Source organism: Diceros bicornis, chromosome 4 (genome assembly GCF_020826845.1).
Source record: "Diceros bicornis minor isolate mBicDic1 chromosome 4, mDicBic1.mat.cur, whole genome shotgun sequence".
In the NCBI taxonomy this organism is placed as follows: Eukaryota; Metazoa; Chordata; class Mammalia; order Perissodactyla; family Rhinocerotidae; genus Diceros; species Diceros bicornis.
In genome coordinates, this window is record NC_080743.1 from 101,895,275 (window position 1) to 102,038,280 (window position 143,006).

A 143,006-nucleotide genomic window follows, 5' to 3' on the forward strand; every position below is an offset into this window, starting at 1 on the left:
ATGGCTAGTTCAGTGCTTTTAAGCCATTTTTTAAAGCTACTGCTGGGCCAGCCCCATGGCTTAGCGGTTAAGTGCGCGCACTCCGCTACTGGCGGCCCTGGTTCGGATCCCAGGCGCGCACCAACGCACCGCTTCTCTAGCCATGCTGAGGTGGCGTCCCACATACAGCAACTAGAAGGATGTGCAGCTATGACATACAACTATCTACTGGGGCTTTGGGGAAAAAAAAAGGAGGCGGATTGGCAATAGATGTTAGGTCAGAGCCGGTCTTCCTCAGCAAAAAGAGTAGGATTAGCACAGATGTTAGCTCAGGGCTGATCTTCCTCAACACACACACAAAAAAGCTACTGCTGACCCGGAAGCCAAATATATGAAAAAAAATGCTACTTTTGTTGAATACATGTGGGCACTGAAGCATCTCTAAGGAATCCCTTTCAGATCTTCAAAGTGTAATTTGAAGATCATTGATGTAGTTCAACCATCTCCTTGTAGAGATGGAAAATCAAGCCAGTCAAGCAGTGGAGTGGGGTTCCAAACACGCATCTCCCGCCTCCCGGGCTGCCACACGTCAGGATCTTACTCCACCTCCCTAATTTTCCTGTTTTAGCTCCTCTACCAAAGGGTGGGCAGAAAAATATCAGCAGCAGTTTCAGTTCAAAGGTTTGGTAGGGAGGACGCAGGAATTCTCGACTCAAATGAAGCGTTTTGGATTACCATGGATGTATCTGTTCTCCCTCTGATATGGCTGAAGGTAATTGCTGGTTCCCAGCTCTCCCTCTCCAGCCTCCCTTCCTCTTTCATATAAGTTTTCATGTATATTTACTTTAAAAAAGGCCAAGACATGAAGACTTGAAGTTATAAAACACAAATCAGAGCCTTTCTTTGTAGTATTCCTGGGGCTAGCACAGCAACAAAAGTTAACCTTATTAATTGTGCTGTGTTTGGAGGATGGTCTACATGGCCTCCATTACAGGGGACTTGAGACAACTCAAGTGGTGCCTGAGCCTGAACCCAGGGACCAGGGCCATCTGAGAGCAGAGGCAGACGCACCTGAGTCTGATGTGATGGCATCCTTGCTCAGATTTCATGAGCAGGAGTCAAACTTACGATTGTAATTTGGCTTTCCAAACACATAGATCATTTAAGCTCTCATTGTGTGAAGTGGCATTCTGGTTTTGACAGCAGCCTCTCAGGAGATGGCAGTGGAGGCCATTCCAAAGAGACTGCATCCTTCTAGGCGTATTTCTTTTGAGGACAGGGAGGTGTTCTTTGAAACAAGTTTCAGAGGAGTAAAGACTTACGATTAGTTCCACATCAAACCCAGAACCCAGGAGCTACTACTTTCAAGGCTAAAGTATCCTGCCCTATGAATCTAGCAGGTTACTACCTCTCGTGGCTGAGGTTCATGTTGAGGACAACTGGATGTTAATGACACCACACAGCAAGATAGTAACATGTTTACATGTTTTATTTACAACAGGGTTTCAAAGTTATTTGCTGGTAAAGGACATGCCAATTTCATTCTCCTTCCTGCTTGCAGTGACAGGAAGGCCATGCCCCAATGGGCCCAGGTCAGAGGCTGGTCACCAGTTCACTGCTCCCAATGAATCATCTTTGGATTTGTCAGAGGAAGTCAGGGAGTTGCCTGGTTGTGTGTCCTTGGGAGGGAACCAGGCGGTTTTGGTGGAGAGCTTCAAACAAACTCAGTGACCACAGGGAGAGGATACGGTGGCTGAGAAATGGGAGACTCACAAACCATTACTAAAGATGGAGGGCAAAGAAATTATTTTTTTCTAGAATGAGGGGTAGGGAAAAGATGGAAGAAAAGAGCATGCTTTTTTCCATCTGCTAACTCAGGCCCAAGGGCCTGAGCTGACTTTACAGCCCATTAAACCAATGTCTTATTGGTCTCTGCCAGAAAGCCTCTGTGAAGCTTATTCTTCTCCATGCCCTACTGCACACTGGGTTAGGAGATGTGAATCCTTAAGATCCTGTCTGGCATAGCAGAGGCACCCATCTAGGGCCCAACAAAGACAAGGTGAGGGTAAGAGGGGAAATAGAGGGCCAAGCTTTAGAAAGGACTCCAGGGAGAGGGGTGTGTGTGTGTGTTGCATCCCTTGTTAGCAAGGGTATTTGGGAGGGAACTACAACAACAACAAAAGACTAGTTCTGTTTTGTGAATGACTCCTTTTATCAAATAAGCCCCAGCTTGTTTGTTATTCACTTGTTTGTTTATTTATTACCTTTCCCCAGCCCATTTTAAAGACACTAAGTGAGCAGTGTGCCTGTGCCTGTAGAGAGCAACCTGGGAGGCCTTTTCCACCAGGGCTGAGTCCTCCTGGAGAATCGGCTGTTAAAACAGCTGGGAGAATTTGGGCTGTTCTTCAAGACCATACTTTCTCTAAAGGACCTTGGGGAGCTGACAAAGTCCTTTCCTTCTTCAGATGTTTTAAAAAAGACCAGGGACTTGCTTGTGCCCCTGGATGAAAGCTGCAGGAAGGAGTTCTGAGTTCTGAGATATGAAAGCTCAGAACCTAAATGACCTGTCAGGAAGCTGTTTCGATCTGAAACTGGGGCCTAAGATCAGTCACGCTAGAGACTCAATGATGGAACAACTCAAACAAACACAAAACTTTGGAAGGCAGGGACTGGAGAACCTCAGAGGGGAGGTAGGGAAAAGCTGCTAACATAAGTGGAATGAATTATCCCAAAAGGTGTTTCATTAAAAAAAAGCAAAGAAAAAAGAAAATACTGCCAAGCCTGACTCTTACCCTTCCAAATTCACCCTTTTTCAAAAGCTCCAGCTTCACAGCTCCCTGATCATAAATTCTAACCACAAGCAGGCAGAGCAAAGCCTGGACACCAGGGAAATGAATCTGACAACCAGGGCCACGAGTCACTGGAGGGACGTGCTGGCAGAGAAGCATGTCAGGGTCCAGTGACAAGCTGAGTTCTTGGTTTGCACAGACGGGGTTCTTGACGTGGCTGTGGCAGATCCCTCTCGACTTCGACAGACACGCAGTGATGTTACCCCAGGTGGAGACACACTGAGGACAGCACAGTCACAAGTGGGCATGGGTTTTTATTCTCAGTGCACGGCACTACTGGTTTCTGCTCGTCAACAAAAAGCTTTATTGGTTCCAAAAAACTTACTCCTTTTTTCCTTCTTTTAAAACTCTTCTTTTATTCTTCCCGTCTCAGTGGAACAACATATTTGAACTTCAGATTTGCCAGTTTCTAGCATTTTTTTCTAAGAACCATATAAAACACATGCAAAACACTGTACAGAGGGTTTAAATAATATCAAAATGCAAATTCAGATTGGGTGCACTGTTAAGCTGAACTGCAAATTATGGCAATATACACTGGGGTGCACAGCGCTTTGATACCACCGTTGATTTGTTTATGCCATGCAGATTACAGTCAATCTTCTGTTTTGTTCATTTTTCTTTTTTATATAAAAATACCAGTGCTTGTTATACTAGTTACTGGAAAACAAAAACCTCAAAATTCCTATCTGCGTGCTGATTTGAAAAGAACAACGTAGACAGCTCTGTTGGCACATATACATGGCATATTCACAGATGGCATACACACATGTGGGAGAAGACAGGAACCAAAGGCCAGCTCAGCCCCAGAGCTCAGTGCCCTCCCTCTCTCCCCACCAAGAGGAAAGGGGCCAACAGGCCGAACGGCAAGGTCGGGAATGCCAGGGACTGGCACGGAGCTAAACGGCTGGGCGTCTGGTCTCTGCTGAGGAAGAGGCTGGAATGGCTTAGGACGGGCAGGCAGTGGTAAGTGTCCAGCCTGCCACTGCAGCGGGTGCCCCTGGGCAGGAACAGTGAGGGCGTGTGCACTTTGTGAAGGCATCAAGGGCTGCTTCCATCATTAGGCACGGGAAGCAGGAAAGGGAGGAAGCGCCATGTTTAGGCGTTTCGGGGCACCTGCGAGCTTGCTGCAGGCTCTGGGTGAGGTAATCCTCAGATTTCACTGTGCACACTCTCCCCTCTGAAGCTCAAGGGGAAGAAGAAACCCAAACCCTAAAGAACGCATAAGTGCCAGAGGGTTTCTAGGTGGTGGATGGGGGAGTCATTTCAGAGGGCGAAGGACACCTACAGGAAGGACCTAGCCCCAAGACTGTCACCAGGGCTAGACCCAGCCTTGGTTTCTCCTCTTAGAGCTCTATCCCCCGTCTAATACACTACACGATACCTTCGTAGGGGAGGGCAAGAAGTCCCCAGATCCTTGCACAAAAACTCACTAATGGGAAACCGCAGGGACAACAGGAGGTGCAAGAACCATAAAAAATGCAAACCCCAAGTCAGAATATCCTTGCAGCACAGGAGATAGTCATGTCTGGGGTACCACTCTGCCAGCGGCTCTTCAAGAAACACCACTCTAACCCAGGCCCTGAGCCTAATCACTAGTCACTAAAGAGCCTGGTGCCCTCTCCATAGGGGGTGCACATGCATGGCCTGCCACTGTCCCTTCTTGCTGGACACTGTCCTTCCCACTCGCAGTCTACTGACCATTTTTCTAGGTTTATCAAGAGAGGAATCTAAGATAATGTTTTCCCCTTCTCCCCATCAGACCCTTTTCAAATCCAAAGCACCATTTGCGGGGAAAGCTTTATTAACTTATGCCATATTTACTCACTGCCAGTTGGATCACTGAAACTGAATAGACAAAAAAAAACTTATATAAAAAACATATGCACACAAAGACTTAAACTTACTCAATTCCATATGAACAAAATTTATATTAAAAAAGTCTAGAACCCAACAAATTTTTTTTTCCCTAAGTATAAAGATGGCTGTTTGGAGAAAGGAAGTATGGTGCATTGGTTTCAAGACCAATTACAAATCTACTAAGTCACCTGTCATGTCTAACAGCTGGTTCTTTGCTCCCTTCCACAGGGTTCCATGACAGCACTTTATTCTAAATCCTTTAAACAAAATACATATGGCTGACTCAAAAAATATCAGTTTCTGATCTAAAGAAAACTATATTTTTTTGCATAATATTTCTATATTTTCTTTCCTACTATGGAAACTAGAATACACAAAAAAACCCGTTGAGTTTAAACAAGTAGACACAAGCCCTCAAGAGTAACTTGTCAGGCACCGGGAGAGTCTTTTGGGAGCAGGAATGGTAAAATAGCCTCTAAAGTTTGCTATTGGCTTATTTTTTAAGCTGATCTGAGGTAATAAAAGACTTGACAGAACTAAATCTTCCAATGTACTTAATAAATATACATGTGAACACCTAACACTTTGGGTGAGCTGTTTTTTTCCTCCCCACGATAAATTCCCTCTATTTAAGACAGGGAGAAGATTGCTGAAGCATGTAACCTTTACCAAACCAAAATCAAATCTGGTGGGTAATGCAGTAAAGGGGATGCGTAGGGTGCTGTTTCTCACTCTTCCCCCGTTGGATAGTTCAGGTGAAGGGGGTGAGGAAGAGGGATCCAGAAGAAAAGGCTGGAGAGCACAGGTTCCAGTTCCCTACTCTCACAAATGGAAATGCGGCAGTTCCTAAGAGTCTCCAGCTCCTTCTCCTTACTCCCCTCGCTCTAGAAAGAGGGGAACAGGCTTCATTTATCTGGTGGGAGAGGGGAACTGGCAGACATGAACTAACCCCTGCACAGAAGGGCTGAAGTCAACACCAGCAAGGATAAAAATGGAGCTCCCACAAACATACTCTACCTTGTCCCATCAAGGAACTTAAAAAACTCTCCCAGCGAAGTCTCCAGCTCCTGAGAGTTGGCGGGAAGGGGGTGCTTCGGGCAGCATTCAGGGAAAGAAGGCTCAGGGCTTCACCGTGCAGCAGTTGAGCACGTTCCTGAGAGGGGCTTGAGGGGGACATGTGAGAGAAGGGAAGAGAGGACGGACAGCTTTTCAGGGTGGGCCTTTTGCTCCTTTAAGTCAGCAAAATGTCACTGGAGCCTCCCATTTTAGATACATATTTTCAAAATCAGAATATTTGAGAAAGGTTGGAACTTTATCAGAGACTGGACATGTTAGGGGACACAGCAAAGAGCAGAATGAGAAAACTCAAGGGAATGTCAAAGCTGGTACTCAGGCACCTAAGCTCACAGTTTCCGGTTTCTCAGATCCTGCTAGAATGGCCCTTTGGCTCTCCCAAGGCTTCTCATTACTCACTGCCCCCAACCATCAGCTCCTGCCCTGGAAGAGCATTGGTGGATGGCTTTAAAGCAGTTGTGGTCATCCCAAGGAAGACCCCACAAGAGTTGGCTTTGATGGTCTGTCTTGTCCTAGACCTGCCAGCTTCTGGCTCTCAATATCCAAGTCCAGTTAGGAGGCAGGGTCATCCTCAATTCATTCTTTTGCCACCACTTTAGGAATAGGGAAAAGCTCAGGCTTATGGTAAAAATTACATACCACACATATGCAAGCTTCGTGGTCAAGGCTAACCTCCCTGGCATTTAGAAATCACACACATCTGACAAGATGGTGGTGTGGAAGTAGCAGGTAACTTGACAACAACAGGAACACATTCTTACAGCTCTCAACTGCTTCAAAAGGACCTTTTTAGCAAAGAAACCTATCTTCCTCTAGAATGAAATCAAGGGTTCCATTGGGACCAGAAGGGAGAATGATGGTTAGAGTTGACTCAATTCATCCATGTTCCTTCTACTTTCCTAATCATCACAACTTAAAAAAAAAAAAAAAAGAGAGTGAAGGTAAGGGAGACAATGGTCACAAAAGACCAAAAGAACCTTGGGGTGGTTTGACTGAAAGGGCAGAAAGAGCTAGAGGGCTTTAGGTAGAAATTTTCAAAATGGAAAAATCAGTTTAAAAACAATCACTCTGTAGGCTGATTCTCTACATTCCATTCCTCCCTCAATACATTTCATTTGAGGATATTTGTCTCTCTGAACCCTCAACTGAGCTTATAAATGGCACAGACTGATAGGGTAAAATCCAGAAGTCAGGAGATGGTGACATATGTACGAATACTGCGGGAGAATTTGGGTTGGGATGGATGCCAAGAGGATTGTCATTATTTCTTTAAAAATGACAACTGATACACCCAACGAGTACATTCTACCGTTCATTACCTGCCTTGGGTTTGACTGGGTCCTGCTACAAACCCCAACTCAAGTTTAAGTCAAAACCCTCGTCTGTGCTCTTGTCTCTTCATGGTCAGGTGGGGGTTCACACACACTTAGGAGCAGCTGACATGACAGTGAAAATCCCATCATCACCTTATAGATGGGACAGATGAAAAAGGAAATAGGGAAAGCAGGAATGGGAGTCAGAGAATGAAGTTCAAACTGATGTCTCCAGGCTGTGCAGAGGACTGTCCGAGTGGGAGGCAATGATCTGCACTTGGCTGCAATCCACTGCATTGTTGTTTTTGTTGGCGTATGGAGTGACCTCACCATCCAACAGGAGCACCCTAGGCCCAGACTTAGAAACCTTTTCAAGATTTTCCTCCTCTTGCTCATCCAGGAGTGGTGTTCGTGGCCCCTCCTCATCGATGGTGAATTCAGGGTGGGTCATGAAGTTGTGGATGGAGTTTTGGTTCTTGGGTTTCTGAATGCTTTCGTGGAGGGAACTATGGAACGCTTTGACCACTTTGATCTACATCAGGAGAAGGAAAAGGAGGATGAGAAAATATGGAGGTGAGAATTGGCCAGTAGAACAAGGAACTGGTGGTTTGAGGAGAAAAACAAAACCTAAACTATAAAACATTACTGCTCAACAACCAAAACCAAACATATAAGAAGAGATCATGGAACACTAGAAACATCACATGGCTCAAATTTCAAGCACTGGGGTGGGGTGGAGTGAGTAACGGCAAAGAACTAGGATATTTCAAAAGCTTAATAAAAAGAAGTAGAAATCCCAAAGCAAAGTTAGCATTCCCAAACAATCCACTCTTAAAATGAAACAGAAAACAAAAAGATTTATTAGTTCTTTTGGATGGAGGGCAAAGACGTTGGAACTAGGTGCAAATTAACAGCCAAACTTAAATGATGATTCAGACACGTGGATTTCTGTATTGAGGCCAAACATTTTGTGAATGTGGAATGGAAAAATTCCACATTGAAGTTTAGTTATTTGTTTAAAACCCTCAAAGAGCCAAACACATACCAGTCTGTACATAATACACTTTGGGTGATAAGTGACCACGAATACCGTGCAGCAAGGCAGACAAACCAATCTTCATTTGTGTCAGCAGCATGCAAGAAATGAAAACTCTTACACTTTCCAATTTAATAATTGCTCTTCAGTCAGGAAATGTGCATGCATTTATATCCCAGAACCTCCACCACGTCCCCTTCCCCAAAAGACAGTAGAACTCCACTCCTGCAGTCCTTCCTCTGGAAGATGTGGATGAAATACAGGTATCAAAGACGCCTTCCTCCTGACTATTGAGAGAAGACCTGGCTCTCACGACTCTAACGCACGTCCACATCTTTCACACCCAGCTGTGCCCAGTCACGCAGCTTTCTCCAGCTGTTTCTAAGTTGTGAAGAGGAGCATGATCTTATGGGGAGAAGAGAGGGATGGGACCAGGATAGAAACCGCCCAGGCCAGGAGGCAGTGCTACAAATAAGTGGCTTTTCTCATGGGGCAGATGAAGAGGATGGAGGAAAGGAAACAATTTGTAGTTTTACTGGGCAAAAGGAAATGCACTGTCCTATAAGTGTCAAAGTCTTTGTTCTACTGCACAAAAAAGTAAGGGATTCAGTTAACTTAGAGAAGAGGAAAAAAATGGGCAATAATGGATGCCTAGACTAGCCTGTGCCTTATCCACAGGCACCAGCTCTTTTGGCAGCCTGCTCTTCTGAGCCGCAGGCCTCCTTGAGGTAGGGCTTAGAACCTGGGTTGGTAGAATCGGGGTGGGGAAGAAGGTTGCATCCTGAGAGGTTGGAGAGAGAGGCCGGGGAGAAGAAAGTGGCTGTAGGACAGTTTCAGCTGTTGGGAGGTGGTTGATCCTTCCCTCAGAAAAGAGATGGGAGTAGCACAGGAGAAACTGTTGAGGTGGGGTGGGGGGAGGGAGGAGGGATGAGTGATGAATGTTGAGGTAGACACCTCTTTCATTCCTCTGCTGTTTAATCAAAGAATATGTTCCTGGAGAAGAGGCAAGAATGTGGAGACAGCAGAGCACACACAGAGTCAGGCAAATAAACTGGCTAGACTGCCTGTCCCAGTGTTTCCTCTCACTGCACAGAACCTTCAACAATAAGGCGCAGAGAAGGTTCACTAAAGTGGGGTCTCTGCTGGCCAAAGCTTTCCTCATCTTGCCTCACTCCACAACAGCCTGGCCGACCCACCCAGGACTGAGGGTGCTCAGAGCTTAGAAGGTAAATGTGTCTTGGCCACCCAAGACAATCAGCTCAATACCTCAGCCAAGAATGAAGGGCACACATTCACCATGCTGAACAGAAAGTAAGGTCTTGCTTTTCCATCCTTCTATGATTCTCTTGACCGTCTGATGGTTGGATTTTACCTGTCATGTTCTCTTTGCTTCGGATCTAGGTGAGATCAGATGGAATAGAGGCTCCATCTGGTCTTCAGGAGGTCCCAAGCTTTAATTGATCTACATCAAATCTTAAAGCAAGGAAACTTGGATTAAGTGAGCTCAAACCCAATGCCTTCTCCTGTGGCCTGGCCATGAGATGGGTTCAAAGCCACACCACCCCCTGTAGGAGTAATAACATCACCCTAACTTGTCACCTGCTCTTGAGATCTCAAAATTTCTAACAAGGGCTATAAGAGAACAGGTACCTTTATACCACCAGTTGATCATCTTCAATATCAGTGATTTTCAAACTTCCTGCTTCTGTCATTTTTGAAGCAACTGAATACTTTATTAAAACTATTATATGTGAAGTGCAATATAGAAAACAGATTTTTAAAAACTAGGATTGGAGCGAGGGTCTGGAACCCTGTTTGCTTTTCCTCTCACCTGTTGGGGTGATCAATAACACTGTTACAGGTAAACAATAAGGGAGATAAAAGTGAATGGGGATGGGTAGATGGAAAAAGTAGGGAAAATTTCTTCTTTGAGGGAGAAAGGAACAGTCTTCCAGCTAGATTACAGGACTTCTGGAATCTAAAGGGAAACCAGCCATCTGCAAGGGAAGCTCAAGTGAAAAGAAGTCATAGAGCTAGGGAGTACCATCTGGTGGCCTGGCGGTTAGAGAGAAGGGTGAGGGGATAGAGGGCATAGGCTGTGCCAGAATGCTCCTCAACTCCAACACTGGCCTCAGAGAATATATAACACAAGCTGAAGAACAATCACACAGACATATCATCATCAATCCACCCCAAGTGGTGGCATCTTCCCTTCCTGGTGCCTGGTGCCTGGTGCCTGGTGCCTGAGTAATGTATGGGGAACAGGACATAGCTAGTAAAGCAGGTGCTGTGAAAGCTTTCGGCACTCTCCACTCAGCCAATCAACCTTTCCTTCCCTGGTCATCATCTCTCAAAACCTCTAGGAAATGTCTCTTCTGTGGCCCCTGTCCTATAGGTGAAATGGCTGATTGAAGGGCAACTCTTTCTCACAATGCAGGAGCCCAACCAGGTTGGACCTTAGATTAGGTCTGAGTGCTAAGGGCCACCCTCTGGAGCTCAATGAATGGGCAGGTGAAGACTCTATTTCCTCAGCTGGTATTCTGTAGTTTTCTGCTCCCTTTTCAGAAGCCAGGGGCAGAGAAGGGACGGGCCTTCCTACAGAGGGAAATCTTAGAGATTTATCTACTGAAGGTTAGATAAATAACTGAATTCATTTGGAGATCTGGAATGGGAAAGGGGGTTTTAAAAAGCATGACTATAAGTTCTAAGACTTCAAGTAACATGGCACAGCTGGAGAAAGAGCAGACGTGGCCTGTCTCTCCTGACTGGTTTGCTAGTCTTTGAGGATTTTCAGCATACTCTCTACCAGCAACTCTACAAGAGTCCAATGGGCTCTGTTTTCTGCTTAGTCTCCTACCTTCTAATCACTGGGACATCTGACACTAATCCTTCCTAACAGGGAGGCATGATTAAAAAAGAACAAAAATTAGTTAGAAGGTCATGGCAAAACTAGAAGAAAAAAGAAAATGAGAGGTATATAGAAGGATTAGAGCTAGAGGCTCTTGGATATTTGCAGGGTAAGACTTATCTGGTTCTTTGAGTGCCTTTGGGCCTAACGAAATCTGGATCTAGATAAAACCCCACCATCTATACCTCACATGAGAACACTTACAGTTGGCTAAAAGATAACAACTAGTCTAAGTCTGGTAACCTACACAACTCATAATCATGTGAACCAATCATGTGAACCAAAGATAATGCAGTTGTTCTTTCTCTACCCTTGTCCCAGGGTTTGGGGCGAGTGGTTGGGGGTGGGGGAGGAAGGGACAGACAAAACACTGAGATATTTGAAGCCCACAATATACATAATACAGAGAGACTCCTTCCCCACCAAATACCTTAATAGCACTATCAGCAAAGAGCCTTCTCTCTCCTCTCTGTGTGACATTTGGGGAAGGTAAAACGACCAGGAATAGGAAGGCATAAGCATTAGCAAGAACCCAATAATCTACCAGTGGGGATGCCAGATCTTAGCGTGAACATTGACAGCATCCCAATTGATAGGATGGCCAAGAAAGGGGTTCCTAAAACTTTACGTGCAAAACAAGATATGAAGGGCTGGCTATAGGTGAAACAATCAATCCAGAGGAAAGGAGAAGCAGGAAAAAAAAAAAAAAAAGGGCTGCTCTTCAGAAATTCCTAAAAAAAAAAAGTTTAACGAGTGAAGAAAAAATAAGTTATTTTGACCTTTTCATTTCATATATTTCTCCTACCCAGAGGCAAATTAATTGATTCTTAAACCAGAGTTTGGATTAAAGGCCCTGAAAAGTAAAAAAATGGGGATGCTCAGCCCTGCGCATGTGAACCCAACACTTTCTTGTCTTCACATTCAGCTACAATTTTTATGCCAATATTGCCAGCTAACAATAGAGCAGTAGCCAAAAGGACTATTATTATTGGCCAAGTTCAATACTAGCTCAATTATGACAGATCCACTGTGAAAAAACCGACAGGAACAGTAGCTCCCTTCATACCTTTCTTCAGGAGATCTCAAACTTGCCCCCAAATAATGAGTTTCTGGGTTTTCATTTGGCCTGGGCTTACCTCTAACCTCGGGAGAGAGAGTTTAGACTTAAGGGAGCAGGAGGAGAGGAGAGGAACAACAACAACATATCCAAACAAAGCAAAAAACAATACAAAAAGTAAAGCAAAACAAGAAAAACTTAAGGAAGAAACAAGCAGTGCAGGGGAACAATCAGAAAACAGGATGGTTGTCTTCAAAATGTTAAGGTTTAATAGCTTTTCAACATTAAAAAAAAAATAAAATAAGATAAAAAGGCACATGGCCTGGCTTTGGAGTGGGATTTTTGTCCCACTGTTCTTTCCTTAAGTCAAAGATCAAAGGGAAAAGCCAAAGGAAAAGAGAACGACAGTGGGTTCAAGTGGATGCTGCGTGCTCTCTCGTGGTCATGTTAGCAAATCATGCATCATAATAGACCATCACTCACTGCCCAGAGTAGGAGATGAAACAGCAGCAGCAACAGAAGTGGTGGGGGGAGATTTGACTGGTGCAACTGTTACATAGGATGAGCTAGGAACATGTTTTACATCAAGGTGTTGACCCATGGTCTGCCGCTTTAGGACTCCCTTAAAAGAGGCTCCCGTCTGGAATGTGTTAATTACGTCGATCTGCAAAGAATCAAAGAGTGAGACAGCTTTGCTCCACAGTCAGAGATGTGAAGAAAGAGGAAGGGAGGGTCCTGGAGGGTTAGGGAAGGGGATGGAAGAAACTGGGAGAAGGGGACAGGAGATGGAAAGCAAGAGAGATTCCCTCACACACAAACCAATGGTGAGGAGAAGGGGAAAATGATAATTGCCGATATCACAATTCTAGGAACAATTTCCCATGGAGTCCAAATACCCAGCCAGAACCCAGTCTTCTCTTCCGTTTTAGCATGTGGAGGACATTTTAGGCACGCTGGTGTCGAAAAGTATCCAAAATTTTAAAGGGACTTCCCAACCCATGACTCCTAACAGAGAGAGAGTGACAGCTTATTCAGTTTTGACCTGTACTCTAAGAAATGAGGCATGCAATTTAAGATAGAAGGCAAAGTATGATTACTTAACTTTGAGACTCAGGAACCTCTAAACCAATTAAATTAACTACCTATTTTTTGCAGATTTTCCAGGAAAATAACTCATGGGTTTAACGAAAAAACAGAAGCGTCTAGTAGCCCATACATAGGTGGCCATGGTAGAAAGGCTCCTGAACCATGAGTTGCTGGTCTTACTCTCTCCTGGGTTTCTTCTCTAAGACACTCTTTCCTGGGGCTGAAGTGGACAGGGCCCCTGAGAATGGAGCTCAGGAATCCAGTGGCCAGGCTCTTTAGAGAGAATGCCACCAGCTGCATGAATGCCCTGGGTTCCGGAAACGTCTGGCAGAGATGCTGACAATAACGCAGCAGTTAGACGGAAGGGGAGCAGGAAGAGCTGTCGGTTGGCGGGGGTGGTGAGCAAGTGCAGGTCCAGCCTTACACAAGTGGTCTCCAGTCTCCAGTCTCCTACTCCTTGGAGACAGAGGAAATTAATGCCATTTGGTTTCCAACAATGGTCTTGGTCTGAGGCCTTGGTCAAACCTACCACCCTTATCCCTGACCCCTAAGTAACAAGGAAGAAATCAAAAGGAATTTCTTTATCCTTCAGAATCTTGTAGAATCATCTTAAAAATGCCCATATACTTAATATCAAGGGCCAGTCTACCAGGATTGTAGGAAAGGTGCTGATTCCACTCATCTGACTTCACTTCCCCAGGTGAGAAGGTGGGAAAACAGGCACTTTGTGAGTCAGACAGTTGTTCTTATTTATAAGGCTTCCTGAGAAGCCATGAACTGTTTAGGGCTAGTTTCTGGATTCAGACCAAAGTTTGAGCTAAACCACCACTCCTTCATTACATTATATAGTTTTCAGTTCCAGGGGACTGAGGAACCTGATTCTGTAGGAGAAAAGGGTTTGCATGTGGGGAGGGCCCAGCTCCACAGAAGAAGGTGCTGTAGAGACACCCTCCTCAGTGCTTGTTGGGGTCACAAGGTCCCAACCTCCACAGTAAAATTGGATCCTAGGTTTACCTTCCCGAGATTCTTGTCCTTAAGTTTCTCAAACTTCTGCTTTCCAGTGCTTTTAGCTCCCCCAAAACCAAAGGGACCAGGACGGGACAATAGCTTGTCAACACCTTCCACTCCTAAGTGTTCAGTGAGAATGACAACAAGGATTAGCCATCAGACAGCAGGGGATCTTGTTAGAACCCTGCTGAGGCTGAACAGGCGATGCCAGGAGAGAGGTGCAGGCATCTGGGATGCAGCTTAGCAAGGTCAGCCTCATCTGCTCCCGGAGTAGGGGTGCACACGGCAATGGCACGCAACAGTCCCTGGGCATCTTTAACAGGTTGCCTTTGCCGCCTAAGTTTAGGCTTCATTGCCGTGCTGGCCCAACTGCCTGATGCTCCAACAGGGAAAGGTAGTGTACCCACAGCTATGTAGGCAGGGAAACCACACAGAGAGGCAGACGGGCAAGGGGATGGAAATTGGTAGTGGAGGGGAAGGAAGATCCAGGAATCGCAGGCCCGAGGAGAGAAGACTGGCAAGGAGCCAGGAGACACTGGAACAAGGGAATCCTGGCTAGGAAAAAAAATCAGAGAGTGGAAGAGGAGGCAGATGATCCTGAAAGGAAGAAAAGCAGACAAGTTATTCTGAAAAGAGCAGACATAAAGGAAGGCATGGGGCCTTAGAGACAGGAGCCAGAGGCGCCAGGTTCTCGGGGTGCGAGAGGCCCTTGCTTGTGATGGACTCAGCAGCCTGGAGGGTGGGGTGGGTGTGGGAACTCTGGATGCCCTAAGGCAGTTTCTGCAGGTCCCGTGGGGATTTCCCTCCCAGAGAGGGGAGGGGAAAGGGCCCAGCGATTCCCTACCTTGCCCTTCTTTCCCACTTCCGTCTGTTGTCTTGCCTATGGGAGACAAGCTCCCAGCAGGTCTTCAGTTCAGAATATTCACTTCACCTCTCTTCCCTACACACCAAGGAGGTGGGCTTGACTAGGGAACTTTCTAAACCATCTGCAAGGTTAATTTTAGAGAGTGAAACTTATTTCTGGGATCTCTAGCCAATCAGCAGAGAGGAATGGGCCTGTTCTCTGGAGAACACCCTTGAGAACTCAGGAATTTACAGTTTTTTTGAGATGGGAAATCTCAGGACTAATACAATAGAGATTCATGGGGCAAGAACAGGGAAAGTGATAGGATTGCAATGCCTAGACCAGCCCCTTCAACCAGGAGAAGGTCGTCGTAGGTGCTGCATGGAAAGTGGGGACAAGCTACTGTAGGGCTACAGGCAGGGGCTTAAGAGCCGCAGCAGCTTCTATCCCGCTTCAGAAATTGCAAGAAGGGAAAAGGTTTGAAGAAATTACAGCTTCTTCCTTTCTGGGAAGCACATCTGAATCCTGCAAAAGACACTCAGGCACTGAGAGACTTGTCATTTATACACACTTAGCCATCAGATTCCCCAGCATGGCCTTAAATTTTGAGTGGGGAAGAACATAAGAGGGTGAGTTTCTTTAATAAAGATTCTTCCAGATAGTCTACTTTGCCCAGCAGCTGCTTGAGATGCACATTAAGTGTCTGCTGGGGATGCTGGCAGACAGACATTGTCCAACTCCTTCCTTCTGAAGGGCAGGGGAAACTCTGAACACTTCCCACCCTGAGGTTAGGTCCAGTGCTTGCAAGAGACCTTATGCAGGAAGCTTGCCCACCCCACAGAGGATGGGCAAGTGGGCTTTAGAACCAACCCCAAGCTAAACGATTGTGCTCACAGCTAGTGTTCTGTGCTCCAGGCCCTATGACCACTTTCCTCTCAGAGAAGCCCAGGCAGCTACCTCTGCCCCCATCCATCCTGAAGCTAGGGAGCTAGGACTGCCCACTAGTAGTGGGCCTTAGGAAGGGGAAAGACGGTGGTCACCAAGAACTGCTGCCCTCCCAACAAGTCCCAAGATGGGGACATTTCTTCTCCCAGGGTGAGGACAGGTCACTATCAAAGTACCTGAGTCTGGATACGGTTTAGGCCCCGGAACCAGAGGATCTGGCCTCGGCGCAGCTCCATCTCTGCATGGTCAATCTCATCTAGTCCCTCAGCATCCTTGGTGATCTCCTCTTTGGTGGTGCCATGCCCAGCCTCCTTCAGGAACTTCAGGGATTGGGTAGGTATTGTGGAGATTACCTGAGAATGGGTGCAGCAAAAGGGAAGACACCAGAATCAGGGTGAGAAGAGCTGTCACTCAACTTACATGGGTCAGGCCCTTGGGTAGGACACTCTTGGTCCTATCACCCTGCCCTCTGGGAGAGCAGTGGGAGACGCACCAACCCATTCAGGCAAGCATTCGCCAAGTGCCCACCAGTGTCAGGCCCTCAGGAAGCTTCTCTGTATTTGTGGACATACAAAGGAGAACTCAGATTCTGCCTACTTATATACTTCATTCTCCTCCTGTCTCAGTTCCTCCTTCCCATCTTGCCATGTGTCTTTTAAGGGAAGTAGAACTACAATGCATGGTACATAGGAGGAAGGGACAGAGACCATGACCTGGGGGAAAGCAAGTCTGGGCACAGGATGGTCAGACTGCATGTACATGGAAGGGGTAGAGAGGGGGTCGGAAGAGGACGACTCTCTTCTTAGTTACCACATGCAAAGTACCTCCTGTGTTATAAAACACAGTGAAAGGATACTAACAGTTTTCTTGGGCTTGGGGTGAGGAAGTGAGTGGGACAGGCCATGGAAGAAGGGACATAACGAGTATTATCAGAAGACACTGAGTAGTAGGCTGGGTTTGCAATTCAAAATAAATCCTTAGTAAGCTCAGTCCCTGTCCATCAGTTCTCCTTTACCAACAGGACGAGGAGCAGACAGGGCTCTCCTGGGAAAGAGGGACTGTGTGTGCCGTCTAATGTGGAGCCAAGTGTTTAGAAACAAGAAGAATGTCAAAGTTCTGCTCTCGGATGTTGGAAGGAGCTGCTGTGATATGGAAGGAAGGCTGTCATCTGGCATCAAGGTCACGTAGCCACGTGTGAGACTAGACTCAGATGAGAGTTTCAAACAGTAGGTGAAACAATTGAGCTTCACTCGAGTGTACAACTGTTGTAGCGACCCACTGGTAAATAAACTTCAGCAAACAGAACAGGGTAGAGGGACGCGGGTTAGGAACTAGAATTGGGAATCACCCGGGAGGCACTTAGGAGGTATGAGAGAAACAACTAGCAGGTCTACAGGGGAAGGCCTGTGGCCCCACAGAGGGCTCTTTTGGGCCAGTTAGAACAAAGCCTCCATTACTCAGGTGGCCAGGCACCAATCAGTAGAGACCTGGGGGCTCCAAAGCAGAGGGACAGCCCAGCCCAGAGCTGAGGATGAGGGGTACCTGCAAGGTGGTATTAGAGAAGGAATAAAACTCTTCCCAGACCTGATGATGTTATAACTGTAACAGCTAACATTGACTGATTACTTACGGGGTACCAGACACTGTTCTAAGTCATTGCTATATCATAACTGATTTGCTGATTAAAAACCATTAACAGCGACCATGTTATCCTAAGTTGAGGAAACTGAGGCACAGAGTGGTTAAGAAACTCACTCATAGTGACTCAGCTTGTAAAAAGGAGAGCTGGGATTCAAACACAGGCAGTCAGTCCCTGAGTCCGTGCTCTGAACTGTATGCTGCTCTAGAGACCTGTGAGTCTGGACTGATCTCAGGTATTCAAACTGAATACCTGACTGAGTCAGGCTTTCAAACTAGATGAGGCCATGGTGAGAAAGAGAAGAGGCGGGAGCCCTAAACTATGTCAGCACACCAGCCCACGGCCAGACTGTGCTTCGTTAGAATGAAGACATGTGCTTTATAAACTCTTCTACCTTTAAGACCCTTAATTCTTTTGGCAAAATTCCATTGAAAATTTCCACTCCTGTCTCAGAGAAGTCAAGGGATTTGCCTGCCTCCAGGCATGCTTAGAGAAGAGATTCGAAGCCTCTGAAGTGGTGGGCACTGATCATCCCATTTTGGGATCCTACAAGGTGGAAAGAACTTAAAAACTTGGGGGAGACGGCAGGGGAGGAGAGGATGCAGGTGTAAAGCTGGGAGAATCCACAGTTGCTCGTCTCATCTCATCTAGATGAGAGGAGGGCTGCAGGCTCTGTGAATGCATGGGAGGGCATGCCAGCACTCACCTGGCCCCACAGCAGTTCTCCAATACCAATGAAGAGACACCAAAACCACTGGGACAGGGTGAGCTGCGTACAACTGAAAGGTTTACCCCCAAATTCCACAATGAAAATCTAGAACAGAGAAAGAGGCAGCCCACCATCAGGGAGGTGAGTAACAGGTAGCTAGCCCTCCAGCCAAGGCCACCAAAGCCATGTCGCCCCCCTGCCCCAGGATCCCTGTATAAGCCCTGATCTGCTTGTTGGGAAAGGAGAAAAAAGAAATCTGGAAGGGGAGAAGGGAAGACAGATACAAACACTCTTTATGGAGCACTCTGATGGGGAGACAGCCATAGTTACTGTGAAAATTATTAACATAAGAGCTGGAGGCTGGGCCAGCCCTGACGGTCTAGTGGTTCAAGTTCGGCACTCTCACCACTTCGGAGGCCCAGGTTTGCTTCCTGGTCGCTGAACTACATCACCCTCTGTCAGTTGCCATGCTGTGGTGGTGGCTCACATAGAAGGACTTACAACTAGCATATACAACCATGCACTGGGGGGCTTTAGGGAGAAAAAAAAAAAGAGCTGGAGGCTTCTTGTGACTAAAGCCAGTGTGTGACAAGGAGAAGGCACAGTGATGGAGAAGAGGAATTGATTGGGGGGCAAAGTAGAGAGATAGCCTGCTGAGGGGTGAGGCAGGAACTCTTTTGTCACAGGGCAAGTTCATAATCTCGTGTGTCCACAGACGTTTTAGTGTACCTCTGACTAGAGCAAGAAGGAAGGGGCCCAATCCTTTCACCACCAGGGCAGCCATGCCATTGACCCCAGTTCCCATAAGAAGAGCCTAAGCCAGGCTTATCTGTCAACTACACGTGCACCATCCCATCACTCCTCTTTTTCTGTGAATTGCACAGCATTTCCTACCATGAGCACCTTCAGAACAAAGGGGCAGGGAGAGAGAGAGCCCACACAGCATGCGCATGCACATTTCATGTATGCTGGCAGGAGGCATGGAAAGGGACTAGAAGAGAGTGACCCTCTCTTGGTCACTTTGTGAAATTTCTGTGTTTTCTGTGTTTCATCATTTGAAAGATAATGAAAGGATTCTACAAATCTTATTTTATTTGCTACCAACATGCTACCTTGTACTGAAGCACTTGACACAGTGGGCTCCAATTCTAGAGAAATGTGCAAATGGAAGCCAAGTGGGAACTTAGAAGTGTTCAGCCCACAGCCCGAGTACCCATTATTCCCTCACTGCTTTTCCTGGTACTTAGCGAATCCTAGCTCCCAGCTTCTCACTTTGTCATCCCAGACCTCCCACCCGACTCCAGCTAGACTCTCACCTGACAGATGAATGTGCCCAAGACCACTGAGCAGAAGATGAGGTTGCGGAAGATGCCCGCGAAGACATTCCTCTCCCCATGGATTTTGCGGGAGTTGATTTCATTGAAAAGCTGCATCAGCACGAAGGTGTTGAAAACAATGGTGTAGTGCTGGCTGGGTGGTGAATGCAGAGGTGCCTTCCTCCCACTATCAATGTCAAAGAATTTCTCACCTAGTGGGGAGAAGGGAAGCACTGGAGGGTAAGTAGGTCTCAACGAGGGCTCAGGTTGAGTCAGAACACATTGGTATGGCAACCAGAACATGTTTGCTGATGGCTGGTGTTCATTCTAATTGGTCAGTATCTGAGCTAAACTAGTTATCAAATATTTTAAATGTTAGCCCTGGCCTCAAAATGTCTGACCCTCTCTCTCAGTTTGCTCCACTGATATTCGTCTTCTTGTAGTGCAGTGTGGTGGTAAAACTATGTGCACTACAGTCAGGCAGACATAGGTTTAAATCTTAGTGCCACTATTTACTCATTATGTGACCTGAGTTTCAGTTTTGTAATCTATAAAAAAAGGTGTAATAAAGTCACCTTTGTGAAATTCTTCAGAGGAGTATATAAAATAGCATAACGCACCCTGTTACGGGAATAGAGGACGCACTCAGTAAGCGAAGCTGCTATTATTCCTAGTCTTGTGCTCGCTTGCTCCCATGCTACCTTCTTTTCTTGGGTCATTCTCTACCCCTATTCTCCATCTAGCACCCCAACAGCCGCCCCACCTCCATCCCTACCCTTGGCTCACCGGCAAAGACAAGGAAAAAGATGACAGCAAGCTGATAGACTGCATGGCCCAAGATGTTCTTCATCATAGTACGTGAGATCAGAGGCTTATTTCGGCCATAGGGGCGACGCTTCAACAGAGAATCTGTGGGAGGCTCTGTGGCCAGGGCCAGCGAGGCAAAAGTGTCCATGATTAGGTTAACCCAGAGCATCTGTACAGCTTTCAATGGGGAATCCTGCGGGGATACAAACCAGTCCTTTCAGCTTTCCTTGGAGACCCCGCCCACCTCACTCATCAGCCTCACCTTTGCCCTTGAGATGGCCTAGCTCCCACTATCCACCTAGACTTTGGTTCTGGCCATTTATTAGCTGAGTGACCTTGAGAAAGTTACTTAACCTCTTTGAGCCTTGGGTTCCTCACCTGTAAAATGGGGATAATACCTACTTTGCAAAGTTGTTTCTGAAGAACAGAGATAATACATATAAGTGCTCATCATAGTGGCTGACACACAGGTGCTAAATTAATAGTAGATAAATTATCATCATCCCACATGAGCAGATGGAGACCCAGTAGAGCTGATCCTGCCCCAACACCACCAGGGAGAGTCCTGTCCTTACTCCTCAGTAGACACTGCATCCTATTCCCCATGTTCCTTAGCCCCTACCCCATCCCTCCCATATCAGCCCACTCCACACGCCCTTCACCTGCGTGATACAGGCTCCAGTGAAGGCCACGATCACGGCCACCACATTGACAGTGAGCTGGAACTGCAGGAACTTAGAGATGCTGTCATAGACGTTTCGTCCCCACATCACTGCCTTCACGATGCTAGTGAAGTTGTCATCTGTTAGGATAATGTCTGATGCCTCCTTTGCCACATCTGTGCCTGCAATACCCTGAGGTAAGAATGGGAAGGGAAACAGTGAGAAGTAGATAAAGCAGATTTCATCTACGTTCCAAACCCAGACTCCATTTCCTGACCTCCAAGAAGCTTCAGAACTAGGCACAACACTAGAGGGCAGACCAGCCACACAGACCTGATTCACAGTCCTCAACCCAGACTGGAAATTAGTTATCATTGATATTCCTTTCTCCCTTCCCTCCTACTCCCCCACCGTAGAAACTAATTGAAAGGGAGTGAACACATCTACCAATTCTACCTCCAAATTCTTAAATTTCTTTTGCCATTGCCAGTACCTCATTTAAGTCCTTGTCTCCCCACACCTTTAAGTCATCCTATATTTTTTTCTCAGGGGAGTAGTCTGGCAGCACAGTTCAGATGTCCTATCTGTCTTCAAAATCCTGTCACTGAGAAACCACTAAAGGTTTCTGAACAGACATATCAATGGTTGAAAGCTGTGCTTTAGAAACAGTAAACTCTCTAGTCTGGCAGTCAGAGCCCTCAACAAGTGAACTCTGATTCATTTTCCAGCCTGCTCTTATATAATCTTTCTGCTCAAAACTCACTGGTTTATTCACAATTCTCTGAATCGCTCATTCACTTCCAGAGTTTAGACTTCTACTCATACCACGTCCCCAAGCCTGGAACAGCTTCTTTCCCCATCTATTTAAATCCTATCTATCTTGAATGTCCTGCTCAATTCAGCCCTAACTGCTTTACAAAACTGTTCCCAATTTCCCCAGCCATATTTCCATTCCATATCTTGCAACTCCTGTGACCCACAGAGGAGCTTATTCCTGAATTTGGCTTGCACTAGCAGATTATTTGTTCTCTTTACTTGGTAGTATTATTTTCCTATCAAAATGGCAACAAATGAGTATCTATTAGGTAATCTATACAATTCAGTTTCCCCATCAAAAAGTTCTCTAATATATCTACACAATGACATACCATGCACTATGAAAAGAAAGGAAGGGGAAAAAAAAAGAAATATACTTACTACTAGGAAATAATCTCCAAGTTATGTTGTTGAGTGAAAAAAGCAAGGTGGAAAAAAGAGTATAGAGTACGTATATAGGTAAGTAAAGATAGACGGCACTATAGGTAAGTATCACTTCTCTAAGAGGGTGGGATGTAAACAGATTATACATTTGATTATATTTTAAAGGAGCAAATAGAAGGATAAACCAAAAATGAAAGAAATAAGTGCCCTGTGGGGTTAACAGTGAGGCGGCAGGGCGGAGGCAACAGGGATAGAAGCTAGATTTCTATGAATAGACCTTGTTTCGTATATCTGACTTTAGAACTGTATAACTACTTTATACAAGGATAAACAAAATCAAGTTTAAAAAGAAATCTTTAAAATGGAAAGCAACATGATAGTTGGTAGCACAACCACACAGAGGAAAAAATGCTCCAAATGACTTGTTAAAAAACACAGTAACTTGATGGCACATCCCTAGTAGAAAAGACCTATGGGGTAAAAAGAACTACAAGAAAATCTTTAACTATTTTTAGTAGAGTTATTATATTATTATTGCTATTTTGAGACTATTACATATATTTTAGGATAAAGCAAATAATAGTTATGTGAATGTCATTACGAATCAAAATTTTCAGCTTAAGAGATATAAATATAAAATCAAGGAAGTTAAATAAAACTAGGAAATTAGAGTTGTATAATTCTAAATTTGAGTTGGAAATGCCAATTTGATTTCATGAAGTGTTTTACCTTTAAAACAAAGAAAACGTGGGGCCAGCCCGGTGGCACAGCGGTTAAGTGCACGCTCTCCGCTTCAGTGGCCGGGGGTTCGCAGGTTCGGATCCCGGGTGCGCACCGACGCACTGCTTGTCAAGCCATGCTGTGGCAGCGCTCCACATAAAGTAGAGGAAGATGGGCATGGATGCTAGCCCAAGGCCAATCTTCCTCAGCCAAAAGAGGAGGATTGGTATCAGATGTTAGCTCAGGGCTGATCTTCCTCACAAAAAAAGAAAAAGAAAAGAAAAGAAAAACAAAAAAGAGACATAAAAGACATTTTCTAGCTTGGTCCATTGGAAATGTCTAGAAACAATGATTTACTCAGTAGTAAGGAAGACCCTGACATTCAGATTGTGTTCTCTAGATACTATTTCTCACTAAAATGAAGCAGGACTATTTTGAGAAATGAATGATTCCAGATCTAGAACAAGAAATATGCATGATGACTTTGGAACACCTTACCATGCAAGAAACCAAGAAAGCCATTAAAGATCACCGAGGATGGATCAGAAAGACTTGGCAGTGTCGAAGAGTCTAATGATGGGTTAGCAGACATCACAGTAATAATGAGGGCAATGGACTGAAACACATCAAATATACTTAAATCCATGAGTTCATAATGATGTTTAAAAAAAACAATTAACTTTTTAGTAGAGTAATTTAGTAGAGTTAATTAAAAAAAAATAAACAATTCATTGGTCACCTTTGGAAGATTCTAAAAAATCAACTTAGTATTTTGAAAACTGATAAAGGAAAAGAATCAAGCATTTAATCTGCCTTTCACATAGGAAATGAACCTCAGAGTAATCAAATAGTTGATGAGGGGAAGTTTCTTTTTATAGAAATATTCAAGTTAATAAATAAAGAAAATCAGAACATCATCATTTTGTAGCCCCTAATGAACGATGGGATCTAGAATCTGATTGCTTCTAGAACTACTACTAGTTTATAGGAAATACAAGGGACAAAAGAACATACTAAAGGATATTACAGGGATACAATCAATAAAATTCTATGTAGACAAACAACCTGGTTCCTTCAAAACTAAATAGCTAGGAAAAAAAGATGGAAGGGGATTGTGCAGAAAAGAGTGAACACAGCGCCCCTGAGACTGCTGTCCTTAGAAGGCCTGTTTGCAAGGTTGGCCCTCACCGGCCTCTGGGAACTTGGCTCTCAGAATGCTCGCAGTCCACAATTAACTGAAAATTAACTAATGGTTCACTGTGCATAGACTGTGCCCAAACAATATGGTTTCTATCGAACACCTGCTTCCTTCTGGGAGTCTGAAATGTACATGCTTGGCAAAAGATGCCTATACGACCAACCCGAATAAAAACCACGGGCACCGAGTCTTTCTGAGGGGCTTTCCAGGGTAGAAACATCACATGCGCATTGCTGTGTCTGCATTGCTGGGGGAAGAGGGTGCTCTGTGTGAGCAGTCACGGAGGGAGAGAGCCTAAGGCAGCCTGCATGTAGGTTCCTCCAGACTCTGCCTCTGACTTCCCCCTTACTATATCACTATAATAAGTCGTAGCCATGAGTACAACCATATGCTGAATCCCATGAGTCCTTCTAGTGAATCTTGGGGACCCCTGACACAGGGATCCTATAGGATTGGTGGTTCTGAAGCTTTAGGATATGTCAGAATCACCAAGAGGGCTTGTTAAAACAGAGATTGCTGGGCCCCAACTCCAAGTTTTCTGATTCAGTAGATCTGGGGTAGGGACTGAGAATCTGCATTTCTATAGATTCCCAGGTGCTGCTAGAAGGAGGAGCAAGAACTACTGCTTCAAGTAGTTCTTCAAGAACTACTGCTATAGATTAAAAGATTTAAGAGATATATCAAATTGCAATGTATGAATCGTATTTGGATTCTGATTTGGACAAATAAACTATAAAATCCACACTTATGAAACAATTGGGGAAATGTGAACACTGACTAGAGTAAGTACAGTAAGGAATTGATTTTGTTATGAGATTAATGGTATTAGGATTCTTTTAGATATATTTTATTGATACATACTTATCTTTCAGAGACACATACTGACATTTTTTTAGATGAAATGACATGATATCTTAGGTTTGCTTCAGAATAATTCAGCTGAAGATGGAGGAAATAGCAGGGGGTTCCATGAAACAAGATTGGTCAAGTGATGATAACTGATGCTGGGTGACAGGTCCCTGGGGATTCATTAAACTATTCTCTCTTCCTTTGTATATTCTTAAAATTTCCTAGAATAAAAACTTGTTCTTGTTAAAGAGAGCACTCTATAGACAGATTACTTCTTGAATCTCCTTCCACTGCTCAAAATCACCAACAGTTCAATATACATGGGGGCTCACAATCATAAGCTACTTGAGTGTGAGGATAAACTTTGCAATCTGGGGGCTTCTAAATGTCCCTGAACATCAGAATCAACAAGTGTGCCTGTTAAGAAAACCCAGACATTTCAGGGACCCACCCCTGACGGTACTGGATCAAGATACCCACCTGGGGAACCTTGCGATATGGGATTTTAAATGGACTTCCCAAGTGATTCTCATGCTCCTTGCCTCACAGTGAAAAGTGGAGTGCTGGCCAGCGTGGGCCAGAGAGTGCATGCTCCATACAGAACATGACTTCTCTACAGTGCGCTTAGCAGACAACATCACCACGGTCACGGGCAAGTTTAAGTTGGTCTTGCTTTCCTGGGTAATGATACTGCACGATCTCCCTGCCCGTGTCATCTATTCTTCATACTTGATGGGTCCCCCGTGATACATGTTACCATTGGCCAGGTGGGTAGGAGAGATGGAGTTAGAGAAAAGAGCACAAAGTGGGATATGAAGGGACAGAACACAGTGGGCTACCAGAAGCCTGTCCTGGCTTCCCACTGGAGAAGGCAGCTTGCTACCAGAGAGAGACACTGCCAAGCTGCTTACCATGGCAAAACCAACATCTGCTTTCTTCAGAGCAGGCCCATCATTTGTGCCATCGCCAGTGACAGCCACCACCTGACGCTGCTCCCCAACAGTGCTGTCAATGATGCCTGGGAAAAAGAGACACACCACAGTGAGTCCACATATGTGCCATCTGAGGCCACTTGGCAAGCCTCCTGTTGTCCAAGAAAGGTGCTTTTTTGGTCTTCCTCCCTGGTCCCTGCCACCACCTCCCTTTCTACTTTCTTCTTTCCTTCTTTTTTTCCCTACGCTAGAGGTTCTATAGTATCACTCAAGGGCAGTAAATTGTTTCACGAGTAGCACTCTGAGCTAAGGACGTCTGTCCTCATCTGTCTACCCTGTATACCCTGTCTGGTGCCCTAAGGCAGCTATTGTGTGGTGGACAAAGCACTGAATGATCTGAAGGCAGAGACCTGGAGTCAAACTGTACCACTTCCACTTAATAGCTGGGCAGTTTGGGTAAGTGATTTGTCTTCCCAGCCTCACACATCCTTATCTGCAAAATGGGAATAGATTAACCTGCCCTGCCTAGTTCACAGTTACTACCAGCAAATAAGATATGATGTTTAAAAAAACCCTTTATTATATGTCTTATACTCACCATGGGCTCAGATGTCAGCGAAACTGGATGTTCTCCCCATGAGCTGGGAGCTCTCCTAGGACCTCCCTATTCAGGATGGGAGAGCTGCTCTGGCTGATGGTTCTTATCTGTCCTCACCCCGCCTGCCTCCTCTATCTCAGGTACCCGGTCAGGAGCCGACCTCACCTTTCACCAGTGTATGCTTGTCAGTGGGGGAAGATCGCGCCAGGACTCGAAGCTTAGGCCAGATCTTGTCCAGCTTTTCTTGCTCTACCTGCCAACACCAGACCACGCCTGGGTCAGTCAAGCTCAGAACAGCCATCCAGGAAGATCCTACTTCTCCACCTGGTTCTGAGCTTCTGGGACACCTGGTTCTCCGCGGCCCACGGGGGAGTACTCTCCCAGCCTCCGGTGGAGAAGAGGCAGCCACAGTCTCCAAGGGCAGATTCCCCGATGGTGGCCAGCAGGCCCTGCTTGCCTTCCTTTTCCTCCCAATTCCCTACCTGGGAGCCAAGCCCCTATTCCTTAGACCCTTGACAGGAGGATGGCCAGGGCTAGTTGTTGGCTCAGGTGGCTAACGTGGTGCTTCTGAGGTCTGAGGTTTGATTTCTACGTAGACCAGGAAGCTCTGGTCCGCTCCACACCCAGACCACGTCCTCTTACAAACCCGTGTCACTGTTTGTCACAGGGCAGCGACAAAGGAGGGATGAGGTAGAGGGAAATCAGTACAAAATCATCCCATGACTGAAAAAAATGGAAAGATGTGAGAAATTAGTGACGCTGTCTGAAAAGATAGCTTGTGAATGAAGATAATGAGAAGAAAACTCCCAATTTTACTGTCAGAGCAGCTTTGGTAGAAGGGACGTTTCTCTACAAATAGATTTTACTTTAAACACCACCCACTTTCCCCCATATGTCAAGATGTCTTACACGAAGACTGGCCCTCCTCTTGCCAAATGAGGCCCTGTTCCGCCCACTCAGGACCCACCTCGCCCTTCTCGTTACGGATGAGTCGGTTGAATTCTTTGCCTTCTAAGCATAGGAAGTCATCCCCAGGTGTCACAATGCCACATTTGGTGGCGATGGCCCGGGCTGTGTTGATGTTGTCACCTGTCACCATTCTGACAGTAATGCCAGCTCCTTTGCATTTGGCAATAGCTTCCGGTACCTGTGGAAAGGAGAGATGGGAGTGGTGATGCCTGGTAAGCTGCCCCTGTTCAACCGTCCCTTCACTGGGGACAGGAAAGAGGCAGCGTAGAAGCAGTGCCATGAGGCACAGGTGAAGTCTGGTCATTTTTACATCTCTTTCTGCTCCCGCACTTCTGTCCTACCCACAGTTCTCACATTTGAATTCACCTTATTATACCACGAGTTGAAGGGGAAATTTGCTTCAGGAGCCAGATGTAAAAGCCTACTCTGCCACTCACAATCAAGCAGGGTGTGTATGGCCTTCTTAGATTTGGCCACTGCCTTCCTTTCTATAAGAACTTTTTATGACTCTCCACCTCCTGGCCCATGCTCCAACCATATCAATTCTTTTTAGTTTCCCAATGCGTGACACTCTCTCATGCCTCTGGGCCTTGACAGTTGATAGTCCATCTATCTAAACTTCTTAGAAGCAGAGACTTTTTCAATGCCCTTGTGTTGAGAGTGGTGGTCAGCTATTATAGGGGTGCTCAACAAGAATGCATTGACTGAATGAAGGTGCATAAAGTTGGTGTCCCTGTTAATTCAGCCTCCTGACTATTCTTAAGTACCAAATAACACACCCAATAAAACCCACGCTTCTTGACCCTCAGACAGCATTAGCTGTAGGAATGCCACCTTCTACCATTTCAGCACTCTCCAGCAGTTCTGTGAAGCAGGAAGCACAGAAGCAGCTACCCCTGCAAGTGAGAAGCAGTTAGGTAACTTGCCTGGGGTCAAACAAGAAACAGAACTCGTACCCCAGTTCCTGTGACTCCTGTGGCCTCCCATTAGGTCACACTGGACCTGAACATGGGCCAGGGGCCATTGGAAGCCTTCCATTCATGTTTTCTTGCCCTTTCCCCTTGCCAAAGCCTCACCTCTGGGCGCACAGGGTCCTCAATGCCCACCACTGCGATACAGGTCAGTTCAGTGAGGATTTCGTTCTCATTGTCCCACGGGGGCTCCACATCATTGAAATCCCGGTAAGCTACGCAGATAGTCCGGAGTCCCTCACAGGCCATGGGCTCAATGACAGTGCGCACCATCTCATCTCGGTCCTTATTCTTGAATGGCACTGCTTCCCCTTTCTTGTCCAGGATTCGATTACACCTGGGGAGGCACACAGTCAGAAAGCAGCACCTCTTTCCTACCTAATATACCTCTATATGACATTCTGACAGCTCTGCATTACTCCTAATGCCCAGAAATCTCTATCTGTCATCCAGCTGAGTTCCTTTTTCCAAGGTGGGGTGGCCTGTAGCTAGATAATGTCTAGGTAGGCAGAGCATATCCCATATCATCTGTTCTTACTCATATGTGAATGCAACACCAACAGTCATTTGTGGATCACCTGCTGTTTTGAACTTCTCAAAGGTAGAGAGATTTTTTTCAATCCCCAGTATGTAGAATTGCACTCAATGCATAGAGTGTGCTCAACAAGAAGGTGTTGACTGAGATACGGTGGCTAAGGCCAAGCGGGGCACTTGTTAATTCAGTGACTGGCCCTATACCCATGTAGGTCAGCTTTTAATGACTGTCTATGGATTGTCTAGCCACTTTGATTAAGTTATGTGACTTTCTGTAATCAGAATTGAGAATGAGAAGGAAAAGGTAACATAGAACCGACATTTCTAGTACTTGCTATGTGCAAGGCATTTTACTTACATGGAATCATTTAATCAGAGTAACCCTGTGAGATGGGTGGGTATGCTGATCTGTTTTCAGATTAGGAAATAGAAGCTTGGATTGCCTAGCTCTGAATCCTGGCTGGGCCACTATTAGCTGTATCACCTTGAGCAAGTTACTTAACTTCCACGTACCTCTGTTTCCTTATCTGTAGAACAGGGACAATAATAGTATCTACCTCACTGAGTTGTGAGGATTAAATAAAATGAGCCACCTAAGATACTTGAAAACAATGCTTGGCTTCAGTAAATCAGATATTAGCCATGATGTCACCACCTAGAAGGAGGGCTCGTTCATCATTCAGATGATTCAGTGTGGGGCATGTCAAGAGACCTTCCTGAGGGGAGGATCTTGAAGGAATAAGTGGGGGCAGGGGTGCTCACTTGCGCAAGATGATCTCGGAGGCGCCCTTGCTGTACATGCGGTAGCCACCACTGGGCTTCTCGATGACAGTGCTCATTGACTTGCGCACTGAGTTGAAGGTGTACACCTTGTAGAGCTTCTCCTCAGGCACCTCACTGCGCACTGCGTGGTAATCTTGCTTCAGGTCCGTGACAAAGCCCAACAGAGCACACTCGGTCTTGTTGCCCACCTGCCGCGGCAGGCCTCCCTCCTTCTCTGGAGGCTGAGAGAAAAATGTGCATGAGACTATTGAATAAGATGCCTCAACCAGGGAGAGAAATTGGGAAGAAAAGAACCCCCCTACAAAACTTTCACATACACACCCAGAGCCCACGGGGAAGAGCTTTTGTTTTTTTCAAGGGTAGGCCGACAGTGGTCAGTGGTGACTGTAGTTCTGAGCCATCCAGGACTTAGGGATTTTTTAGTGTGCCCTGGGGATGGTGCTGGTGTCTACCCCGTGTGGGTCTCTTACGCTAACACTCTCTCTCAGTTTCTGGAAAGTGAGTAATTTACTCCTGATAAGCCCAATTCTGCTATGGGCAAGAGGTCTCTCCTTAGAATTATTGCCTTTACATGGTGATTGGTGGGCATTTCCAAGCCATAGATTCTTACCTGCCTCACCCTACCCACCCCCAACCTACTCCCATGGATTATTCCCTAGTCTCACCCCAAACATGTTCACTGAGGAGTGAGAAATGGGATGTGGGATGGCAATCTAGGCAGAACAAACAAGAGAAAACTAGTTGTCTCAGAGAAAATTAATAGTCCCCTCCAACTACCCATTCTAAGTGTCCAGGCAAAGGAAGAGCTTACCAGAATCTTGGAGGTATAGGCACTGTTGATAGAAATGCCATTGACAATAAGGTCCAGGACCTTGGGCACGAGGACATCAGGGCTTGGGATCTGATGGTAATGGGTGTCTCCAATATAAGCCTGTACCACAGTCATGCGGTTCATGGTCAATGTGCCTGTCTTATCAGAGCAAATGGCTGTGGCATTGCCCATTGTCTCACAAGCATCCAAGTGTCGTACCAGGTTATTGTCTTTCATCATTTTCTACAAAGAAGAGAAAGGACTTCAGGGGGACCAACTGAGTTCTGCCAAATACAAGTCAAAGTACATCTCCTAGCCAACATCTCTCCACATTTTATTCTCCTGTCCCACACAAAAATGCAGGATACTATTCTTGGGAATCCTCTTAAGATTCTACTGGGTTACTTAAACATTGATGTAACTGATCAAGATGGTCCTTCCACAATGCCAGCAGCTTTTGCTCTTGTGAGGCACAGAATGGCCTATCCTTTAGCCAAAGGCTACAAGGCACTCTCCCCTCCTGTCTCCGTTCTAAAAGAAGGGACGGTATTGTTCCAGTCTCACCTTCACAGAGTAGGCCAGTGAAATGGTGACAGCCAGTGGCAGCCCCTCTGGCACAGCCACCACCAGTACAGTGATGCCGATGATGAAGAACTTGACAAAGTACTGGATGTAGATGGGAGTACACTCGGCCAGCCATGGTCGGCGCTGTATCACGAAGTTGTCAATCACAAAGTACAGAATCAGAATGAGGACTGTGATGGCAGACATGATCAGACCTGTCCAGGAAACAAGTCACATGAACCCAGGCTCGAGGGCATTCCTAGGGCCCTAGCCAGAGATGGATTGGCATAAGTTGTAGGCTTTGCTACCAATTTTCAGAGCCACTATCTCCAGGAAGTCATACCAAAATCCCCTGTCCATTCTCTGCTGCTTGTACACTACAGTGGAGGGAAAAGACGCTGGTTTTGCATTTCAAAGACACAGGTTCTAGTCTCAGCACCGCACTAACTTGACGTGTGGCTTTGGACTAGTCTTTTACCCTCTTTGGGCCTGTTTCTTCTTTCATAAATAAGGGGGTTGGTCTAGTTTTCCGAAACAGCATTCTATGATTCTATCTCAGACCTAATCTCTTCTCACAATTCATAATGCCTTGACTGTATTTGCTTATTTCCTAGGAGTTTATCAATTTGGACTTTTCCTCAGTAGCCTGTGAATGTTGGGCAATTCACAACTTGTTTACGGTGATACCCCTACGGTGCCAGCACATGGCCTACATGACTAACCCTTGGAACGGTGCTTCCCCAACTTTCTTCCTGACATGGCACAGACAGAGGATGACAGTGACAGCAAATATTCACGTTGTGCTTAGCACGGGCCAGGCAAGCCCTTCACATATACCAACTCAGTTAATCCTCACAACACCCTGTGACATAGGTGACCATTATCATCCCCTTTTATGAGGAAACTAAGGCACAGAGAGGTTTTTGGTATGGTATATTAGTAGGGGGACCAACCATCCTGGTTTGCCTGAGACTGAGCAGTTTCCTGGGACATGGGACTTTCACTGCTAAAACCAAGAAAGTCCCAAGCAAACTGGGACAGGTGGTCATCCTATACCCTGAGGTAAATGGAAGAATCTGCTTGGGTCAGACAAAAACTGGCCTAGGGGCTCCAACTGCTCTGGGTGCTGTCTGGCCACTCTGAGGGCTGAAGGGATCAGCACCTGGGCACTTGTACCCATCTGTGGCACAATATCTGGGGAGAGCTTGCTTCAAACCCTAGTCTGATTTGGGTCTTTGCTTTTCCTGAGGACCTGATGATTCAAGGGGATCAGAGAAGGCTAGATGATGGTAGCAATTAAGCATATTCTTGTGTACTTTGCTTCTTCAGAGTCAGGGCTAGGGTGAGGCAACCAAGGCACCTAAGGTGCAAAATTTAAGGAGGCATTCACTCTCAGGGTGGTGCAAGCCACCTCACTTGCTCACCCTAGTCCTGGCCCAGCTTGACACATAAAATAAAACAACAGAAGAGACTCATGACCAGTCACCAGGTAGCCTGTACTCTCTGAGAACAAGGCAGGCATTGGGAGGAAAACAGCGGGGGCAGGTGGGGTCTAATGTTTCAACCCTGTGTGCCAGGCTCAATAACTTGATTTCACACCTGCAATTCATCTCATCTGTGTATAGTCTATATGCAAGAGGTTTCACAGTAGCCAAAATTAGCTGGGTAATAGAACCGAGTGAATGGGCTAGACTAACGCTATCCAGTAGAACGCTATCCACAGTATCTCTGTAACAGTAAAATGTTCTCTGTTTGCACAGTCCAATATGGTAGCCATTAGCCACGTGTGGTTACTGACCAACTGAAATAAGGCTAATGTGACTGAGGAAATGAATGTTTCATTGTATTTCCAAACATGGTTAATGGCTACGGTAGTGAATAGCATAGATTCTTGCTACTCAGTGTGTGCTTAGTGGATCAGCAGCATTGCCATTCCCTGGAGGCTTACTAGAAATGCAGAATCTCAGGCCCCAGCCCAGACCCCCTGAACCAGAATCTGTGCTTAACAAGATCTCAGGTGAACTGTACACACAGAGAGGTACTGGGCTAGACTATGATTGTGGTAAACAGAGGGGAGGGTCAGGATATGATTAAACAGTGGTAAAAGGCCCTACCTTGAGGGATATGTCCACTGAAGGAGCAGTCTTCCTTTTGTTCTCTCCTCCAACCCCCTCACACACACCCCCCCAATTGAAAGAAGGTAGAAGGGGCTGCGGGGAATGTAGAGGCCAGCAATGGAGAAGGCACTTCCTCTCACGATACACAGAAGTGCCTTTAGTGACCTCTCCTCTGGAAGGACTTTCTCTAATCACTGTCTTCCTTTTTCCTCCAGTCCTTATTTTGAACTTATTGCTCTGTGCCTGGCCAGATGCTACCACTATGCTAGGGAATTGCCTCCAGCCAACAGCAGCCATCTCCTAAGGAACTTACAAGCCACTACATGAGACTGGTAAGCGGTTATTAAAGTCTACCTTCTTGCTAATGTAAATCTCCCCTGTGTGACATCAGTCCTTTACTTCTCATTTATTTGGATGAAAGAGACCTCAGGGCCTCTAACCATTACTTGTAGGAAAACATTTCTCTCTGAGAAAGCCTAGGGAGTGGACAGAGGGTGGCAGGGAGAGGGACACAGCTGCCTAGACTGCACTAGCCACTCGGGAGTTCTAGCTTCTTTCTGCCAGACCTGGGTGGAGCAGAAGGAAGGAATCAACGCAGCGAGGATCCAGAACCACACTGATCGATAACAGCAAGAAGGCTCCGCCCCACTCACCAGCTTTCCCAATCTGCACAGCCAGGCGTGTCAGCTTGCCCTGCAGCACTGACTTCTCCTTTTTGGGCAGCTTGGCCACCTTTTTCTCCTTTTCCTCATTGTCGATCCCCTCCTGGCTGTTGAGTGGCTGGATTTCCAGGGCCACTCCATCCTGAGTCTTTGCTAGGGTATACACACAAATAGGACAGGTGAGCAGGCAAGGTAGTAGCACCGAGTAGAAGGCAAGTGGAAAGAAAAAACCCTTCTGTCTTCTTCCTGAAACACATGTTGACCCTGACAGCAGTTCTGTCACCCCATGCCAGACAGGGAGCTTGCCTTCGACCCTCTATTAGGGCCTTTGGAGTGATCTTCCAACATCTGGAGATGAAATAGGGGTGCCTTTAGGGTATGGATTTCCTCTTCCATGGCAGCTTCCTGGCTCCACCTCAGAGCCCCAAGGCAGGTTTATTCCAGCAAGAGGATTAGTCATGCGACTAAGTGCTGTTACCAATAACCATCCTTCCTGGAATTCAGTGCTTAAAATAGTGAATCTTTACTGCAGAAAGGGGCTGAAGAGGAAGCCTGGCAGATGTTTCTAGAGTATGAGGGTCCTGATCTGCTCTGTTAAAAGGTTCATCTCTATATAAAGGCTGTTGGGGAAGAAACACAGACCCCAGACACAGATATTTTCCAATTCCTTCTTATATCATTTGAAAGATAGTAGAAGGAAATCCCCTTACTCCCCTGCCTGATGAATGTAGGGAGGCACAGAGTGAGATTTGGGGTTAAGTCTTTTTGGCGAGAGGGAAGAAGCTGTTGTGGGGGACCCCCTGGAATAAGAGAAAGCAGAGATTAAAGACAGACATATAAATCCATTTTGCTTTAAAAAGAAGAGTTAGAGAGATCTAAAATTAAAGAATTATTTCTGTGGAGCCCTGGTTCTTTGATGTGATGACTTTACTTCTAACGACTACTATGACGTGGGTTACAAAGGAAAAACATCTCTAGGAGCTCAAAAGAGCGATTCTCGCTGGTTCCCAGTTCCCCTCCACCTTCATCCCTGCAGAGCTTGGCCCCTCTGATTAGGACGCCCTTCCCGAGATACTGTCTCTGCTGTCAGACTCAAAAAGAAGACAGAGACGGGATGTAAACACAGCCACCAAAAAAGAAACACACATCAGAGCAGGAGGAAGAAAACAGATGGTGGACAGAACAAAGAAAGAGGTGGGGAGAGAGGTACAGAGAAAGGGCTCTCTCCAAGCACCCCTGAGAAGACTTGCAGAGAAGGAATCCAGACTGGAAGAGGACACTGATGAGGAAGCTAGCAAGAGGAGGGTGCAGGGACTGCCCACCCTTACTCCTTCCACCATAAGGACTCTGCGTCTTCCAACCCAGAAACTGAAACTGATGACCGTTGCTGTTTAAATCTGGCCTAGGGCAACGAAGCAAAGAGTTAGCACTCTGGGAGCAGCCGATCAATCCCACGAGCTCCCCAAGAGAAATCTTGACATGAGGTTCCATGAGCCAACAGCAGAGAGTGCTGTTGTCCCATCTTAGATTGGGACTGGGACCTAGAGACCACCCCCAAATCTCTGCACCTTCCTCAGGATGAGGCATCTGGGCCACAGCAGCAGGTAACAGATTTATGGAGAGGAAAGGGAGAAGGCAGATGGCCCAGAAAGGTCTGGTTTGAGTGTGGGCAGGTAGAGATGGTAAATGAGTGGGTGGACAGGTTACCTTTGTTGCGATTTTCAGGGACTCCTTGTTTTTTACCTGTTTGAACAAGAAAGAAAAAAGTGGGGTGGAGACCCAAAGTGACTATTAAGAGATCAGATATCCAATTTGTTGGTCCTGCTCAGAGCCCAGAAGGGCGATAGCAAAGGGGCTGAGTGCAGGGAGGGAACGTAAGGGAAGCTCACATCTCTGCTTCCATTACTTCTTACTAGGGGCTCTCATGCCTCCTAGGGATGGGAACCAGAGCACTCCTGTAGCGAGTGCACACGCACACCTGAGCCGCTTCCTCCTGGAGTACGGCGCTGCTGGGAGGGCGTTCCTGGCCTGAGCCACATCACTTGGCGAGATGAGGAAGGGATTAGGAAGCGAGAGGTTTGAACTGTTGCTGCCTAATGGCAAACGCCCTGCGAGGAGTCTCCACGTCAGTTCACCAGCGCCAGGCAAGCTTCCTCCTCATTCACCTGCAGGGAGCTGCAGGAGTGAAGAGTCTAGTCTTGAGGGAATGCATTTGGTTTCCTTTTCATAAACTGCCCTCCACTAAACAGCTCAAGATGGTCCTCCAGCCAAGTGGGAGAAATCCTTCTCTCTTCCCAGGGAATAAGGAATGCTTAAGAAAAGGTGTAGATCTGGTTTTAGTGTCTTTTTCTCTTTTGCCTTCTGTTTTTCCTTCCTTCAGGAACAAGTGAATGGCAGACAGGACTAACTTTGGGGCAGACATTACCTCTCTCTTCCCACTCTCCTGTCTGTGTCTCTCTTCCACTGATAGCCCATAGTTTCGACAGGAGTCCAGTTTCTTCTCCTGGCCAGTTTTCCCTTAGCCTGGATGGTTCATTTAACCCCCACGTTTGAGGAGGAAAGGGGCAAGGGCGGGAGGACTGTGCAGAGGGCCTCTGGGCCCAGAGCACTAGCCAGCTCGCCTGGGGCAGGCTTTATCACTCATCCCTTCACAACCCATCAAGAGATCCCACAATCAAGGCTCAAGTGCAACCTGATTGGGGAGCCTAGAGCCAGGACCTGGTTCTCCTCAGAGGCCCCTGGGGAGCCAGGTTGACACCTTTATCTCAGCACTGGGTTTGTATCTCTGCACTCGTCATCCAGCAGATTCTTTGAACCAGGGCTTCCATCCAGATCTGCTCCCTTGCTTCCTCCTTTGTCCACGGGGATGGGAGGGAAGAGAACCTCAGTCCAAAAACTCCTTACCTTTTTTCTTCTTCTCTTCCTCTTCTCCCTCACTGGCCCCCAAGAGGGTAAAGATGATTCCAGTCTGGGAGTTGACACCCACAGCAGTCACTACCATCCGGCCAGAACCTTCCATGACATGAGTCCCTATATGAGAAAGGAGAAGATGGGAGGAGTGCTGTTTTTTTTAATACCTAGCCATGCTTTGGTGTAAGACACAAACTTAGGAAAAAAACACTCCCTCTTCCTTCCTCCCCGTGGATAATGATATACTCAGCAGACAGCAGAGAAAGGTCAAGAGCTGGGCCCATTGAAAATAGACCACGCAAACCGGGGGTGAGGAGGAAACTGTGTCTAACTGCTTTGGGGTGAGGCTCCTTCCCTCAGCTCCCACCCCAACCCGCAGAGCCCTTCCAAGGCCCCTGTGGCACTGCTTCCTAGAGAGCCTCTTTAGGTGGCCTGATAGCCTCGTGTTCAACCCACCAATATGCTACTGCCCCAGGTGAACCAGGGAAGGAGACGAGGCAGGGCCAGAGAAAGAGCAGAGCCTGCGTCAGGCTTCTGCGGCCAGCTGTCTGCAGGGAGGCAGAACGGGAACTGGGGGAGCCAGAGGCCACACCTGAGAGCAACATGGGGTCTCTTTCTAGGGACTTCTTGACATGGTCCGATTCCCCAGTCAGAGAGCTCTCGTCAATCTTGAGATCGTTCCCCTGGATCAGGATCCCATCTGCAGGCAGCAGGTCACCTAGTGAACAGATGGGAAGGGGAACAGGGAAAGAGGGTGGGTAAGAGCCTGGTGGAGACAGGGACCATCCAACCCTATCTCAGGGCTGCTGCTACGGGCTCTACCTATAGGGCAATGGCCCAGGGAGTGTCTGGAGAGCCTTTGAAAGACAACTTCAGCTGTGACAACCTTCTCAGCTATTATAAATTCAAATAATTACTGATCCCCAAACATCTTCTCATGGTGTAAATATTATATACTTTTACCCTAAGACATGCAGGGTACAAGTCTGACAATCTTTTGGGAGAGTTTCAGTTACTTCTTTCTTTGAATTTCCTTCCCACAACTCGCTTATGCTCTAACCTGGAAGCTAACACAATTTGGGGTCTTATCTTTTTGGGTCCTTAGCAATTCCCAGCCCCTTTATGCCACAGGACCTCGCCTCATGTGGGGAGGGAGGCACAGGTACGAGGAACATGGAGCTCTCACCGTATTTGATTTGGGCGATGTCACCCACCACGATTTCAGCCACGGGGAGCTGGATGATGTGACCGTTGCGGATAACGGAGAACTTCTGCTCCTTTTCAATGCGGTTCTGCAGCCCCCGGAACTGCTTCTCTTTGCTCCAGTCATTGAAGGCAGTCACGAGCACCACAATGATCACCGAGAACAGGATGGCTGCCCCCTCAATCCAGCCGGCTTCTGCCTCCCCTTCATCTTCTGGGCTACTGACGGCTAGACCACACTCTAGCCCAGGGAACGGAGAGAAAGAGTCACGTAGGGGCTTTTGTTGACATTAAAAATGGGGGTAGATTGCTTCTGCAATCCCCCAGAATGGAAAGTCAGGGAGAGAAAATAATAGAAAATAAAACTCTTGGGTAAAAGAGCTATCCTCTGAGGAGATCAGAGGACAGCAGGATTGGGCATCATCTCATCACCAACATAACTATTTATGCTAACCCAAAAGAAACAAATGACTAAATAGCACAAAACAACACCAATGCATATTATAGGCAAGTCACACGTACAGAACTTATGATTCCCAACATGGTCAGGCTACCACTGCTATTTCCCATAATGCCAGAAAATTGGTGGGGCCACTTTGAGAAGCAGGGCTTTGTTGGTTGAATGAGGGTAGAGAATTTGTGACATTCCGATAAGGATGGGAGAAAGGGAAGGAGACCGTGGAATCAGGATGGGTTGGAAGAACAGCTTACTAGCTACTTGCTGGTTTCCTTTGGGGAACCCACCCTGGATATCGGGGGAAAACCTTTTACGCTATAACCTGCCAACCACCGATATTAAGTGCTTTTTGGTGGTGGTAGAAAAGAACCCAGATCAGAGTCATGCTGGGCTGTTCAAGACACTCACGTTCATTTTCTTCACCAGGGGGACGATAGAAGGACAGGACCAGGGAGATGATGGCTGCAATCTCCAGGATGATGAGTGTGACATCTTGAAGGGCTTCCCACACTAATTCTAAGAAGGTCTTGGGCTTTTTGGGGGGGATCACGTTCTGTCCAAACACTTGCTTACGTCTCTCCAGATCCGCAGGGTTCCCAGATAGACCTGAAAAGGAGACAGGAGAGGGATAAATGAGTGAGAAAAAAGGGGAAGAGATGAATGATAGAAGAAGGCAGTTAGAAGACCCCTTGCTTCCTGATTTGCCCAAGCATGAGATTCAGTTACAGTGACCAACCCCCTCAATTTGCCCAAGACTCGGGGTGTATGAAACTTTGAGTCGAAAAATAGGCAAATTGGGACAAGTTGGTAAGAGAGGACTCACCCCTCTTAGTCTCCAGGGTGAGCTAACCCAGAACTGACACTTCTCCTCCGTGAGTATGCTCCAGGCTCCAGCTCCGAGAACACTAACATTAAATGTTTCCTGGGACTCACACTGAACTTTTCTATCACATTAACATGTAGAGGCTGGTGATGATTTAAAATCAGTTAGCTTTCATCCACTGGCTATCTGCTCATGGTCATGCTACGAGGCTGGGAGACAGAGCCCACTCAGGTGTCCTGATTCCAAGTTCCAGTAGCTTTAGGAGATCAACAGAGCAGAGGCTCTGCAACTCTGACTTCAGGCATCCCATTTAAGCACACATGCCCCTACTTTTCTGCCACACACACACAGACATAAACACACACCACTAAGAGGTACTACTATTTTACCAAGTACTATGTACTTAGAGAAGTACTAGGTACTAAGAGAAGTACTACTTAGACTAAGTACTGCTACTAAATACTAAGAGAAGTACTACCTCTATTAGGGCTGAATAAAAAGAAACAAAAAAGGTGAACACACCAAGTTGGTTAGCACACAGTCCTTGATTCTCAGCATGCTCCCACCGACACACATGTACGCTTCCATCTCTGCGTGAGTGTGCACACATCTCCTAGGCGTGTTCCCAGAGAGAAAAGAGGCAGAATTCTTCCCAGTGCCTTCCTTATATTTAGGCCCCTCTGCTGGGTCCTGGGGGCTTATAATTTGAGGAAAAGGGATAAATCCTGACACTTCAACTAATGCCTGTTGGCATTTATCAAGCTGTTTACACACAGCAGCAGAGCAGGCCTGGTTTTGAAGTTGTTGGCTGCACTGTTTAATGAGTTCGCCACGGGCAGGGTGGGGCAACCTTTGTCTGGAAAAAAGGTGGTCAGCTGAGGAGGGTTAGAATCAGGACAGGACACAACGCAGCTTCACAGAGAGTGCAAGGAAAGGCAGACGACTGGAAAAAGTGGAGGTGCTGGTGCCTGAGGATTTCCTAATACTTCAGTCAACATGAAGACCGTGCCGCTGGCTGAGGCTAGGGGCACAGGAGGAGACCAAACACCTACTCTCCATCTCCACTGAGTAGGGCCCAAGAGTGTGATCTTAAATGGCAAGAGGAGAGATCTGGGTTAGACGTAAGGAAAACATTCAGACAGAAAAAGATGTTGAAAATAGGAAACTAGGTGCCCAAGGGAGCCTTGTTTACAGGGTCTGAGATGGCTGCCATTTCTCCACCCGAAAAACAAAAACTATCAGGAGAGGTGCTCGAGACACTCATCTGTCTGGGAAGGCAGATGCGGGACCCTGCTGGAGGTAAAGTGGGGGGTGAAATGGCACTCGTGCAGTCGGGGAGTGGAGAATACTTTCACCTGCTAGTAATTAGGAGAGGGACGTGGGAAGCAAGGGGGGGAAGTGGTGCCCGCCACTCTTATCCAGGTCTTCTGCCTCCTGGTGCCCCAATGCACCCACCTCCCTCCAGCTGAGCGGCACAGCCGACCTCTGCAGGGGAGTGGGGCTTGGCCAAAGCACAAGAAGCAAACTGGGCTGCTTCCCAGAGGCTCCCTGCCTCCAGCACTCTGAGAAGTCAGGTTCCCAGTAGGAAAGGAAAGCAGAGGCCTGGGAAAGGAGTGTTCCTGGGAGGGCGTCTTGATCCCCAGGCAGGCAGAGGCAGAGTTGCCAGGGGGCAGGGCCCTGCTGGTTCTGTCTCCCCAGGGACCCGAGAGCAAGGCTATGCCAACTTGGGACTGCCATGCTGGAGGGCCAGGTTTGCTTGAGGGAAAGAGGAGTTTGATAATTTGTTAATCTCCCTGGGATGTTTCTCAAGGAAGCAGGCTTCCAATGTAAAGAGAGGAGATGCTGTTCCTTCCTTAACAAGGGTGAGCAGATGACTATGAGGGCAAACCAAGATATCAGATATCAGAGAGCATCAGCAGGGACATCCAGCAGCCTGGTGAAGGCCAAAACACTAACAGGCTAGCTAAAAGCACCCCATCTGAGGTAGCCCCTGCCCCTCTCTGTTCTCATAGTAATGCCCTGTAATCATCCTTGACTCCTCCCTCTCATCCACCACATCCATTTAGTCAGGAAACCCTGTCAGCTTCACCTTCAAACTAGATCCAGGGTCCACCCCCCTCACTTTCCACTGCTGCCCTCCTATCCCAGGCCTCCCCTCTCTCCTGCTTGGACTCCTGCAGCTGGCTTACTGGTCCCCTTGCTTCCACCCTTGCTCTCCTGTCCTCAGTCTCTTCCCCACAGAATAGCCAGAAGGATCTTTTTCAAACCCAACTCATGTCACTCATCTACTCAGAATCCTTCAGTGGCTTTTACTTGAGTGAAACTGGGCACCAAAGACCCTATGCAGGCCTGAGTCCCCTCTGAGTCCCCAGCCCCCACTCCTCATCTCCTGTAATTCTCCCCTTGTTCACTGAGATCTAGCCAAGTGAGCCCTGCTGCTGCTCTCTGCACGCACTTGCCATGCTTCTGTTCCAGGGCCTGCACAAGACACTTCCTGCTCAGAGTCCTCCTCTCCACTAGGTAGGGCTCATTCTCTCACCTCCTTCAGGCCACTGCACAGATATCACCTTCTGAGTGAGGCCCACCGTGTTTAACATTACGGCTCGCCTGCCCCGCACTCTCCATACTCCTTATCCTGCTCCATTGTTTCCCTCGACAGGTTTTCTCCCCTAAGACACTATATGATGTATTCACTCATTGTATTTGTCTATTTCTCTCCACAAGGGCAGGATTTTTGTCTTTATTCCTTGGGACTACAGCAGGGCCTGGCACACCATATGCATACAAATATGTTGAATGAACTAAATGAATGAGTAATAAATAAGATCACTAAGACTTAAGCAATTATATGTGCCAGATGGTTTCACCAGGCACATTCACATCTTCTCATTCAAACACTGCAACACCCTATGTGGTAGCTACTATTATCCCCATTTTACATATAAGCAAACTAAGGCCTGGAGAGGTTACATAACTACTGAAGCTAGTATGTGGCAGAGTCTATACCACTCCACAGGAAGCAGTTGGATGCCAACCTACACGCAGAGGGGCCTGGGGTGTGGAGGCGGCTGCACGCAGCTGTGGCCTCATTCTAGTGACCAACTTGTCCCCGTTTGCCTGGGACTTTCCAGGTTTTAGCACTGACGTTTCTGCCTCCTGGGAACCCCCTCAGTCCCGGGCACACAGGGATGGTGGGTCACTGTACTTCACTCGCCACAGCGCAGGCCCACATGCTGCCTGCATCCAAGCAAATCAGCCTCGTTCCCCCTGTTTACAACTGGGGTGAATTAGTCCTGTCTTTCTGCTGTCATCAGGGATGGTGACACCAGGTCTGTCAGAGTCCAATCTATAAATTTTGTACGCAATACAAGGTTCAGTATGGCCTTTTTTGGACCCAAGCAAATGAAACAAGACACATTATAGAAAACAAAAAAGGTCAGGCCTTGCTCTTGCCTAGATGTCCTAGTAAGTCACACACTTCCTTTTTGCCACCTTCTCTCATCTCTCTGCTTCACCTGAGGTCAGCCTAAGCTCTTACAATAGCTGCCTTAAGAAGTCAGGTGGCTGTCCCAGTCCCAGCATGCTCTGTGGCAAGGAGGGGCAGGCTGGGACTGTTAGCACACGGGTCTTGGGAATCCTCTCTCTGACATGTGGCAGGGCATGGGAAAGCCATGTGGCAATGGGAGCTTGCCCAATCCCTAATTTTGGACCTTCCGTTCCAATTCTTCCTGCCCCTGGGAGACTGTCAGGCCCCGATCTCAGCAGCTGAGCATCACACAGACACCTGTCCAGTCCAGAAGAAGGTTTGAAGCCCTGCTCTCTGCAGTTGCTTCTCAAATACTCACACAGCCTCCTGGAGAGGGGGAGGAAGGCTTGGCAGGAAGAGAATGCTGGAGACACAGGAAAAGGGTTTCCCCTAGAAATACATCAAGACAAGGCGAGAAAACCTCATCCCCAAAAACATGAGAGAGGAAGCCCCAGCCAAAAGGGGAGTACTTCTGGCCCTAAGAGCCAGACTGAACATGTGAGCTGGGAGGGTGATGAGGATGTCAGGCTGTGAGGTCATCGCCCCTGCCCCGCACTGGGGAGTGATACAGACCCTGCCCAGGCTGGCGGGAGGACAGAATAAGCAGCAGTGGAAAATCTGTGTCTGCTGTGAGCCTGTGCAGGGAGGGGCCCAGGGCAGGAGGAGAAGCTGCAGCCCAGCCCTCAGGGGCCTGGATAAAGCAGGAAAGGGCCAGGGCCAGCCTTTCTAGGATGCCAAGGACTGTTGGCAGAGGTACCCCTTATCAGAATCAGATTAGCTCAAGAAAGGGTGGGGTTAGGTTCGACATCATGAGGGACTTGCCAGATCTCTGAGTTATGATACCTTGCCAAAGAGAAAGCAGAATCTTCTCCTACACAGACAGTACAAGGGAGAGGCTTCCCAGGGTTGATTTGAAGGCAGTCCTCTGATAGATGAGAAGAACAGACATCTGAATACCTTTCAAGTCCTACCTTAAAAAACTTGGATTTGGGGGCTAAGGGGAAGAGTAGCTTACAATCAATATAGGGACCAACAGGTTTTAGCCAGCTCCTGCTGTTCACCAACCGCCACTCCTCAAGGGAGGCAGAGCACTTGACCTCCTTAGCCTCTCCAGCTTAACACCCACAGCTCAGAGATGCGCTCTCTATCTGCTAGACTTCTAGCCCCTAGAGATAAAGCAGTCTCTTCAAGGTAATGGCGCAAGAGGATGATAGAGAAGAATATCCCTTTCCTCATTTTCAGTCCAAAAAGCCCTGCCGAGGTGGGTAGCTTCCTCAGAGAATGTCTCCATTAATGTGGGCCTCTGTTCCATGCCTTTTTTGAACACTTCAACTCTGACACAGAGAGAAAGCTCCCTGAAGCGCCCTCCTCAGCCCTCTGCTTGGCCCCGTTCTCCCATACTACATGCATGTGCTTCCATCCAGTGTCACACTCCTCAGTGCTCACACCTCGGAGCTAAATAAAAAGAGCAAAAGCCCCACTTCCAAGGGTAGACGCAACGCGTGCCTCAGCCAAGGAGGCTTTCTTCCCACCCCTAGCTGATGGTTTGAGGCAAGGCAACCTCAAGAAGGTTCAAAACAAAACAAAAACTTGTAAGAGTTCTTGCTGAGCTGCCAAAGGAATGTAGCACAAAAGGTTCCAGGCCTGGTAGAAGGGGAGAAAGCAAGGAGGATTCTCAGGTTCAGGAAGACTTAACCACTCTCCCCATCAAGATTTCTCTGCCCCCTGCCTGGTAGCATTATGCCAGCTAGGTCAGAAGCCCAGCTCTGGGCAAGGGTGGCCTGAGTAGAAAAGGATTCGCAGAGCCTGGGGTTGGGGTGGGAAGAGAAGGCTCACAGCTGTCACGCACTGTCAGCCTAATTCAGCCCTACGCAGGAAACTCAACCCAGACAGGGAACTCCCAGGATGCACTGTGGAATTCCCTGCAGCGGGGAAGGGATGAGGGAGGGCACTTTCACTGTCCTGTCTTTCTCAATCATCACCATCCGGCTGTTGAAGCTGCTTCCCCCAGGTTTTGTGAAAGCCTTTCCCATCCCACTACCAAGCACTAACTATTTCTGTTATGAGGCTACCGGACTTGCCTCAGTTACTTAGAGCACAGGGTAGCCACTTTCTGGCTGTTTGAGCTGTCTGCCCATCTCTATCCCTTCCCCTCTCTCCAAGATATTCTTTTGGCTTGAGTCTCCCTCACATCTTAAACTAGTGCTAACACATCTCCCCAAAGTGTGATGGGCAGAGTGGACCACAGGCTGTTCATCTCTGCAGCCATGCCCACATAAATTGTTTGCAGTGCCATTTATTTGGTATCTTCAGTAGAGCTGGGGCAAGAATTCAAGGTGATGGCTATGGGGCAGAAGGCATGAGGAAAGAGAGGTGGCTTGGCTATGCTTCTATCCTGAAATTGATGAGATCCTAAAAATGGATATTCTAAAGCAGACTATAAGCCCTAAAGATAGGGAGGAAAATCTCAAAGAAGCCAGTCACCCATTTTCTCACATCCGTACCATCCCATATTCACTCACCTAGCTCTCTACATCCCCCAACACTAACATTCCCTAAAGCAGTGGTCTCTAAGCAGGGGGCACGCTTCCATGTGTTGGAGCGTGGGGGAAATATTAGAACTTTTTATATTACTTTATCCATTTCTATTTCTTGCATATCATATTATGTAAATAATATTAGAGTTAGAAGTACTAACAGTAATACAGCAGTGTTGTAGGTGAACATTTATTGGGGCTATGTGTTCAATTTTTTTTCCAGACTGACAATGCTACTAGAAATTTCAACCTGCCACTCTGAGGAAGAGTCCAATCCCAGTATGTCCCAGCTTGTAGGAAAATGGACAACTCTTGGTAGAACATGCCACTGACCTCAAAAGGCATGGTAACAGGAACACAGTTAAACCCGAGAGATCTTCAGGTGGCAGGAGATATTAACCTAAATCCTGCAGTTAATGAAACAAAATCATAATTTGGGCTGACTGTCTTAAAACAGATTCTTTCCCCTCTTGCCATTTACTCCCCAAAGAATCTCAGCTTCTCAAACCTAGTAGCTGCTCAATAATTATGCAAGGTAAAGATGCTTTCTCCTGCCAGGAATATTCAGTAAGTGGTAGCGTTTACCATAGAGCATGGCCAGGCCAGAGTCGCCCTAGGCAGTCAGCTGATACAGGAGCCCTGTCTCCAACTTCTAAGCACCCCCTCCGCCACGCAATCTCTTCAGTTTAGGTCCTTGTACTGTGTGCTCCCATAACACCCTGTTCTTCCCCATCATAGCACCACGACAATATTTCTGGAATTGCCTTAATTTCTGTGTATCTGATACTGGCCTGAAGCAAGGCTGACATGAGGGAAGCCATGTTGTAATTTAGAACAATCTCTGACTAAGTCACCCAGGCTGTATATGTTTTACCTTGCACGTGGGCTAGGAGATAAATAGCTACCCTCTGGGAAATAATCCTGGCTGACACATGTACCTCCCAATAGTGATAGATGGCTCTTCTGAGTTTCTTAGGAACACGGCAACCTCCTCAGAGAAGAACCTCTATGCTGGTATCCATCACTGATGACAACTGAAAGACCTGGTGTGGCATCTCTAGTCACCAATGCCAGATGGTCAACATTCCTGAGCCCCTCCTTCATAGCCCGCTAGTCCCTATATAACTGCTTCAAGATTATGTGCTTGTTTAAGATGGTCTTTTGGACATGAGTCTGCCATCTTCCGATTTTTCTGGCTAATCAAATAAATCCCTTTCTTGACCACCGACTTGTGTGCCATTGATTGGCTTCAGGGTTGCCGCGAGCAGAACGAGCCCTTGCTTGGTCACATATCCGCTTGTAGCCTCTAAGCTCTATGGAAGGAGGAACTGTGCCTGTACTGTTCACCCTTGTGTCTCTAGCACCTGCTGGACATTAAATATTTACTGAATGTGGTTGAAAAGGAATTGGAAGCCCTCTGTATCCCACTGTCATACCCTCAAATCTGCAGAGGAGAAAAGAAGTAGTAGAGTACAGAGGGAACATGAACTAGAAATTCCCACTAACATTCTTCTAGATCCAAATTCAACAGAAATAGTCTTTAGCTTTCTGAAAGAAGCTCACAGGTAATTTGTTGTTTATTCAATAAATTATCTAAATAATAGTCAATAAATAAATAACCTTCTCTGCCCTTTCCAGTCTGGGCCCAGACCTTCCCCCTAATTGTTGGCCTAGCTCCTGCTCAGAAAACATCATTCTTCCTCCTAGGATAGGTAGCATAGCTGAGGACCAATGTGGAAAAGTTCTGTGGGGAAAGAAGACTTCATACAACCTTCTGTCTAGACCAAACAATCTCTCATTTAGGGTCTCTTCTTCCTACACACAAAGGGAGACTGAGACTAAGGAAAATATCTCTTCTTTCTTACCCCTAAACCACAGGTAATTCTCATTATGGATTCACAAAGGTTTCTCCTGCTCACTGAAGCCAGGAGATACCATGGAGAACTGCTCAGAAGATAAAAGGCTATCTTCTAGCAGGTGTCATCCAAAATGCTCTGCTCTTTGGGAATTGGAGAGATTCCCTGGGGTGAGCAAAGAAGAGACAATAGAAAGAGGGGGATGAAGATATTGGAATGAGGAAAGCAAGCAAACTACAGAAATTCTATTGGTGCCAAATGCTCAGATTTTCCCTGCTGATAAACCCTAGGCAACACAGCTTACTCCCTCTGGAGCTAGAGCCTCGCCCCAGCCTCTTTGCTTTCGTTAACGCAGCAGCTGCAGTCCAGGCTGAAGTCTTGAGTCTCGTTTCTGAGACCTGCGGAAGCTGAGCACCTCCAAGTCTTCTCGGGTCTAACCAGGTCTTGGCCACTGGGGTGACTCCTCTTACTCCGGCCAGCCACGGGCACTCAAGGCACACACGCCAATGCTAAATTAACACTAGCACTGGGTCACAATTAGACATTTTATCAGGCCTTGAAATATAAAACAAACTTCTAAATTCCCTGTGCTTCTGAGGTTCTCTGTGTTGCTACTCTAGCATAAGAGGCAGCAGAGCATCAATGGACTGTGAGTGAGAAAACATGACGTATTCCATCACATTCTACCCTGTGGTAAGACCTTAAACAAGTCATTTAAACCTTTGGCCTGCTGAGAGAGAAAGCGAGAGTGAGACACAGAGAGAGAGAATGAATCAACATTAAGTCCCACCTGCTTCTAGAATTGTGTAAATCTAGAATAATAAAACCATGTTCATGTCAGAAATGTTATAAACTCTGAGTTCCATAAGGTTTTAAACCTTATGCTATGGTTTAAAAAAATCAATCAAGGGGCCAGCCCGGTGGCGTAGTGGTTAAGTTCGTGCACTCTGCTTCGGTGCGCCAGGGTTTGCAGGTTCCGATCTGGGTGCAGACCTACACACCGCTCATCAAGCCATGCTGTGGTGACATCCCACATACAAAATGGAGGAAGACTGGCACAGATGTTAGCTCCGTGCCCATCTTCCTCACCAAAAAAAAAAATCAATCAATCTATATTGAAGATGCGATCAACCCAAAAGAAAATAAAGGGAAGAGTTATACTCTAGGAACCAATCTCCCCAATCTTACTTCACCTTGGTTTCTAACCAGCAGAATTCAAGCACCGGGTAAATTTCTTTATTCTTATTCTTAGTCTGCAGGCACCTCCCACAGATGACAAAACTATGGTCGGCTGTCAGGTACCCAGTGTGGTCTCTTGTGAACAGCTGGCTTTTTACAGTAGCAGCTCACTGGGGCACCTGGATGTTGATGCTCTTTTCTCGGCCTGCCCAACCAAACAGCTCAGCATCACCCTTGTCTGGGGGAGACTCCTGTGTCATAGCTCTCCTGTGTCTCCTTTTTCTATCCTTTTATTCCTCTCACACACAAGGAAGTCATTGTTGGCACAGAGGGCTAAAAATTATCCATGGAAAAGTTGTTTTCTGACACCCTGCCTCCCCAGCTCCAGGATCAGCCCTATGGTAAGTCTTATATTGAAACAAATCAGAATACACATTTGTGATCTAAGGAAGCAAGAGAATGGCAATGCACAACAGTTCCAATGGCAGGGTACTGGGATACAGGCATGGCCAAGGTCTGTAGCAACACAGGTACCTGCCATCAGAAGGGGCGACTGTCAACTGTAAGTCTGAAACCGGGACTGGGAAAGAATCTAAGGGCATTAACTATGTCCATAACATTTGATATCCTGTATTGAGATTATGTAGAATATATGTTGGCTTTTGGGAACGGTATCTCTGTGGGAATCAGAAAGTAAACAGCAGCAGCTATGAGAAAGGATTTGGGAAACTAAGAGGAAAGCCTGGATCCTGCTATTAGGAGCTTCCCAGGTTCCATAGTATTTGGACTCCTGAGTTTCATTGTGAGAGAAACAACTAACCAAAGGGATCAAGAATAGTATAGGAAGGGAAAAAGAAAGATCTTGCCTAAATTCTGATGGGTGTTTCTAAACCACAGCATTATCTCAGTGAAAATACAACAGGAATAGCCTCATTTTAAAGTCATGACCACTACAAAAGTGGCAGAATAAAGAAATGCAGCTGACAGGAAGTAGGCAGTCATTACACACTAGCCAGAAAGCAAAGACTGAGCCACATGAAAGCAACTAAGCACTGCCATCTTAACCAGGCCTCTCTGTGACATCAAGAGGTGAACGGAGGCAATGACAATAGTTGTAGCTACCTGTGCAGTAATCTCTCCAGATATAATCATGCACTGCACTCCGTGGGGACTCATATTCTGGCAAATATCTTCAGACACATGAGCTCCGTTTTAATCTGAGACGACTAATTTATTGAATATCCATGACAAGCTTGAGCGCTATACATACGTTCTATTATTTAATCCCAATAACTCTATAGGCTAGCTAGTAAGATCATTTTCAAAGAAGAAACAGACTCAGGGAGGCTGAGTAAACTGTTCAATGCTATTCAGCTAGTAAATGGTAGAGCTAGTATCTGAACTCAAGCCTATGAGACAGAAAACTGAATTCTAGAAGTAAAGAGGACAGTAGGGCAGCTCTTTCAGATTGCAAAGAAAACAAGACATGGACAATGTACAAATATCTAGATAAAAATCTCTCTCTCTCTTTTTTTTTCCCTTAAGAGTCACTAAGTCACTAACTTATAGCATTGGGTGGGGGCAAAACTTTGTCTTAGAACTGGCAAGGAATATGATGTGGCCTCCACAGAAGGCTCAGAAACAGTATACCTCAAGAAGGGGAAGGCACCTAAAGCACAAGATTACGCTCCACCTCATGCTACTCAACCACGTCCTGCCCACTGAGACGACCAAGCAAGACCCTGTAACAGAAATGCTGAGACCAGGCCAAGTAAGAAAGCAAGCTTCCTTTTGTTCTCTCTCCATTTTGATTAGGCAAAATTTCACTGGGCAACTGGGCTGAGCCAGGCAAGCATGAAACTGCAGTTTTCATTCTCTTTTAAGAACAGATCAAGAAGAACTATATTAAAAGTGCATCAGGCAGGCTTGAAAAAGTCATTAATAATTCTCTGACAAAAAACAGAGTGAGTAGGGGCCGGCCCGGTGGCGCAAGCAGTTAAGTGCGCGCGCTCCGCTGCGGCGGCCCGGGGTTCGCTGGTTCGGATCCCGGGCGCGCACCGACGCACTGCTTGGTAAGCCATGCTGTGGCGGCGTCCCATATAAAGTGGAGGAAGATGGGCATGGATGTTAGCCCAGGGCTGTCTTCCTCAGCAAAAAAGGAGGAGGATTGGCGGATGTTAGCTCAGGGCTGATCTCCTCACAAAAAAAAAAAAAACAAAAAACAGAGTGAGTAATCCAAAGATATGGTGGGTACAACTCTCCACCTTCTGATTTACCATCCCATTTCCAACTGGATGCAATAGAGAAGTGCTACATTAAGTAGATGGACTTACTTTTTTGTGCCCATCCTCCCCAATTACACTGTAAGATCAGTGTGGGGAAGAATTATATCTTAAAACAGTTTTGCAATCAAAGACTGATACAGGGACTTGACGATTATTTACTGATAAAAGCATCTCTAACACAAACATTTGTAAAACAGAAATAAATATCCTCCTTTCTGTACACTGATACAGAAAAAGGAGGAAAGAATGATCTAGAGAATACCACAGTCCCTAAATATCATGTCTGGGAAAGAAACGGCTCTCATAGCCTCACCTCCTTTCAGTGCTCAGACACCACACTTTTCCCACCAGACACAAATACACCACTGAGGTCTCTAGACATTTGCCTTCTCCAAAGCTGGGAAGACAATCTCACTTAACAGTAGCCACCTGCCTCCAATTCCCCACCCTGATACGGCCTTTACCTTCCACAGGGTTGGTTTTCAGTCTACTGCAGAGATTCGTTATGCCTCCATAGTGGACATTGATCTGGTTTATTGCATCAGTAGAACGCAGCTCCATGAGCTTTCTCAGGTCCATTACTGTGCAGCCGAAGTCCCCCTCGCGGCTCTCGACCATCGAGTTGGCTGGCAGGGCATGTTCTGTGGGGTTCGTCATTTTGCCTGTTGTTACCAAGCCCCTTAAACAGAAAATGTGGTTTCTCTTCAACTGACCAGGGTCTCTTGCCTCTCTGCCTCACTTCTTCCTACTTCTTGCTTCTCTGGGGGCCCGGTTAGGAAACAGATCGACTATATCTTGTGCAATAAGCTTCAGAGTTAGCAGCCTCAGGCCCAGATCCTTTTTCAAGTATGAAGCTTGGCAGCGAGAGGAGGAAGAGGATGGGGGACCTGAGTGGAAGCCGGACCACGTGTCACGATGATTGGTGTCCCCAGGTGGTGATGGAAGCGGTTGTCCAGGGTAGGTAGGTTCCTAGCTTACACCAACTTGCCCAGATGGAGGTGTAAACAGGATGTGCATGTTACCATGGAGGCAACCTTAGCAACAACCAGCAACTGCGGTGGTAGAGAGGCGGCAGCTGGGGGAGGAGGAGGAGGAAGAGGAGGGCTCCCTGGATACCGATGACAACTGGATCTCTGGAACAAAGATTCAAAGACAGACAAAGAGAAACAATTAGAGCAGCCAGGGGGATCCAGCATCTATAAAGGCAAGAAGTACTCATTCTAGCACCAGGGTTTAGGTGACAGTTGAGGCTTGAGCTGAGTGAACTGACTCAGAAGAGGCCCCTTCCTCCTTGGGAGGCCCCGGCAGCCTGTAAACCCCAAGGTGAAGAAGTAATTTCAGATACACCCCAGTCTTCATATCTCACCTCTCCCAAACCAAGTAACACAAATCCCACAACTTGAGAAACTTGGAAATAAAAGGTTACGACCTCTAATGGCTCTAAAGCTCTCCCTGTCTGTTCGAGGGACCCACTACAGAATCCTTTAGTCTGACCTTACCTCTAAGAGGTGAGAAGATGTCAGAAAAGGAGTCCAGATCTGAATGATGTGGAGGGTGGTCTGCCACCTCCCCTATCCCCTGCACCCTTCCTCACTCCCAGCACACACAGCTACACACCAGAAGGACAACCTGATAGAAGCCCAAATCCCCTGAGGCCCCTTAGAGTACTCAGGCTCCAGGCTGCTGCAGTTGTCAACAGCTCAGGCACTAAGTTCAGGTTTTGGAGCTGAGCCCCACCCCGCTCCAAAAAGCTTTTGTGGGAAGGAGAGAGTAAAATGCTCTGGCAGTTGGCGATACAGGGTGGGACCTTAAGAGGACAGAGGAGGCAAGATAGTGAGTTTGAAGCCTATGAGTGGTAAAGTTCCCTGGAGCAGGGATAAGACAGCTCTCATTCAGATGGAGCCCAGGGCCACAGCAAGGTCAGCAGGGGACCTGCTGTTAGCCTGTGTGTGAATGAGCACCAGAGGGTGCTGATTCAAATCAGCATTTCTCCCCTCAAAAAGTCACGTGTTACCTCTCACGCATGCTGACTGGGGGGAGGGCGGAGCCATCTGAGGTGAGGATATGGAGGGCTGAAGGTGGGAAGAAGGCTTATCCTGAGCCCTGTTCTCAACTTCAGAGAGGGCTGCTGTGTGTCACGCAGGTGCCACTGCCACACACCAGCCATTTAAACGTGAAGGGGCTCTTCGTGAACGCATCACCAGAACACGGGGGGCTAAGCCCTGGTCAAACAGTCTCTGCTGACTGGAGTTCAGTTACCAGGGGTGGCTAGGAGCTCTGCTCAGCCTCTCTCCAATAAAGAGATGACATCCTGGCTTCTAGAAGGTCAATAAAGAAGCATGAGGACCATTAGGTAAGGACTTGACTTTTTTTTTTTTTAATTTTTTATTTTTTATTGATGTCATAATAGTTTATAACATTGTGAAATTTTAGTTGTACATTATTGTTTGTCACTCACCATATACATGTGTCCCTTCACCCTTTGTGCCCACCCCCCAACCCCCTTCCCCCTGGTACCACCAAACTGTTCTCTCTGTCCATATGTTAGTTTATCCTCCACATGTGAGCAAAATCATACAGTGTTTGTCTTTCTCTGTCTGGCTTATTTCACTTAACAGAATACCCTCCAGGTCCATCCACGTTGTTGCAAATGGGACGATTTTGTCATTTTTTATGGCTGAGTAGTATTCCATTGTATACACATACCACATCTTCTTTATCCACTCATCAGTCGAGGGACACTTGGGTTGCTTCCACTTCTTGGCTATAGTGAATAATGCTGCAGTGAACATAGGGGTGCATAAGCCTCTTTGTATTGTTGATTTCAGGATCTTTGGATAAGTATCTAGTAGCAGGATAGCTGGATCATAAGGTATTTCTATTTTTAATTTTTTTTTTTTTTTTTTTTTTTGTGAGGAGATCAGCCCTGAGCTAACATCCGCCAATCCTCCTCTTTTTTTGCTGAGGAAGACGGCCCTGGGCTAACATCTGTGCCCATCTTCCTCCACTTTATATGGGACGCCGCCACAGCATGGCTTACCAAGCAGTGCGTCGGTGCGCACCCGGGATCCGAACCAGCGAACCCCGGGCCGCCGCAGCGGAGCGCGCGCACCCAACCGCTTGCGCCACCGGGCCGCCCCCTCTATTTTTAATTTTTGAGGAATCTCCATACTGTTTGCCATAGAGGCTGCACCAGTTTGCATTCCCACCAGCAGTGGATTAGGCTTTCTGTTTCTTTCCAGCCTCTCCAGCTTTGTTGTTTTTTTTGTCTTGGTGATTATAGCCATTCTAACAGGTGTGAGGTGATATCTTAGTGTGGTTTTGATTTGCATTTCCCTGATGACTAGTGATGTTAAGCATCTTTTCATGGGCCTGTTGGCCATCTGTATATCTTCTTTGGAAAAATGTCTGTTCATATCCTCTGCCCATTTTTTGATCGGGTTGTTTTTTTGTTGTTCAGTTCTATGAGTTCTTTATATATTATGGCGATTAATCCCTTGTCAGATATATGATTTGAAAATATTTTCTCCCACCTGGTGGGTTATCTTTCCATTTTGATCCTGGTTTCATTTGCCTTGCAGAAGCTCTTTAGTCTGATGAAGTCCCACTTGTTTATTTTTTCTTTTGTTTCCCTTGTCTGAGTAGACATGGAATTCGAAAAGATCCCTCTACAACCGATGTCAAAGAGTGTACTCCTATATTTTCTTCTAGGAGTTTTATAGTTTCAGGCATTACCTTCAAGTCTTTGATACATTTTGAGTTAATTTTTGTGTATGGTGAAAGAAGATAGTCTACTTCCATTCTTTTGCATGTGGCTGTCCAGTTTTCTCAGCACCATTTATTGAAGAGACTTTCCTTTCTCCACTGTATGTTCTTAGCTCCTTTGTCGAAGATTAGCTGCCCATAGATGTGTGGTTTTTACTTCTGGGCTTTCCATTTTGTTCCATTGATCTGTGTGTTTGTTTTTGTACCAGTACCATGCTGTTTTCATTATTATCGCTTTGTAGTATATTTTGAAGTCAGGGATTTTGATGCCTCCAGCTTTGTTCTTTTTTCGCAGGATTGCTTTAGCTTTTCGGGGTCTTTTATTGCCCATGTGCATTTTAGTATTCTTTTTTCTATTTCTGTGAAGAATGTCATTGGGATTCTGATTGGGATTGCATTGATTCTGTAGGTTGCTTTAGGCACTGTGGACATTTTAACTATGTTTATTCTTCCAATCCATGTGCATGGGATATCTTTCCATTTCTTTATGTCATCATCGATTTCTTTCAATAATGTCTTATAGTTTTCATTGTATAGGTCTTTTACTTCCTTGGTTAAATTTATTCCTAGATATTTTATTCTTTTTGTTGTGATCATAAATAGGATTGTCTTCTTGAGTTCTCTTTCTGTTAGTTTGTTATCAGAGTATAGAAATGCAACTGATTTTCATAAGTTGATTTTGTACGCTGCAACTTTGCTGTAGTTGTTGATTATTTCTAATAGTTTTCCAATGGATTCCTTAGTGTTTTCTATATATAAAATCATGTCGTCTGCAAACAGCGAAAGTTTCACTTCTTCATTGCCTATTTGGATTCCTTTTATTCCTTTTTCTTGCCAAATTGTTCTGGCCAAAACCTCCAGCACTATGTTGAATAAGAGTGGTGAGAGTGGGCAGCCTTGTCTTGTTCCTGTTCTCAGAGGAATGGGTTTCAGTTTCTCCCCATTGAGTATGATGTTGGCTGTGGGTCTGTCATATATGGCCTTTATTATGTTGAGGTACTTTCCTTCTATACCCATTTTGTTGAGAGTTTTTATCATAAATGGATGTTGGATCTTGTTAAATGCTTTCTCTGCATCTATTGAGATGATCATGTGGTTTTCATTCCTCGTTCTGTTAATGTGGTGTATCACATTGATTGATTTGCAGATGTTGAACCATCCCTGCGTCCCTGGTATAAATCCCACTTGAGGATCGTGTGTGATCTTTTTAATGTATTGCTGTATTTGGTTTGCCAATATTTTATTGAGGATTTTTGCATCTATGTTCATCAGTGATATTGGCCTGTAATTTTCCTTCTTTGTATTGTCCTTGTCTGGCTTTGGTATCAGGATGAAGTGTTCCATCTTCCTCTATTATTTTGGAATAGTTTGAGAAGGACAGGTATTAAATCTTTGAATGTTTGGTAAAATTCTTCAGAGAAGCCATCTGGTCCTGGACTTTTATTTTTGGGGAGGTTTTTGATTACTGTTTCAATCTCTTTACTTGTGATTGGTCTATTCAGATTCTCTATTTCTTGTTGATTCAGTTTTGGGAGGTTGTATGAGTATAGGAATTTATCTATTTCTCCTAGATTGTCCAATTTGTTGGCATATAGTTTTTCATAGTATTCTCTTCTAATCCTTTGTATTTCTGTGGTATCCATTATAATTTCTCCTCTTTCATTTCTAATTTTAGGACCTCTTATTAATTACTTTTCCAAAAATCACATGTGGCCAAAGTTCCTGCTGATTCCAATCAATCCCGTTCTTGACAGGTTCCTGTGATAGAGGTGGTTACACCCTTCCCTCTCCAAATTCTCCCTCTGCCTCCTCCTTCTACCATAGATTGTTAGAGCTACTCTGACTTACAAAGGGTTAAGGAGGCAGGGTTTTTTTTTTTTTTTTTTTTTGTGAGGAAGATCAGCCCTGAGCTAACATCCATGCTAATCCTCCTCTTTTTGCTGAGGAAGACCGGCTCTGAGCTAACATCTATTGCCAATCCTCCTCCTTTTTTCCCCCAAAGCCCCAGTAGATAGTTGTATGTCATAGTTGCACATCCTTCTAGTTGCTGTACATGGGATGCAGCCTCAGCATGGCCAGAGAAGTGGTGTGTCGGTGCGCGCCCGGGATCCGAACCCGGGCCACCAGTAGTGGAGCGCGCGTACTTAACCGCTAAGTCACGGGGCCGGCCCAGGAGGCAGGGTTTTGTTTTGTTGTTGTTGCTATTGGTTTTTAAACATCATACTCCCTTTCTTTTTAGATGTCATCAAAGAATCCTGGAGATCAAGGAAGTCTGGAAAGAACCTGAGGCAGTGTGTCAAACTCCCTTCGTGCAGACCAGCATAGGGATGGGCAGCACCACAGAATTTTGCCTCCACTTCAACTTCTCCTCCAAGCTTGGAAGCAGTGAGAAGGGCTATAGCAACCAGAAGCCCATCTTGACTCTTAAGTAGAACTCCTTAACCTTTCGAGAGGATGTTGAGAACAGTGCTGATAGAGTGCTAAACTGGAAATCAGAAGATTTTACTTTCTCTGTCTCCACCCACTACAACGTTTGTTCCATGAAGGCAGAGATTTTCTCTTGTCTTGTTCACTCCTTTCTCCCTAGTGCCTAGAAGAGACCCTGCACATAGTGGGCATTCAGCTAATTTTTTTGTTGAATAACCAGTAGCAGATTCAGAACCAGATCTACCATCTTCCCAGGCATCCTTAGGGCAAGTCACTTAGCTTTCTCAGGGCTCAGTTCCTCCCACTTTTACCTGGTGAAAGGATCAGTCCTACCTTTTCATACCATCCTAAGAAAGTGATAAAGGAATGGGATTATAGATAGAAATAGTGCTCGGAAATCTTAGATGAAAGATGCCCAGTGTCCAATATAGGACACGCAAGTGATGGGAGAAAGCTTACTTTGATCTTAACGAACTTTTGTTATCTAGCCCTTTGAGCAGAAGAGAATAAGATCCATGTGGCCCCTCCATCTTTCCTGACGAGGAGAACTCCCATCCCCCCAAAAGAACGGAAAATTCTAAGGCAGCTTCATTAGCTATAACCATTAGTTTGGTGATGACCATTAGCAATAACCACTAAGCTATACAGCCTTGGATCTCTAGAGAAGAAGAAGGGACAGTCTGAGTCACAATTCCTTACTTTGAACCTCTCCTCAAAGTATCAAAGAGAAGAGATGCTTCCATTCATACAGGTAACCAATGAGAAAAGGTCACCTAAGATCAGAACACTCGAGGCACGTGGAAAAGAATGAGAGGTCTGTCTGCTTCAAGTTGCTTTAGAGAAACATGCAGAGCTCAAGCACTAAGCTGCTGGTATGAAGTCTAAGGGGCAGTGCCCAGTTGGGGCCCGGTTTAAGGTGGGATCTCCATGAAAGTTGTTCTGGAATTCAGAGGCATAGCAGGTGTCCACACTTCTCTCTGAGCTCTTAAAATACACGAGCTCTCTGCAACTGCTGAGCTTGCCTAGCCCCTAACCTTATTAGGCAACTGGCAAAGAACAATGTATAAGTGCTCACACCACCTCAGCCTCAGACGCCATGCTCAGATGCCTGGGAGGTACCACCTCCTGACAGGTCAGGATTAGTCATTTGGCTTGGGGCATTCTGGGTAAGATATGCTCTCACTCCCCATTTCTAGAATTTTGCCAGCCTCAGGGGTGATAGGATGGAAGAGCGAACTCGCTCATCCCTTCCTGCAGGGGCCAGAAATCATATCACTTTACAGGATCATTTAATCATTTTAATTTTTTTCCTCCCAAAGTCCTGTAACATTGTTCTACAATTTGTAATGACATGTGAAAGCACTGTCATATCAATTCTAGGTAGGACAGCCGTGATCGCCACCTTACAGATGAAGACACTGAGTCCAAGGAGATAAAAAGTGATATGGTCTTTGATTGCCTGGTGCTCCTTTTGTTACACCTTACTCCTTCCCTGGAGTCTGGACCACCTCATTTGCTGACAAACATCTCAGAGGTCCTTTAAAGTGCAAGGTCTCTGGGGTGCAGAGAATACCTATTTCCATCTGGAGGAAACGCTGACTCTTACCCTTGCTCTTTCTCTTTCAGAATCAACTACATCACATCCAGGAAATGAGGGTGAAACAGACCCCCTCCCACTCCCATACATACCTGAGAAGCAAACCACTCCACTCTTCCTGATAACTCAGTCTGTAGCTGGGCTCACTAGCAGTTCCAGAAACACGGAGCTGCCAGAGGCAAGAACGTCACGCCCTGAGCCACCAAACCATAAACAATAGTCAGACACTCTGTTTCCTCCAATTCTGTTCAAGGAATCCCTTGGAAACTTTCCCGCAGTGCTAAGGATGAGATACATCCCCAGGTGATGGGGAAAAAGGGCAACACCCTGTGTGCGGGCTCAGTAGGGTATTTTGAGGACCTGAGAGGAACCCATCCCCTGAATCTCCCCTGCCAAAGGTTCCTACTGCATCTAGCGCTACGCATGGGAAATGAAGCATGAGTGGAAACAGAAGAAAGGAAACAGGAGGGGCCGGGGGCCGGGGCTCCATGCTGGGGCAGCACTGCAGCTGGACCTGCCTGGAATAATAAGCGGCTACAGGGGGCGGCTGCTCAGTGGAGCAGACTCTCACTCCCTGCCCTCTTCACTGGGCTGGGAGCCTTCTCTGGGCTGGGAGTGAGTTGGTAGCATTCAGAGATGCTCTGGTTGGAGTGCCAGCATCACTGCCATGCAGGATGTGACGGGTGAAGAAGGGAAGAGCTTGGGGGTGGGGGGGAGCAGGCTGGTCCCACCTAAGAATGCACCAAACTGAAATATGGAAACTGCTTCAGCACGCCTCCCCCGACGCCCCCCCCAAAACCTGTTCTTTTTTCTCTGATCCAGAGGCTCCCTCATCCCACATGAGGCTCTGTCTCTCCCTACTTCAGGAGTTGGGCTGGGGGTGGCGTGGTGAGTGGGAAAGGAGGGAAATAATATTTGTTGAGAACCTACAATGAGCCAGGCACCATAGTAGGCACTTTATGTGAAAATTAGAGACAAATCATATATATATGTATATATCACACACACACTCACACATATTATATAATGCCTAGCATAGTCGCTGATATGTAGCGGTCGGTCCATACATAGTAGCTATCATCATTACATATATTGTTTCATTGAATCCTCAACAACAACCTTATAAGGAGGGCACCTCATTTTATAGCAGGGAAATAGACGTTCAGAGAGCCAGGATTTATGCCCTAGTCTGAATCCAAAGCCACTGTGCCTCAGGTACAGGAGAAAATGGAATCAAAGCTATGGATTTACTTCCTAAAGCTTGATGAGAAGGCACATATAAACCTGTCTGTCCCTTGCCCATGACCCATCAAGGCTCTGAAACAGGTCAGGGAAGCACCTCCTTACCTCTTTGATCTTTCTGGGCAGCTGTAGGGACAGGTCCCCCGTTTATCAGGGCAGACACTCCCCACTTCATCCCCTCCCCACCATACATCCGCATCCTCCAGCCAGGAGGCACCGGGCTCTGGGCTGGCATGATTCCAAGCATATCCAATTCCCACCAGGAGATCCTGGGATGGGGAAGAGGGCTTCCTCCACTCTGTCATCTCACACCCTTGGCCTTGCGACCTGTAGACACTTGGGAGAGGCCAGAGAGATCCTGCTCTAGACTCTGGCTCCTCCTCCAGCAGGGGCATTTCCAGGGCCATCACCTACAGGTCCTTCAGCTTTATTTCTTCTCTCAGGAACTTCTGTGCCGCTAAGAAGGCCATGCCCTGCCAAGAAGGCTGGCAAGCACCTGAACGTGGCAGCCTGCCTCACCTGAAACACCTGGCTAGCCCTTCTCGGAAGGTCTAAACCCCACACAGAAGCTGCTCTGCTCCCTCCTCACTACAGGCCCCTATTTCCATGAGCCAGATTCTAGCTCTCCCTGGCCAATCCTGCCAGCAGCCACCCTCACTGTGGCCCCAGCTTTCCCTTCCCTCCCCAGGCCCGCCTGCCCTAACTGCTTCTCTAATGCCTGCTGGCCCACAGGAGCAGGCTTGAGCACACATCCTCCCCTGCAGTCTACTGAGGCTCTTTGGAGGCGTATGGAAGAAGGTCAGAGGCAGAAGATGCTGGCTAAAGTTCAGGTAGTGGGTGGCACCACTTGCCATCATCAGCAACAGCCGTGCCCATGCCAAGAAGCCAAGTGAGGGCTGGGCACCAAAACTGGGCCTCTGTACTGGCCACAGGACGGCACACTGTGGCCTGTGGTCCTGGTCCTGGAACCTGTTGCTGATTCTCTGCCAGCCCCTAGGTCTTGGGTTCTGGTGGGTACTTCCACCTGAAGAGAGAGCATCACTCCCTGGTTAGGAGGTGGTACACATGGGGTCCCTCGCCTCCCTTTCCCTCCCCAAGTCTGCTATCCAGAGTGCATCTTCTTCAATTCAGCAGCAGAAACGTAGTGCTAGAATCAAAGCATCCATCTGGAGAAAATGTGTCCTCAACCCCTGGGTCTCAGGGATCCAGAATTCATACCTAGCTCCTCCCCAGAACCACCTGGTACTTCTTAGCCAAACTAAGTCTATGCATACCTGGACTCAGTCATCTACTTCTGGGTGCATCTCCCAAAGAAATTCTCACACAGGTCCAGAAGAGGGCATGTGTAAGGATGTTCACTGGAACATTGTTTGTGGTGACAGGGAGGTGAAGCCACCTGGGATCCCTTCTCCCAGTGATGGACAGGTAAACTATGTGTGCTAGATAACAGGGGATATTATGCAACAGTTAGAAACACAGATCAGATGTACACAAGGCAGTACTGATGATCTTAAAAACAGTGCTCAGTGGGAAAAAAGGCGTTTTCACAGCTTTTACACAAATTAACAACACACACATCTAAAGCAATGCTATACATTTTAAGGGACATATTTAAACAAAAAGATACATATTGTCACATTAGAATGCTGCTCACAGGCCAGGAAGGGAAGAGACGTGGGATATGGGGAAACAGAAAGCATAGAAAGGCCCTGAACAGACCAGTGATGACAACGGCCAAGAATCCACAGTATGACTGACTCAACACTCTGCACTGGAGGTCCAAAAAGGAAAATAAAACACACCGGGATGCTGAAACCTTTCAGACCTGGAGGGGCTCTGCTCTCTAAGATATGCTCTGACAATGATGACAAAACTTATCAGTTCTGGCCAGATGCCTTCAGGGAGCAGGGAGAAGGGAGGGCCCATAGATAGCCCAAACCTTCTCCAAATAGTGACACCAAGAATTGACCCAAGGTTGACAGTCTGTTCCTGATCATCTGGCCTGTTGATCCAGCCCATGTCAGAGACCCCAGGAAACATCAAGTTGAAGACAGGAAGCTTCATGGCATGGGTGGGGACCCGAAGCAGGAATGTGCCTGAGAGGGCAATGTCACCCCCCGGCTCCATCCTAAAATAGCATCAATATATCAAGATGAAAAAGGGCAGTCCCTTGGGCCCAGAGCCATGGGGAATGTACCCTCTCCAAATACTCTGAGTCATACCAGCCTGGGTCACCTCTGTGGCCTCCTGTGACTCAGGGTATGGGGGCGTGTTCACAGTAAGCTAGATCTCAAAAAAACGTGGAGGATGAAAGAGCTGAAGGATCATTTCCTTCAGCTCATCAAGGAGGACAGCGCTGACTTCAGCGGGAGTGACAGTGCCATCTAGAAGGTCTGTTGTTTAATGGAAGGGGTGCTGGCAGCACCCCCTCCACCCTCTCCTGCTCAGGATAGGGGTTAGCAAGGGTATCTGCCTCTCACACTAAATAGGGGAGCTCCTCTGAACTGGGGCAGGAAGCTAGCAGGCCAGCAGACAGGATGCAGGCCTTGGGCAACAACATTCAAATACCCAGTATGGACTCTCTTGGATAACATAGATTGCCTTTCTTGGGGCTGCTGTGGTTTTTCCACATTTTGGTTCCAAGAGAACAAAGGGGCTTTTTAGCAGCTGGATTGGATCCTGTGTTATTTTTAGAAACAAATTTCAGCAGAATCATGCCATGCTCATGGAGGGGGAGAGAAGGGTCAATCTCTCTTGGCTGTTGGATTCAGGATCTCATTACTCCCAGGCCTCAGGTTCTGGTGGAACCCTCAGGGGTGAGGAGGAAGGCGCCTGGCCTCAGACTGAGGAGGCTACATCTCATCCACCAAAAGGAGCGTAGTGGGCAGGGGCTCTGTCCCCAGGGATCCAGCAGGAGAGGAAGCAAAATAACATCTCTGTGTGATGCAGACATTTGTCAGAGTGCCACACACCGGACATCAGGCCTGGCCGACACTCCATCACTCCCTCCACTCCACCTTTGTCCACCTGCCCAGGGTATAGTGAGCCATCCCCCCCGGCTTTGCCTATTTCAGCCTGCTTCAGCCCTACTGTTTCCTGGAAGTCCCAGGCAAACAAGCAAGGGCTCCATGCTGTGAAGACATTTGTTAGGAAGGAGACCTGGCATCTTCCTGCCCCAGTGTCACTCGTCCTAGTGCACACAGTACACACAGGAGCTGCTCAGTGAGCCGGGGCTTTCGAAAGCAGATTGATTCTGCTCCCTTACACCTGTGTCGTGCTTTAGAGCAGTGGTTCTCAAATGCAAGTGAGCATCAGGATTCCAGGGAGGGACAAAGAGGTTAAAACCTATTGCTGGGCCTGCTCCCAGCATGTCTGATTCAGGGGGTCTGGAGCAGGGCCTGGGAACACACATTTCTAACAAGCTCCCTAACCGGGGGGATGCTGACATTGCCGGTCCGCAAACTACTTTGAGAGCACTGCAGAGGTTGGGAAGCGTCTCTGCAAACAACGTCCTGAGAATCTCCAACAACACCAGGCTCAAGCAATTTGAGAGCCTCCAACGGTCCACTCAGAATGTGGTCCTCAGATCCAGGCTGACAGGGGAGGCCCAGGAGGATCTTGTCACATATCTCCTCCTGCTTTTTCCTCTCCCTACTCTGGTCCTGCCAGGGTGCTGGTCTCTGCTTCTATTCACCCCAGGGCAGCCCCCTTTCCCAGAGAGACCCATGATCTTCCCATGGAAAGCCCCTCTCCTGTGAGTCCTCGAGAAAAAAGACTTAGAGGACTCCCCTGGACAGGCTGCGACAGAAGCCAAGATTTACTGAGAAAATGAAAACAAGCCACCTCATGACGTTCAGAGGAGCACCCAGACCTTTCAGGTCCAGGTGGAGCTCAGTACCCTCTGCACTCGGTCTCTTCCCTCTGCAAGAGCTGAGAGACCGGTGGGGTCGTACACAGGTGAAGGAAAAACTGAAACAAAAAGACACGTGCTGCTCCCAGCGGGGTCCCCAAATATTACCGCCCCATCTGGACCCCAGGCTATCTTTTCCCTGCCACCCCCACGGCCCCGCAGAAGGGCTGGCCCACGGTCCGCACGATATCTCTCAGGGGCGCCGCCCGTGGCTCTGGGGCCCAGGGGGCTCAGACACGGCTAAGGCAGCAGCAGCAGCTGCTGTTTTCCAGTCGGGGTGACAGGCTGCTATAAACACTCATTTTAGGTTGCTATGGCAAAGTGAGTGTGCAGCCTGGCTACAGTGAAGCTATTTATGTGCCTGTAATGGCAGAGTGGTCTGTTTTTTATTATTTTACTTTTAAAGTTTTCCTTTCCCAACCCCCTAAAACAGCTTTAAAAAAAAGATCCACCACAACTTTCTCAGGAACGAAGAGTATAGCCAGAAAATAGAGCTTAGGACTTGAGCCAGGAAGGAGAAAATTGAAGTGAGGAATAGGAGTGAGTTCCTTTAAAGAAGGGAATGTGTGGCTTCTTGCCCACACACGCCTCGGCCGTCTCTCATCGAGAAGCAAGGCCAAAACTCAGGGTCTTCTCACACCTGCGCCACTTACATGACTGAGAGAAGACAAAGCTGCCTTGTCTTCTTCCTTCCTGTCAAAGCCAGGCTCCTGCCAGCAGCATTCCTCGCAACCCCCAACTCTCACCAGCCCCCACTGGCTGCCAATGTCATCAGGATGAAGATACTGAGGGTTCCGCCAGGTGTCATGGGAAGAGAGCCTCAGAGCACCCCCCCGTGGGTGCAGTGCCACCCAGCATGGAGCCTGGCCACAGCCGGCAGGAGGTCTGCAGGGAATGACCTCTAGAGGTGCCTCTGAAAGGACACGTTTCCTCCACTCGTGCAGAGAACTTTCATTCAATTCTCCCTGCTCAGGGAGCTCTGAGGTGAAGGGATGCTCCTGCACAACAAGATCTAAAGTGTTAGTCAGGGTGGTGAGGACCCCTAGCCAGCACCGAGGAGTCAGCATTCAAGGTTCAGATACTGAGGGATGATCAAAAGTGAAGTTGATTCCTCCTCAGACACATATGTCTCCAGGGCACCAGGCACACGGGAAAGGTTTTGTCAGAGGAGGTAGGGAGAGATCAGAGATCAGGAACTAAGTAAGAAAAAGGAAAGGGGCTATGGGTCATAGGCAACTCAAGATGGGCAGGAGAGGGGAAGGAACCAGCCCATGCTGTAATCACACACACGACTGACTTTGATCAGTGTGCTACAGGTTGCCAATCACTAAATGACATCTAAGTAAGAGAAAGAGAGTCACCTTCTAGAAACAGCTGGTTGGAACACAAAAGACACTGCTGGATTTTATCCCCACTCTTTCTCCACCTTATTCCAGCTCCTTTTGGACAGGTATACCCTTAGTAGGAGAAAACCCCACCACCGATGGGCATATTCATCAGATAAAAGTAAAGTTAAGGCAGAGTTAAGAAGAGCAAACCCCACAGACCGTCCCAGTTCCTTCCATCTCAGATTATAACTGAACGTCTCCCACATGCCATCACGGCTCAGACAGGATATTGAGGAGAGCAACCCCCACGGGGAGGACAGAGGGCAGGAGAAGGGGAAGCTGCTGCTGATCCCATCAGGAAGCACCCTCTGCTGCCCTAGGAGAGGTCCAAGTCCTAACTGACAGCCATGGGTAGCTGATGAAGCCTTGCTGGGAAAATCAGAACTTGGGATAGAAATCAGTCTTGGCAGCACCTTGAGGTCAAAAGAGCAGAGCAGGCATGGTTTCCAAGCCTGTCAGACCAAATGTCATCAGCATCCCACTGTTCCTGTAGGGCAGGAAGGGAGAAAGGAGTAGGTGAGGAAAGGGTCCAACGTGGGACACCGTCCTGGACAGTCAGGAGGAGGCTGATAGAAAGGCCCCACGTGTGAGCTAGCCTCCCAGACACCATGTTTCTGTTCCCAAGTCTCAGGCTATTAACTTAAGCCATTGAGTGGCCAGTACTTAGGACTTCATAAAAAGATAAAGAGAAGCAGAAACATCTCCGAACCCCCCAGGTAGAGTAAGCTTCCAAAAGTCATAGTCTAGAAAAACATCTATTCAAAAAGGCTCGGATCCCTGGTGACGGACACAGGGCCCATTATTGAGAGAGCCTAAGGGCAGGCAAAGACACGACTCAGCCCCAGCTGGTCACCGTTGATGGAACTCCCAGAGAGAAAGAGTGGAGGGTACTGTATATTTTTCTTCCAAATGAGCAGAAAGGTTGAATCACCTCTCTATCCCAACCTCTGCCCCAGTGCTTGACTGAACATGTGGAGTTAATGGATGAACCACCCTTCTCTGCTCCAGTGCACTCCACTTCCAAGGGAAGGACAGGTTTGGAAGTCCTAGAAGGGGATCCAGTCTCCAGAGAGAATCAGTTATCTATAGTCCCAAGAACCACTCTTTCAGCACTCGCCCCTCTCCTCCTCCTCCCCCTGGGGCCTGGCAGTTGGTGGACTGACTGGATTGGAGGCACATCTCCCTTGTTCTCCATGACACAGTTGCAGGGCTTTGCTGGTGCAGGTGGAGGGAGACCAGCCATCCCTGCAGGAGTCATCCACTCTCTAGGGAGAGGCAAAGGTAAACATAAAGAATTTCAGTTCTCCCAACACCCATTCGATTCTAAACTCCCACACACCATGTTTTAAACACCACGGCAATACCTCCAAGGAAAGACCTGGGAGAACCATGGTGATGGTGGGGAAGTGGGGGAGGTCTGCAGGAAGTGATAAAAAAGGATGTTTTCTGGATTATTTCTAAAGCACTGAGCTGCCAGAAATCATGGGAAAAATACTTGCACCAAACTCCTTCCACCTCCTCATTTTTCTCTCTATATCTCATTCCCAAGCTTCTCACTTTTTTCATATCTATGTATATCCGTTTCCCCATCTCTCCCTCTCTATTTATCTTTCTCTCTTCCTCCCTCCTTCCTTCTCTCTCTATCTCCCTTCTCCCCATCTATCTATCTCAATCTCAAAATCTCTCATTCTCTCTTTTCCACATCTCTAGGGACAGCCTAATTGGACAGAATTCCATTCTCCTTACCTGGCTAATTTCTGAAACTAATCAGCCCTGTCTAGTTCACATGGGCTCAAAAAGTGGAAGGACTATGGATGTGTTGAGAAGCAAGTTGGGCACTTGTGAGGCTGCCACAGCTAGCACCAACACAGGACCAGTCAGTGTCACTGGGATCATGGATGATGGGCCAAAGGTATACAGGACGAACTCTATGAGCCAATCTGCATTCTCCCAAATCCATATGGAGCTTGCCTGGCTAAGTCAAATATGTAGCATCTAAGTATGTTTGAAGTAGAGGCAAATTGGTAACACTGAGGACTCAGCAGTGAGGAGCCCTAACAGAGATGGGGGAAGAGGAAGGATATGAGAATATTCCTATGATTTAAAAACTCAAGTCAGGATTTAGTATGCTCACCCAAGTTCCCAATCCAGCATAAATATGGAAGTGGCCTGATGGGGGAAAGGGCGGGGAGACTAGACAGATGTAAAAGGCACCTACGGCTACAATCTGACTCTGGCTCCTTTCAGTGCTCCCGCGGAAGCTGAAAATTCAAGAACTGAACATGATAAGCAAATTCTACCCAACTACAAGGGGCAGGATGGCTCTGCTATCCTACTTCACTTCCACTCTGAGCCTACAAAGCTTGGGTAGGGAAAAGCTTATGGAGGCTAAACCCAATTCCCTGGTGACAGGGCTGCCTTCTTCCAGCTCTTCCCACCAACACGCAAGGATTCGCAGAGGGGACCAGAGGAGGAGTAGCAAAAGGCACCCTAACCCAGCAGAGCCAGGCCTTCAGAGGCCTCTCACATTATTTGCCTAACATTTGCTTCTGCACACGTTTGCAGGAGCACTCGTCCCAGCCTCTCCAGGCTCACACACCCTGGCCAGCTGTTCCAAATTAGTAAAATCTCCATCACCAGAGAACAATTCTTTTCAGAGTGGGGGAGGGGTCAGTGCCCTCCCTTCAGGCTTTCAGCCACTGAACTCTCCCTCTGCAAGCAGCCAAGTCCAAAGAGAAGTCGAGGACACGCCAGCCCGCTCTCTCCCCTCCCTCCTCCAACAGCCAGCTCCAGAGAGAGGACTCCTTCCTTCATGGGGGAAGTCCCACAGCAGTGAGGCTGTGGAAACTTTGCCGTCTAAGGCTGTGGAATTCTTCTACCGGGCTCCTGCAGTTAATCATCGCAGCTCCCTAGATTTGCAACTTGGGGCTTTAAAAGGTAGCACCAGAGCAAGAAGGACAAACATGTCAAGGAGAAGAATAAGAAACAAAAGTGGCTGTAAGCTAAAAGATAACCACCTCCAACTCTAGTCTTCTGAGTAATTGCCTAAGTGTGAGAAGGGGAGAGAAGAAAAGAGCACAAGAAAAATAAGTGTAGACCACACTTCAGAACACTCCTCAGGATCCCCAGCTAATGCTACCTATGTTCATACTCCAGATCCTACAGAGAACACTGCTCCCACTTGTAACCTACTTGTGAAAGGAGTATCTAGGGGTTGGTTTGTTCGAAACTTCCTCTTTAGCAGATCTGAAAAATCAGAGGCTCCCTTTGGAAAAAAGTGTTAGAGAGCTAGCAGCTGTGAGTACAAGGCTTTGGAACACTGACTTCCAAGATGGTAGAAGTGGCCTCTTAGGCCAGGTTGCCATGGTTTCCAAGAGAACAAACAGAGATTTGGCCCTAAAGAAGGGTAGGAGGGTGAAGTGCCTTTTTCTCCTATGGGAATAGTTTCAACAACCAAGATCGGAGGGGAACATGGTGAAATGAAGAGAAGGCAACAGAAGGTTATACAGCAAAGAAAACGCACAGCCGTGACAGTTCCCATTCTTCCTGGGGAGGCCAGGGTGGAAGGCCCCATTTATAGGATGAAAAGGAACTACTTAGGGGGTGAGATAAACCTAGGAGATAAACCTTGAAGTCAATAGGAAGACGAGCAACCTCTATTTCAAACTCCTGGCCAACCTAATATAGAAGGCAAGGAGAACACAGGCTGAAATTGAGCTGCTTGGGGAAAGGCAAGGACCTCCAAAGACTCTGAGTTTTGCCTTCAAGAGGGCAAGGGAGATAACTATCCCCAGAAGTGATGTGTAGAGGTGCTGTTCCCCAGAACCAAGGTCCACCCCACTGCCCACCCCTACAATGGCCTCAGCATACCACCTTCCCAGGTCCCTGGTCAGGCCTCTTTCACTCTCATTCCAAAGAAGCCAGATGGGGCAGAACAGTGTCATGCTCCAAAATGTTAGCATGTCCTCCCAGCAGGAGCTGTCAGCTGAATGCGGCCACCTGGCCAAGGAACTCCCTCTCATCAGCACGGGCAGCTCTCTGCAGTGTATGAGAACCCGTTGGATGCTCCTTCAGAGCTGGTGCCAGCTTGACTCACACTGGAGAGAGGGAAGGGAAGCACAGCTGCTCAGGACTCTGCTATCCCCCGAAGCAGCGTCTGTGGCACCTTTGTAGGTTCAGTACCACGTACACCCTGCTACCTTTTCAAAGCAGAGAGGGGCCAGGGGTTGACTGACCACAAGCTAGGAGGCAGGCCAGAATTCATCACAATTTCATCATAGTAATTGCACCAGCCGTTAAGTTCTTGGCCTTTTCAGGGATCAGATCCCTTGCTTTTCCTACCAACTACAGTGAACATCTCATAGAATCCCAGGATCACAGCCATGCAGAGAATTTTGGGGAAAGTCTAACACAAACCCCCTCATTTCACATTGAAGCACCTATGAGTCAAACCCTGTGCTGGGCACTGGGACAAAAAGGCGATACAATCTAGATGGGAAAGCAGGATATAGGCAGAGGCAGATGATGCAAAGAAATCTGTATTAGGTGTCAAACGAAGGGTGGAGATATCTCCCTTACCTGTTCACCTGGGTGTATCCAATACCTCCAGGGTCTGCCCTGCAGGCCAGCTTGCAGCCATCAAGCTGCTGCCAGGAAGACCTCACTCACAGCATGGGCCTCCCCATAATGGGCTGAGGCCCACATCCTGAGCAAAGGGGGCTTTTCTTAGGGCTTTCCAGAGCTGCTACATACAGGTGTGCAGAGTGTGCCCTGAACATGAGCACCAGGTAAGGAGGTGGTCGGGAGATGAAACACCCTAGGTTTTGCTGGATGGGCCATGCCCTCATGGGCTGGACTCATCTGAAGGGGGCATTTTCCTAACAGCTTTATATAGGTGCCTTATGAGCTGGGAGCTGCACTTAACTGTCAACCTGGCACATTGCCTTGGGTCACTAGACCCTAAGAAATATCTAAAGAAGAAAACCAGAAGTGAATCCAGTTTGACCAGGGCAGGCCCCACCAGGGTTGAAGATGCCAAAGCAGCCAGCCCCGTGGGCCCAGGCCCTCCTGGAGCTTTGCCTGGGGCCAGAGCTGCCCATTGTAGGCCAGCTCCTGCCCCTCACAGCTCACAGGATCTCCCATAACAGTTCTTCCCAGGTAGCAGTAGGCTTGCCTTTCCCTCAGTGCACCCTCCTCCAAATCCATTCTTCCTAGGCCTTAATTTTCTCATCTGAAAAATGGAGATAGAGGAACCTACCTCATATAGAAGTTGAGAGGATTATTCCTTCTTTTGTGTACAAAAGGCCCGTTGCCCTTCGATGAAGATCAATTGCGTTAAGAAGCTATTGAATGACGGAGGCAAACCGAGGCTGCCCCTTGATCAGAGGCTCCCAGTGCCTCTGGCCACCTTGTTCCTCTACTTCTTGGTCCTGGGTCTGGATCCTGGGCTCTATGCACTAGGAAGACTTTGATACTCCTCATTCATGGATTTCTCCAGAATATCCAACTTCTGCAGCTATATCTGGGGAATCCGTCTGCCTGCCGTGCCCTGTTAAGTGGCGTCAGCAAGACTGAACAAAAAGGCAGAAAAGTTTATGAGAATCAAAGAAGGTTGTGGTAAGAACTCATGTCCAGGTAAGGTTTCAGTTTCAAAGCACTCTGATGTGTGATCTTTGGGAAAGCCTTTTAAGTGAGAGAGACAGACAATATTACGCCTTCTACAGGGTTTATAACATTTGGTCTTAAATGTGACATGACTCAGTTAAGGCCATGGAGCCACAGAAAGAGCCTAGAAAAAGCTAAGACATACTACATACTACAAGGTTCTATAAAGAAAGTGGAGAGAAACAGGAATAAGAGCATAAGAGAGCAGCCTGTACAAAGCAGTCAGATAATTTTAGGCCCAACCCAACACTGAAGCTGGGGGATTCCTGTCCTGATGAGCTCATTAATATAGGTTCTCTTACTTCCTCCCAAGGGTAACTGTGAGACACACTGAGGATATGTGTGATGTCAGCGTGTGTCATCCTTTTAGCCCTTGGACACCTTGAAGGTACCGACTGTGGTCCAGATAGAGGCTGTGCAGCTCCTAGTGCATTGAGGGGGTGTAAAAGGGAGAGCAACAGAGGAGGGAGAACAAAAAAGGAGGAAGATTCAGAGAAAGGAAGGAAGAGGGCCCTTCCCCTAAGAGAATTCCCAGACACAGAAGTCTAAATAAAGAAGCCAGGACATGCCCGTATTAAGAAGCCCTATGATTAGAGTATAGTACATACAGAAATACTGAAGCGCACTGAGGCCAAGCAGGGGACCAGAAATGACAGAGACTGACGAGGAGAAGAAATACACAAAACAGAAACAAAAACAAAAACATGAACAGCGAAAACAGAAGCTGCTCTGGTCTCTAGACCCTTTGCCCACGGTACTGAAAATGGAGCATGCTGGGGCAATGCAGTCTCCGTCCCCAGGAAGGCAAGAAAGGCAAGGTCGTAGCCCCTACTACTATCCCTTCTCTCCTTTCCAGCCAGCACTTCCAGGTTCAGGTGATGTCACGCACGTTAAGTATCTGCTGAGAAGAGAGACCTCTGGAAGGGTGGAACTCCAGAAGAGGCTTCAGAACAGAGCTTACACACAGCACCCTTGGCTGCATCCTGCTCTGTTTCCTGCTTCATGGAGAGAGTAGGGTGCTCTCTCCATATTACTGCAAATTATGATATGCCCAATGAAGTGTGATTACAGAAAAGAGAGCATCCATCAACAGATGAGTGGATACACGAAATGCCGTCCATCCACACAAGGAAATAGTATTCAGCCTTGAAAAGGAATGAAATTCTGACACATGCCACAACATGGATGGACCTCAAAAACATTATGCTAAGTGAAAGAAGCCAGAAACAAAAGGACAAATGTTGTATGACTGCACTTATATGAAGTGCCTACTCTAGGCACAAATCCATAGAGACAGGGAGTACAGGGTTGCCAGGGGCTGGCGGACAAGGGTACAGGGAGTTATTGTTTAAGGGGTACAGAGTTTCTATTTGGGAAGATGAAAAAGTTCTGGAAATGGACAGTGGTGATGGTAGCACAACAATGTGAATGTAATTGATGCCACCGAACTGTACATTTAAAAATGGTTGAAAGGGTAAATTTTATGTTCCATATATTTTACCACAATAAAATTTTTTTTTTCAAAAAGAAGACAGGAAAGCAAATGGAATAGTGCTGGTACAGACAGGTGAGAAGGGTGGAGAAGGGAAGACCAGAACTAAATTCGGAACTACAGCGCTCAGCCCCATCTTGGCGATGGAGGTGGAAGCCCAGTGGGCAGGTCAGGTATCACAGATGTGGCCTCTGACTTGCCCAGGGCTGGGCGTCCACGGAGTGCCTGGCACAACATCAAACAGTTCAACAGTGACCTTTCGAGGCTGTGTGGCAAGGCCAAGGGGAGGGGTACCAGACTGGGCTGTCTGGATACCATGCTCTGTGTATATGTGCATATTGGGGGTGGGGACGGAAGGGTGTTGAAGGTGAAGGACAAATCATCTTTTCAAGAACCATGGAAGACAGTCAGCTTTCATCTACTGGCATTCCCATAGTCACCCCGTCATCAGTTCAGAGCACAGAGCACACAGGCATCTGCTTAGAGCAGGTACAGCTAAGGCCTTCCTGACCCACGATGGGAACACAGGGTCTCCATCCAGTCTTTTTGAGTACCTCGTCTATTATCTCATTTGATCCTCCCACAAACTTGGGAAATGGATGATACCACTCCCCTTTTACAGAGAAGAAACCGGTTCAATACCTTGTCTAGGGTCACACGGTAAAGCAGAGCTAGAATACAAACCTGATTTTGGCAATGGCCACACTTTTTCTGCAACACTGCCTTGAGGGTGCTTTCCAGACATGAGGGCTCTTTTCCTCAGGGACCAGTCACCTCTTCAAGTCTAGTGCAGTGATCAAGAGCACAAGCTCTGTGGGCAAACGGACCTAAATCCCAGATCCACCATCACTACCTGTTTGACCTTGGGAAACTTAGTTAACGTCTCTCTGTTCTTCAGTTTCGGCATTGATAAAATGGGGATAATAATAGTAACCCATTTAAAGTATTTCACAAGATTTTGAGATAATTACCTAATCTGTGTAAAAGCACACCATGCTGCTACATAGTAAGCACCCAAATATAATTATTGTGGTTATTATTTAATGCTATCCATCAGCCCATTTCACCTGTTGGATCTGGAGCCCTCAGAAGGTGAGTGGGGAAGTACTGCAGTGTTTCCCTTGCTTCTGCATAAGGAAGAAATTAATGCCTTAAGGTTGGAAGGGACTTAAGTTCATCTAGACTACTCTCTTTTCCAGTGTTAGAGACCCTGCTCTTCTTATTGTTCCCTCAGAGCCTACTCATCAGCTCTTACTCTGTCTCATATGAAACTAATTCGTGATCTCCACCCCCGAGTGACTGGCATTCTCACAATAGCACAGCCACCTTTTGTGGGAGCTATTTTGATCCCCTCTCAACAGTTGAAGAAACCGAGGACCCAAGTCCTAGAGTTACCTACTGGTCAAGGCAGGGCAGGAACCCAGGCCTACCTGACTCCAGAGCTCCTTCTCAGCTATTATCTGATGCGTCCGCATTACAGAAGAGAGAGAGAGTCTCCCACACGAGACGGGGAGAAGGAGCCAGGCTGAATTCCAAATACCTGGATTAGAATCTGAGCTATGTGACTGGACAAGTCCCCTCCCAGGACAGCTACCAGTTAGTGAGCATGATTACTGGTCAAGCACTATTTGACTTATTTCTACAGATAAGAAAACTGTGGGGCATGCTACGCTTCATGCCACAAGTTCCAAAGTAGAAGAGGATCATTTCATGCTCATGCTGCCTGAGGCTTTTCTTTTCGTCACTCCCTTTCTCAGAGGCTCAGTTTGCTGTCTTTAGATAGGAATCAATACTCACTCCCATTTGATTCATTCTTCAATAAATGAGTGCTTACTAAGCTCTAGACCTTGTTTTCAGCACAGAGATACAGTATTAATAGAAACTATAGGGGCTGCCCCATGGCGTAGCGGTTAAGTGCGCGCGCTCTGCTGCTGGCAGCCCGGGTTTGGATCCCAGGCGCGCACCAACGCACTGCTTCTCCAGCCATGCTGAGGCGGCATCCCACATACAGCAACTAGAAGGATGTGCAACTAAGACATACAACTATCTACTGGGGCTTTGGGGGAAAAAAAGGAGGAGGATTGGCAATAGATGTTAGCTCAGGGCTGGTTTTCCTCAGCAAAAAGAGAAGAATTGGCATGGATGTTAGCTCAGGGCTGATCTTCCTCACAAAAAAAAAAAAAAGAAACTATAAATTTTAATGCCTACTTTGTGCCTGGCACTCTTACATACACTACATGAAATTATGAAAATTAATGAATCAAAATGACTAACATGGTAGCTACTCAATAAATGGTAACAATTACAATTTTCTTCTATCTCACAGCTTTAACAGGTTTTAACTGCCACATTTCCTACTGTCTACATTCATGTTTCCCTTTTCTTTCTTTCCATTTTCTTCTCCTCCACTAGTTTGGAAGTTATATTATTCCTAGTTTTTTAGTATCAGCCTAGAAATCTTAACATGAACATTTAACTTAAAAACTTCTGATAATATCTGTAATATCTCTTCCCAAACAATACGAGGACCTTAGAACCCTTAAACTCCAATTGTTCACCTTCCAATTTATATGCCATTGTTACTGGGGATTTTATTTATAGCTTCATTTTATCCCTATAAATTAGACATTGTTATCTTTATTTTCTTTGCGATCAATATTTAGATTTAGCCCCCTGTTTACAATTTTCTTTACTCATCATTCCTTCTTGAATCTTAGACCTTATGTTTAGGTATTTCTTCTTCTTCTTGAACTATTTTCTTTAGAAGTTGCTTTAGTGGAGGGCCTAGAGGTAGAAACCTCTTTGTCTGTCTGTAAAGAGCCTTATTTGGCTCTCATTCTTGGGAGATTTTCACTGCCCCAATTCTGTGCTAGCAGTGATTTGCTCAGCACTTGGAAGATATTCCACTATCTTCTGGCTTCTATTGCTGAGGTTGAGAAATCAGTTGTCCATCTAATTGTTATTCCCTTGAAGGCAATTTACCTTTTGGGTTTACTTTAAAATTATTTATCCTTGGTGTTTTGTAGTTTCATTATGGTGTGTCTGGTGGTGAATTTTATTTATCCCTCTTGGGATTCATTAAGACTCACATATATAACGATTGTACTTCATCAATTCTTAACCATTGCTTCTTCAAACATTGTCATATTCCTAGTCTCTCTATCATCTCCTTCTGGAGCATTAATTAAGTGTATATCGGGATTTTTTTACTCTATTCCAGGGGTAGGCAAACTATAATACATGGGCCAAAACTGGCCTGCTGCCAGTTTTTATAAATAAAGCTTTATTGGCACACAGCCACACCCATTTATTTATATGCTGTCTGTGGCTGCTTTCACACAGAAAGAAAGAGAGCTAGAGATAGAGAGGGAGAAAGAAAGAAAAACAGGTTTCCACTGTCTCTGCCAGCAAAATGTTTTAATCTGCATGATCAAAGATAGCCATGGATCTACCAACAGCTAGCCAAATGCTTTTAGATGAGAACTTCTGTTGTCCATTTAATGGCCTAAAACTGCCATTGAACAGCAGAGCCAATATACTGCATTTGACCATATTAGCCTAGTAAAACATCAATCACCTTAGAAATTCTGATTTTCCTGGGGTGGGGGTGTGGAGGTAGTGAAGGGAGGCAGGGCACAGGAGCCTATCTGCCTTATTCTTCTAGGGACCAGAGAGCCAGAAGCGGGGAGTGGCACGGAGGCAGGTGGGAGAGAGAGGCCAGCAGCGAGCTGCTCTCTTGCTTGTGGGAGAGAAGGAAGAGATAGGAGAGGCATTTCATTTCACATCGGAGGGAGACTCAAGGAGTTGGCAAGTGGGGGCTAGCCCTAAGTCTCCTCCTGGATCCAAAGTAAAACCGCTTAGTGAGAACCCCAACCCCTTCCCGCTGATCTTCCTGGGTCATCCAGCCGACACTGACCCCACCTGGGCAGGGAGTAACTGCTCCGGGCTGGAGCTGGGGGCGGGGAAGAACTTCCCGAGCCCCTGCCCCACCAGGCCCCGGCCGCCGCCTTGGCCGAGGGGGCGGCAGGCGGAGCCTCGCACCGCACCTTGCGCCCGGGGCCCGCTGGGTTCTGACCTGCCCGCGCAGCCAACGCCTCAGCCCTTCCCGAGCCTGGCTCCGCACCAGTCCTGCGGGCCGGCATTGCTCAGAGGGCCAGTGACTCAGTGCGGCCCTCCCTCCCCTGGGACCACCCCCCACCCCCGCCCGCGCCACACACCACACTCCACCCCCGCGAGGAATCCCACCCTTCCAGTTCTCACCCCGCCCTTCACCTGGCCTCCCTAACACTCCAAAAGCTAAAGCCTGTGGTTTGAGTGGCTCAGCCTACTTCTCAGCAGTGTCCTCCAGAAAGCCCTGTCCCTGAGCTGCCAGGGCCACTGGGCACAGGGCCCAGCTCCACACTTTCCCGGCACTCATGCTTCATAAGTGTCCCTATCAGTGGATGCATGATGTCAGAGGACAGGGACAAAACTGCCTGATTCTGGGGCATTAGCAGGAAAGACACTGCCTACATCCCGGTGGAAGGGAAGACTGGTAAATCTGAGATGTCTCAACACAGGATATTCAAGTTTATACAGAGTCAATGATCTCATTAGTCCTCACTCAGCAATGCTGGGATGAGGGGGCAGCAAACCAGTGGCCCCCAACTGCCCATGTGGGGACCTGAGTCCTACAGCAGAGAGTGTGACCTGGTCAGGGTGCAAGCAAGACCATGTGGTTTCCTTGGGCTCAGTTTTTCTGGTCTGTAAAACTGAGGTTGAGTTATGGCCCCTCCAGTTCTGACGGAATAGGATTCTAGGACTTCTGGTGTTAGTCAAACACTGCTCACCTCAGAGTCCTCAGGAACACCTCTGAGCTTTAACAGTGTGCTCTCACATGTACAGTGCTTTCTACTTCTCAGAACACTTCTCTTTGGGTTCCATGCTCTCCCCCTAGGCTGTCCTATTGATCCTTGGTGGTTGGAAACAAATCAGGAAACTGAGGCTCAGAAGCTAAGGGACTTGCTCCAGTCACACTGCTAGCTAGTGGCATGCTCAAGAGTGGAACTCAGTTAAGGGGCTCTTTTTAATGCCTTGAGAGTTCCAGATTTTTCACCCACTTTGAGCAAGTCATTCACACTTGCTGGGACTCACCCTCCCATCCACAGCATGGAGAGCACCCACCTACCCAAGAAAGAGGGCTCAAGTTTTCTGTGAGCTGGAGAAATGGCCTTCCAAACCTCGGAGGAGTCAGGGGAGGGAGCAGGGGCTTCCCCATTCAAGAATCTTCATAAATCATAATCTACGTATTTGTAGGCACACAATGGTGTACAAAGCACTTTCACATCCATTGTCCCATGTGATTCTTGTAATAACTCTGTAAGGTATTCAGGATTATATTATCTGATAGTTCAAGGAGAATGAAAGGCTGCAGTGTAGAAGTTAAGTGACAGGTGCAATGACAACAACCTTTTCTCTTCCTGTGTTGTTCCAGGAGGTTCTGGGGCAACCACTGTAATAACGAAGATTCCTCTATATTCATAACGGAAACCCAAAGCATCTCCCTCCATTTTTCTCATCTAAGAGAAGATGGCCAAGGAAGGAGGAAGGGCCTGGGGACAGACTATGGGCACAGAGTGGTGGAAGGCTTCCCCAGAGTCACACAGCCAGGTGGTAGAGCACATGGATGAACCCAAGACTTCATGTCCCAGCCCTCAAGCCAGCACTGAACATGTGCCAACATTCTTTGGACATGCCTGTATCTGTCATGGACTCTGTCACATCAGGACTCTGTCACTCTTGAATTTATAAGAGCTGGTTGGTATAACCTCCAAGAGGCTGGCACCTCAGGCTGTCATTCTGAAGCATCCTAACTGCTGAGGGGTGTCAAGTTGCCTACGGTAAGCACGGGGACCCTCTGTCCCCAACACATACACTAGACCCTGTCTTGTTCCTCAGCCCTACATTTGCTCACTTATCTTCAGGGTGGTGACAACCTCCTTTCTCTCTGCCCCTCTCTGCTCTATTCTTGGATGATTAAAAAAAAAAGTTTCTTCTCTTTAAAAATATAGCCCAAGATAAAATATACTCAGCTCTTTTCACACATACATATTTAAGACAACAAAGGCAGGCGAGTCTGAGGCTAGTGTGTGAGTACAAACCGGGCAGAAGGAGCAGCCTGTCTGCCATTAAGGAGTAATTTTCCTCACAGGTTTATAGGGGCTTGATTTAGAGGGCTCCACATCTTTTTCCAGAAGGCCTGGCCCGTAGCTGAGCCCGTGTAAAAGGCACATTGCAAGCACAAGTTGGCCTGTACCTTCATATGGGATCGAGACATAGAGGGAGGGAGGAACTTCTCAGAGGCAAGTCCCGAGTTCCAGGCTTTCTCTCTTCTCCAATGTCTTCACCTCCAGGTCAGACCACTGCGCCTGCCCAGGCTGCCTCCCGACTACCTGCTTTCAGGGCAAAGTCTGTGGGCATCAGTTTCTTTATTTCATTCTAAAATCACACTGAACTTTTGGGCCAGCCCCGTGGCTTAGCGGTTAAGTGCACACGCTCCGCTGCTGGTGGCCCGGGTTCGGATCCCAGGCGCGCACCGACACACCGCTTCTCCGGCCATGCTGAGGCCACGTCCCACATACAGCAACTAGAAGGATGTGCAGCTATGACATACAACTATCTACTGGGGCTTTGAGGGGAAAATAAATAACTAAATAAAATCTTTAAAAAAAAAAATCACACTGAACTTTTGCCTCTAGTGGCCTGCTACTAATGGATTCCATGGACCATGTTTGGGACTGACTTGTGGCCAATTCCTTATGATGTAGGAAAATGCTTATGATACAGTATTAGGTAGGAAAAAATTTGAATCAAAAACCTGATATTCAATGTATTCTCAATTTTTTAAAAAAATGTGGATACTCACCCACGTATATAAACGAATAAAAGACAATACACCAAAATGTTAACAGTGATCTCTAGACTTATGGAAATCTTACTTATACCTTTATGCTTTTCTGAATTTTCCAAACTTTCTAGAATGATCCTGTATGGAAGCAGTACAGAGCTCAGACTCTGGAATTAAGAGGCATGGTTTGAATTCCACGGCCCCCACTTAGTAGCTGTGGGATCTTGGAGAAAATATTTTCTCTCTCTCAGCTTCAGTTTCTTCTCTGGAAAAGGAGGATAGGAAGATACCTTCCTCACCGAGTTGTCCTGAGGAGGAAATGAGGCCATGCAGTTTCAGCTTTGGCATGGTGCCTGATATATAATAGGGGCTAAGCAAACATTAGACTTCTTTTCTTTTTTTTTTCTTTTTTGTGAGAAAGATTAGCCCTGAGCTAATATCCAATGCCAATCCTCCTCTTTTTTTGCTGAGGAAGATTGGCCCTGGGCTAACATCTGTGCCCATCTTCCTCTACTTTATATTGGACGCTGCCACAGCATGGCTTGACAAGCGGTGCGTCGGTGTGCGCCCGGGATCCGAACCTGCGAACCTCGGGCTGCTTAAGCGGAGCGTGCGCACTTAACTGCTGCGCCATCCGGCTGGCCCCAAAATTAAACATTTTTAAGTATTACTTTTATACTCAGGGAAAAAAGTAAATATCCTTAAAAAAATAAAGAATCGCTTTGCTCAAAATCCACCATTTGGATTAAAGGGAAAACAGCAGAAGCTCCTCTGAACATGTATTGTCTCTGAAAGTGACTGGGGCAAGAGGAGTCATAATGTAAACTGGAGTTCAGACATGTGTCTGTCCGTGGGAGAAGGGAAACATTAGAGAAGGAGGGTGTCAAATGAGGAGCAATAACGTGAGGAATGCAAAGCTGAGGAAAGAAAATATAGATGCTTTTTAGAAGGAAGAAAACCACATAAGACTAGATCAGACCACAGAATAACTGATCAAGCTAGAAGCAACAAACTTAAGAAAGCATACAAACCAGAAAGTACGAAGAAAAGATTCTGTGAGCGGGTAAGCAGGGGATGCTCTACCTGATCAAGGTAACAGAGAAGCAGAGTTGCCCAGGGCTCAGACGGGATGACAAAGGAGATGAGGGAGCAGCAGCCCTGACTTACACTGGGACACGAGTCAGCTCCCAGTTGACACAGGACTTTGGGATCTGGCCCTCCCGGGGAGCTCTGCAGAGCAGCTGTTCATACCAACAGGTGTGTGAGACAAGCTGAGCAACGTAACGTGAGGACGTGCACTTCACCATCTGCATGTAGCTGCGAGCCTGGGTTGCCTCACATTGTACTTAAGCAGTCTGGCCTTCCAACACTCTGACCTCTTTTCATCAGTGGAGGCTGGACAACAGAAAGAAGTGACAAGGGAATTCCCACCATTGCCAAGGTTCTGAAATGGAGCCCCAGCCCTCCTCCCCTACCTCGAAGTAGGGGCCACGTAAAGTTATCCAGAGGAGGCCCCAGGGAGCTGCCTGCTCCCTGCATGGGTCTGAGGAGGGGGAGATAGGTGAGGGGGGACAGTTTCCTCAGACAAGGGCTCAACAATTCTGGGAGGCCAAGTCCCTAAGCAAAGTCTCCTGGGGCACTGGCTACTGTTTCTTTTCATATCCCAGTCACCAACTTCCCAGGCAGATCCCCCAGTCTCTCCACCTAAGCCCACCAGAGCAAGAGAACTCTTCCCAGGGCTGTCACCCCATCCCAGGTGCCCTTGCCTCCAGCCTTAGAAGTTTTCTTTTCCCCATTCTAAGTTTGCAAATTCAAATACCTACAGGGACCAGGCAGGCACAAAAATGAGCGAAGCGGGCTGAGCATTAGGCGACAGGGAGAGGAGAAGACTGTGGCAAACTAGAAAGTACACACTTGATTGGATGGGGCAGCAGTTACTTGGCTCCTACTAACCGTTGCCATGGAAACAAGGGAGGCCAATATTGTCAGAGCTTCTGATTTCTGAGAAGCAAGAAATTTGGATTTCTATGTGAAATCTTATTTTTAAATTTTGGTAACTATAATTAATCTGCAGGGTTGTTTGGGTAGGAGGAGGCAGAGAATTTGAGAGTTGAAATGTCCTTGAAGTATATTTAGGCCAAACTATTCATTTTACACATGAGCAAATGGAAGCCCAGAAAGATTCAGTGATTTCTCAAAAGTGATAGAGTAACTTAAATGGTTCAAATCCCAGGTCTCCCAACTGCTAATCTAGAACTTGTTCCTCTAGACCATGCTGCCTGTCATTAAGTGGCCTTTGCAATTATTCAGGCATGAGATGATGAAGCATTGAACAGGGACAGCGACCCTGGGAAGGAAGAAAGGAAACTTTGCTGTGATCTTGACCCTAGTTTAAAGAAAACTTTCTAGTTGTTTATTCGGTTATTCATCTGTCCACCCAGTATTCACTGATGATCATTCGATGAACCAAGGACTGTGCTATTCCTGGGTATACAGAAGTGGCTAAGGCACCACTCCTTCTGTCACATAGCTCACAGGCTGTGAGTGGGCTTGGTGGATGTTGCAGCCAGAACCGACAAGGTGATGCATCCTGGCAACCACACTGCCACAGGCCTGCTCATGTGAACGCTCAGCTCACGTTCACACCCTCCCTTCTTCTGAAAGCATCTCCCATCATGGATGCCATCCCTGAGAAGCTGGGAAGGGGCTGCAGAATTTCCCCTGCTCCAAGAGAGCCTGAGCACTTAAGTGATCCACAGGAAGCAGGAGCAAGGACTGGGACCCAACCCAGCCTCTCAAGGCCAAGCCCCTTCCAGCTCAGGGAGGGCAACTGCTGGTTCAGGCATTGCCTTGGCCAAGTGGCCACTTCATACCAGCTTAAGTTTCTGTGTGCTGTGTGCTAGGGAGAGAAGAGCAGAGCCCAGATTGGGATTCTCCTCCCTGTTTATCAAGTGGCCTGCTCAATTCCAGTGGTAGCTGGCAGCTGATCTGGGTGACCAAATAGTGATGGCATCCTTGGGCCACAGCTTCCACGAGCAAGCAGAGCAGCGTCACTCAGTCTGGCTCCCTCCATCAACAAGAGATTCCCAGCACTGGGTCTTACAGCATCGACCCCCCAGGGAGGAGTGCAGGGCAGGACCAAACTAGGAAGGGGCTGCAGCTCTCCATCTGCCACTCTGCCTTATTTCACCAGGACTCTTGTGGTGCAAATATCAAGCACAATCCTAGAACCTAGAACCTCTGGGTGACCTGTCATGTGGAAATGATGGAGGCCCTGCAGCTCCCGGGTGGAGAGCTGCGGGGGGCTGGGGCCTCTGGGCCTTTCAGTTACTGCGGGATAATGGGCCATGACCCCTTTATGAATGTGCTGAGCCCAAAGGTGAGCAGGGAGCAGGTGGGCAGGCTCGTGCCAGGATTCGTGGAGGAAGAAGGAAGGGCGACATGCAGGGATGGAAGGAGAAAAATGAAAATACAATGAGCCATCTACTATGGGCTTGACTCACCCCCGGAACATGAGAAAACTGAGTCTGGGAGGCTAAATAATTTGTCTGTGGTCACACGGCTGGCCAGGCAGACTTGAACCCAGTTCCATTTGACTCGCCCAAATCTCTGCTCTTATATAGTACCATGCTGCTGGGACTGGGAAGGCTGACTGGGGTCTGAGGATGCAGGGCACTGCTATAGAGAAAGGCACGGGAAGAGATTCAGGATTTGGAAACTCTGACCCCTGGGGCTGAAAATGCAATGGAAATTAATGTTCTTTTCTCTAGCGATGATGGAGGACCTCAACATCCTATTTCCTAGTCCCATTAAGTGGATTTTCCAGTGTTAGGGAAATCTTCACCTGCTCCCCTCCCAGGGCTGAGTGCCTTAGGTCAGATGTACAGACAGGAAACAGAGGGATCTGGGGTCATCCTTTCCTTGAGACTCCTCCACATTGAGGGACTGTTCCTAATGTCCCCCATCGAAGTCGACTATGGGAGTTGAGCAGGGATCAGAAGCACATGCAGAGAGTTACCCCAATTTATTTCAGTGGCCCATTCTCCAAAGGTTAGAATATTACTCCTTTTCCTCTGACCCATGGGAAGCCCAGGACTCTAGACACCACCAAAGCTAAATCCACTCAACAATTTTTCTATTAAGTACTTACTATGTGCCAGGTACTATTCTAGGTGCTTGGGATACATCAGTGAAGAGAAAGATTGAAATCCTTGCCCTCACAGAGTGTACAGTCCAGCAGAATCAAAGTAAAATAGTTTTTTTGTGTGTGAGGCAGTGTTTGTTAATAGAAGGGGTATGGGTCCTGATGTCAGACAGGCCTGGGCAAGCAGCTGGCACCAGACCTCTACGCAAGCTACTTAACTCGCCGAGTGTTAGCTTTCTTGTCTGTAAAACAGGGACAATGACACGTTGTAGGGATGTTGTAAGGATTAAAGATAATGTACATAAAATGCCCAGCATATAGCAGGGTTCAAAAATGGTATTCTTTCTTCCAGGCTCACCTGAACTGGCAGATTCTGGGGCATCCTCTTATTTAGGGCCTCCAACCAGGACACCATCTCCATGATGTCCTTGAGACAGTTTGGTGTGGTGAAGAGCATACCTGGGTTTGAATCCACCTAAGGCCAAGGAATTTCCCTCTAGAAATATCTGCTCCCACTCATAGCCCCTGTTGGAGGGATAGGCCTGGGTGGTCATGTTTGATTCATCCCTACCCCCCTCCAGCAGGCCACAATTAGCAGGGGTGGATACTGGACCCAGAATCAGCATCTCTTGACATGTGGACAGAGAGACTGAGTTAATTTACCGTGGAGAGTCAAGCAGGAAGGTCCTCTAGATCTGAGAGTGAACCTGCTGCCTGATTAACCATGATGGGTGCTGTGTGGGGACGAGGGAGCAGAGGAGAAGAGAGTGCTTGTGGTCAGAAAGAAGGCACAGTCCACACAGGGCGACAATCCCCCCCGAGTTCTGGGAGATTTCTCTGTGACCTTTGAGTAAAGCCCTCTTTTACTTCTGCCTCCTTGGGTGGGTTTCTGTTCTTGCAGCTAGATGATCTCTAAGACAAATCCTGTACCTGCCTCAGAAGGTGGTTGTTGTGACACATTTGAAAGCAGCTGGCATTTAGTCAACATTCAGTAAATGATGTTGAATCTCTCTGTGTTCTTGTCAACCAGTCAGTCCCTCAGCAATGGACAGAGGAAATCCATACATGGGCTAGCCTAGGGTTAGGCCTCAGCCTTATGTTTTATGAACATCTTTATTAATCTGTAAAATGAAGACAATATTGACTTTATCGTCTGCTGGGAATATTAAATGAGATAATCCAAGTTTAATACCTAGCACATAATTAATGAATGTTAGCTCGGACTATTACTTCTGTTGTTATTATTATTTAAGATGCAACAAGTGTTTTCGATCTTGAGCTAGGTAAGGAGGGAGGACACAGTGAGCAGGATCTGGAGTGGACAGTGAGAGGACAGAGAAGGATGTGCTGGGGAGGGGGGTCAAGAGGCTGGCAGGAGAGAGAAGAGCCTGAAATGGGAAGTGGGGAATGGGAAGGGACACTAGAATAATAAGCCTCCCATATTTCTAGCACTTCAGTGTTTATGAGATGCCTTCACCTATCATATCTCATTTGTCCATCACAAAACTCTATAGATGGAGAAGGAACAGTGGTATTATACACACTTTATAGATGGGAAAATGAGGCTCAATAAAGATGTGTATAATGTCCACCAATCAACTCTAAATCCACTCTTTGATCCTGCAATACCACACTGCCTCTGGAAAGTAGGGTGGAGGGGCTGAAATGAGAAGTAAGGATTGGAGGAGAAAGCAGAGAGTTTCTCTGGAAGTTTATTTTTTCATTCCAAGGTTCCATTCAGATCCGTTCTGGGCATCCCAGCAACAAAATATCTCTGCACCATCAGACTCAGAGGCTCCAGAACGTAAGCAAAGTCAGACAACACTGGGGTGCCAGCCCAAGGACTGGATATACCAGGCCAGACGAAGACCTGGCCCTGGCCCAGGAGAAGCTTCCTCTGGCAAAGGACAGGGCAAATCCTTCATCATCAGGCCAAACATGGGCTGCCCTGCTGTGGTCTCCAAGGCCCCATCCAGCTCAATTGCGTATGGAGTCTAGGCCTATCCTCCTGAAGTCAGGGGTTAAAGGTGTTCTCCAGGGACACAAATGCAAGTTTTCTGGAACACTGCCACCATCAGGGCTTGCTGCAGGCCCCCAGGCTCAGGACACTTGTCCTTGAGCTGAAAGTTGGCGATTCTTAGCCCTCCCTGCCTCCTGGACACTGCTTCTCCCCACATTCTAACAGAGCCTGGCACATGGTTTGTGCTCAGCTCATGTTTGTTGAATGAACAAGCAAATGAATGACAGATTGGCTCTGGCAATAAAATCAGCCTGTGCTGTCACATTGCAGTGGCCCCGCCCTGCTGACTCTTAGCCCCCAAATCAGAACTTTGCAGCCAAGCTGGCTTACTCAGCTGCCGAGGAAGAAATGGAGGTCACAGTGCTTCCCCTCCACACTTCCTCTGACCCTTCAGAGGGGCCACACCCTGAGAAAAGGGCAGGGCCAGGGATATCCAGGCAGGAGGAAGGCTCTGCCCACCCCTTTCCAGGACTTCTGCTTCCTCTCTATTGCCCTGCTTCTCCTAGCTCAAGGCCCCCCTCTGGGAAGAGCTGCGGAAGAACCAGGAAAAGAAACCCAGCTCCATTAGGAGCCATGCAGTGATGAGGATGCTGCCAAGAGCGCTTCTGTGCACTTTCTCTAGTGCCAATGATATTGACTGTTCATAACAGCAGCAACCGAAACTGTCATGGTGCAGCACTCAGATGGTCTCTAGCGTCTCTTCCACAGTGCTTCTAGGACATGAACTCACCATGCCACACCTCATCCTTGGAGGGGCTGGAATGGTTCTCCCTGTTATGTGGGTAGAGAAATTGGGTACCAAGGAGCTTTGGCGTTGATCTGGGTCACATAGTGATGCACTGATGGGGTCAGAGGCCCAAGCACAGACTTGGAGTGGGGAGAACTGGGCTCTAGCTATTGGTCAGCCTCAAACTGGCAAACTACAGTTGTGTGTCACTTAATGATGGGGAGACATTCTGAGAAATGCATTGTCAGGCGATTTCGCCGTTGTCCAAACATCACAGAGTGCACTTACACAAACCTAGATGGTATAGCCTATGACACACCTGGGCTCTATGCTACTAATCTTATGGGACCACCATCATATGTGCAGCCCATCATTGACCGACACGTTGTTATGTGGCGCAGGACTGTGGTCTGGCGTCCTTAGGCAAGTCTCTAGGTTTCAGTTTTCTCATTTGTGAAAGAGGGAAATTGGACCAGTTTTCCAACTCCATCCATCTCAAACGCTGCGGCTCAGTAAAATGAGCTACCCCCAGCCCCAAGCCTAGTGACTGAGCTCTCCTATACCAAGGTCAGAAAGCCCCTGGAAGTATGGATGCCAGCTGTGCTTGTCCTAGCATCCTAACAGATGTCCTACGGGTGCTCCCCACAAAGAAGGCTGTGGTACAGACGGCAGCGAGGAAACATCAGAAAATCATCCTAATGGTCCATAAGCACCAGGAGAGCTGCTGAGGCCAGATGCCATCCTGCCAGCGACACTGGCACTGGCTCAGACAAAGGCTGGAGGCATTGCAGAGGGAGATGGGGGCAGACAGCCTCCCTCACCTACCAGAGCATCTGCCTCTCCATGATGCTCAGTGTCCTTGCCACCTCCCCCATCCTCTCCTCCATCAAATCTCTCCTCTCTCCTCCATCACATCCCCCATTCTCTTCTCCATCAAATCTCTTCTCTCTCCTCCGTCACATCCCCCATCCTCTCCTTCATCACATCCCCCATTCTCTCCTCCATCAAATCTCTCCTCTCTCCTCATTCAAATCCTACTGGGCAATCACCTTCTCCAAGAATAATTGCCAGGTGAGTGCTGCCAAATTCTGGTCTCTACATTCCCACTAACACAGCTCCCAGCATCACTAGATCACATGTTCCTGTGCAAGATGAGGCTTCAAGTGTGTGTTCCCGCTCATGTCTGCCACTAGATCAAGGAAGAAGAGGGTGGATATTTCCTATTTCCTCCTTTCTTAGGTTCCTCCATTCTCAGCTCCCATGATATGAATGAAGCAGGGCATTCAGAGCATAGGAAGAGTGGACTATAGATGGACAGCACTCTCCTCTCCACCCGTGGGCAGCTGCCCTGGCCCGTTAGCAGAAAGGCTAATGCTGGAATCTCAACCAGAGTCTGGACAAGGGCTTGGCCAATGTGTCTACCTCCAGGGCCAAAAGTCTGGATTGAGAGGGAGGGCAGGCTAGTCTAGCAGCTGGCAGCTTTATCCAAATTTCTCCAAACCCAACCCACAGTTCAGATGAAAACCTCATCGCTCCATCCCACAGCATTGACTGTAGTCCTTGATTTCAAATGTCTAGTAATATTAATATTAGCTTGAACCATATTAAATTGTCTTTTGTAAGCTGCCTTTGAAAGTGGTTGCATATTCGCAATTTCATATGGTTGGACCTAATAACTCATTGGGGGATCATGTTCCCTGGGAGACAGTCAACTCCACGCAGGCTTGGACCTCGGTATCTCTAGCCAGTCCTTCTTGGTGTCTGGCCTAGGACACAGCAGAATCGTGGCCTTGGAAGGTGCCGAGCAGGTACTTCTTACTTGAACTTCCAGGCAGGTGGAGATGGGGAATTTGAGAACCTGCCCTACTCCCAAACCTCAAGGGTGGCTGTTCACAAGGCAGATCCTTTTAGGTCTCCTTACCTCTGGCCACCCTGGGTAGAAGGACAGAACTTAGCTACAGTTAGGCTCTATGATAAAAAGACTTTGGTTTGGGCATTGAGAGTTTTGCCCTTTGTAGAGAAGGAAAGTCTTGAATCAGAAATGCTTGTTTGTCCAAGGTTGGTTTCATCTTACAGCGGGGAGATGAAGGCCCAGAGGCAGCACCTGCCTCGGTCAAGGACACACAGCAGGCAAGAAACCAGATCACCGGTTTCCTGACTCCTCGTCCCGTGCTCTTCTGGCAGGCCTGGCAGCACAGAGAACAAACTCCTCCCTGTCGGCCCCCGTCCGACTCCCTGGCTCCCGCTCTTTCAGGCTCCCTAGCAAGACAGAAGGGGAATTGACTAAAAGATCAATAGCCCGCTCCTACATGAAGAGAGCCCTGAGTCACGCCAGGTCTGGCTCCAGGGTTTCCAGGGAGAGAAGAGAGAGAAAAAGAGAGGGACAGACAAGAGCAGTCCTGGAAACCTGATCTCTCTCCCGAGCTAGGCCCAGGCTTGGAAGGCGGGGGTGGACAGCATGGTGATTTGGGTCACTGACAGGGCAGCCAAAATGCAGTCCCCGCCAATGGGAGGCCTAAAAGGCCTTGCTTAGCCCAGGTATGAAGGCTCAGGGCAGGCACAGCTGGGTTCTCTCAGAATCACCTAAATATAGAATTCAGAAGGGATGTGCAAGGTTGGTCAGAAACAACCTCTGGGCTCTTGGTGGATTCCTCCTCTTACAACCCGGGACGCCTCCTCAAAAGGTAGGTGGGTGAGGGGCCTGGTGGCATAGTGGTTAAGTTCGCGTGCTCCACTTCAGTGGCCCGGGGTTCATGGGTTCAGATCCCAGGCACAGACATACACGCCGCTCATCAGCCATGCTGTGGCAGCGTCCCATACACAAAGTAGAGGAAGACTGGCACAGATGTTAGCTCAAGGACAATCTTCCTCAAGCAAAACCAGGAGGATTGGCAACCAATGTTAGCTCAGGGCCAACCTTCCTCAGCAAAAAAAAAAAAAAAGAAAAGAAAAGAAAGAGGGGCCGGCCCCGTGGCTTAGCAGTTGAGCGCGCACGCTCCGCTACTGGCGGCCCGGGTTCGGATCCCGGGTGCGCACCGACGCACTGCTTCTCCGGCCATGCTGAGGCCGTGTCCCACATACAGCAACTAGAAGGATGTGCAGCTATGACATACAACTATCTACTGGGGCTTTGGAGGAAAAAAAGGAAGAGGATTGGCAATAGATGTTAGCGCAGAGCTGGTCTTCCTCAGCAAAAAAAAAAGAGGAGGATTAGCATGGATGTTAGCTCAGGGCTTATCTTCCTCACAAAAAAAAGAAGAAAGAAAGAAAAGGTAGCTGGGTGATTCTGGAAGCTCTCAGTCCCTAGCCTTCCTCAGATGGCCCATGGCATGGTGGGGAAATGCCTGCTCCCAGCTGTTGACCCTGGTCCAGCTGGTCCACCTAGAAGGAAACACCTGGTATTGACAGCAGTGAGGGTGAGAAGGCAGACTCCCCCATGTCAGGAAGATTCTCCGGGTGCCATGTGGGGACTAGGGAGCTGAGAAAAGATGCTCCTGCTGGTCAGGAGTGGGGACGAGTAGAGGAGCCCAGGAACCTAGGAGTCCTTCCTGGCATGGACGTCTCTCCCCAGCTTAGTATTAGGAAAAGTTTCAAACCTGAAATGTTGAAAAAATTGAACAATAGACAACTCCAGACCCTTCACTTAGATTCACCAATTGTTAACATCTTGTACACCCTCTCTCCATGTTTATATATACACACACATGCACACTTTTTTTGCTGAGCACTTTGCTCCTAAATACTTTTGCATAATCTCTAAGACTAAGGATATTCTCCTACAAAACCATTATCATTACCATATCACACCTTAAAAAATGAGCAATAATTACATATCATCTAATACCTATAACAGAAATTTCCCAATTGTCCCAGGATGTCTTTTATTGCCTTTTTTTTTTTTTTGACCCAAGATTCAATTAAAGTTTATGCATTGCATTTGACAAAATGTCTCTTTAGTTTCTTTAAATCTAGACTGGTTTCCACCTCCCACCCTTCTCCCCAAATACACAATTTTACACAATTTTTTCAATGACATTCACTTTTTTGAAGTCTTAGCCAGTTGTCATGTAGGATGGCTCACATGTCATGTAGAACTGTCTCCTCATGATTAGATTCTGGATAAACGTTTTTGACGAGAATATAGGTGACAGGTTGAACTTCTCACAGCACAGCAGGAGGACACAATACCAGGTGCCTCCACCACAGCTGATGTTCAGTTCCTCCGTTAAGATGGTCAGTGCTGAACCCCCACCGTAAGGACTGGTTTCTCCTTTTGTAAGGAGAAAGTGATCTGTGAGGCGACACACTGAGACCACCCTTTCCCCCAGTGGTTTATCCACTAGTGAGCGTAGCCTGAATCAGCTATTACCCTGGGGGCTGCAAAATGCAAAATTTAAAGTTCTGATATTACTTCTACATTTCATGAGCTGGCATTTATCTGTTAAAAGCTTTCCCTCCCTGCTCCATTTTTTTTTTTTTTTTTTTTTTGTGAGGAGATCAGCCCTGTGCTAACATCCGCCAATCCTCCTCTTCTTTTGCTGAGGAAGACGGCCCTGGGCTAACATCTGTGCCCATCTTCCTCCACTTTATATGGGACGCCGCCACAGCATGGCTTACCAAGCAGTGCGTCGGTGCGCGCCCGGGATCCGAACCAGCGAACCCCGGGCCGCCGCAGCGGAGCGCGCGCACTTAACCGCTTGCGCCACCGGGCCAGCCCCCCTCCCTGCTCCATTTTAACCGTCAGAATGGACTCATGGAATCTTTTATTCAACGCCTTACAGTCTATTACTCTTACTCTTTTTGATGGTCCACACATGCCAAAGTTGCCCAGTGGGAGTCCCTTTAAGGTAACTCGTCTGTCCTTTTGTCATGAGCATGTTCTAGCTTTCTGGAAGAACATGATTCACCTGTAGTTTCCCAGTCCCAGACTCCAGTCAGCCGTTTCTCCAAGAAGCACTGCTCTCTTTAGTGGGAAGTGGTACTAAGAAATACACATCCAGGCACTTAGTGCGTTCATGCCACTGGGCAGCACTGCTTTAGGCCTTCCTAAAGTAGACAGAGACAGAGCTCAGAGTCAGTAGACAGAGCTCGGAGCTACAGAAAGACCACAGGGGTCTGCCTCACCTTCCGCTGTTCCATATTTTTCTCTCTCTCCTTCCATAGTGAAACCCTGATTTCCAGAAATATCAACATAATTACTCATTTGATCTGTCTTACAATAAACAAAAAATTTGTTTCCAATTTATGGCACTAATACCATGACCAAAAATACACCTACAAAGTCAAGTTCAGGATTTGTTTGCAGTTCTTTTTACCCTTACATTCCACTCAGGATATAGAGTCAAGGCATTAAACTCAATAATTACTTGAATTCTTTTCTTTGTAGAGTAATTATATTGATACTCAGTTAGGTTCATTGTTTCTGTTGTGGTCAGCTCTAGGGTTTGCTTTTTTCTTTCTTTTGGATCTAACATAATTTGTGACTATGTAAAATATCTACCTGGTTCAAAAATCAAAACTGTCTGGAAAGGTATAATCAGTCAAGTGTCACTCCCATCCCTACGTCCTCTACCCTGTTCCCACCCCGTTCCTCAGGTAACCATTCTAGTTAACTTCTGGTTTATCCTTCCTCTGTGTGTGTATGTGTATTTGCAAAAAATATTCTTATTTCTCCTGCTTTCTCAACCCAAAGGTGGTCTACTATATGCACTCTTTTGCATCTTGCTTTTTGTACTTAATAACATATCCTAGAAATCACACCATATCAGTTTACAGGGCTCCTACTCAGTTTTTTGGCTGCATTAGTACTCCACTGTGTGCATGTACCATTATGCATTCCACCAGTCTATTAAGAACGGGCACTGGGTAGTTTCCAATGATGTCCTTTCCTTTTACATATATGCCTTAAAGAATCACCTTATGCATATGTCTTTTTATATTTGTGAATGTGCATTTTCTTGATAAATTCTTAGAAAGAGGACTGCTGGGTAAATGCCTAGGTGTTTTGTTAGGTACTGCTAACCTCCCCTCCATAGGGGTTGTACTGGTTTGCACTCCTGGCACAGGTTTTGTACTTTAGGCGTATGAGGTGTTCTGAGCTGCAAGTTTCCCTGAGCCTATCTGAGAGCCCTTAACCTTCTCACCACTAAACACACTAGCCCAAGCTCACTCTGCCCTAGGGATCTGACAGGAAGGCCAGAGCAAAGGGGGCTCACTGCTGCTATTCCAGTCCATCTTCTGAACTGTCCCAGAGGGTTCTGTACTTAACTTGAGAAACCAGAGCCGAGGGAAGGGATGAGGCTGAAGACTCCAGCCAGAGAGGACCTAGAGTGAGGAGAGGCAGGAGAGGGGGGACCCTCACCCCTTGGCACCTATGTTCTCACCTCCCTTTCTCTCCTTTGGCCTCTCCACTATCCCCCAACACAAACTGCCTCCAACAGTTCCTCCCCTGACTGGGAGCCCTTGCCTCTGGTTCTAACTGGATCCCGCCCAGTTTCCCTCCTCAAACCACGTTCATATGGGCTGAACACAGAGGACTGGCTTAAGGTAGAGGCAGAGTGGAAGGTCCCTGTCATTTGTTTGTTACATGTGCGGAGGAAATAAGTCAGTGGAACAAGAATGGCTCATACAAGGGAAAGAGGAAAGAGGAGACAAAGAGAGATGCTGGGAGAGGAAGCCTGAGTACAAAACATTCCACACAAGCTCTTGGACTCCAGCCCCAGGGCCTGCTTCACTCCTCCCACGGGCTCTACAGAAAGGGGAAGCAAGTGGGGAAAGAGTGTTGTCCCAGTTTGATGGGGCCCAGGTGCTCTGCTTCCTTGTGGCCCAGAGGCCTTGCTTTTCTCATCCCTCTCCTTCCCACCCCTACCCACCAAATACAGACTGGGGATGACAGGAATCAGTGCATGGCTGAGGAGCAGGGGAGCTGGGCTGGGAAGGGGGCCCTGTCTGAGGGTAGGCTTGGGGGAAGAGGTCAGAGGGCCCAATTCCTCCCAGAGAAGGCAGTGAGGCCCGGCTCGGGCATTCCTCTTCAAGGTCAAATCAAACATCTGGGTCAACCTAAGCCAAACATGCTTCTTAAGGTCCTGGGGACCAAGAATGAACATCTTCCTTTCCTTCCTCCAAAGCTCGGTGGATCTGGAATGCTCTAGATGGGCAGGGCTTATCCATGTCTTTGGGTGCTGAGTCCAAGGCCAGGAGCATAGAAAAAAAGAGAAAAGGGCCCATGGGAGTTACTGAAAGAAGCTAAATTCTTGAATAAGAGGCAGTTTCCTGTGGAATGCTGGAATTGCTGACAGGTGGCAGCTGGGTCAGTGCTGGGCTGAGCAGCCCCAGCCCGTCTTCCTCTCAAGACCCTCCAGTCAGTGAGGGTGAGGAAGAGTAAGGCTCCCAGTATCCGTGGTCAGGGACCTCCACCCTCCCCCATACCTTACTTCTTCCAGCGCAGGCACCTTGGGCAAGCTCTCCCTGCTCCACCTCTGCCCCCTAACTGGGCCCTCCCATTGTGACTTTCTTCTGACACCAAAGACCATAGAAATCTGACAAATCTGACAAATCTGACTCAGCCATCCCCTCCCACCATTACTGTGGGAGCAGGCTTTCCATTGTGCAGAAGGGAAACTGAAGACCACAGGGCAAGCTAGGAATCAGTTTGGAGGGGGTTGATTCCTAGGCTCCCCCAAAATGCCACTTCCTTCTCCCAACAAACATTGACCAAGCACCTTATAACATCTCAGGCACTGTGCTAGGTGCTGGGAGTCCCAAGGGTAAGAGAAGCTGTGCTCCTTTGACTTGACTTTGAGTCCAGAAGAGACAGGAGGTGGTGACTGGAAGGGGAAGGGGCTAAGGCTCAGCATGGCCAGAAGCAGGAAACCTCTGCTCCCCAGCTAGGAGCGCCTTCTGCACAGAGCACCCAGATCCAGACTTAGCCGGAGGGTGGAGCCGAGCTGCCACGGTTTGCTGGGTTTGCTGCAGCCCTGATCCAGCCCGCGGCCCTGGGAAGGGCTGCTGCAGAGAGATTCCCCACGGCCCACCTGACTCAAGGCCTCAGGAGCAGAGCCTCCTCTGCTAAATAGGGAAGCCCTCCCCAAACCCACCGGAACCCACCCCTAGTCACAGCACTGAAATACGAAGGCCAGCGGCAGGAATGGTGGGATTACAGGTGTCTAAGATGGGAGGGCGCCGTGATCCCCGGGGTTGTACCTCAGCTAGATGGTGGCAGGGAGGATGGGGCTCCAGAGCAGGGGCAAAGAAATGGATTCCCCTTCCCCCTCCTACAGAACAAGGGCGTGAATCCTATCTTGGGTCCCCTGCCCACTGCAGAGACCTCACTCTCTTCCTGACCAGAATGCAAGGAGGGAGGAGCTAGCTGTCTGTCCCTGGGGTGCAGTCAGATCAATCATCCAGCAACTCAAAATGAAAATTGGTTCCTACTGCTTCCCCAGCCCATTTAAGCTCTCCTCCAAGTCTTTTGCTTCCTTCTTTCCAGTTTCTAAGCTGTCACCTTTACCGCTCCTCCAACCAAACTAGCTGAGGCAGAGGGCAGGTGCTTCCTCTCCCCCAGCCTGACACCCCCCACCCCGCCCTCCCCTACCATCAGTCTGCTTCAGGTCCAGGACCCACCTGCCAGAGCCAGCCCCCATGCCACTACCCCTAGCCAATGAGGGAACTGGGCTCACTAGCCATCAGAGCCACCACCTCTTCCTGCCCTCCTCCTAAACCTTCCCCCATCCTGTGCCTCCTGACCCCTAGGCCCCTCTCTGTGGTCTGTCCCAGCCTAGGTTGACCCTGGTCCCTTCTCTTCCTTCCGTATAAAGAGGGCCCGCAGCTGAGGGGGCTGGAGGGGGCCTCCAAATAGGAAGGGCAAGAAGGGGCAGCTCTGGGGAGGGGCTTAAGGCGGGAGGGGAGGATCTTAAGACTCCCTGCCAGACATCCCACCCAGAGAAGAAGATGGCACTGTAGAAGGGGATTTTACTTCCCCTCCCCTGGTAGAGTCAGTTGAGCGCTCGCCTATTTCTTCATCTGACATCCCCTCTACCAGGCCAGCCGGCGCCGGCATCATGTCTGCAAGTTATTGTAAGTCCGGCAAGAATGCCCAGGAGGGAGGTGCTTCTGGCCAACAGAGTGCCTACTCTCTTCCAGGATGTGCTAGCCACTGCTGTGGCCTCCGCACCCAGCTGGAGAAGAGCTGTAGGTCCTTCAGTGAGATGGAGGAGTGTGTGAGGCTGGACTCGCCTCGGGGAGGATGCCAGCCGGCCTCCTCCACCCTGAGAGCGAGCCAAGTATGTTAGGGAGCGTGAGCATGAAAGGAGATCAGGAGGGACAATCCCAGCCTTAATTTCTAGCTCTTCAGCAAGACAACGCAGGGGCCCAAGATGCTCAGGGACCCTTCCAAGGATGCCTGTGACCAACCCTCAACTGCCAAACACTCCCCAGCCCCAGTCACCAGCCTTGACACTGCAAACTTTCCAACGTCACTCCTTCTCCTTTCTCCCCTCTGGGACCAGAGATGTATGGGGCGGTGCCCTCAGAGACACTCATACAGTTGGCTCTTGATGCTCTGCACACACTCAAACAACAGCGGTTGGAGGGAACTCCCAGCTTTTTCCACAGCTAATTATAGACGTGAAAGTCAGAGGCTGTTTTGCAAGCAGCAGAGAGAAACTGCTGAGGTTTCTCTACAAAGCTAAAGAAATTTAATTTGTACACTCCCCTTCCCCACCCTCCCAACTTCTCCTAGCTCTGCCTCCACCCATCGCCCCCAGTAAGCCCCCTCCCAGTCCCCACTGCAACCCCTCCTCCTTGTTGAAAATTTCTTACCCGGTTCTTTTTTTTTCCCATCTCTCTTTGGGGCTTTCGAGCAAGGGAACAGACGCGGAAAATATTTTTGCAACGGTTTTCCATTCTGTGTCTCATTCCCAAGCCAAGGGGGAGGGGGAGGGCAGGAGCGGATGAGGGGAAACAAATGCTTTTTCCAAAAGCTCAATTTGGGTATGAAAAAAACACTCCACTCCCTCCATTTCCCTACCCCCCACGGCCCAGGTATGACAAAAAGTAGGAAAAGAAAAAGAAATCACTTGTTTGATTATATGATTTCTCAGAACGGAGTCTAGGGAAGAAATACAGAATTTGACAAATCTGTGTGTGCGCGCGCGCGCGCGCGCGCACAACACCCCCCCCCCCAAGCCCAGTCGCAGAATATATGCTAGGAAGAGGAAATTCAAGGAGTTTAAGAAGCCATTGAGAGGAAAGAAATAAAGTTCGCAAATCGCGAGTCAATTCATTCTCTGCAAGCCTACCTCTCTTTCTAGCAAAGATACAGGCTTCTCCAAGCGGGACTCTCCCTCCGGGTTTCCATGGACGGGGTGACGGCTGACACTCCCCGGTCTCCCCGGTGTGGCGACCGCGCTAGGGATGCCGGCTGCGCTCTCCTGCCGGTCCCGCCCCGACGGGGAGCGGGCTAGGTTTCTCCCCGGCCCTCCCCGTGGAAGGACCTCTCAGGTTCCTGGAAGAAAATGGGTGCCGGGGAGCGGGGCGGGTGTCTCCGGTCTCGCTCTCCTGGGAGAGACGCGTCCCCAGGAAGTTCGTGCCCCTCCCTCAACCCCCAGCTTCGGACGGTCTCAGCTGCATCGCTGTCTTAAGAAAATGCTCGTCATGGCAACAGCTCCAGCCAAGTCGGCCGGCCCGGGGCTCACCCGCCTCCCCAGCGAGCGGGAGGAGCGAGGGGAGGGGCGCGCGCCGGAGCAGGGGCGGGGCTTGGCGAGGGGCCAGGTTTTTACTCTACTGTTAAGGTGGCTCGAAGGCGAGCCTTGGCCACTTCCCGGTTTGTGTTAAGGGGGCCTGGGGAAGGCAAGGGAGGAATCTTCTCTGCTCGGTTTCCTCCGCCCTTGATCTCACTGTCGAAGGGAAGGTAGGGTGGGGGGCGGCAGTGGGGAGTGGAAGTGGGTGCGGTATTCAACCGTTGCTGGGGGGAGGGAAAAGGAAGCTTCTGCAGGCAGTTGGCTTCCTGCAGCTCCTACGGCCTCTCAGCCTCTTCTTGCTTAGACCCAGGACCCGGGACCCGAGACAGGAGGTGTCTGCGGACATTGTACATCCCCTCCCAACCTCCGGCCCTGTCTGAACAGGGGGATCCTCGGAAAAGGAGGAGTTGTGTTGCATGCACATACATTTGCACAGCTTTGCTTCTACAGACACCTTAGTACACACCTCCTCCCCCAGATTTCACACACACAACAACGGGCACATTTTGCTCCCTCTTGCCTCTGTACCCACCAGAGGCGCATCCACAGAGCATGATAATAGCTGCCTTCTTTTGAGTCCTACTACGTATAGGCTCTGGCACCAAAAGCTTTATATGCAGTATCATTGCTAGTGCTGTTGGCAGTCTTGAAAAGTGCTTGTTATTATCCTCATTTCAGGGCTGAGGAGATTGAGGACCAGTGACTCACCCAGGCTTACACATCTGGCTGATAACACAGCCAGGATGCACGCCCAAGTAGACTGACTCCAAAGCCGGTGTACATTCCTACACTGGTATCATACTCTGGCACACATTTCCTTTTTAATTTGCACACACTCAGACACCCATTCGCACTTATACACAGCCTATATACTGTTCATCACACCCCCGCAGCCACACACCCACCAGCATTGTGCAACAGTGCCACCCATAGATTTTGCCTAGAACCTTACAGCTTTCAAGTACAGACATGCACCATCAACTGGTTCACACAACACACTGTCATTGACTGATATGTTCTCACACCTCCCTCAGCACACACACTCGCGCTATTCACATGCTGTGGGAGGCAGGTCAACATACACCTCCCAGGTTAGAGTGGTAAACTCTGCTGCGAAGAAGGTGACCGGTCACAACTTCAGGGGTTTGGGAAGAGGCCTCTTTGATCCTCCCATCCTAATCCAACACCTCACACCACACTTGTCCTCCCTGCCCCAGGATGGGGGTTGGGGGGAAGGACCATATATGCACGTGGAGACACAGAGCTGTGAATTAGACCCCTGGGGTCTGGTTTCCCTCTCTCTGTTAGCACGCTTCCCAATTTCCTACCATTTGGGTCCTTTCTGTCCTCTCTTTATTCTCCTGTCCTACTATTTCTCAGTAACTCATCCACATCCTCTTTCTGAGCTAGAGACAGTTAAACAAAAAAGAGTACAGACACTTTTTTAGAGGGGTTGGGCCAGGCTCAGAACTCAGAGTTCTGCCATGTGGTGCTAGGGATTGCCTGCTGCCGTCTGTCTTGGGAACCATTCTGTGCCTCTCCTGACCTGCCCAGACCAGCTGGTGGAAGGTTGCAGAGGTGGGGAGGGGAGTTTAGGATCACCCTCTATGGAAACCGTCCATGGCTGGTTTCCCAAGCAGTCCTTTCTTCCTAGGGCCTGGAGGTCTCACCCTCCTTTCACTGGGAGGACACCAAAGGTGAGATTTGTTCTCTCGCACTCCCTGCTCCTCTCCGGGCTTCCCTGGTTCCTCCTACCCCAACCCCCAGGGCATTTCAGTGGAAGAACTGATGGCAGAGATAGAGATGGTACCTTGTCAGAGTCTGGAAGGTCCTACCAAAATGTTGGCTTCAGGAGCCCAGAGCAATTGTTGGGGCAGACAGAGGAATGAAAGGAAAGGAATCAGCTGAACAGAGCTTCAGATTTAATGGCTTGTCAGTCTCCGTGCAGGATTGCAACAACTTGACATTTTAGTGCCTAGTGAGTGTCAATTGCATCTTTATCATGAGAAAGCCAGTCTCTGAAATGGTGCTTTAAATGTATTAAAGTATATTTTGAGCTTGTCTGCAGTGGCTGTGCTGAAGGCATTGCCTAACTGTTCAGTAAACTTGTCTTGGGGGAGTAAGAATTTAGGCCAGATGTGTGGGCCCAGTAGAGGAGAAGTCTACTTCAGCTGCCTGGCATGTGGGGCCTGGGACGTGATGCCAGCTCAGAGCTGGTTAGTGTTTGAAAGGCAAGATCCTCCCCTCAAGCTCCCTGGGTTCCAGGGAGAGAGGTTTTGCAGGGGAGGTGCTGCCAGAAGAGGCTTTGATGTCTGTCCCACCTCTCGCTGGCCGGATTCATGGGCAGGCCAGGAGGATGACTTCTGTGGTAGCTGGCAAGCAGTTCCTCCCTTGTCTCAGCGTTTAGTGCTCCCCCTGTCCAGGTGGGGCTGTGAGGTGAGAGAAGAGGCTACCCCCACCCCATTCCAACTCCCAGTTCCCATGTAGACAGAAGAGAAGGGTGTGAGAGGTGGCAAGGTGACTCCAGGGGAGGCCACAGCCTGATGTCCGCAGCTGAGCCCGCCACTGAGTGTTTTCTGGAAACGCAGAAGCCTCGGTGCCTTGTTTTCTTCCAGCAGCAGGCTTGAGGTCTAGAAATGATAAAAATAAGTCTACCCATAAAAAGAACCACTAAATGTAAGAAAGTGGAGTTGTGCCCCTTCCCGGCACTGTGTCAGGAGGGAGGGTACTGCCTCCGGCATCAGAAGTTCCTAGTTGGGCTGTTGTGCATGGCTGGCTGCCCTAGCCTGCCATTGCCCCTTTCCTTCCTGTCCCTGCCACCCCTTGACTTCACAGCTTCCCTGCTTCTTTGGTTCTAGCCTGGCTCTCCTCAGCCAGGTGTCATGGCCTTCCCAAAGCAGGACAGCCTCGGCAGGGCTCCCATCACTGTGGACCCTGTCCCCACCCCATCTCTCACTTGAAGAAAATGCAGTCAGCCTTGTCCCTCCCTCAGGTGTTAACAGAATTTCTTTCTCTGGCCTCTTGAGAGCTCCACCTTGAGTTCCCCAAATGGCCCTCGCCGTTTCTGTCCTCCTCCCTAGAATTCAAACTGCGTCTCTCCCTACTATGGACAGCTACTGTTTGTGTGTCTAGAACAGCAACCATCCTCCCACACCTAGACCCAGTTCTTCTTTAAGATGGTCTTCTCCTTATTATTTAGATGGGAACTATCGTTTTATTAGAGGTCCTACCCCTACCTGAGCCATTACATCCTTTCCTGGGATTTTTTAGCTTAAGACCAAAGGGAGAACATGGCTTGCTTCCCCCCAGCAGTGGACATTGTGAAGTATGAGGCTCTGGAAGTATCAGAGACTGTGTTCCCTGCTACATGGAAGAAGCCTGCCAGTAGGAGAGAATAAAGCTTACATGCAGAGAGAGGCAGAGAAGAAGCCTGAAGAGTGAGTCCTGGAAGCATTTGAGTCAACTGTACTCGTACCCTACTGTACCCTTGCTGTTCCTACAAATCAGTTAGTTATGTGACTTATTATGCATGCATAAGCTAAATTAAGTTGTTTTCTGGTCACTTGTACTAAGTAATATAGAAATGTCATATAGAAAGTAATGTAGAAACCCTATGAGCTGGTACCTGCCATTTAGGTACACTCATTTCAGTGAATTTTATTCATTACTGAATACCTACTATTCAATTCAGTATACATTTCTTGAATGTCTACTGTTCCCATATCCCCTGGGCCCAGATGAGTATACAGAGATAATGGTTTAGTGGAGGAAAAAGATATGTTCATAGCATAAATAACCACAATGGAAGGTGTTATGGTATTCTTTCAGACATATTTATTGAGTGCTTACCGTGTGCTAGGTAGTTCCTGTGAAAGGAGGAAGTATGAAAATACTTCTGTGGAGATTCCAGGGAGTGATCACTTCTGACAGGAATGTTCGAAGGCTCTAGAAAAGACGTGGTATTTGGAGGGACGTGGAAATGTTGAAGAGTGATCTTTAAACTGTTTTGGATGCGGGTGAGTGGGGTGAGCTGTGAGGGTGATGATGTGAGAAAGGTAGGAGGTGGGAAGAATAGAGCGAAGGCTAGGACTGTACTGTGGAGGGCCCTGCGTGGCCTTGTGGGGTTTGTGGTCAGCAAGCTGGCTGTGGCAGCAGTGTGTAGGGTAGGTGGCTGGCCCAGTGCAGTGCTGGGCAATTTGGTATAACATAGTTATGTATAACATGGTCCCTGTCTTCTAGAAGCTTCTTATCTAGTTGTGGAGACTCATAAATCAGATAACAACAAAACAAAGTATGTGATTAAGTCTCAAGCTTGGATCCAGATGAAAAATTCATGATAGTCTAGTGAAGGAGAAGCTGAAGGTGAGCAGGAGCTTTTGAGGAAGGCTTCTCAGAGTTGGAGGGACTCCAGCTGGACTTTGAAATTCTTCCCAGTGTCTCTCTTCCCACTCCCCTGCAGAGCAGGTCTGGTGAAGGCTGAAGGCAGGAGAGACAGAGGCATTTATCCAAGCGACATCTGCCCCCATGCCCTTTGTCTGTCCTTGTCATACATAACCAAGGGCAGGGCTACTGAGGGGAGGACACTGGACTAATTTAGCCACCGGCTGGCTCCAAAGGCGGAGGATCAAGCGTGCCAGCTAAGGGACCAGGGTAAGAGTGCTAGACACCCTCAAGGCAGAAGTCCATGGAATTGGCCTGGCCAAGATAACAGGAGATAAAGGAAGGCTGCAATTAGATAAGAACACAGACAGCCAAGGTTCACCCTCCAAGACAAGCTCATCTGCAATCAAACAACTGACTCTCAAGCCTGTGGTGAGGATTTCTCCAGGAACCAGGTAGGGAGGACTCTGCTCCTGGAAAACAATAGTGATGTCAGCTGGGAGGGTCCAAGGATGGTCAGGATGGATAGTTCTGGCTGTGTTAGTAGGAGTGATAAGCAAATCGGCAGCAGCTGTCTCAGCAGCAATGGCAGCAGAGAGCCGGGCTGTTTTTCCGCTGCAGGAGTCTTGCCGGGCCTCCACGGGAGGCCTGGCTTCCAGCTCACCCCCTGCTGAGTGTGGGTGGTCATCTACACTCGACAAGCAACAATTGCATTTTTCCCACTTCCTGGGATTCCTGTGGAGAGGACTGGATGGGACCACTTTTTCTGAGATCGTTAGAAAGTGTGTCTGAACCTGCAAGGGTGTGACACAGAATTACGTCAAAGGACGCTCTCTCTGCTGGCTTGGAGGAGTGGGTCTCTGTCACCACAGAGGTCTTTGTGGCTCAACGTTTGTTTGTTTGTTTGTTGTCTTTCTAGTTTCATGCTCTGGTTCTGGCAATAATGAGGTTTAGTGGGGATGCCAAGAGTTCCATCCTACTGTGGGATCTCAGGCAGAGAGGAAGATTCGAGAGAAACGGCATTGAGCTGGGCAGTGGGAGTATGTTTGCATACGAGATCCCGTGTGTTGGGCCATAGCTCCTGGAGGGAAGGGTTGTCCCTTCTTCCTCATCTCTGCATCCTCAGTGACAGCACGCCTAGGATGTGTGGGGCATCCGGTTAAATGAGGGAATGCAGAATCTGACTTGGGAAAGCCCGAACCAGTGGCGGTGTGGGCCGGAGTGTCGTTTGTGTCCAGGCCCTTCGAGGACATGCAGAATCGGTTTGATTGACCTGGGAGCATAGTTTGCTGTTTCAATTTCTTTCTGGTTCAGTTGTTTTGAAAGCTGCAATGGTTTGGTTTTAATTTCACTTCGAATTCAATTATGTTTGTTTTTTTTTTTTTAACTCAAGTTTGGTTCATGATTTGTTTTTCTAACAAGATATTTGTCTCTCATTTGTTTCAGTGTACAGCACATTAGTGCCATTTAAAAATAGTTTTTGGTTAATGGTTGTGCTCAGTAGAGCTGAGGAAGTAAGTGTGGAAAGAAGGGAACAAGTGATGACTTTTAAATTTAGTTTTTAATCCTAATTATAGTGTCAGCAATGCCTTAAGTGCTCATTAAGTTTCAAATGAAGGTCAAAGAAAAGCCAATTGGAAAGATCCTTCCTGGCTCCATGCCAGGCAGGAAGAGATGACCATCTATCCCGTCTCACAGGTCCCTCTTCCAGGGCCTTCGGTAACTCTTCTGTGTTGGCACAGTACTTTGCAGTTGACAAAGAGATTTTTCTACATAGTATATTTAGTTTGATCCTTGCAATAGTACTATATGGTAGGGAGAATAGGGTGTAAGTTATTCTTCCCATTTGACAGTTGAGGAAACTGAGGCTTAGACAGATTGAGATCACACGGTCCACATGGCAGGAATATAACAGAGGTCCTCTGACTGCTGGCCCACAGCTCTTCTTCCCTGCCTTGAGTTGGCAGACTTACTTGCTCTGCACACCTCAGGCCAGTTCTTCAGGCTTCAAGGTTCATAGACTTGGGGGGTCCTGGGGAGACCTGGGGAAGGCAGCCCTGGCTGGGGAGCTGCAAGCAGGGGAGGCAGCAGTGGAATCTGCCTCCATTCCAGGAAGCGAATTCTAGCCCTTCTGGTTCCTTCTCAAGCTGACAGTGGACCTTGGATTCCAGAAATTCCCCTTTTCCTTGGGGAAGACCACTGGAGGGGGGCTCACAGAAACCTAGAGTGGAACTTGCTTTGCAGGGGAGACTCAGGCTGGTTCCTCCGGGATCTAGCTACCTTCAGTCTCTCCCATTATTTAAGCAGCTCCTTAGCCCCCATCTTCACGACTCCTTCCAAACATATAATTAGTGAACCGAAGGCTCCCCACTGGGGCCTGGGCAAATGCTCAGGTCAGGCACTTACCTTTCAGTCATCCGTCCAACTAGTATTTATGGAGCCCTACTATATGCCAAACGATGGGCAGGCCCCTTACTTGCATTATCTCCTTTCACTCTGACAGTCCTAAGAAGTAGGTGTCAGGACACTAGTTTCACGGGAAGTGGAGCTCAGGGAGGCCAGTGACTGGCCAGTGGTGGAGCTGGGGCCAGCTCCAGTATTCTGACTCTGAGCCCACACCCTATCCCTCTGTGCTGCTGGAGAGAAAGAACAGGCATATGCGAGTGTGCGGTGTCCAGACCCAACCCAGGGTAGCCGGGGCAGGAAGGAAAGAGAGAGGTTTTGAATGTCTGGCTAATCTGTGTGTCCATCTCAGTTTAACAGCTTCCAGAAGGCAGGAACCTAGCATGCCAAAAATTGAAGCAAAGTCTCTTAGTCAAGGGAGAAGGAGGAGGGACGAGGGTAGCTACTCCCTGTATTTAACCTGGGAAGAGGGAGGGGTGAGAAGAAAAGCAGGCAAATGGAAGGCAGAAGGGAAGGTCAGGAGAGCTGGAGTGGTGAATGTTGGACAAAACTGCTCATTACCCAACGACTGTCTGCCCAACTCTCTCCCGCCCCCAGGGTCTGCCTAACCCCTGGAGAAGGAGGCACCCCGTGCTCTGGGGAGTCACTCACTCTACGCCCCTGCCTCGAAGCAGACCTACATATGGCTCAGCAGGTAGAGAGCCCTCTTCTCAAAATCCCCCTGAGAAGGAGACTCTGCTGCCTCCTTGGGTTACATATATCTGCTTTTGTCTATTAGAAGTAAATTCTTCAGAAGCTCTAACCTGAGTCCTTCTATTGCACCTTCTGATGGGCACCCACCGAAAACAGAAGGAGGACAACAACTGAGTTATAGGCTTCTACTGTCTTCCCCAGCACCCCACTCCACATCAGCATTTGTGGCCTGGACTTCTCCCTTAGAGGCCCCTTTGTCTGCTGGAACTGAAATTGAGGGTGACAGAGAGGGTGCCCGCCAGGGCCGAGGAGAGGGGAAGAGAGGTTGCTTCAGCAGTTGCTCCAGTCTCGTATCCTCTTCATTTCCTCTGGGGTTTGGTGGTTGGGGATGGGGAGAAAGTGTGTAAGCAGGAAAAGCTATTCCTCTTTGCGTGGTGTGGAGGGGTGTGGCTTATCTGGCTGACACTGGTGGCCACAGACAGCGTTAGTTTTTTTTTTTTTTTTTTTTTTTTTTTGTGAGGAGATCAGCCCTGAGCTAACATCCGCCAATCCTCCTCTTTTTTTGCTGAGGAAGACTGGCCCTGGGCTAACATCGGTGCCTATCTTCCTCCACTTTATATGGGACGCCGCCACAGCATGGCTTACCAAGCAGTACTTTGGTGCGCGCCCGGGATCCGGGCCAGCGAACCCCGGGCCGCCGCAGCGGAGCGCGCGCACTTAACCGCTTGCGCCACCGGGCCGGCCCCGACAGCGTTAGTTTTTTGATTTGCTGAGTGGCCTTCTGCAAAGTGCTTGAGTTCTGTAGGCTTCTTTGAGCTCCCCACATCTGCGGCGTGGGGGCACGGAATGGATGCATGGGGTGCCTTTTCCACGATGGCGTGAAACCTGGCTAGTTACTTTGAAGGAAAGACCAATGGCAGCACCTTGAGCCAAGACCCTGGGGATAAGTTAGAAATATAGAGCCAGAAATATATAGAAACATAGAAACTTTTGGCTCCTCTGGCAAAAGGGGACCTCCAGAGGTCATCTGGTTCTTCCCTTCCATATTCCAGGCAGGAGGGTCCTTGTCATCATCCAAACAGGAGCTGATTCTGGATCAAGAGAAAAAGATGATTTCCACTCTCTTCTCTGTTGGGCCACCACTCCCAGTCTCTGTGAGGACCAGGCCTCCATTCCTGCACTTTCCATTGAACACAGAGGCTGCAACAACACTCTGGTGCATCCCGCCTGGACCACCGGCTTCCAGGACCATAGGACATCTTTCACCACAATAGGTCACGGCGCCCCAGCTGCCATCCCCCTGAAATCACAGGCATCGGGCTATAACTTCTGCTTGCTAATACCCCAGTACCGTCAATGTGATAACATCTCCATGTGATAATCAGCCCGACAATAACCAACCTATTAGGCTTCTTGAATGATAGAGGCTGAGGAATAGTAGTCACAAAATAACTGTTGCTCAGATCTGCTTGCTCCGCAGTCCTTTATGACTCAGCTCAAGCGTCACCTCCTCTGAGAAGCCTTCCCTGAGTCCCCTCTTCCAATCTCAGGTTAGGTGCCCCTCAGGGCTTCCAAAGTGTTCACTGCTGACCTCTGTCAAGGTGCTGTGTCCTACCATGATTGTCTACCGCTGGGTCTCCTTCCCACTAGACTCCAGGCTCCGTGAGGGCAAAGGCATCTTGCCCATTTTTGTATTTCTAACAGCTGGCTTAGTGCCTGGCATAAGAGGATCCCAATAATCATTATAGTAAGAATGAATCAACAGTCGAGTGAATATGTGAATAAGTGTAAACTTCAGTTGATGCTGGAGCGTTTGGAGTTAGTCGCAAGAAAGAGCATCCTAACTGATAGAATTCCAGAGGCAAGCAGGCCAAGACATCTGTTTTCTGGAGAGCCTTAAGAAGGAGCAACATGCCATCTGCCTGGTCTGGGCTAATCTTGGGTTTTGCCAAGACTGGGGACAAGGTATGGGTCTCTGACTCCCTGGGAAGCCACAGACTCTAAGCCACAGACTCTAAGCAAGGACGTGAAGAGTAGAGTCACTGACTCTCACTCTAGGAAGTTACCCTCCTCTTCCCTCATCTGTTTCTGAGGCTGCCTGTGGCAGAGCAAATGTTGAAATGCTCAAAAACCTTTGAAAGAGGAAGTTTTGTGTAGAGTCTATCCCCATCATCAATCACACACTTTGGAAGTTTCAGGTACTGTGAAAAAGGTTTTAGTTATGCTGTTGTATTCGAGCCTATGACAACTCGAGGGGTTAACATCATTATCCTCATTTTATAGAAGAGAAAACTGAAGGTCAGAGAGGTTCAGTAACTTACCCAAGGTCACACAGCTGGTATGGAGCACTGCTAGGTGGCAAACCTAGTTTCCTGACTCAAAAGCCCATATTTTCTCTTCCAAATCCTGAGGTCCGTGCCTCCTGCACTTGACTTTCCCCCATCCCTATTCCCTCCTTCCACTTGCCCTTTCTTAGCATTTGGTCAGAATTTTAGAGTTCACAAAATAGTTTATTACAGGGTCTGGCATCTTGGTGGATAAACTCAACCCCAGTGAGCTGACTGACAGGTCTGCAGTCTCCAGCATCCGGACGAGTTGGCATGGGCTTCCTCACACACCAGCTTCCACAGCCACATCCCTGGTTCTTTCTCCTGGCTTCCTATTCCTTCCATCCCAGTCCATGGCCAGGCATATTTCTCTTACCTTCTCCTGTCACATGGGAAGCAAAACCTCCTCTGTCTGGGCACCAAAGTTATCTTGGCTTTCACCTCAGCTCTCTCAGTCTGAAGTCATCAGATCCTCTAATTATGAAAACTAGAATTTTTCAGGTGGTTTCTTCCTCTTTTGGACCCAGGAGAGATAAAATTTTTGCTCAAGATTTTTCATTTTTCTTGAACTCACAGTTTTTTCCTAAATGCCTTGGAGGTAGTTCAAGTCAAATGCCCTGACCTCATGTCTCTCTATTCTATTCTAAGACTGCAGCAACAAAGGTGGAGAGGCTGCCTCTGGCTCTCGGGGGCCAGGAGCTTGTCAGAAGTTTGTCATGTCATCCATCTGTTTAAGTGCTTGACCCTGACACTTTAGTGCTTAATTGGATGCTTCATATAAAGAAGCTTGACCCACTGATTCAAGATAGGGTCTGTAGTGGTCGTTTGTTGCCCTGTCTGCTTTTGGGAACAGCACTTTGATTTTTCTTTGAAAAATCTCTGCTCCCTCATGCTATGATCTTATAGTTTGGGAGCAGTTGACCCCACCCCTGGCTCCAGGAGTGGGCACGTAACCCGCGCCAGGCAACGAGACTCAATTCTTGGACTTTGGTTGAAACCCCTTCCCATAGAATTGAGGCTGGTAGGGTTAACACCTGGCATGGCTGGGGCATCTTGCCGATGCCTGCCTGAGAGCGGTACCAGTGTGGAGGAAAGTCCAGCTACGAGCGGGACAGAAATTATCCTGACCACGTTGCGAGAGCTCTGGGCGCAGCCCGGCCTGATATACTCATGGATTTAGCTCTAGCCAGGTATAGTTGGGTTTCTTTTCATTGTCATGGGAAAAATCCTGGCTAATATTGGACCTGAGGCCCATATTCTTTAAAAAAATAAATGTTGCCTCTTCCCACTGGCCCCACGGAACAGAAGTGACTTTTTCTTCCTCCTATATCTTCTATTACACATTGACCTTTGTTTACTTCCCTTCCCCTTCAAGGCTGTCCCTGGAGTTTGGTTTAACCTGATTTCATCAGAATAAGCGTGTTAGCGTGTGTAGATAATGGAGGAAGGGCAAGCCTCTAGACATTGTCCTGATAGGGCAGGTGAGGTTATGGAGGGATCCAGAGGCAACACAATGTGCCTCAGGAGCCCTCAGTTTGGGGTGGGCCCTGGCTGCACTGAATCCCAGAACCACCTGGGATGTTAGGTTACTCAGATTGGGGGAGGGAGTAGCAGTTGGTCAATGGCTTGGCCTCTCGGGCAATTTTACATCCTCCTGAGAAGTTGTCTACCCTGCACCTTCTGATTCTTGAGACTGAGGTAACTATCCTCTTTGCCTCAAAACTCTGGACTGTCTGGGGCCTTGCTCCTATACTTTTCAATCCAAGGCCCCCTGCCATTCAGAGAATCAGCTGGGAATGATTTTACCCACAAGAGCACATTTACGGATCAGGAATTTAGCAGGTATTGGTATCAAATCTAGTGGTCACACTTTAGACAGGTCACACCATGAGGGATTGCTCTACCTACACAGTGGGGCAACAGTGCATTGGACGAGCAGGACCCTGCTCTTTGGTGCATGCACATGGATTTGTCACTCCCTCTGTTTTCCTGGGCACCTGCACCCATCTTGACTTCTGGCCAGCCCCAGTTTTTGAATTACCATTGAGAGAAGCAGGACTTGCATTAATTACCTCCACCAAGTTCTTCTCCTCTGGCCTCCACTTCTTCATCTGAAGACTGTGTACTTAGATGAGAGGAAGAACATCCTAACTAATAAATGCCCAAGGGATGGAAGCTGAAGAATGTTCCAGCCTAGAACTAATGAGGCAGCCCCACCCTCCAGGCTCTTGTGTCCCCTCTGGAGCCCTTTCCAATCAGATAGGGGACCAGTGCCTTTCAGTCTTGAGCTAGGCTTTGGCCCAGCCCACAGTGCTTCTTCAAGTCTGGATGCCACCTTGGCTGGGGTCCTTCTGTGTTTGCACTGCTCTCCCAATGGCCACCAGCCTCACAGACTCCAGACAATTGGCTGTCCGCTGGGTTACGTGCTGCTGTGCCCTATTAGGCTGATTAGAGACCCAACACTGTCTACTTTCATGTGAGCAAGGAGACACTTGTTCTCTTGGGCTCTCTTCCTCATCTGCCTGAGGTTTTCCCCAGCCCAGCCTGTGTGGCAGCATCTGCCTTGCTGTCTTAGTCTGGTTCCATCTGGTTATTTCCTTTCCTACAAGGTCCCAGCCACCTTGAGCTAGATCAGTGTCATGGAGAGCAGTAAGGGAAAGGAGGACAGGGCTCTGGGCCCCCTCTGCAGGGCATGTGCCTTTGTTCTGGCTGAAGTGGCAGAAGGCTCATTCACACCCGCTCATCCTGTCCCTGACTGACCAGCAGCACAGAGCAGCAAAGGTGGCCTGGACCCCAAACCCTGATCTCATCAACCTAATGCTCTCACCAAGCTCAGCTCATTCACTTATTCAAAAGAGCTTTCGCATCAAGTATGCGCCTAGCTTTGTCAGAGCTGCAGGAAGAGTTATGACAAGGCTACGGTGAAGTTGGGTGTAAAAACTTAGACCCATGAGGAATTAACCAACAACGTAATAAAACAAGATGGGAATGACGCGAGGACATCACAGTGTGGCCTGTGATTTGTCACTGAGTGGTCAGAAGGGAAAGTGCGGTGGATGCTCAGAGGATGGTGGGCTGACTGGGTGCTCTGACCAGCAGGGAATGTCTGTCAGGGGCTGACGCAGGTCTCCATGCTTTCGAGGATCCAGACGAGGTGGGTCTGGCCTCCTAGGAAGGCCTGAGCTCTGGGGGGTTGTTCCTCCCAAGAACATGAGAGTTGAAGTTGGCCTACTTGAAGCCAAGCGTTCTTGTCAGGGGCAGTGGAAGGTAAGGAGATAATGTGACCCTCCTTTCTCCAACTCTGGGGAGAATCAAGAACTCAGCTATCAAAATAAATAACATTTATTGCTAAAGCCCTTTACACAGATGAACTCACTTAATCCCCAAAACAACGCTATGAAATTGACATTTAGATTATCCCCCATTTTTAAAGACGAGGAAGGTGAGGCTCTGAGTTTAAGGCCCCAGAGCTATGTCAGGATTTGAACCAGCAAGTCCTCAAAATTATTGCTTTTCTCACTGTGTCATGCTGGCTCCCCCCCCCACCCCCCCCCCCACCCCCCCCCCCCCCCCCCCCGGCTCTTACGCTTTCTTGGCAGAGATGGTGGTTTTTGATAACTCGGTGAGTGAAGTCAGCTTGATGCTGTCGTGGTGCCACGTCCCCTGTGTCTTGTGCTGGAGCAGGAGCTCAGCAGCCCATGTTGCTGGTTTGTTGGTTTTATGGCCTCTTCTTTGAAAGAACATGGACCAGGTTTCCCAGGGGCTGAGCCAAGGCCATTTAAGTGATATGCTCAATTATGTAAGAAAAGTCTTGCTTATAGATCAGGAATGGATGTTCTCATTTCAGGGTGAGTTTTCTGCCTTCCTGGAGCTCCCACGCTCACAGTACTGGAGGCAGGCTTCACCTTCCCTTTTTGTTTGAAGCCTTACACCTGAGGTATCAGGAGCCTGATCATCAATCCCGCAGCCCTTTCCCTTTTCCTCGGTGCCCCCTGGCCCTTATGAAAGTGATGTGTTGGTGGTCAGAATTCCCAGGGTGGATGTGCAACCAGGTGTGCCCTGGGCTCTGATGGAGGGAAGTGATACCCAGGAAAGAACATGGATGGAATAACCTCTACGAGCCAGGCACAGTGCCTTACACACACTTTGAAGTTCACCCACAGCAGTAGAATGTCGGTACTATTGGCCTCATTTTGCAGTTGAGAAAATGGATGCTCAGAGAGGTTGGAGTACCCAGCCTGTCAAGGGCAGAGCCTGAATCCTCTTGATTCTGAAGTTGTTCCTCCCTGTGTGGTACTGCATCCAGCTTGAACCTCACCTTTCAGGCAGTGGGGAATTTTTGAAGGTGCCAAACAGGAAGATGAGAGGCTAAAGAAGTATTTTAGGAAGAGTAATCTGACAGCAGTGAGTGGGATGGATGGGGGAGAAGCAAGGTTAGAGCTGTGGGGACCAGTTAGGAGGTTACTGTGACAGTGTCACCTGGAGACACCTCTGGGAGGGTGGCCAGAGTGGAAATGAGGGACAAGAGGAGCAAGAGCCATTTAGAAGCAGAGATCAGCAGCTCCGGGCAGCTGAGCAGACCCAGACATGATGAGGAAGCCCTTCCTTCTTTCTGATCCTTTAGGGTCCCACGGGGTGGTGGTGGCCTGTGCCAGGGTCGGGACCGAGCTGTCGTTTCTGCTCGGGTCAGTCCACCCAGCAGAGACACATGTGTGGTGAGATGGTGCCTTGCTCTACTTCTTGCGGGGCTGGGCTAGGCTGGCTGCTCTTCCTGGGCAAGGCCTGTGCCTTTGAAAGGTTTGTTTATCCAGCGCAGGAGACGGCGTCCACTGTGCTCAATAAACTGGAGTTGGTGGTGGCGAGCCTGGACGTGTCTCTAGAGGAGGGAGTGAGCAATCACTGGTTATGAGCCACTCCCCCTCGCTGGAGGAGGCGAATGTCTAATGACTCCTCCTTTACGGGTGAGGAAACCAAGGCTCAGAGGTTGTGGCTTTCCCACTCCCACGGTTGCCTAGAGAGCCAGAGGGCAGTTAGGATTCCATTGCATGGTCCCCAGCTTCGACCTGAGTCCTGCTGCTCCCCCCACCCAGCCCCAACTTTGGTGTCCGGGAAACAAGGGGAGTTAATACTAAGCCTTCGTGTAAGTATGGCAGTTTACGATTTACAAAACTTCCCATCCATTATCTCTTTTGATCCTCACAGCAAATGGGTATTATTATACTCATTTTACAGGTGAAGAAACTGAGGCTCCAAGAATTTAAGGCTGTGGTCATTCCACTGTGAGTGATAGAACTGGAATTCCAAGTGAAGCTTCTGACTCCACATCCACAGCTCTCTCCAGGAGGCCATGAGAATAAGGAAGCAAATGAAAAACGAAACAGCAGAGAGGGGAAATAAAAGGGTTCGGGGAGGGTGGTGAATGCAGCTTTGATGGTGCCCAGGGGCTTCAGGTTAAGCATAATAAAATCTTCTGGGAAGCAAAGACTGTTCCCACAGGCCTGGGCTGCCTGGGGAAATCAGGTTATCTGCTTGGGCAGCGAGCCCTTCCAGAGATAGATGGATGGAAGAGATGGCCTCTAGGAAGTCTCCCCACTTCTACCCATGGATCTCGTGGAGAGAAAGGGGGAAAGTGGAGGTGTTGGTGTTTGTATGTCAGGTGCCCAGGACATTGGATGGATGGATGGATGAGAGTCAGGGAAGCTGCACATCCACTCAGGCAGCACCCCATTCCTGTGGTCCTATTTACAACCCTGAACAACTCCCCAGTGCTCCCCACCCTTAACGCATGCATCCGGCATCTCAGGTTACAAATGGCGTTGGCAGGGGGTGGGGGTGGTGGGGGGTGGTGGAGGGGGCAGCCCCATGGTGCAGTGGTTAAGTTCAGCGCACTCCGCTTCTGTGGCCCAGGGTCCGCAGGTTCCGGTGCTGGGTGCAGACCTACCCCACTCATCAAGCCACACTGTGGCGGCGTCCCACATGCAAAATGGAGGAAGATTGGCACAGATGTAGCTCAGGGACACTCTTCCTCATCAAAAAAAAAAAGGAAAACAAATGGCATTCCCAACCCAGGAGGAAGAGAGACGTGGCACTGAGGGAGAAGCTGGGAAGAAACTGCCTTTGGCTAAGAGAAGCGGAGGGATGGATGGGATGGAATGTCTCTTCCCTCATTCTCTGGCCGCTCAAAGTCTCTGAAGCCCTGCTTGGACTAAGTGTCAGGACCCTGGGGTCCTAAGCCCAGGGGACAGCTGTCCTTCCTAGCTGTGGCTTTCATGGTAGCTGTGGTTGGGCTGAGGAAGGTGAAGTGCCTGGAAGGGCCCAAGGAGCCAAGAACTGTCCTGGCTCCAGTTCCCTTTACTCTGCTCGTTCTTGCCCACCTTTCAGTGAAACTTTGCAGCGGGGCGCCTCTCAAGCCAGGAAGAGGAGGGGCCAAAGTGTTGGGGATGTAGGGCTGTGTCTTTCCCTCTGCTCAGACTCAACCACCGCTTGCCGCCAGTTGAACCAGTAACTCTGGCTGAGGCTGCACAATGGTCTTAGCACAGAGAACTCCTGGGGCTGGGTATCCCGGCCCGGGTTCTGGTTCTGCCGTCACTGAGTGTGCCTGGCATATGACGCCACATCTGTAGGTAGGAGGTGCTCACTACATATCTGATGAAGGAGTGAGTGAATGAATGAAATAATTGGCTGTGACCTTGAGCAGATTACTTCCCCTTTCTGGATCTTGATTTCCTCACTCCAAGCCATCCCCTAACCCTTAGGAGTAAATGAACAGGTAGATGCGAATGGTGTTTATACACCATAAGGTTCTGGGCCCACCAGGGACCGCGAGTAGTTGACATTGGAGCCACCTCCCCCCTGCTTCCCTGTGCACCTGCTGTATGCTGACCAGGCCTGCTGCTCATCCTCCCTGCCATATGCCATACCCCTCCAGACCCTTGTGATCCTCTCCCCTGCACCATGACTGCCCCGTGCTCCATACCTTCAGGGGTCTGTGCTCTATGTTAACACAGCAATGACACTATTTACCCTATCCAAACACCTACTGTGTTAAGCTTTTAGGACATCATGTCCTTTAATTCTCACGACAGTCTTCTGTGGGACACAGAGAAATGAAGCACCCTGCCCAAGGGAGGCAGCACTAAAGAGCAGCATCAGGATTCCAGCCAGGTCTCTGACCCACAACTGGGGCTCCTGTCCTCCCAGCTGTGGATCCTGGTGGCTGATCTTGGGGAGGGGGGGTATTGTGCAGTGAAGGGAGCACAACAGTTAGAAATGAAAGACCTGCGTTCAAGTTCAAGCTTTACCGCTCACTAAACTGGGTGTCCCCAAGCAAGTGGTTCTTTTTCTCTATCCTGATCTCATAATTGTGAGGATCAAAAGCAGTAGTGTGTTTGAACCACATAGTTAACTGTCAAGTATACCTCAATATTGGATATGATTTTTAGGAGGTCTTCTAGAGGTATTGGTTTAACATGAAGAAATGGCTATGGCAGTGGGACGCATATACCATAGCAGGCTGGTGAGATACTTCAGGGAAAGGGGTCTTTCAAGGTCCCTCAGGTCATATCATGAGAACAACTGCTTGCTCCATCTGTGGTCACGCAGGGTTCTATCTTCAGGCTCCCAAAGGTCCTAACCAATGGCAGAGTCCTCACTTGCCTGGTCACCTGGCCCCATCCACTCACCGAATTAACCTACAGTTTCTTTCTCTCTTGAAGAGCTTGCCCACCTCTGGGGAGACCGTTCCAGTGTACTTGGAGGTCTGCTCCCCACCTGCACTAGCCCAAGGCCTGGTGGTGATGTGGAAAGGAGACAGCTCAGTTACGAACTCATCCCAGCTGAGCCTCTTATGGAGACACTGACAGGCCCTTCACGACTAAACACCAGCTCCAGCGGCGCCTTCTAAACCCCCAGCTCTGAGCTAGATATCGTCACAGGAGGGAAGGTGGTGTGGATTTGGGGGTGGGGAAGGCTAAGGAGAGGGAGGGAGGAAGCGTGGAGGAGAATGGGGGGAAGAGAGGAGGAGAAGAAAGGAGACAGCAGTGTTCTGAGGGAGAGATAAGTAGAGAAAAGGAGAGGCAGGAAAGAAGTTCAAGAAATGGGGAGAACATAGGAAGAGGCTCAGAAAGGATTTGCAGGGAAAGAGATGACAAGGAGGGGCAGGAGAGAGTGAGAGAGCAGGCAAGCGTCGGGGAAACAGCAATCAATCCCAGCAGCCCTGTGTGTGGTGCGGAGGGGGCTGGCCTGGCAGGGGAGCATGGGCGACCACATAGGTGGCCCAGGCTTGGCCTCTGCTCTGGCCCCTGCCAGAAGTGCTTGGTAATTGTTTATCAGCCACAGCGAAGATGAGGACAGAGACGGCATGGCTTCCAGAGCCCTGCCTTCTCCCCACATCACTAGGAGCCGGGCCCGGCAGGACTCGGGGCAGCCAAGGCGCCGCCCGTGTGCCTGGCCTTGGGTTGGGGTGGTGGTGTGTGCCCTGCAGGTAGGTAGCTGTGGGCTTGAGGATGGCCTGGCGGAGTGAGGGTGGGATTGTGGCATAGTGTAGTGAGCAGGTGCAGCCTTAGGGACGTGGGAGAAATCTGCTTGCACGGCTTCAAACGCCTGCTTGCCAAGGCCGTGGAGGTGACAGGCAGTTGAAGCACTGATATGGAATCAAGTCTGGAGGGTCAGCTCCAGATAAGCGGAACCAGACCTGGCGGGCACTGCGAGCTGGCTGGACTGGTGGGACACGGGGTGCCCAGAGGTGGGGCAGTCCTGGGCCGAGAGAAGGGGGCGCTGAAGCCCCAGCGCAGGGGAGGAGAAGCAGGAACTGGGGGACCATCAGAGAGGTTTGAGAAATTCACTGCATTTTGGTCTAAAACCGAAAACCATGCAAACATCATATGCAACTAGATTTGCCTTCACAACAACTGCTTTTGCATCTGTAGCCCCAGCCTCTTGGAATGCGAGATGAGGCTCTGGTCCAGGCCCCTGGCTCTGCAGGGTGAGAGGTGGGGCTGGGGACCGGCCAGGTGGGTGTGATTTGCTGCTCTAAGTCAGCAGCGCGTAGTAGCAGCTCAGTAAGCACCGGTGGGAGGTGGTGCAGGGCAGGCATCCTGAAAGCCTCAGGGGAAGCAAGAGAGTGGAACTGGCCCTCCTCTTCCGCATCCCATGCCCCTTTTCTCCCAGACTCAGGGAAGGAAAAATGGGCAAGGACAGGGGGAAAAGAGGCGTGTTCTCTCCGTGGTGTGAGAGCACAGGAGGAGATAGATAAACGAGCCTTGTCACCCTCCTCCCAGGCTCCACGGGAGCAGAACAGTTTCTCTCCCTGCGGGAAGCTCAGCCATTATTCATGGGCTGTCTGGAGGGGGCTCTGCGGGAAGATCCATCTTTGCTCCCCACCCCCAGCTGGGAAGAGGTAGGGGAGAGGCTGGCAGTGCCTGAAGCCTTGTGGTTTCTTAAAGGCACAGGTCCTGGAGGGCCTGGGTCCAGCCCACACCAGAGCCCTTGGCTCCCAGTTAAAGGGGAGCGGTAAGCTCAGACCTACTGTAGGAGGAGCCCTCTGATGGCCGAGGGTGTGAGACATGGCTGGAGAGAAGAAAGGAACTTGGGGATTTCTACACCTGGCATCCTCAGGGACAGCTTATCCGGGCTTTGCTAGTGTGGGCCCCAAATAGAGCCAGCAGGATAGATGGAAGTTCACCTGACCAACTGGCACAAATCAAGAGCAAGGCTGGGAATTTGGGAATGGGTGGAGTCTTGAGTACAAGAGAAGGGTGGAAGTAAAAATTTCCGTATCCCAGGTTTGCGGGTTAGGAAACACCACGTAGTTGGAGAGAGAATAACTGAGGGTCCAAGACCCCCAGAAAGGGAGCCCCAGCAGAAAAGGGAGAGAATGAGGGGCTGAGAGTTAGAATGTGGTGGTCAGGGGAGTTTGAATGGGACAGGAAGAGCAGGGAGCACGAGGTGGGTGAGAGAGGCACAGTGAGGGCGACAGAGCTACCGCAAGGCAGGACACTGGGGAAAACTAAAGGAGAAGGCAAGAGAGAAGAGAGATGGGGAGGGGCGGTAGGGGGAGAAAGAGGAAAGAGACTGCGCAGAGGAGGGCGGCTCAGGCCCAGGTCTAGCAGGGGCGGGAAGAATGTAGGTGGGAGGGCCAGCAGAGGAGAGAGTGCTGCTTTTTTTCCTCTTTCATTTCAGTTGCTATCAATAATACATTCCCAAGGAGCTGCCTGTGACAGCAATTAAAAAAGCATTTATGCTCCAGAGAGAAATCGACATGATTTCCTCCCACCTCCCTACTCTCTCTGGGCAGCCGTCCCTAGCAATAATCTCCCTGGTCATGTGCAGTCCAAACCGGGGACATGCGAGGGAGGGGATGGACAAGGGCCAGGGAGTATTCTCCATCCGCTCCGCAGAGGTAGCATCTCTGAATGCTTTATACCAGGCTCTGGGAGTGTGGGTGGCTGTGGGAGATGGGCGTGCAGGAGCTGGGGATTTGAAATCTGGCAGAGTCAAGAATTTTTCCTCATTATCAAACCTCAGTGAGCGTGAGAGGGAGGCTGGCCACCTCTTGAGCCTGCTGGCTGGAGGGCACCCTTGTCTCTTTGTTCAAGTACGAAGAATCTGGGAGGTTGAGCTGTGAGGGATACTTTCCAGAGCTGATTTCAATTCTGCAGACATTTATCAAGCATCTACTGTGTGCCAGGACCTCTGACAGGTGGTGAGGGAGTTTCAGAAATGAGTAAGAGGGTCTCTACTTCCAGGAGCTTGTTATCTGGTGGGCAAGAGATACACTGAACCACACAGAGAACTGGGAGACCAGGCAGACAGTATCAGGAGGCCTTGGGAGCTCAATAAATTGATAGAGGACGGGGATGGAGAAGGCGAGAGGGACAGGTCAGTGGGAGCAGCTCCTTCCCAGGACGGGGAGCAGGGGAAACGATCACTGCTCCACCTCTTCAGTACCTCCACGAACCGGGCTTTGTGCTGGGCACATTATACATGATCTCTTTCACCTGAACCGTCACAGCTCCCTTACAAGGAGGCAAATACTTTAACAGACTGGGAAACCGTAGCTTGCTGGAGGTCACACAGCTGGTAAGTGACAGAGCTGGGTTGAAAGATAGTCTGCTCTTCACCATTCTATTCTGCTTCCCATTGGGAATGTTTAATTCCAGAGCCTACTTAGCAATTTCACATCTAGGAATTTACCCTACACATGTCCTTGCACACGGCCACAAGGACATTGGCTACAAAGTTGCTCACTGTAATGTTCTTTTTCATAGCGAAACAGCCTAAATGTCCATCATAGGGGCCTGGTTAAATGGATTTGCAGACAGTGGAACACTCTGCAGTCATCAAGAGAAATGAAGAACACTTCATGTATGGATATGGAGTAATTACCAGAGCACATTGTTTAGTAAAAAATGCAAGCACAGAGCAATGTGTATAATGTCCTGTCATTTGTTTAAAAAGGGTGGGGAAAGCATATTTATGCATAATGACTTCTTTTGCATAATGTATGTATGGAAGGAGACGCAGGAAACAGACCACAATGGTGCTTCTGGGAAGAGTAACTCCGAATTTGGGGACTAGGAATGGGAGGAAGACTTTCCATGGTATACTCTTTTGTAAAGCATGGGTTTTGCACTTTTTGAATATATGACCTACTAAAAATAAAGAAATAAAATTAAAAATAAATGTCCCGGCCTAGGCGAGGTGCAGTCTCAACGGGCGGGAAGGTGGAGATGACAGTTTAGAGGAAGCAGGATAGTGGAGCGGTTGTCGGGTTAGCTTGAGGAAGACCTAGATTTGGGTCTGCACTCTGCCACCTGTTAGCTACAAGTCTTCAGACGGGTACTTACCCTTGCTGAGTCCTAGTTGACTCCTCTGTAAAGAGGGCGTCTCCTTCCTCCTGGGCTCCTCTCGTGGGGAAGACCCGTGAGGATGCAGGCATGCGCTTAGAGCGCCCGTCTGTGCCGAGTCTCAGAATGTGGCCCTGGAAGAAACCCAGAGAAGGAGAGCCTGGGTGCTGCTGTGTCTGGTCAAGAGTAAGGACGCCTCTCTGAGTGTATCCGTGCCGCTTGGTCATCTCTGCTGTGACTGGGGGGGGGAGGGGTGCGTGGAGCTCACCAGGCCGGGACTGCTGGGTCAGCAGCAGCGCCCTCTTGGCAGGGCAGAGTTGGCCTCCGTCAGGAACTGCCGGCCCCACTAAAAGACTCCGGCTGGCCAGAAACCCCGAGGGCAACCCCAGCCCTGCGTGGACTTGAAGGCCATCTCTGCCTTCTTTCTTGCAAGGAGCTGAAGGAGCTGTCAGTTGTCCTCAAAGGCCGTGATGCCTGTCCTGGAGGTTGCACTTTGTGAGAGCTCGCATCAGATGGTGAGAGAGGCAAGGGTGTCACAGTGACCTGGCAGACTGGAGTCAGAAGATCTGTGTCCTAACTGTGAGCTCCAGATCCCTCACTCCATCTTTCTAAGCCTCCGTTTCCTCCTCTGTAGAATGGAGATGCACTGGTGAAGATCAGATATCTGGTGAAAGCCCTGTGTTAGCGTGGAAGCAGGAAAGCTGCATGAAGCATGCTTTTGTTGTCTTAGGATGGTTTTGACACAAACACTTGTGGAGATTGGGAAGCGGGTAGACATACCCTCAAGTCAGGCCCATCAAACCAAAGCAGGATCAGCCAGATGTTTCAAAGGAGCATGATGAGACTGAGAAGAGTTGCTTCTGCTGCTTGGGAGGGACCTATGGGTGGGCAGGTGAGCAGTGGGTGAGGAAGAGAGGCTGAGTGCACTAGCTGCAGAGACTTTTCTGGGGTTTTTCTCCATTTACTCAACAATTAGGAATGCGTGTCCCTTTATTGTTTCTACTGGGAGATTCCAAGAAAGATAAGACATGGGTGGCCCAATTCCTGAGAAACCCTCAGACAGTGTGGAGGCAGAGATCATTCAGTCATTCAGTCATTATGGAGCCACTTGTGAAAGTGGTTGTGAAAGATGCCCAGGATGGATCAACCGTGGTTCCTGCTCCCTAGAAGCTTATAGTGTGGCAAGGAAAATCATTCGTAGCACACAAGGTGAATTTTCACAAGAGGGCATCACCGTTGTGCCAATTGATTGTGTGAGAACGGAAGGAACATGGGAGGTGAGTGCTCAGGGCCAGGGAGGCCTAAGCAAGAAAGGCTTCCTGAAGAGGACGAAGTTGCCGTAGGACCAGAACCCAGAGGCCATGCTGAGCGGAGGTGGGGGTGCCCTGTGTGGAATGCTGGAGAGCAGGAGGGTGATGTGTGAGGAGCTGGAGAGGAGAGGGCTGCTGGCGGGTGCACTGGGGCCTTGGGCCCAATGGGCCCTTCTCCAAAACTCTCTCCAGCCAGGCAGCTGTGTTGCTGCCTTGCACCATAGGGGGGAATAAACTGCTTATTATTCTCCCCTCAGCCATCCCAGGGATTTTGCCCTGCCTCCCACTGGAGTAAAGAGGAGCTGTAAGCCTTGGGCGGCGGGGAGGAGAGGCCGTGAGGAGACAAGGAACACACATCAGACCTGGCCCCTGGAGTCGCCAGGCCCGGCCAGCTCCTGGGCATGCTGACCCTGCCCAGTCTGAGGCGCCAGATACCTGGGTCACCTGTTTGGTGTCTCAGTTAAAACCCGCCCCTCTCAGGGATGGTGTCTCTGCCTCTGTCTACTGGGCCTCCCTAATGGATTCACACACATATTGATTGTCTGCTCAGCCATCCAGGAAGGAGAGAGAGAAGCGGGGTGCGGGGGGTGGGAGCTCAACAGGCAGCTCCAGATGAAGGGAATCCTGATGCCAAAGGCTGGTCTGCTCCCCATTGGAGAGGCAGGAATCCTAGGGAGGAGAATGCCCTGCAGGGTGGTGACTGCCCCTGTGGAGTGGCCACCTGGGGAGGAAGGGCAGCCTGTCCTCAGGGAGAGTAAGCCGGCCCTCAGGGGTTCATGCAGCTTGATTTATTTAAGCTAAGAAGGGCTACACATGTGTCCATGATCTTATTCGTTATATCTTTCTGTGTCTGAATAACTCATGATACGTTTTTGTTTAGTGACCTTGAGAACTCACTGAATCCTTCCCCCAGCCTCTGAGGAAGACTTTGGTAACCCATTGGAAACTGGTGATGTCTAGTCTAAGTTTAAAGCTGTAAAGAAGGAATTCCTGAGACCCCCAACACAACCCAGGCCCCGTCCTGCTATGGGCCCTTCCTCCAGCTTGGTCAGGGGAAGGTGTTCCTTCTCGAAAAAGTCCTGACCCTGTGTGAGGAGGGGAACCTCTGCTCTGGGCTCTGGGCCCTCAGCAAGGGAAGAGGCGTCTGTCACCTTTGGGGAAAGTGGGCCTTTGGGAGAGAAGCACAGACTCCAGACGACCTTTTTTTTTTTTTTTAATCATTCTTTTTTGTGAGGAAGATCAGCCCTGAGCTAACATCCATGCTAATCCTCCTCTTTTTGCTGAGGAAGACCAGCTCTGAGCTAACCTCTATTGCCAATCCTCCTCCTTTTTTTTCCCCCAAAGCCCCAGCAGATAGTTGTATGTCACAGTTGCACATCCTTCTAGTTGCTGCGTGTGGGACACGGCCTCAGCATGGCCAGAGAAGCAGTGCATCAGTGCGCGCCAGGGATCCGAACCCGTGCCGCCAGTAGCAGAGTGCGCGCACTTAACAGCTAAGCCACAGGGCCGGCCCTCCAGACAACCTTTTGACCAGCCCCTTTTCCTTGTTTATTCCCTTCTTCCCAAGACAAACACCCGCATGAAGGACTGGGGATTTAGAGCAGAGTGAGAATTTCCATGAGAAAATTTCCCTGTCTGGGATTTGATGGATCCAGATTAGGTGACCAAGAAAGAGGCTGAAATTCCCTCCATCCCTGCCAGTCACATGGGCATGACTTTGGAGCCAAGGGACAGCTATATTCTACGTTAGGGGGATCCTGTCGGCCAGGATATCCAAGGCCAAGCCGCAAACGGCAGAAGAAAGCTGGTGCCCCAGCCAGACTGCAAACCCTGTGGGGCAGAAGCCTCTTCTGTGACGGACGATGCTGCGCACACCGCAGACACTTAATTAATGCTTATTGAAATGCTGGAAAGAATCAGCCCAGATGAGAGTGCTTTCCTAGCTGGAGAACACCTGGGGAAACACGCTGCACAGGGCACGAGCTTTGGAGTCGACTAGACTTGACCCAGGCCATCACCTCTCTCCTCTGGGCTCCCTGGTCTGTGAAGACTCACTCACACCAGTGTCTGCCTCACGGGGGTGGAATGAGGCTAAATGTCTAATGGAGCACCGCCCGCCTCTGGAGCAGGCGCTCAAGTCCCCAGCCCGTCTTGGACGCTCCCTTCCTGAGGACGCCTTGTGAAGCTCCCGATGGAGATGCTCTTAGAGTCTTGTCCTTGTCTTGGTCTGTGTTTCTGGGTTGTCTAGTTTCTGATTCTGTCACACACACACACCCCTTTTTGGGGGGGTCAGTCTTTATCTGTCTCCCCTTTCTGTTTCTCCTCTTATTACCTTTTTCCCAACACACTCTCCTTCTATTGTCTTCCACTCCACCCCCACCACCCTCCCCTCTTTCCCTCTTTCTGACTCCTCCCCTCTGGGGCCTCCTCTGACTGTACTTCTCACCTTGCTGGCTCTCCTTCAGGTTCCTCTGTTCCAAGGCATAGGATGACTCTCCCTAGGGAATTCAAGGAGATGTGTGAGAGCATCTGCCACCTCGGAAACCAGAGGGGGAGCCGCTCTACATGGAAGCCATGCTGATAATTAGACAGTCACTTCTGGGAAAACTCTTAATTCTTGGAACCTGAATGGCTTCAGCCCCACATCATTGCTCCTACTTCCCAAGGGTCTTGGTCTCCATCTGAGTCCTCTGCAAACCAACAGCAGAGGTCTCAAAAATCATGTTGTCCAGGCAGTGGACTCTCTCACCTGAGTCCACTTCCAGGACAGGATTCTACAGGACCCCAGAGGGAAGGGGACGTTGTTTGGAGGATCAAGAAGCTCCCATCTAATGGGGGAGACAGGACTCACATGAGTCAGACCCGACACAAGCACAGACAAGCAGTAAATAGAAAACTTTTCTTCCTGAGTGCTAAGGAGCCATGCCATTTAGAACAAAACAGATTTAATCAGAGAAGCCTTCTTGGAGGAGGTGAGTATGGGGCAGGGAGTGAAAAGAGGTGTTGGGAGGACACCCAGAGAGAGAATAGCGGCCTGGGTCCTCTCAGAGGGCAGGTGAGGGTCCTCAGGGTTGCATTATGTTCAGGGACAAATGATCTAGTTTGACAGCTGGAGGCAAGAACCATTGTGATGAACTGAGATTGGTTGGGAAGGGACCAAGGGAAGGCATGTCTCCCCAGAGCAGCTGGGTCAAATCCAGGGATGTCAGGCTGTCAGTCTGCGGCATGTGCAGGGGCTTGGGCTGCCTGTACCACTCCCTTCCCGGGGAGAAGGCAAATGGTGTCAATTGCTCCTCCAGCCCTGGGCCCTGGCTGGACTGCTTTCTGGGCGAAGCCCACCTGGAGTGGCATGGAAGATACGTGAGTTCATGTGACTTTCTAGCATGTGTGGGGGAGTGAGGAGCGCACGTCAGGATCTTAAAGCGTGCACCTCTGCTTTTATGAGTGTATATGTGTGTATCTTTGTATCTGAGAAGATGGGTTTTTGCAAATCTGTGTAAATGGGAGAGTATGTGTGTGGACACACAAGTCACAAGGCCACGCCCCTACTATTTTTATTAACAGCACCTTTTGGTCATCCTCAGGCGTTTTCGCGGCCTAAGGCTCCATGCAGCCCTCCTCCGGAGCGGGGATGGGATCTGGGACCCTGGGGTTGGCTGAGCCCAGTTGCTTTATTCTGCTGGGTAACACCGCAGATTGGTTGCCAGAGCACCAGGCCCAGAGGGACTGGCAGGGAGGAGACTTGCTGTCCTCTGACTAGGCTGGTGATAGCTCAGCCTGCAGGAAGGGAAGGAAAGAAGGATGGGCATTGTTTAGGGACTGATTCACCAACGCTCATCCAATACGCATTTTAAAATCTTCTTTTGTGCTAGATGCTATAGGGAGGGCGTGACATGACAGGGAATTCCTTACATCTGAAGTTTTCCGGGCTTTCTCCTGAATTTATCCTTTTCCAGAGAAGCTCAGTGGCTAGAACTGGAATCCCCAGGTTTGCATCTTCCCACCTTCTTTGCCGTTCTTCTCTTCTACCCCTCCGTCCCTCCTGCTGTGCAGCCCAGGCTGGTCAGGCAGGACAGGGTGGACCCCCAGGCCCCTTTTAAGCACTTTGGGGTGGGAGTGGATGGGTCAGCCTCGCAGCAAGGTGGGTCACCAAACACCTGAACGCTCGCATCCCAGGCCTTCCCCTCTGGCTGTCAGAGAAGGCCTTGGTGGCCCTGGGTGAAAAGAGTGGTCTGGGTAAGTGGCTGGCCCTTTGCCTTCAGGTAGCCCTTGGTTCTCTGCAAGTGGCAGCCTCAGAAAGCAGGGATCAGAGGTCTGAGGCTGTTGTCATGAGATTTTCATCTGTCCCCTTGGGAGAGGGGAATATGGCCTCGGGGAATGCCATCTGTGGGTTCTTACGGGTAAAGCTAGACAGGGCTGGGAGTCGGTGCTGAGCACTGCTGGCCAGGTGTGAGTACCCACCCGCTCCCACCCTCTGCGTCTGCCCCATCACTGTCCTATACATTCTCCATGGAAGAAGAAGTGTTACCACATTTTGCTTGCTATTTCTGGGTCCTTGTGTCATTATTATTTTATTTTGTGAACTTGCCCTTCTCTGTACCTGTCCACTCTCCCAGACTGGAAATTTCCTGAGGGCAGAGGCCATTTGTCCGCAGCATGGAACCCACTAAGGGCTCTTTACCTTTTCCTATGTCCTGCGTTCTGTACGGGCCTGCATGTGGTTCTAACTGGTTAGGAAACCTGCTTCCTGCTGGGAGTCCCTGGGCTGCAGGCAGGTGGGGACTGAGCATAGAGCAGAATCTGCAGACAGCTTCTTCCTCCAAAAACCTCCAAAGAAACCTCCAAAGCACTTTATGAAGAAGATCTATATGTCCTCCTACGACGTCTGGGAAACCAGAGGACAAAATTGCCATTTTTCTCCATCAGAGTAGGGAGCCTTTGAGAAATCAAGCACTTTAGCCAGACACACGAATCTAGGAATAACAACGTCAGGGTTCAAATGCCCTTTGGCCTCCAATCCTCAGCTTGGCCCCCCACTCCCATTTGGTGGGATTTTAGCAAGTTGGAAAAATAGCTCAATGCATGAATAAGAGATACTGAAACAGCTCACCAAGCCCTCCTCGGTGGTTTATGCAGTCAGTCCACTCGCTCACTCCTGCTAATGGAGAATTCAGTCTGGCTGTTAGTGAGACAGGTCAGACAAGGGGCCGCCACACATGGAGAACCACTGGTCTGACTGGAAGCAGGTGTCCAAGCACTATAAAGGGAGGTGAAGAAACAGAATAAAAGGAGAAGTGGAGAGTGAGGCTATGTGGCAGGCGGGGAATGCTACAGAAGGGTCTACAGGGTGATAGGTGGGCTAGTGAGGAGGCAGCTGGGCCTCAACATGGACAAATCACTTCCTGTTAGACCAAGAGCCAGATAATAAAGCAAGTCGGCCAGCCAGAGCAGTAGGCTGGCAGAGGGTCAGATGGATTACAAACAGGAGGACCCAGCACAGAAAGAGGGGTGGGGCCTCTGCAAGGCAGAAACTACAAGACTTGGCTGAAGAGGGCAAGGAGGGCTGGTAGGGAAGGGAGCCAAGCTGTCCTTGGTCACCCAGTCCCCAGCTTCTGAGAGTGACACCTCTCAAGCTTTTAGGAGAAGGGCTTAGAAGAGGAGAAGTAAATTGGTGCTGAAGAGGATGGGGAGGGGTGGTGGGGAAGGGAGAGGGACAGGCTGGAGACCAACTGGAAGCCTGGAAGGTGCAGAGGGAGAGGTTCTGCACCCATGTCTCCTGGGGCGTTGAGCCACGCCCTGAGTGCACCCCACACTGGTATGGCGAGTCTGCTGTCCACTTCTCGTGTGTCCACTTTCACTCCTGGCCCAACTGGGGGTGATAGGGGGTGGTTTCTAAGAATGGAAGAAGATGCATTTACTGATTACTTCAAAACGTGAACTCCTCTCTCCTACTCTCGCAAGTAGGCACACCCCCACCTCATCTCTTTGTCACCCTCCTTCCCAAGGCAAACATTGGCTTCACTTTGTCTTACTTTCCCCAGGATTGGGGGCAACAGTTGCCCGCACAGGAAAGAACTTGTTAAGCGCTCAGGATTCCTCTGGGAGGCTGGTGTGTTTTATGAGCTGGGGCTCTTGTTACATCACATTCGAGTTGGAGCTCGCTGTTGTCGATATCTTTAAAATCAGTGGCAATACGTAAAGGCTTCATCCTTAGCACTCACATGAGTGCTAAGAATTCGTGTAGGAGATGTGAAGAGCAGAAGAGGGGCAGAGAGGAGGCAGGGCCTGAGGTCTGTTGCCAGGACCCAGGACAGGCACAGGGAGAGGACCTCAGCATCTTGTCTGATGCCGCAGGGCCCTGGGAACTGCAGCCAGAGAAAAGCGAGGATCAGGGAGGCTGGGCCTGGTCACCTCATTCATCCCGTATCTCAGCCACATTCACGGCAGATGAGACGCTCGTGTTGACACTCGTGTTTCCTAAGGACATCGAAAGGAGTAGGACAATCTGAATTAAAACACTAAATGGGGGTGAGAGAATTCCAAGGGATATTGCCCCCCCTTTCCCAACTGGGGGTGAGGTGTGTAGCGCTCTATCTGAAGCCAGAGGATGGAGCAAAGCAGCTACAGTTTGAATTTTTGTGAATCTTATTACTATGAGCGATGTTATAAATGATTAATAAGGCATTTGAATCGAAGGTATTGTCCAGTGGAGATGAGGAAGGAAGGAAGACTAACATTTATTGAGTAGTGACATGTATCGGGCTTTCTGCTTGGAGCTTCACACACGTTATCTCCTGTCTTTTCACCCAGACAGCTGCAGTCTCAGGTTAATGCTGAGCTTCCCACAGCTGCTCTCTGGTGACCTGTCCTCCCTCTGGGCCTCGGGGTGTCTGTCCCCAGGGGCTGTCTTAGAGTTGCCACATCAAGGGAACAGGTTACCAGGACCTCCTGGTAGGCACTGACTCAAGACTCTAAGCCAGGAATGGAGCAGAAGAGTCAGCTGGAGACTTGTGGAAAAGGCTGGGAGCAGGAGGAAGGAGAGAGGAGGGAGGGGAGGAAGAAGAGGAGGAGCAGAGTGAGGGGAGGACGGAGAGGAGGGGAGAAGGAGGGGAAGAGGGAGAGGGGGAGAGGGAGGAGAGAGAGGAGGAGGAGAGGGAGGGGAGGAGGGAGAGGAGGGGGAGAAGGAGGGGAGGAGGGAGAGGAGAAGGAGAAGAAGGCGAGGAAGGGGGAGAGGGTGGAGGGAGAGAAGAAGGGGAGGAGGGGGAGGAGGGGAAGAAGGAAGGGAGGAGGGAGAGGAGGGGGAGGGGGAGAGGGAAGAGGGAGAGGAGGGGGAGAAGGAGAGAGGAAGGAGAGGAGGGGGAGTGGGAGGAGGTGGAGGAGGGGGAAAAGGAGGGGAGGAGGGGACTCAATACCTCTGTCATCTTCCCCAATCTGCACAGTGACCCATGCTCTTGACAGGCCCTCTGCGCAGGATGCAGGGCAAGAGTCGCAGCCTGTGTCCATCCGTACCTCCCTGCTGCTGACTGGGACCTGGGTCCTGGGCCCTGGTCCTGGCTCACTCTTCACTCTCTTTCCCCCTCGAGGCTGCAGCTCCTCATCTGTGGGAGCTGAGGAGCTGTCTCTCAATTCTGCCCTTCTACAATGGGCGGTGGAACGCTAGCCCCGTGAGGCAGGGACTTTGCCTGTTGGGGACAGCTATGCCTGGAACAGTGCCTGGTGCATAGTAGGATCCTTGGAAAATATTTGTTGAATGAATCTCCTATCCTTTCTTCCCCCAGAGAGGCGTACTTGCCTACGATGCTCACGCCTTTCTGCCCTTGGACAGCAGCGGTGTGGGCAGCAGATGGAGAGGTGTGGGTCCTGGCTGTTCTCACACAGCTTCCTGGGGGCCTAGCTCCCAGCAGGCTCAGTAACCTGCTCCTGGACATCCCAACCTGTCCTTCCTCTGATGGAGCAGAGCAGGGTCGAGGAGAGGGTTCTTCTCAGCAAACTCCAAACACAGCCAGACACGGAGGCTTGGCATCTGCATGTGCACAGGAGGAGGGAGTGTGTGGGCAGGCATCGTGCTACAGGTGAAGAAGTAGGGAGGTGAGGGAGAAGGCAGAAAGGGACAAGGAAAGCCTGCCAACCTCAGCCCCACACACTCTTTAGAGATGGGTGGGCTCGGGTGTAGGAAACCTCTCCCAGAAACTCAGTTGCCAACTGGGGAGTGACTGCTTTTCCCTCATCCTCCTGGCTCAGGTCACATTTGTGAAGTGCCTTAAACCCATAGGAGTCCGAGGATCCTTGGGCAGGAAGAGTCCTCCAGAGGTCATCTAGGTCATCCGCCTGCCGCAGCCACCCTGAGTGCCTCCTGATTGGCAAGCTGGTCAGGGAGGGCTCAGTCTCCTCCAGGATCATTCAGTCTTTCTGCTTCCCTTGCACAGAATTCCCCTCCTGGCCCCGCATCTCTCCTTTCCAGCCAGGTCGGGACCTGAATGAGGTTAAAAGTCCATTTGACTGTGGAGTGGCGAGCACATTCCTGGACTTCTGGTGGCCATGGGCTCTTCATTATTCAGAGGGAGCACCTGGAGTCTGGGCCCCAGGCTTTGGCATGGAACAGCCTGTGGGGCAGGGTGCCAGCACCATGGGGAGGTGCCCGGACAGGAGCTCCCCGTTTGCTGATGGCAGGCTGGACTCTCCCCTTCTGTAGAATGAGCCCTCCTGAAGATGGAAAGAAAACATGGCTGCCATCCTACATGGTCTCCTGGAATTGCAGCCTGAGAAGAAGAATGGGTACAGATGTGCTTCTCCCTACATGCCACCCATTTCATACCAAAATTCAGGGAGCTAATTCTGGGTCCTGCAGTTTCCCTGTTCATTATTAGCCTCCTCCCCCCATGATATCCTAGGTCGCCCAGCTAATCCAGCTCAGAGGAACTCTGGGTTGGAAGCTCTCCCCAGGGGTGAGGTAGCTGTCTGGTCTCTGGAATAGCCCTCAGGGGAGCCGCGAGTTGGGAGCAGCTCTTCGCCTGTCGGGGTTGCTGCTTGGGTTCCAGAAGGACAATCATGTCATTTTCATTAGCTTTGGCTCATTGCTGCTTGTTAGCCTGCTCCTTCTGGGGGCTCCCTCTCCTTCCTCGTTCTGTACCTTTTTTCTTGGTGATTAGCAGGGCCTGGAAGGGCATCCTTCCGACAGACAGCCAAAAGGCAGAGCAGGCAGCCATGGCAGTGCCAGCAAAAGGGCAGGCGATTAAAACAAAATGATTCATCTTGTGAACGAGTGCAAATCACTTTCCATGTACAGGAATTGGGGTTGGGCTCCAAGCAGCCTCTGTGGGCTCATGGGGCAGATGGGAGTCTGGGCCACTGACTGTTAAGTAATGAGCTCCCTGCTGACTGTGGAGAGGGGATCTAGCTGGTGTAGGAGGGTGAGCCAGGGAATGGGCAGGGGAGGCCTGAGTCTGCTCAGCTCAGCAGGGACACAGAGGAGAGTGGGCCAGATTTCCTGCAGGCATTGACCCTGGACCTCAGAGTGGTCCTGGCACCCTTATTACTGGAGACATCCAGAAACAGTCAAGCTGGGGCCACCTACCTTTGCTGTGCCACCAGCGATTCAGGAATCCACAAGGCTATTTAAAGAGCACTTGCTGGGTGTGCCAGGCACTGGGGAGCCGGAGGGGAATAAGGCATGGATCTTGTCCTCGAGGGACTTGTAGTCCAGGGGCAGGTGGTTGGCAGCTCAACAGAGGAGGGCAAAGGGTAAAAGCAGTGTGATAGAGACCAGTAGAAGGCTTCATGGGGGCCTCAAGTGGGGAGAGCTCAGTCCTAGCTGGCGGGAGTGGGAGGGGTGGGGAGATGGGGAGTGGCCAGGAAAGGCCCCCAGGCGGCTCTTGAGCTGCATCCTGCAGATGACTGAGGGTTCTCCAGGTGGACTGGTGGTGGGGCAGCAGGGTGGAGTGGGGAATTAACATAGCTGGAGACATGAGCCTGAGGAAAAGACATGTGGAGAGCCTGTTGGAAAAGTGCTGGAATTTGAACAGCCTACCATGGCTGCGTCAGGGAGGGGAATGCAAGCAGAGGCGGGGTAGGGTCGGGAGGCCTGGGAGCACCATGCTGTGGAGCTTGGACCGACCCTAGAGGCAATGGCGAGCCACTGAAAGGGTTGAAGCAGGGGTGTGAAGAGGTCAGGTTTGCATTTTTAGGCAACATCCAGCCACCCTGGGTTTTTCAATCATATCCCATCCAAGCCAACTACATTCTGAAAAAGAATCTGAAACATGTATGTCAAACTGTTAACATTTATTTTAAAAGGGCAGTGGGCACCTGGTCTTTGTTATTTTATTCTCTGAACTTTGAGTTTTTAGGTTTCAAAAGTAATAATGAATTTTCGTGTATCCATATGCTAGAATACTGTGCAGTGTTGAAGAATCAAGGTGAGATATGGATTGTCATGACAAAAATGCCTGTGACATACATTTAAGTTGCAAAACAGGATGTATAGTATGATTCTATTCTTGTAACAACAACAACAAATGAATAAATAAAACAAATCTGGAAGGAAACTACCAAACTATGAACAATGGAAGAGTTACTGTTGAGGGTGGGATTTGGATACAGGTAGAGAGAAGGCAGAAGTTTCATTTTCTATTTTACGCATTTAGAATTGTTTGAATCTTTACAATGAACCTGTATCGTTGTAAGACAAGACCCTCTTTTTTTTTTTTTTGCTAACTTTTTATTTTGATGCAATTTCAAACCCTTAGACAAGTTGCAAGAAGAGTAAAGGAATTCTCATCTACCCTCCACCCAGACTCACCGCTGCCTTATATCGAGCCCCACACAACACACATTTTAACAAAGATCCTCTGTGACCTCCATTTTGCAAACCCCAATGGCCACTTTTCAGCCTTTGTCTGTGGGGCCTCTCTCCTGCTTCTGACCCTGCAGTCCTCGCCTTCCTCCTTGAGGCGTCCTGCCCACGGCCTGTGGCCCTAAGTCGCCTCTGGTTCTCCTCCCACTTCCGTGACTTTCCTTTTGAGTTCCCCTTCTTAGGGTCCCCCTTTTCAGCACCCCTTCAACACTGGAGTTCCTCAGAGTTCCAGCCTGGCTATGTATATGTTATTTTGGGGAGAGCTCATCCATCTCTATTATCTATAAGCTGATGAAGCCCAATCCTGTCTCCAGCCACCGTCTCTCCCTTTAGTTTCAGGTGCTGATATTCAAATGCCTGAATAGACATGCATGACCTTAGATGGTCTACAAACATCTAAACCCATCTGTCTCAAACACATCGTGATCTCTCCTCCCTTCTGCTAGCTGTTCTCCTCCTTCTGTGTCCTCCATCTCAGGTAATGGCACCACCATCTTTCACTTTGACAGTTGTGATCCACTCCTAATTGGTCTCCCAGATTACATTCTTCCCCCAGATAATCTCCCTGTCACACTATAGGCAAAGTGACAACCCTAAAATGCAAATCTTATCATGCTGTGCTCCGAGAAAACCTGTGAATGGCTCCCATCACCTGAGGTCCAAGCTCCTTAGCCTGGCACATACTGTTCCCTGCTCCTGTCTCCTCCCAGCCTTCCTCGCTTGTCTCGTGTCCCTGCTAGCCTCACTGGCCCACACCTCCATGTGTCTGCTTGTGGCTGGGACCCCTTTCAGCCTTCTTTCCTTGGCTAACTCATCCTTCAAAACTGGGCTCAGTAGGCCTCTCCCAAGCTGAGAAGTGCCCCTTTATTGTGTTCTCATTGCATTCTTTTTCTTTCGTGTATCTGTACATCTACCTAACAATTTTTAAAATCTCAGTTTTTGTGTTTATCTCCCTCACTGCTCTGTAAACCCTGGAAGGCAAGGGTTTGCATATCTTTATATACAATTATATACCTTTGTATCATTAGGGCCTTGGCCAGTGCAGGACGCAGAGTAGGCGCTCGTTGTGAAAGTTTTCTCCGCTGAGTTCAGCATGCCTGGGACTATAGGCCTCTCTCCGCCTCCTCGTCCAGCGCAGGAGCTGCACACGCGCCCTTCTTTCTCTGTTAGTGTTTATGCTCTAGCCCTTGGCTCCAGCCCTGCTGCACCCTCCCCTCTCCGTCGCTGTCCCGGCCTTTGCTCCTTTCCTCCTCGCCTTCTCTTCTGTTTCTGCCCTTCTATTTTAAGCAGCTCTTGCTACCTTGTCATATATTTCCAGCTACTTCTCTTCCACTCTTCTCCCTTGTAGGGGCTACTCAGGGCAGGTCCAGCCCAGTCCTGGCCCAGATGACTTCAACAGGACTTCATATAATTACCTTCACGATGGGGCCTAATAACTGTAAATCATTTTCATCTCAACCCGCATGATTCCAGATTTACAGCAACTAAGACCTCATGGTTATGGTTGGACGTGTACCCCCCCAGGCTCTCTCTGGAGCGTCTTTTGTAAGACGTACCTTCACAGCTCTTAAGGGAAGAAGGGCATTTCCTAACAGGCTTTTCTAAGATCTGTAAGCGTAAGAACCTAGCTCTGTTCATTAGTTCTCCTTGGCACCCATCTCCACTGTAAGGAGCCCATTCATCACACTCAGCCAGGCATCGAATGTGTTGTGAGCTGATTTTGTGCTACATGAGGGGGTACACGTATTCATTCAGCTATTCACTCATAAACTCACTGAGCTCCCACGAATGCCACCCACTGGAGTGGGGACAGAGGATGCAGACAAAAGTCATGGATGAGCATGCCCTGCTCTAAGATCTAAAGGAATTCACAGTCTGGAGAGGAAGACGACTCTGCAAACAATTTTAAGGAAATAAGAAGACCTTGGTAGAGGTAGGGACCAGGTGCCATGGGAACCTGGAGGGAGCACCTGAGCCACACCTAGGTTGGAGGAAGGTTTTACAGAGGTGACATTTGAGGAATGAATGGGAATTAATGAGGCAGACAGGGGAACGGTACGGTGGACAGTTTGTCGTGCGTGAGACTGCCGTCTCTGAGCACCCTTTCTACTTCAGAGGGAATTCTTCATCACATGAATCTCAGTGAGGTGGGATTCTGCATTCTACTCCGCCGCACCCTGAGAGGGTGGCAGATATTTTGTCTCCCTGCTCCCCCTGCAGCAAGGGTGTGGGCAGAGTGAGGGTGGAGGGTGGAGGGTGGAGGGTGGGTGGGCCCTGGAACCTGAGCTCAGTCAATCTGCTGCCCCCATTGGGGTCTTTAGGAATTTGAAACTCAATAGAGTGACAGGGAGAGCAGGGACAGTTGGCAATCACTCACAGCAGTGGGGGCCTGGTCTAAAGTCTTAACAGCAGTGCCTAGTCTGGGGGTGGTGTGAGCGGTGAGGGGGCAGAACCCACAACAGTGTCCTAACCAGATGCCCCCATCACTGACCTTGGAGTGTCCTCTGCCATCGAGCCGCCCTCGGTTCCTGCCTGTGGTGGGAGCTGCTGCTCCAGCCTGCCCGTCAGCTCCTGAGCCACCAGAATTTCACTTTTCAGAAGATTCCTTTTCTGCTTAAGCTGGTGAGAGTCGGTTGCTGTTGTTTGCAACCAAGTTTCCTGTCTAGTCTAGGCTGGGAAGAGCCTTGAGGAAGCTGGGAAGGGTAGGGTGCAGAGTTCGGGGACAGGTAGGTAGGGTGATGTAGCTGAAGTACAGCGGGATGTGAAGAAAAGGGGTTAAGAAGACTGGAAGATAGGCAGAGGCTCAGGAGGAAGGGCTTCGTCGACCAGGCTAAGAAACCTGCCTTTTTGCTGTAGGAGACGAGCAGCGGTTGAAGAGTTTAGGCGGGTCACAGTGAGGCTTGTTCTTTAGGAAGATCACAGGAGATTAGGGCAGGGCCACTGCTGCCCCAGGGGGAGATTTAGCAAAAAGGCTTCCCCTCCAGGCAACCTCTATCCTGCAGGATGCATGGCTTGGCTAGCAGAGGGGACTGCATCTGAGCCCCATGCCCCATGGGGCACCCTCTGCAGGGCCCTAGGGGAGCAGCAGTTCTCAGTAGCCTGGCCTTTAGGACGCAGCACACTCCCTGACCCTATGGAGCTTGTGGGATCGCCTCTACTTTCTTCTCCTGACATCAACCTCCTTCTCTCCTCGCAGAGACTGCCTCTCTGCGCCTGATCTTTGAGGAAACAAAGCCGCTTTCTGTGCTGGTTTTCAAGACACGGCCCTTCATTTCAAGCAGAAACTGGCTTTCTAGGCAGGTCCTCACCCCAAGCTGGCTGTGGTTCTCTAATTTCTACACCCAGAAATCTTCACTGGGTTTTTCCTTAGGTGTCTACTCTTCAATCTACTCAAGCCCTCCAGGACAAACAATGACCAGGCTGCCCTGCTGATATGTGGGAGGTTGATGCATCAGCGAATGCCAGCGTGTGGAAGAAAGGGTCAGCCCCTCTGCCCTCAGTTCCTAGGCCATCATGTGTTGTGAGGGCTTGTTGCATGCAGACTCTGAACCATGGACACTGTACTCTTCCCACCAACAGAACCTTAAAGGTATTTGGCCTAAACTCCTAGTCAAAGTAGGAGTCTCCTTTATAGCAGCCCTGTCAATGGGCACCCAGTCTCTGCTTGAATACTCCAGTGATGGGAACTCACTACTCAATGTAGCAGCTTGTGCCTTGGCTGGACAGCTCACATCACTGGAAAGTTCCTTCTTTTCTGGTGACTTTGGTCTTAGCTCTGGGATTTTGGAGCTACAGAAAGCTACAACATGGTCCACTTTGCAGCCAGGTGCTTTTCACCATGCTTTTTAGCTGGGATCCCTGCCCTTGGCCGATCTTGGTTCGCTTTTGGAACATCTGGAGAGGCTGAGGCCTGTGTGCCCTTTCACAGTGGTGATATATTTAGGTGACCTTCTCAAGGTCACACACCACTCTGACTCCATCATGGAGCTTCTGGATCAAACCTGCACATCCCTTTCTCTGCTCATCCCCCCAGTAGCCTGACCTGTGAGCTCTCTCTGGACTGACCAAGCCAGGATGCTGTTGGAGTGGGTGGGCTGCCTGGGGCAGGAAACTTCTCTAGCTCCACAGGGCTCAAGAAGAGGAGAATGGAGGCAATTGGGGAGCGTGCGGCTCTATTGGGGGGCAGGCAGGGTGGATTGCTTTTCATTCTGTCCTCCCATTAGGTTCGCTGGGCGATGGGAGCTGCGGGTGTGTGTGGGCGGTACAAGCCTGTGTGTGTGTGCGTGTGCGTGTGCACAGCTGTGTGGGAGGGCATCGGAGCGGCCTCTTCTTGACTCAGCTCTGACAGCGTTCCCACTGAATTGTCCTTAGAAAGTTTCCTGGGCTTGACAGGAACAAAACAGAAGCTTCAGATAGGCCGTGCGGTTTCCTTAGCAACCCCAAAACATGGATGGGGGTAGGGAGGGTGGGAACCACAAAGAAGGGAGTGATTTGGCTCCACCACCAGCTTCACGCCCCACCCACCTTCAAAATAGCTCAGGCTAAAATGCTGAACCTTCCCAGTGTTCTCCTGGGAAGGGGAGGGCGCACAGGCAGCGGGGCGGGAACGGAAGTGCTCCTCAGACAAGGGCCAGCCACAGATCCCCCTTGCTGGAGGAACCTGGCACCTGGGCTCCTCCCTTCTTACAAAGGGGACTTACCTCCCTCCACCATCCATCTGCTTCCCTCACTTTCCTATCCTGGCAGCGTTAAGGACCCACCCCTCCCAAAAGAACTCAAGGGAAACCAGAACCCCAGATTCTGGTGTGCTTTGCCTGAGAGGAGTGGGACTGGAGGGAAGCGCAGAGTGGTGTCTTCCCTGCTGCAACCCGCTGAACCCTGGGACTGCTCCATTCCTGGAAAGCAGGAGACTGAGCCAAGTCGGAGGTGGAAAACTGAGACTGTTCATTAAGAACAAAAGACGTTTATTAGTAGTTAGTAAAACTGTCTCCCCTACTGCAGGGTCCCCCAGCACCCCCCGCGAATGTGCTCACAGCACCTGCCCTGGAGCTAGCTCCCCAGGGCTCCCGGTCAGACCCACCATCGGCAGCACTCCAAGCCCTCTGGCCTTTCCTAGTGAAGGCTGTTGGATTCCCAAGGGGAAGGGGAGGGAAATCCCAACTCACCAGGTCTCGGGATGACGCGGGCCCACAGACACAGAAGACCGAACTTGATGCAAACGCAAGAGGTTTATTGAGCGGAGCTCCGGGTCGACTCGTGTCCCTCGCAGGAGACAGAGGGGTCGACCCCGAGCCTTAGGGGGCAAGTTCTTTTATAGGATTTGGGAGCATAAAGCGGGAAAAGGTTGGCGCGGTTTTACATGATTGGTTAATTCAAAACATTCAGACAGTTACATTTTATGGCGCGAATTGCTACGGCGCGAAACAGCTATCAAGGTGCACACACATGTCCCCACCTGGCCCCCCTCCACCCCGACCCTCCCAAACTTATCCCTCTGTAGCACTCCCTTGTTCTCAATTTTCTCTGAACAGTTTAGGGTGAGTCTTCTGCGAACAGAGTCAGTTAGGATCGATAGACTCTATTCATAGAAGACTCGCCCCAACTGCCCCTTAAGGTGTTAACATATTAAATTTTTAACATAATTTACATCCTTCAAGGCCACCGTATCTAATTCTCTCTGTCCTTGATTCCTGGCCCCTTATCTCCGGCACTGTAATTCCTTTACTTGAGAATCATGGAGGTTCTGAAGACACTTTTGCACACACTTTCAAAACCAAGCAACCCTAATGCTGCCCTAGGCCTGAAATGAAACTTCAGTGGTGCCCACCCACCTGTCCTTGGCACATCTCGGACACAGGGACGGAGCTCCTGCTGGAGCAGGCCTTCCTTGATGAGATAGCGGGTGTATTTCAGGAGCAGGTGGAAGGCAGGAGAAGAGAGCTGAGGGGCTGCAGGGCCTCTGAGCCATGTGTTCACAGTCTTCTCGGACGAGTTAGTCTGGGGCTTGAGTGGAGGAAGGGCACTGGGCTGGGAGTGATGCAGCCAGGGTTCCAGTCTTGATGAGGCTCCGACAGCTGGGGGTAGGAGGCAGACAGCCATGCTTCTGGTGGCCACAGTCCCAAATCAAACATTGGGACGCACAGTCTGACGAATACTTGGGGTTGGGCAGGGCCAATGAAGCAGAAGATTTGCAATGAAATAGATAGTTGCTGTGACCATGTTCCCTTCACTTCCCGAGTCTGGCCTCTCCCTGCTTCCGCCACGCCTGCCTGGCCCATTGCTCCCAGGATGTGTTTGTCAAGATCTATTTGGCTCTGCCCCCAGGGAATCGAAGATTCCAGGGCATGGTCCCTCTGCCTCCTCCCCGTCATCTGCCTCTTCAATCTCCGCTCCCAAACAGCAAGGCCTCAAGGCCCAGCCCGCCATCTCCCCACCCCAGCCTAAGCCTGGGGGAAGACAGTGCAGCTGCCGGCCTCCTCCTTCTGGCTCCTCAGGAGGCAGCAGAGCTGGAAGCCCACCCAGGGAACAGAAAAGACTATCTTGAGGGTTGCCAACCCCCACAGCTCTGAGGAGGGGCAAAGCAGCTTTGAGAATGTGACAAATTTAAGATGATCCAATAGGTGGCTAAGAACTGCTTATGAGGAGGGCCAAGTGTCTAACCAGAGGGAGCTGAGTTTGGGGGAGGCAGGGAAGAAGAAGGGGTTAGGAGACCCAGGCTTGTTCCTAAGTGGAGTATAGTCTCGTGGGTTACCATCAGAGAGGCCTCAGCATTGGACCTTTGTCTACTCTGGAATGTTCTCCTCAAGCATCACATACACATATACACCCCATTTAAAGGAAGGAGTGTTTCCCACATATCTTTATGGGAGCAACTGGGGACAGTGGATGAATTGAGACTTCTCCCTGTGGTGCCATGTTTGGGGGTCTCTGAGGTCCCTATTTTGAGTGTTGGGATCTTGGTTTCTACTGGTTTTGACCTCCCTTAACCTTATACCTAGAAGTTCACTGCTTCCTCCAGGCCAGAGTGACCACAGGTGTTTTCTGTGCCTGGCAGTCCTGGCAGAGAAGGAGAAGCCAGCTGCTGAAGGTCAGACAGGTGACGGATCTGTGGTGGACAGTCCTTGTCTAGGTTCACCTGTTACACTGAACCTCTGAGGAGTCTGTCTGGGGGAGGATGGGGCAAATGAGGCTGGAAGATGTGAGCAGATGTGGTGGTACAGAGAGGAGGTGGGCAATCCCCAGGCTTGGTCTGAAGCCACTGTGAGTGTGCAGAGGGCAGTTCAAGTCGGGCAGTTCAAGTTGCATGTGCCTGGGGAGTATAAGGGTGCAAGAATAGAATCTCTAACTTCTGAAGATGTTCTACAGAGAGGCACTGCAGACACTAGAGTTGGGCCATTAAACTAGGTGACACTCTGGTCACCTTGGGGCACTTAGAGACCTCTGGAACCTTCTGCCCAACTCCCTTATATCAGTTTCATTGGGCTGATGAAACAATTTACCACAAAAATGGAGCTTAAAACAACAGAAGTTTATTCTTTCCCAGTTCTGGAGGACAGAAGTCAGAAATCAGGGTGTTGGCAGGGTTGGTTCCTTACAGAAGCTCTGAGGGAGCATGTGTCCCATGCCCCTCTCCTAGCTTCTGGTGGTTGCTGGCATTCTTTGGCAATCCTTGGCTTGAAACCCATCACTCCAATCTCCGCCTCTGTCTTCACATGGCATACTCCTCCTCTTCTTATAAGGCTATCAGTCATTGGATGTAGGGCCCACCCCACATGCGGATGACTTCGTCTTGAGATCCTCAACTAATTACACCTGCAAAGACTTTATTTCCAAATAAAGTCGCAGTCTGAGGTTCCGGGTAGATAGGAATTTGGGGGAGACACTCTTCTACCCACTACATCCCCTAATTCCACCCTTATACCAGAGCTCAGGACAGGGAGAGAGCACCTCTGCAAGTTTGTTATCCACCCTGCTGGTGAGGGTGTTACAAAGTCAGAGTGATCAGAAGACACATCAGAACTAACCCCAGCCTCCGCTGCCTCCTTGTTATCCTGCGCTTCCTAGAAAGTTGCAAAGCAAAGGCTATTGAATCTCAACCCCATCTTGGGCAGGGCTGTTCCTCCTTCATCCAAAAGACAGGGAGAAGTCCAGAATGTTTCCTTGGGAAATAAATTGGACCCTGAACTGCTTCTTGTTAGCTAGACTAGTATCTTTCTTAAGCCTCCCTTAATCCGTCTCGCAGCAGCTCAACTGTATTTCCTCTTGGTCTGTCCTTGAGGGTGAGGTCGAACAACCCCTTCCTGATCTACCACTCTGCTAATGCTCAGGCAACATTTATCATCACATCTTCCCTGTTTCGGTGGGGGATGTTTCTGCCTGGAGAGGGTATGTCAGAGTCATTCAGATGAAACAGCCCATCTAAATGACAGATGTTTAATTTTCTCTATGGGCCGTCTCAGCTGATTGTGATTTTGCAGCCCTCTCTCTGCCCCTCCCGTCCCAGGGCTGGTAACAAGCTGAGCTGTGACTCTCTCCTCACCTTGAAGCCCTTAGCCACCCCCACCCACCACTCTTGCTCAATTTCTCTCGTGTAAAAGAGAAAGCTGGCAGACAAGCTCTAGGTAGCATAGGCATCAGTTGTGATGCTCCAGAATCAGCAATCATTACCGTGAGGAATGGCTTTGGTGTTCCCATCACCAACAGTGCTGCAGAAGGGGGAAGTCAGCCGTAGACACGAGCCCATTGTGTTCATCTCCCTTCAGCACCGTAGGGAGGAAAGAGGCCAGCACTGCAGTGTCCGGCCTTGTTTTTTAGCACACGAGGGCGGCAAGTGGTCAAGAAGAAGGGGACACTGTAATTTGAGTGTTGAGCAACTCTCACGGCAGTCTTAGGACTATCAAGGTTATAGAGCTCGGGTGCCAGTAGCGGGGTGCAGAGCCCAAGGGTAGGTGAAAACAGAGGACACTGGAGCAGGGCCTGGGGAAAAGGAAGGGAGGAGTGATGGGCCAAGTGTCGCACCACAGGTCAGTCTCTAAGCTGGAATGAGGATCAGGACCCCTGCTGCTGTATGTCCCTTCTAGAGCCATAAATTGCACTGCCCGACCAACCAACCAACCAACTACTATTTCTTCGTGCTTTATACACTATCTAATTTAATCCTTACAACACCAGTGTGAGGTGAGTGTAGTTATGCATATTTTACTGACTGGGGACATGAAGCTCAGAGAGGTTGAGTAATTTGCCCAAGGTCACATGGTAAATTGCTGGAGTCTGGATTTGAACTCAGGTTTTGTCTCATCTCAAAGTCAGTATGTACTGGCAATCACCTTGCAGTCCAATCTCCTTTTGTCCTCCTTTGAGAGCCAAGCTGAGGAAGTCTGGAGCTGTGAAGTGAAAAGATGGGAGACTGTGCAGGTGGGACACACGAGCTGCTGCAATAGGGCCGTGGGTAGGTTTGCTCATGAAGAAAAGGAGGCTTCCAGTGACTGGTCCTGGGCACCCATGTGGCAGGGGAGGGAGTCTGGCTGAGTCACCAGAATCAGAAACTAGCAGACACTGGGAATGTGGGGTTGGCAAGGAAAGATGTGGTGGTAATTGACTGAGTCAGGTCCATTTGTTCTTCTCCCCAGATAGAGGGACCCTTACTTCCTGTAAATAACTTTAGTATTTTCCACCCTCACCATAGACACCGGGGACACTGTTAGCCCCTTCACCATAGACACTCACGTCAGTGCATTAAATATATATCCTTCCAGTCTGCCTTTCATATGCTGGTTGAGATCTATGTGTATTCCTAAGAAAGATTCAGGATATTATTGTGTGTGTTCTTTTTTTTTTTTTTAAAGATCTTATTTATTTATTTTTTCCCCCCAAAGCCCCAGTAGACAGTTGTATGTCATAGCTGCACATCCTTCTAGTTGCTGTATGTGGGACGCAGCCTCAGCATGGCTGGAGAAGCAGTGCATTGGTGCGTGCCTGGGATCCGAACCCGGGCCACCAGCAGCGGAGCGCGCACACCCAACCGCCAAGCCACGGGGCCGGCCCCTGTGTGTGTTCTTAACGTTCGTAATTGGTTTTGTGCTTTGAGCCTCTCTGTTTCTTTGGTCACTCGTGGTAGATATTTTAGACCTAGGCATGTGGTCATATGCACTTTCTACAGTACAGGTGTCCATCACGAGCACATCCCACGTTTAACATCCACTTCTAGTTGCTTCCAGATCCCAGGCACTAGACGCAGTGCTGCAATGAGCACTTCAGGATTTCCTCTGGAAGGGGGAACCCTGGCCACAAGGTGTACAGACACATCTCCAGTCTTCTCAACCCCTCCTGGCACTTACTCCCTGTCGCCCACATTCATCATTGTGTTCTGGTTTTTAATTGCTAGTTATATCCTCCCTTGTATACCTCTTGTTTCTCCTGCTAGATTATAAGCTCTTGAGGTCAGAGACCATGTCTCACTCATTTTTGTATTCTTCATAGGTCTTCATAGACATCTTACACATAGGTGGTACTTAATAAAACATTTTTAATAGACTGAATTGACATCTCCTTTCCCACTGAGATGTTAATTTCTTGAGCGCAAGATTGACTGTGTTTCATTTGTCTCCACCAAGTTCAGAATCTGACCCTCTGTAAACCGTTTATGCTAAACAGCACCATGGGCCTTCTTAGACATGATGCATGACTTTGTTAGACGTGCAAAGACAGCACAGTTAAGAGGGGACTGGGCCGGGAATTAGGAGATTTGAGTGCCGTATGACTAGTTTTCTGAACTTGGACAGCGTAAGCTTCTCCTCTGAGCCTCAGTTTCCCTATATGTACAATGGGAGGGGTTTGGTGGCTTCTTACTCCTAACCTGCATTCAGGAAAATGAGGAGCTGTGTTGATGACGAGTGTACCCATCATCGCCCGTGTGGGAAGCCTGTTGGAGGGGAAGGTGGAGTGAGGGGAAGATGGGGCTGGTACACAGCTGGGGCAGTGCTCTTCTCCCCCTTCCGCTCTTCCTTTATCCCCCTTCACCCCATGCAGATTCGCTTTACTCATCTCTACAGTATTCATCACTGTAGACATAGGGTCCCACAGAGGGATCAGGGCTCTCTTGGGAAGATCCAGAACATGAATCAACAGAGAATGAGAAGAGAATGGCTGAAGGAAGGGTAGAGCCTGCGTGAGTAATTGGGGCAGCAGCTAGAAGTCAAAGCCTGCATCCCTAGGGGCAGCCAGACTGGAAGACAGAACAGGGCAAACCTGAGCCCAGTGTCACCTCTGTAATATGGGCACCAGGACTGACCCAGGGACCGTGCCATGGTCCACCAGGAGACATCTGTTCAAGGAGAGTTAGGTGGTTGGGGAGAAAAACCAGGTGGAACAGGTTACACTAAGAAAACTCAAGTTTTCTTGAGTTTTCCGGCCGGCCCGGTGGCTTAGCGGTTAAGTGAGCAAGCTCCGCTTCAGCGGCCTTGGGTTCACAGTTTTGCTGTGGCGGCGGCCCATATAAAGTAGAGGAAGATGGGCACGGGTGTTAGCCCAGGGCCTATCTTCTTCGGCAAAAAAAGAGGAGGATTGGCATGGCTGTTAGCTCAGGGCTGATCTTCCCCACACCCCCCCACACGCAAAAAACTCAAGTGGGAGCCCAGGGTCAAGTGCAAGACTGGAGGGTTCCCGAACCAGGTGCAAGAAGACCACTCCTCGGGAGTTCCTGTGAGTAAGACCTCCCCTCGCAGAACAGGTCAGCAGCTCTGGGAAACCAGGGGCACAGAGGGGAGCACACCAGCGAGGGGTCTACGGTGACTGGTTCGGGCGCAGCACTTAGAGATGCTGGGATCTCAATGGTGACAGGCTAGTTAGGACTATGGGTGATCACGGTTGAAGACAGACCTGCCAGGGATCCAGTAGAACAAGGAGGAAGCCCCCAGTAGCCTTAGAGGCCAGGTCTGGAACTGGCACAGTGTCACTTTGCTGTATCCTATTGGCCAAAACAGTCACAGGCTGGCCCGGATGCAAGGGGAGCTGCGGTCAATCCCACATCTTCACGGGCTGAGTGTCAAAGACCACTTGGTCATCTTTATCCTCCACATGAGCTGCCAGACGATTTTTCCACTCAGCCCTTCCCCTTCCCACTCCCGTTACCTGCTCCTTACTGGCAGCCTCCTGCATTCCAGTCCTCTGCCTCAAGTTCAGACCCTCCCTCTGCCTCTGAGCCCCTGCCCCAGCACAGTCATTCCCGCCATCCAGGCCCAGCCCTCCCTGCCCTCCACCTCAGCCCCTCTACGACCACTGTCCCAGGGCCATGTGCACCCTCTTCTATTGTGAGTTTCATCTTGAATAATCTTTCCCCTTCCTCTCCCCACATGAAATTTAACTTTTCCTCTGACAGAACCAGATCTTTACTGGAACTTTCCAACGGCAGCTGCTGTTT

General features: G+C 49.0%; 1 protein-coding gene across 4 annotated transcripts; it reads right to left on the reverse strand.

Annotated features, from left to right (window-relative positions):
* Nucleotides 1–4,614: 4,614 nt before the first annotated feature.
* On the reverse strand, nt 4,615–96,713 carry ATP2B4 (ATPase plasma membrane Ca2+ transporting 4). Of its 4 annotated transcripts, XM_058540300.1 has the most exons (22): nt 96,337–96,713; nt 51,241–51,909; nt 38,979–39,176; nt 38,097–38,354; nt 37,503–37,628; nt 36,905–37,030; nt 35,708–35,743; nt 33,992–34,153; nt 31,222–31,436; nt 30,658–30,900; nt 29,826–30,067; nt 28,635–28,866; nt 27,557–27,736; nt 26,755–26,842; nt 25,971–26,077; nt 21,093–21,284; nt 20,410–20,623; nt 19,624–19,835; nt 18,305–18,412; nt 16,136–16,312; nt 12,633–12,740; nt 4,615–7,607 (listed from the first exon to the last, which is right to left on the reverse strand). In XM_058540300.1, exons 2-22 carry the CDS (start codon nt 51,431–51,433, stop codon nt 7,293–7,295), a joined length of 3,732 nt encoding a protein of 1,243 aa, XP_058396283.1. In that variant the 5' UTR covers nt 51,434–51,909; nt 96,337–96,713; the 3' UTR covers nt 4,615–7,292. The 4 variants fall into 4 exon arrangements, with proteins under 4 accessions (XP_058396283.1, XP_058396280.1, XP_058396281.1 ...); XM_058540297.1 differs by lacking the exon at nt 12,633–12,740 and having other exon boundaries at nt 96,337–96,712; XM_058540298.1 differs by lacking the exons at nt 12,633–12,740; nt 35,708–35,743 and having other exon boundaries at nt 96,337–96,712.
* Nucleotides 96,714–143,006: the final 46,293 nt, after the last annotated feature.

Excerpts from the sequence above, each read along its gene's own strand:
- ATP2B4 (XM_058540300.1), bottom strand. The coding sequence starts at position 51,433 with ATGACGAACCCCACAGAACATGCCCTGCCAGCCAACTCGATGGTCGAG. Across the intron at positions 19,836-20,409 it reads CTTTTTCCTTGTCTTTGCCG|GTGAGAAATTCTTTGACATT; the intron begins GTGAGCCAAGGG and ends TCTCCCCACTAG. Across the intron at positions 16,313-18,304 it reads GAGAACTGCTGTGGGGCCAG|GTAATCTCCACAATACCTAC; the intron begins GTGAGTGCTGGC and ends ACCCATTCTCAG.